The sequence below is a fragment of the Tamandua tetradactyla genome, chromosome 14 (genome assembly GCF_023851605.1).
Source record: "Tamandua tetradactyla isolate mTamTet1 chromosome 14, mTamTet1.pri, whole genome shotgun sequence".
Lineage (NCBI taxonomy): Eukaryota > Metazoa > Chordata > Mammalia > Pilosa > Myrmecophagidae > Tamandua > Tamandua tetradactyla.
In genome coordinates, this window is record NC_135340.1 from 87,886,947 (window position 1) to 88,023,946 (window position 137,000).

Below are 137,000 nucleotides of genomic sequence, written 5' to 3' on the forward strand. Positions count from 1 at the left end.
AGCAGATGTACCATTTACATTCCCACCAGCAGTGGATAAGTGTGCCTCTTTCTCCACATCGTCTCCAGCACTTGTCATTTTCTGTTTTTTGTTATTGTTGCTGGGCTTTTTTTGTTTGTTTTTGGTTTTTGCATGGGCAAGCATGGGGAATCAAAACATTTTCTGTGTTTTTTATAATGTCCATTCTAGTATTATATCTCATTGTCGTTTTGTTTTGCATTGCCCTAATAGCCAATGAGGTTGAGCATCTTTTCTTATGTTTTTGAGCCATTTGTATTTCCTTTTCTGAAAAAATGTCTGTTCATGTCTTTTGCCCGTTTTTTAATTGACTTGTCTTATTGTTACTGAGTCATAGAATCTCTTTTTATGTTCTGGATATTAAACCCTTATCTGTTATGTGGTTTCCAAATATTGTCTCCTACCGTGTAGGCTGCCTTTCTACTTTCCTGGCAAAGTCCTTTGATGCATAAAAGTGTTTAATTTTGAGGAGATCCCTTTCATTGCTTGTACTTTGGGTGTAAGGTCTAGGAAACCACCTCCTATCAAGATCCTTAAGATATTTCTCTACATTTCCTTCTAAAAGTTTTATGGCCTTATCTCTAATGTTTAGGTCTTTGATCCTTTTTGTGTTAATTTTTGTATAAGGTGTGAGATAGAGGTCCTCCTTCATTCTTTTGGATATGGATATCCAGTTCTCTAAACACCATTTATTGAAGAGGCTCCTCTGCCCCAGGTGGGTTGACTTGACCGCTTTATCAAAGATCAGCTGTCCGTAGATGAGAGGGTCTATATCTGAACCCTTAAGTTGATTTCATTGGTCAATATGTCTATCTCTATGCTAGTACCATGCTGTTTTGACCTCTGTAGCTTTGTAATATACTATAAAGTCAAGTAGTGTAAGACCTCCCACTTCATTCCTCTTTCTTAGGATATTTTTAGCAATTCAGGTCACCTTGCCCTTCCAAATAAATTTTGCTGTTGGCTTTTCTAGTTCTGCAAATGAAGTTGTGGGATTTTAATTAGTGTTGCATTGAATCTTGTTCTAGTTTGCTAGCTGCCAGAAGGCAATATACCAGAAACAGTATGGCTTTTAAAAGGGGAATTTAGTAAGTTGCTAGTTTACAGTTCTAAGGCCGAGAAAACGTCCCAGTTAAAACAAGTCTATAGAAATGTCCAATCTAAGGCATCCAGGGAAAGATATCTTGGTTCAAGAAGGTCAATGAAGTTCAGGGTCTTTCTCTCAAGTGAGAAGGCACATGGTGAACACAGTCAGGGTTTCTCTCTCGGCTGGAAGGGCCCATGGCGAACACAACATCATTTGTTAGCTTTCTCTCCTGGTTTCCTCTTTCATGAAGCTCTCCAGGAGGTGTTTTCCTTCTTCATCTCCAAAGGTCGCTGGCTGGTGGACTCTGCTTTTCATGGCTACGTTGTTCTGCTCTGCTCTCTCTAAATTGCTCTCATTCTCCAAAATGTTTCCTCTTTTATAGGACTTTAGAAACTAATCAAGACCCACCCAAATGGGTGGTGACATGTCTCCCCAATCCAGTTTAACAATCACTCTTGATTAAATCACATCTCTAGGGAGATGATCTAATTACAGTTTTCAAACATACAATGCTGAATATAGATTAGAAGAAATGGCTGCCTTTACGAAATGGAATTAGGATTAAAACATGGCTTTTCTAGAGTACATACATAACTTCAAACCAGCACAAATCTATAAATAAATTTGGACAGAATTGACATCTTAATTATGTTTAGTCTTCCTATCCATGAACACGGTATGTCCTTCCATTTATTTAGGTTTTCTTTCATTTGTTTTGGCAATTACTTGAAGTTTTCTGTATATAGGTCTATTCTGGTCTTGGTTAAATTTATTCCTAAGTATTTAATTATTATGGTTGCAATTGTAAATGGAATTTTTTTCTTGGTTTCCCCCTCATAATGCTCATTACTAGTGTATAGAAACACCACTGATTTGGGGATATTGATTTTGTACCCTGCCACTTTGCATTTATTAGCATAGTAGCTTTTATGTAGATTTTGGAGATTCAACATATAGTATCATGTCATCTGCAAACAGTGAGAGTTTTACTTCTTTCTTTCCATTTTGGATGGTATTCTAGGTTGCTAGCTGCCGGAATGCGATATATCAGAGACAGAATGCCTTTTAAAAGGTGAAATTTCATTAAGTTGCAAGTTTACAGTTCTAAGGCCATGAAAATGTCCCAATTAAAGCAAGTGTATGGAAATGTCCAATCTAAAGCATCCAGGGAAAGGTACCTGGGTTCAAGAAGACCAATGACATTCAGGGTTTCTCTTTCAGCTGGAAGGGCACATGGCGGCTTCTGCTAACTTTCTCTCCAGAATTCTTGTTTCATGAAGCTCCCCCAGGGGCATTTTCCTTCTTCATTTCTGAAGGTCTCTGGCTGTGTGGGCTCTGTGTTTCTTGTGGCTCTGTATCATTCTCCAAAATTTTTCCTCTTTTAAAGGATTCCAGTAAACCAATCAAGACCCACCTGGAATGGGTGGAGTCACAACTCCCTCCAATGAAAGGTTAATACCCACAATTGGGTATGTCACACCTCTGTGGAGATAATCTAACCAATTTTCCAAACTACAGTACTGAATAGGGACTAAGAGAAATGCCTGCTTCCACAAGATGGGTCAGGTTTAAAACATGGTTTTTCTAGGGTACATAATCCTTTCAAACCACGCAGGTGCCTTTTATTGCTTTTTCTTATCTAATTGCTTTAACTAGAATTTCCAGCACAATGTTGAATAACAGTGGTGACAATGAACATCCAAAAATGGAATGCTTCATGAATTTACATGTCATCCTTGCACAAGGACCATAGTAATCTTCTCTGTCTTGTTCCAGTTTTACTATATGTGCTGCCAAAGCAAGCACTCTATTTTATTTTGTGTCAGTTTTATTAAATTTTATTTTTCAAGAAATTTGTCTACTTCATCTAGGTTGTTAAATTTATTGGCAAAGTTATTCATAATATTCTCTTATCTTTTGATATCTGTAAGAGTGTAGATATCTCCTCTTTCATTCCAGATATAGGTAATTTGTTCTTTCTCTATTTCTTGATCACACTTGTTTGGGAGTTTCTTCTAGTTTGCTAGCTGCCAGAATGTGACATACCAGAAATGGAATGACTTTTTAAAAGGGGAGTTTAATAAGTTGCTAGTTTAAAGTTCTAAGGCCATGAAAATGTCCCCATTAAAGCAAGTGTACTGGTTTGAAAGGAGATATGTACCCTTGAAAAGCCACATTTTAATCAAAATCCCATTTTGTAAAGGCAGAATAATTCCTATTCAATACTGTATGTAATTAGATCCTCTCCCTGGAGATGTAATCCAATCAAGAGTGATTGTTAAACTGGATTAGGGGAGGCATGTCTCCACCCATTTGGATGGGTCTTGACTGGTTTACTGGAGTCCTATAAAAGAGGAAACATTTTGGAGAATGAGAGATTCAGAGCAGAGAGACCACAAGATAGCGACCTTTGGAGATGAACAAGGAAAATGCCTCCCAGGGAGCTTCATGAAACAGGAAGCCAGGAGAGAAAGCTAGCAGATGATGCTGTGTTCACCATGTGCCTTTCCAGATGAGAGAGAAACCCTGACCGTGTTCACCGTGTGTCTTTCCACTTGAGAGAAACCCTGAACTTCATCACCTTCTTGGACCAAGGTATCTTTCCCTAGATGCCTTTGATTGGACATTTCTATTGATTTGTTCTAATTGGGACATTTTCTCAGCCTTAGAACTGTAAACTAGCAACTTATTAAATTCCCCCTTTTAAAAGCGATTCCGTTTCTGGTATATTGCATTCTGGCAGCCAGCAAACTAGACAGCAAGTCTATAGAAATGTCCAATCTAAGGCATCCATGAAAAGATACCTTGGTTCAAGAAGGCCGATGAAGTTCAGGGTTTTTCTTTTAAGTGGAAAGGCACATGTGAAGGTATTTTCCGTCTTCATCTCCAGAAGTTGCTGTTCTGCTCTCTCAGAATCTCATGGCTTTCTGTCTTGCTGTTCTCTGCTACTGAAGCTTTCTCCAAAATACTTCTCCTTTTATAGGATTCCGCAAACTAATCAAGACCCATGTGGAATGGGTGGAGACATTCCATGGAGAAAACATAATCAAGTTTCCAACATACAGTTCTAAGTAGGGTTTAAGAGAAACAGTTGCTCCCACAAGATTTGATTAAGATTAAAGCAAGGCTTTTCTAGGGTACATAAACCTTTTCAGACTGGCATAGGTCTTGAAGATTAATCTTGTCAAAAACCGACTATGGGTTTTGACATTTTCTGCTATTGTTTCTTTATCATTGATTTCTTTTTTTATTTTTAATTTATATATATTATATATTCGCATACCATGTAATCATCTGAAGTGTACAATCAGTGACTCACAGTATCGTCATATAGCTGTGCATTTTTCATCCAATGGACTTTTTTTTTCTTTTTTGTAAAAAATAACATATTTGCAAAAAAGCAATAAGTTTTAAAGCATATTGCAACAATTAGTTGTAGAACAGATTTCAGAGTTTGGTATGGGTTACAGCTGTACAATTCTAGGTTTTTTATTTCTAACTGCTCTGAGATACTGGAGACAAAAAGAAATATCAATATAATAGTTCAGCAATCATACTCATTTGCCAAACTACCTTCTCTGATAACTCCACCATCACCTTTGATCTTTGTCCCACTCTTTAGGAGTGTTTGGGTTCTGCCCATTTTAACTTTTTTCATTTTGAACGGGGCTGTCAATAATATGGGATGGGGGATAGAATTAGTTATCTATCATTGATTTCTATTGTTATATTTATTATTTCCTTCCTTCTGCTTATTTTGGGTTTAATCCACTCTTGTTTTTTTACTTCTTAAGGTGGGAACTTAGATCACGGATTTTAAGCCTTTCTATTTTTCTCCCTTTCTTACGTAAGCCTTTACAGTTAGACCTTTTTCTCTACAGTCTACTTTAGCTGCATCACACAAATTTTTATGTATTTTATTTTCATTATCATTCAGTTCAAAGTATTTCCTAATTTCCTTGTGATTTTTTTTTTTTAATTTGGCCTTTGGGCTACTTAAAAGTATATTGTTTAATTTCCAAATATTTGGGGGCTCTCCTCACGTATCTTTCCATTACTGATTCCTAATTTGATAACGTCGTAATGAGTGAATGACATACTCTGAGTGATTCGATCCTTTTAAATCTATTGAGCATAGGATCTGTCCTGGTGACTTTCATGTGTGCTCGAAAAGAATGCACGCTCTGAAGCTGTCGGGTGGAGTGTTCGATGAATGTCAGGAAGTCACGGTGATTCTGTCTTGCTCAGTTATCCTCTATCCTCTGTTTATTCTGTAAATTGCTGATAAAGGAGTGCTAAATGCTCAGCTATGATCGTAGATCTATTTTCTTTTTTATTTCTGTCAGTTTTTGCTTCATGTATTTTGAAAACTCTGTTTTTAGGCATACGTACATTTATATTATATATTTCCTGGTGTATTGATACTTTTATCATTATGAAATGTCATGCTTTGTCTGTGTGCATCCTCCTTATTCTGCAGCCCATTGTGTCTAACACAACACCCACTCTGGCTTTCCACTGGTTTTGTTTAAGTGGCACATATTTCTTCATATTTTCACTTTTAACTCCTTTTCATAGTTAGGTGCAACTCTTATGGACGGTGTATAATTGAGTCTTGCTTTTGTATCCAAAAAATACATGATCTCTGCATTGTAATTGGAGTATTTAGTTCATTTGCAGTTTTCACGTTTTTATTGTATAATATAGCATATATACAAGGCAAAGAAAGAAAAAAGCTACAGTTTTCAAAGCACTCTTCAATAAGTAGCTACAGGACAGATCCCAGAGTTTGTCATGGGCTACCATACCATCATCTCAGATTTTTCCTTCTAGCTGTTCCAGAACATAGGAGGCTAGAAGGAATAAATATTTTTTATCATCACAATTGACTTTTTTTCTTTTTTGTGAAAAATAACATTATAAAAAGCAATAAATTTCAAAGCACAGCACAACAATTAGTTGTAGAACCGATTTCAGAGTTTGGTATGGGTTACAATTCCAAAATGTTACGTTTTTACTTCGAGCAGCTCCAAGATACTGGAGACCAAAAGAAATATCAATTTAATGATTCAGCAATCATACTCCCTTGTTAAATCCTACCTTCTCTGTATTAGTTCATTTACTTTTTTAAAAACATTTTTATTAATAAAACTTAACATACAAACATTTCATACATGGTGTACAGTCAGTGGCACACAATATCATCACATAGTTGCATATTCATCACCTTGAACATTTGTATCACCCAGAAAAAGAAAAAAGAAAAGACTCATACATACTGTTCTGGTTTGTGGAATGCGATATACTGAAATGGAACAGCTTTTAAAAGGGGGAATTGATTAACTTGCAAGTTTACAGTTCTAAAACTGTGAAAATGCCCAAATTAAAGAAAGGATATGGAAATGCCCAATCTGAGGCATCCATGGGAAGATACCTTGGTTCAAAAAGGCCAATGATGTACAGGGTTTCTCTCTCAACTGGAAAGGCACATGGTGAACGTGGCAATGTCTGCCAGCTTTCTAGGCTTCTTGTTTCATGAAGCTTCCCCAGGGGCATTTTCCTTCTTCATCTCCAGAGGTCTCTGGCTGTGTGGGTGCTCTCATCTCTTGTGCATCTCTCGTGGCTCTCTCCTTTCGTGGCTCTGTGTTCTTTCCAAAATGTTTCCCGTTTCAAAGGATTCCAGTAAACTACTCAAGACCCACTTGGAATGGGTGGAGTCACATCTCCCTCTAATCAAAGGTTAATACCCATATTGGGAGTGTCACAGCTCCATGGAGATAATTTAATCAGGTTTCCAACCTATAGTGCCGATAGCGATTAAAAGAAACAGTTGCTCCCACAAGATTGGATCAGGATTAAAATGTGGCTTTTCTTGAGTCATAATCCTTTCAAACCAGCACACATAACATGCCCCTGAGCCCTCCCTCTCATTGACCACTACTATTTCCATCTACCTAATTTGTTTTAACCTTTGTCCCCACTATTATTTGCTTAGTTTATTTACTTTTTTTTTTTATGGCAGAAGCTCTTTTATTTCTTTTTCATGAGAAAGGGCACTCACAGAAACAAACGGCAAACAAGTGCCTAGCTCATTTACTTTTAATTTACTTTTTCATATAGTTGGATTTAGGTCTACTATCTTTGTTTCTGAATTTGTGTCAAATGTTTTTTGTTTCTCAGTTCCTCCTATTTTTTTGTTAATAAAATGCTTACTTCAATTTAATTTCTATATTGGATTTTTATTTATGCCTCTTTGGTTATTCTAAGTATTAAACATGTACCTTTAGTTATCAATCCCTTTTGGGCTAACATTGTTCTGTTTCAGGTAGAATATGGGCATCTTGCAACATTGCAGTTCCATTTACCACCCCCCATCCTATTATTGTCACCCACATCTACATATGTTATGACCTGCACAATACAGTGTTTGATTTAAGGAACCATATGTCCTTATTGAAATTAAGGGGAAAAATAAGGTCGTGTGTATGTGGGTCTCTTATTACTCACATATTCACAATTTCTGGTGCTCTTCATTTCTTCAGGTAAATTCGAGTTGCCCTCTGCTGCCATTTTCCTTCTGCCTGAAGAACTTCCTTTAGCATTTCCTAATATACAAATATGCTGGCAATAAGGTCTGTCATTTTGTTTGTTTTATCAGAAAATACCTTTACCTTCCTTCCTGAAGGATAGTTTCACTGGATAAAGAATCCTGCTTTTACAGTGGCATTTTTTGTTTTTCCCTTTCAGCATTTTAAAGCTGTCCTCCCACTGTCTTCTCACCTCGTTTCTTCGTGATGAGAATTCATCCATCATTTGTGTCATTGTTCCCCTGCTGGCAATGTGTCTGTTTTCTCTGGCTACTCTCAAATTTTTATCTTTATCCTTGGTTTTCAACAGTTTGACTATGATGTTCCTAGATGTGATTTTCTTTTTATTTACTCTGATTTGGTTACACTGAGCTATGTAGATCTGTAACTTCTCTGCCCAGTCCTCTCTCTTTTCTCCTTCTGTGACTTATACAGACACACACACATTAAACAAATACACATGAAACTGCTTCATATGGTCGTGCATGTCTCTGACCATTTGTCTTCAATTTTTTTCTCTGTTCAGATCGGATCATTTCTAGTGACCAATCTTCAAGTTCACCAATTTTTCTGTCCTCTCAGATCGGATGCTAAGTCCAGCCAAAGAATTATTCATTTTAGTCATATTTTTCTGCTCTAGAATTTCCATGAAGTACTTTTTCTTATAATTTTTATTTCTCTGATAAGATTGTACCATTCACTGTGAGTATGTTTTCCTTTAAGTCTTTGACTGTATTCATAACGGCTGCTTTAAAGTTTTTAGCTGCTAATTGCAACATATGCTTCACCATGGACTTGAGTTCTATAAAGTGTTTTCTTCCTATCCCATGTCACATCTTACTGTTTCTTTGCATGACTTGTAATTTTTTAAAATTGTCTACTGAACATCATGAAAGATATCTTGAAGAGGCTCTGGTTTCCATTATGATACTCTGAAGAGTATTTATTTGTGCTCCAGCATGCAGTTAACATTTCTGGACTGAAGCTCCAAACTCTGTCTCCCCCTCCCCTGAGGTGTGCAGCAGCTCAAGTCTCTGCCCAGTTCTTTCTGCTTCCATTTGCTGCTTTTCCACCAGCCCATTGTAGTTTTCTTCACACATGCGTGCATACATATTATGTATGTGCAATTTAGCAAAAGTATCTGTGGGGTTTAAGAGCTGATTTTGAGGTTTACCCCCTCTTTGATGTCTTCCTTTACGGATTTTTTTCTTAACTTTCTGGCTGCTCAGCCAACCTCAAAACCTGTCTTTCGCCTTTGACCTAAAGGCTATGGCTTTTTGCCATCCCAGCAGTGCCCAGAGCAAGGGGTTCCCTCAGGCAGATAGTCACAAACTCACAAATCCTGTGTGCTGCAATTTCTGTTTTTCAAGGCTAGATTGCCATCCAGTTTCTGCTTTTACTTGCTCTTCAATGATTTAAAATATTTTAAATATATATATATTTTCCAGAGCTTATCATTGTTAACCATGGAGGGTCAGTGTGACCAAGCTTTGCCAACATTACGCGGCTCTCCGGGTGGTTTGATTTTCATTAATTTAATTCTAGTATTTCATTCTACTTCATTTCATTATGAATGAGGTTGAGCATATTTCCACATGCTCTTTCTTATTGTGAGCTATCTGCAAATGCAGTGAAAGGCATGTTCAGATTTACCCAGAGTTCTAGTTTTGCCAAGTGTTTTTATAAAGAAATCAAGGCTCAAGGCAGACGAGTGGGTCTGTTTGCTGATTGTCAGGGCAGCCGGGCTGAGAAAAGAGTGAAGCAAGGAAAGTGTGAAAAATTCCGTGAGGCCAAAGGGCTGTTACCGAGAAGCTCCTTAGGCTGGAGAAGAGGAATTTTGGTGTGCTGCTAGGCACGGGCCGAAGGAACCTCAGGCGCTCTTCCTGGGCATGCGGGGTGCAGGCTGCAGGTTGCGGGCAGAGGAGAGGGCGGGGGTGGGTTGGGAGCAGAGGCCACTGCAGGGGGCTCACGGAGCCTGGAGGCCTTCTCCTGCAGATTGCTGAATGTTGAAGAACTTGGGGGTGTCGGCTGGAGGGGGGGGAGATGAAGACAGAGTGCTTGGAGCCTTGCCAGCGAGAGGGGGGTTGTAGTACTGCAGCAGGTGGGGCTGGTGGGGGGCGGTGGCTCCCCCTCAGCGAGCCGGCGCTTTGCGAGGGAGGGGCAATGGCTAGAGGCAAGGCTCCCCACCGCCATTCCTGTCCCCGGGGTGTGTGTGGGGGGGAGGGGCAGGGGGCCTGGGTGGGGCGGCGGCCGCGCCATTCGGAGCACAGCGCCGGCACCGAGCGCTCCTCTTCTGCCCGACGTCTGTCCCGGGGACGTTCCGAGCAGTGGGGACGAGAATTCAGGTAGACTCGGGGGTGAGGGGGTGAGGTACTTCTGGCGGACCTGGGCTATACAGGGGTGCGTGGGCGTGGGAGTGTTGCAGAGCTGGCGTGTGCGGTCCCAGGGCTGTGGCCGGGGCCGCTGGGAGCATCCGGCTCCGGGCCGCGCGCCCAGAGGTCTGCCCCGCAGGGCGCGGGCAGCTGGGAATGAGCTGAGGCCGGGAGGAGCCCGCTGGGACCTGCGCCTCCGGGCTCCAGGACGGGAAACCCCAGTGGAAGCGCAACCACCGCCCCCCAGCTGCCCGCTGGCCGAGGCCAGAGAGTGGGGGGCAGAGTGCCTGTCGGGGTGATAGGAGCATCTTGGTGACAGAGGTGGTTATGATGGCGCAGCCCTGTGGACGTAATTAACACTACTGAGCTGGACACTTGAAAGCGGTTCAAATGGGAGATTTTGTTACATATTCCACAATAAAAATTAAAAAATAAAAGAGAGAGAGAGAGAGAGAGAGAGAGAGAGAGAGGGAGGGAGGGAGGGAGGGAGGGAGGGAGGGAGGGAGGGAGGGAGGGAGGGAGGGAGGGAGGGAGGGAGGGAGGGAGGGAGAGAGAGAGAGAGAGAGAGAGAGAGAGAGAGAGAGAGAGAGAGAGAGAGAGAGAGAGAGAGAGAGAGAGAGAGAGAAGGTGAGGGGACCGATTTCTCATCACACAGCCTTCTGCTCAAATTGGTGAAAATAAATAGCCCAGCTAGGGAGGCAGGTCCCTGGCTCCCCCAGTCCCCTGATTTCCTGGAGGAGTCACTTGCTGCCCAGGCCTGGAGCTCAGTCATCCCCTGGGTCTCCTCCGGGTCCCCCAGCAGCACGGAGGGGTGGCCTTTCTGCCACTCCCAGCCTGGAAACTGGCCCTGCTCTGGTCCCCTGACAGCTGTCCCAAGCCACGCCCCTGGGGCTGGGTGCTCTTCCCTCTGTACCTCCCTCCGTCAGGAACAGCTGCAGGCGGTGGTGAGGGCAGAGGAGCAGATATCCTCCCCAAGAGAGCACTAGTGCCTTCCAAGCCAGGACTCAATAGCAATGACCTTCAATCTGCAATTGGTCAGCCCCACGGCCACACCTGGCACCCCTGGCATGGGCGTGGTGTGATTTCCCAGGCATTGTTTCCAGAGTCCCAGGCTCCCTTCTGCAGGTGGGCCACTCAGGAGCAGCTAGCTGCCCACACTTGGTGGTCACTTCCTGCATGCAGTCCCTCGGCAGCTGTCTGCCACAAGAGCCATTTTACACAAAACAGTAAAGCTGAGAGAGACAGCTGCTTGTGGCAGGTCAGGTGAGTGGCAGGACAGGGCCCAGGTGTCCTGCAGCACATGGAAGTTAGCATGACTGGCACAGGAGGGCCCTTTCTACAGGTGTGTCCTGGAGAGGAGCAGGTGGGGAGAGGTACAGACCTACTTTCACAGAGATGTGGACTTATTTTCTTCTGGAGGTAGAGGGAGGGAGGGAGAAGCTGCAGAGGACTGAGGAAATCGCTTAGAACTTAGAACAGGGAGGGAGGCTCTACTAGGTGAGGGAGGTGAAGATCACCCCTCTTTCTTCTACCCCAACTCAGCTTGAGAATAAGCAAGCACTAGTTCCCCAACTTAGAGGCTGGCCTAGAGGGAAGGGCCAGTTTGTCAGATCTGCCATATAGGTGATGGTAGAGGAGGTGTTGGTGATGATGATGATGGTGGAGGAGTTGTTGGTGATGATGATGGTGGAGGAGGTGCTGGTGATGATGAAGGTGGTGGAGGTGTTGGTGATGATGATGGTGGAAGAGGTGTTGGTGATGATGATGATGGTGGAGGAGGTATTGGTGATGATGATGATGGTGTTGGTGATGATGATGATGGTGTTGGTGATGATGATGGTGTTGGTGATGATGATGGTAGAGGAGGTGTTGGTAAAGATGATGATGATGGTGGAGGAGGTGTTGGTGATGATGATGATGATGGAGAAGGTGTTGGTGATGATGATGGTGGAAGAGGTGTTGGTGATGATGATGGTGGTGGAGGAGGTGTTGGTGATGATGATGATGGTGTTGGTGATGATGGTGGAGGAGGTGTTGGTGATGATGACAGCAATAGAGGAGATGGTGGGATGATGAGGGAGGAAGAGGTGGTGGTGATGATAATGATGATGCTGGAAGAGGCAGAGGAGATGGTGGTGGTTGTGGATGCTGGTGATGATGGCGGTGGTGGTTGTAAGCTTGGAGATAATGGTTGTTATAGTAAGGATGGAGGTAGAGGTGGTAGAGGTGAGGTGGTGAGGTGGTTGGAGTGAAGGTGGTGTTTGGGTGATTGGGCGGGTGGTGGAGATGGTGGTGTGTGTGATGGAGGTAGTGAGGTGGTCGTTGTATTAAGGATGGGGGTGGAGGTTGATGATGTGGTGTTGTGGGTGTTCAAGGAGGCTGGGCTGGTGTGGATGGAGGAGGGGTGGGGGAGGAGGGGGTAATGGAAATGGTCATGGGGTGAAGACAATGAGAGTGGCAGTGCAAGGTTTAGATTTTTTGGCTGGGAGGGGAAGGGAGAAGCAACAGAGGACAGGGCAGATGCAGAGAGGCAGAGAGGCAGTCTGTGCTCTCAAAGCGGGCTCTGGTGGTTCGGAAGCCATTCCTGCACACAAGGGGGTCTGTCTGTCCTAAGACTCTTTAGGGGAGTGATTATGGAGTGAAACTCCCTCCACCAGGAGAAGGACCTGGTTCCACTTACAAACATTGGAAAGGGACAGGGCCAAGTGTGTGTTGGGGTGGGCAGCTCAGCTGGCCCCAAGGCCAGGGCTGAGGCAGGGAACAACTGGGGCCTGAGGCTGGCCCAGGCAGACCCAGCCACACTCTGGGGAAGCCCCACTGGAGATGGAGGGAGGGTGGGGGTCTGTGCCCCTGAGAGAAGCCCCCTCTGCCACTCCCAGCCCCATCGGGAGTGGGGTTCTGGCTGGGTCCTGGCTGGCCTGGCCTCTCCATGCAACTCCACCAGCTTGATGGACAGCCCCTGGAGCTGGAGTCCAGCACCCTCCCCAGGAAACAGCTTGGCCCCCTGGTGGGAGGGGCTGTATGAGAGCGGAGCCTGATGGGCCCCTCCGGGTCAATTCTCTCCTATCTTCTGTCCATCTGTCCATTCCCTTCCCACCCTGGGGTCTCTTTCAGCATTGCACCCCCCCTTCCAGCTCCGGTAAGTGCACACTTGGTGTTCCTGAAGTCTGTGGAAGGAAGGAGAGTCATGGATTTGCCACCAACTGGCTCTGGACTGTGGGCCAGTGCCAGGGCTCTCCCTCAGGGAGGGTGCTGGGGGGCTACTACCCAGCTCTGGGGCCAGCAGCGGCGGTGATGGAGCTGGGTGTGGGCAGAGCCGGCTAAGCAGGATGGGCCCTGGGAGGCCCCCCCGACACCCTCTTCCATGTTGGCATTGCAGCTGCTCCTCCCTGGTTTGGAGCAAGCCGAGCTGAGTCATGGCCAAGCTGGGATGATGACAGGGCCTCCTTATGGAACAGTGGTGCTGGGCCAGGATGAAGGTGCAGAGGGGGCGGGGGTGCCAGGGCCATCAGCTCCCAGAAGCAGGGGCCTGACATTGGGAGGGCCACACCTCTGGGGACCCTCTGCAAGCACAGCCCTGACCCCCCCACCTGAGCTTTGGGCCTGCCTTGGTTCCTCCCAGGCCATCTTGCTCTACTTGCCCCAGGGCCCCGTACCCATGGCAGGGGTCATGCCTGGGCCCAGGGAGACACCTGCCTGACACTCCCTTGAAGGGCAAGGGAGGGGAAAGCTGGAGTGCCCACCCGGTTCAAGGAAGTGTCCTCACTGGGCCCTCCCTTGAGAACAGGCTGTGACCCTCACAGTATCTGAGCCTCCAGCCCCTCTTGCCAGGTGCTTCCAACCTGAGCCTTTGAGGGTACAGCCCCCCACCCTGCAGGAGATGAGAGCTCCAGCAGTGTCCAAGGTGGGGGTGCCAGGTGGAGGAGGCAGTGCCACAGGGGGGTGGAACAGTCTTCCAGTGGGAGGACAGATGTCCGCCCTCTGCAGCCTCAAAGCCCGCAGTATCAGAAGGGCTCAGGTGCAAGCCCCAGGGTGGGGGACTTGGCAGGGCTCTCCCACCCCAGGGTAGGACTCCAGCCCCAGGTCAGCCCCTCCACCCAGGAATAATCATGGCCTTCTCCACCTGGGTGGCTTTTATTCCACAGGTTGTCACTGTTATATGACGGGGGACACAAGAAGATGGCTGCAAGCCACAGCTGCCGGCCAACGCAACCCCCACCCAGGGGCCAGTGGTGTCGCCCCAGCGAGGGAGGCACCTCCTTCAGCAGGCACCCTGGACATGTCTGTAGGTACCCCCAGCATGCCTTCCTACAGCCTGTGTGTCTGCAGTACACAGACATATTTCACCTGTACTGCATCAGTTATGAAACTAAAAACCAACTACTTCTCTTGACAAAAAAGTCACAGTAACAGCAGAAGACAGCAAATCCAGTGTTGGTAACTCAGGGCAGGCTGCCCGCCCCCACCCCCAGGAAACTACACATCTTCCCCCATGGGAGACCAGGGCAAAACCGGGGTCAATGCCACCTCCCCCCCAGCTCGGACAGGTAGGTGGCTGCGGGGCGCTCAGGCTCTGCCATTGCTGGACACAAGCGCGCACACACACACACACACACACACGGAAACCTAGATCATGGAGCACATCACACCAAGTGCAGAATCCTGAAGGTCCTTCCTAGACGTACTGCCCAGAGGCCAGGGCTCTCAGGGGGCAGCTGGGGGGTGGGGAGGCCATCCCCCTGGCCTGGGGAGGGGGCAGCGTCAGGGAGGATCATCACCGACAGGCCAAGCTGGGGTCTGGCTGGCTGCCCCCTATGACACGCCAGCACAGCCCCAAGCTTGCAGGGGGACGTGCCACAGACCTGCTACCTATCACAGAGACCAACTGCCACTTCACCTAGACCAGGCAAACTGCTCAGTAATACATCAAGTAATGTCAGGAGACGAGATTAATAACTTAAATAGAGCAAGACCTTGTCCTCAATGCCACTTCCCAGCACAGCAAAATATCCCAGGAAGACTGGAGCACATCAGAGTATGGGTGCCTCAACCAAGTGCAAGGAACCCCTGAGGCAGAGGCCACCCCCTTCCCCCCAGCCACAACCTTCAGGGTTCAGCAGCAATATTTGTTTGGTGAGTGGGTGGGCACAGCAGGGGGACCCAAGGCTACTGCAGATGCAGACACCAACTACAGTGCAGGGGCATCTGCCTTCCCAGGCTGCAGAAGGCCTGTGACCCTGGCCCTCCTTCCCTCCCTTCCCACCCACACCCCACTGAGAGGAAGGGGGTCTGCAAATCTTGCTTCTGGTAAGTGGGCAGCTGTGGGCCACCCTGCCTGAAGCTTTGCAAATGCTCAGCAGCTCCAGGAAGATCCCTGGAAGGTGGGGAGACCCCTGGAAGGCGGGGTGACCTCTGGAAGTCAGCGAGCCCCACAGGTTCTGTCCGGGCCAGCTATCCAGGTCCAGCAGCAGACTCCTGTACACAGGGCTTGGCTCAAGGCAGGCAGTGGCCATGCCCAGGACCCCAAGGGAGCCCCTGGCCCCACCCTGGGTCTGCTCAGGAGCCCTCTGGGTCTGGCACTCCCACAGGGAGGCGAGCTGGCCCATTGCCCACTGGCAGACATCTGATAACGCTGAGGATCCAAAGAGCATCCATTTCCAAATCGCAGCTTTTTCTGTCCACAGTTATGGTGTGCTCAGGACCTCTACGCCAGGGACGCCCACCACCCACCTCCCACCCCACTGCCCTCCTGGCTGAGAAGGCTCTGTTCCCCACCAATCCAGAGCTGTTCAGCTTCTAGCCTCTTCTCCTCCTGCCACCCCCTGGGACACCAGCTGTGCCCAGATAGCTCCTGCTGGTGCACCCAGCACCTCCTCGGCAGGGGTTCCTGCTGCCACCAACCCAGACGAGGCCTGTGACACCCTGGGGCCCTTGGAAACGCACACCCACAACTCTTTGACACATGCATCTTTCACCTGGGGGGGCCTGGTGCCCAAGGAACTGCCCTGCTGGCACCAGCTGGGCACTCACGAGAACCTCCGGAGGGGTCCCTCTGTCTCCTCCCAGAATCTGGGCAGACAGGCGGCAAGAGGGAGATAGTGCCAGAGGCGTGTGTCCAGCATCTGGCTCAGCAGGGGGGCAGGCAAGGGCTGGTGAGGGAACGGAGGAAATCTTGGAGTCACCTCTGGTCTGAGGCAGGGCTACGAGGCAGCAGTGCTCTTTCTGCCTAGTCCCAAGGTTTAGCCTCCGGGTTTCCCATCACCTTGGCCTTTCCCATCTTGGAGGGTCCCATTCCTTCCCTGGTGCCCACCCGCCTGGGAGCCCATGGGCAGGATCACGCCAGCAGGGTCCTGACGAGGCCGCAGTGGAACTTGCGGACGTGGCGGTAGAGGTCCCCAGACTGCGTGAAGCGGCGCTCGCACCAGCGGCAGGCGTGAGGCTTCTCACGCGTGTGCACCACTGCGTGCCGGCTCAGGTTGTGTGAGTACTGGAAGCCCTTGCCACACTGCACACACGTGTAGGGCTTCTCGCCCGAGTGTGTCCGCTCATGCCTCCTCAGTGTGTATAAGCACGAAAAGGCCTTCCCGCAGAGTGGGCATGTGGGTGCCACGCCACTGGATGAGAGTCGGGCGCGGGCGCCCTCCCGCTCGCGGAAGTGGGAGCTGAGGTGCAGCTGCAGCCCATGGGCTCCGGGGAAGAGCTTGCTGCACAGGGGGCAGACGCAGAGATGCCCACTGGGCCCCAGCTCGTCCTCACTTGCCCCGGGCTCTGTGTCCCGCTGCAGTTCCTGGCTGCCCGTTCTGCTGACCAGCAGCGGCTCCAAGCCCACTGCTGGGCGCCTGGCTGCAGAAGTGCAGGGGGGCCGCGGGGAGCTGTGGGGTCTTTTACGGCTGTTGCTGTCCTCCTGTTCGGACAGTGAGTCCTGCTCGTCCTTCACAGCTGGCTGGACCTCTGGCTGCGACCAACTGGACAGGGTTGGCTGGGGGATGCAGGGCAGGTGGAAAGGTTCCCGCCTAGGGCAGGACTTCAGTGACAGGTCCAGTGCTCCGCCTTCCTCTCCTGAGGCCTGCCAGGGAGGTAGCTCTGCTGTTCGAGGCGGGTAGGTAGCCTTGACCCCAACCCCAGGGACGCCAGTCTTGTGGGTGGTAGGGCAGAGGTCACGCGTCCAGGCGGGAAGGGAGCGCTGAGGCTGGCCAGGCGGCTCGGGGGCCCCAGGGGCGGGGATCTGGAGGTTCAGCTCGGGCTGCTTCTCCCTGAGACAGCGCTTGCACACCTTGACGATGTCGTACATATGCAGGTAGCTGGCGGCGGCCAGGACGTCCTCCACCGGCAGGTTGCGCAGGTCCAAGCGGCCCTCGTACATGAAGTCCAGCAGGCGGCCAAAGGCGGGCGCCGTGACGATGTCTCCGTTGAGCCGCACCGTGTCGCGGCCGCCCACGGGCCGGTCCCTGTAGAAGAGATGGAAGGAGACGCTGCACGCGGCCAGCACGGCGCGGTGGGCCGGGAAGCGCGCGTCGCCCACCAGGACGGTGCAGTCGCACAAGAAGCCCAGCTCGCGCTGCTGCCTCAGGCGGCCCAGCAGCCGCCCGCCGTGCTCCGGGAACTCCATGCCGCCGCCGGCATCCCCTGGGCACAAACGGGACGCCCGTGAGCGCGCCTGGAGATGCACGGCGCCGCTCGCCCCTGGGCAGCCCGAGGCGCCCTTCCCGTGTTCCCGCAGTAAGTGCCCGCCGCCGGGAGCCGCCCGGGACACCTGCCCCGGAGCAGGAAAAACCCGATCGAAAGTAAACAGGAGCCACTCCGAAGCGCGGGCCACGGGAGCCGAGCGGGGCGGAGCCGGGTGGAGGGCAGGGGTCCCGAGGCGTGTCTTCCCCGTCGGGACGCGCCTAACTCCACTCTCCGCTCGGCTTGGGGCCGCCGTCCCCAGACGCCCGGAGAGCCCGGCGGCGCGAATGACCGAGTGCGGGGCCGAAGGCGTGGAGCTCTGTCCCCGCGGCTCTCCCCGCCTCCGCGCCGCCTCCAGCTGTCCGCCCGGCCCGCCAGATGCCGCCGCCGCCGCCGCCGCCGCCGCCGCCGGCCCCATTTATGGCAGCGCGGCCCGGGAGCCGGCCCGGCAGGCGGGGCAGAGCCTGGCGCCCGCCCCCTGCGCTCACCTCCACCGCCCCAAGTTTTTCTCCGGCCGCCGCGCGCCCGCCCCGTGGGTCCCGCAAGGAACTGCGGGCAGCGCGCCGCGGCGGGGAGGGCGCTCAGGAAGCGGGGAGGGTGCGGGAGGGGCGGGGAGGGCGCTCGGGTAGCGGGGAGGGTGGGTGCGGGACGCGCTCCAACTTGGCCGGCTGGGCCCCGCCCGCCACTCGCCCCGCCCGGGAGAGAGCGAAACTCGGGCGGGGGCTGGAGGGGGCGGGTCGAGGCGACTTCCCGGAGCGACGGAACCGCTGAGGTCATCCTGGCCGCCCCTTCCTTGGCCGCCTCGCCCCACCGCGTTCCCACCCGGCCTGGTCCCCTCTCGCCGCCAGCTGGGGCCCGCGGCAGGGGGCCGGGTGCGGGGTGCGGTGTGTTGGGGGACCCTCTCGCGATACTTGCCGCCTCCGCCTCGGTGTTCCCGGGGGTCCCGACTGCACCCGTCTTTAGAGGAACCCCACTCCCACCCCTGAGAGCCCGCCCCACCGCCTCTGCGCATCGGGACGGTCACTCAAGGGCGCAGCCACCCGGGCCCCGGTCTCCCGCCACCACGCAGGGCGCCGGCCCTGGGATCCGAGAGGGGGCGGCGGCTTCTTAAATTTTGAAAAGATGACGTCCCTTGGTCTGAAGCGTCCAAACACTCAAGCGGGATCTCGACCTTGAGGTCCAGGACAGGGGGCACCCACCCTCTCAGCAAACCCTAACCGAAAGTCTACTGGGTGCCAGGTGCGCCAGGTTTTGTCCGAGAGGCACGGGGAAAGCACCAGCCGCAGCAGACGCGGCGGGACGCGGGAAAACGCAGTGAGGGCGGGAGACCGAGGTGCCTCGAGAGCCCAGGGCGGAAGCACCAGCGTCCTGGGAGAGACAGGCGGCCCCGCGGGATTTGTTCCCCAGGGGCAGGGCGGCCGGGGTGGAAGGGGCAGCGCCAAGGCGTGGGAGGGAACACCTAGTTCTGCGGGGAGAGGAGTTTGGAGAGGCTGGGGTCCCACTGTGGGGTGTAAGGGTGCACGGCCCTCCGCGACCATTTCCCGCGGCAAGGCGTGGCGGATTCGAAGACACCAGCTAAGCGCATCCGCGGAGCTGGTTATTCGTGTCATTCCCGTTTGGGCCGGTAGGGTAGGTAAGGTGCACAGGGCCGCTGGCCTTGTGAATTGGGGCCAATCCCCCCAGTCTGATCCTGAACCCCACCCCTGGGGAGCCACATATGGAGGCCGATGGGAGTGCTTGGGTGGCCCCTGGGGCTGGTGCAGTCCCCAGGCAGGCCCTGGACTTGTGTTGAGAACAGGGCTGGAGGAGGACTTGATTTCCAAGGACAGGAGGGGGGTGGGGAGAGGAAGAGACAGGAGGAGTGCAGCCTGCAAGCACCCTTCCCTGACCCTGGAGGAAGGGGTGCCAGGAGGAGGGAGAGGGGAGGTGTGCAGGGGGCTACTCAGGGGCCTGGTACTTGGGGGTCCTGGGGCACTTGGAGGTCTTGGGGCCTGCCTAGCTAATAGATCCCACCATCTTTAGGGAGGGAAGGTCACAAACTGCAATGAAAAGTAATTTGTGGTTTATCCAAATTCAAATTCCACCAGGCACCCTGGGTTTCTGTTTGTTAAATCTGGCAGCTGCAGCTTGGGCCCCTGGAACCACTCCCTTTGCAGCCAGCTGAGGGACAGCAGAGCCCTGGTTCTGTCCGGGTGGGGAGCCCAGCTCTCCCCCTTCCATCTGAATGATTACCCCCCACCTCCACCCCACAGGAATAGCTGAGTTCCAGGAATTCTGAGCACAGGTGCCCCTGAGGTCTGCCTCTGACCCCTTCCCAGCCTGGGCTGCGACCCTTAACCCTGCCGGGCCTTAATCTCCTAATCCGTGAAACGGGAGCAAGGGTGGTCTTTGTTCAAGAGGTTCCAGAATGCCCCTCCCGGGCTCTGCTCATATGTCCCCTTGGGAGAATGACTTTTCCTTAACTCTGCAGCCGCTCTCCCCAGCCTGCGTCTCCCCACCTTCCGCTCATGGGCCTCCGCCTTCTAGTGCGTCACAGTATCTGTCAGTCCTTGCTCTTTCTTCTCTCCCCTGCCCTGCCCCCCATCTCCCTGTGGAAGGAAGGGCCTGGATTTTGTTCACTGTCGCATCCTTGGTGCTTAAAAAGTCGGCCCGGTACTAGTGGGTCTCACCAATACCTGCTGAGTGGATGTACAGTGGTGCTTTCTGTTACTGGTGTCTGTGTGTCCTGCTGCCCTCCATGGCAGCCCAGCCATCAGGAGCTGTACCCCCAGGCCCTGGGCCCTAAGAGGCTGGGAGGCCACGTTGGGGCCCCGGCTGACAACTCCTTGATGCAGCTGAAGAGGCCCTGGGGCACAGAAAAGGGACAAGGGGACCCAGGCTTGGCAGGGGTTGTGGATGTGGAGCGGAGCGGAATCGACAGGTCTGGAAGCTGCCGCAGGAGCCTGGCCATGGGCCTGGGCGGCGGGCACTCCTGGGGATGGGGGTGGGGTCTGCCTCCCAAGCCTGAAGGAAGGGCCGTCCAAGGCCACGTGGTCTGTGAACCTTGGGGGACCCCTTCTCCAGACCAGTGTGGAAGCAGTGGCAGAGCCACCAGCATGGGCCAGTGTGAGCAGAGCCTCCCTAAACGTGTCCGCAGGCCACCATCTGGCCTGGGGGCTGCCCTGAGGCCCCGCCCTGCAGCTGCTGCCAAGAATATGTAGTCCTGTCCCAGGGCAGCGGGCAGCAGCTGCGGGAGGCGACAGGGCAGGAGACCCATGCACCGCCCTCGGGATGGGGTGGGGGAGTAGGCAGCAGTTTTTGTTGAAAACACCTGGCCAAGGAGGGCTCTGGTGGTCCCAGCAATGTGGACCCTCTCCTTATGACAGTCTGGGGAGGGGCAGGGCAGAGGGGTGTCTTTGAGGAGGGGCGTCTGCCTTTTCTCTGGGAGGCCAGAAGGGATGGGTGTGAGGCTTGATGGGTACAGGGTTCAGGGAGAGCAATGAGCAAGTTGGCCAGTGAAACCAACAGTGAAACCTCTGGCCCGGATGCCATTTCCCAGGCAGGCAGGGAAGGTGGCCTGGGCAGTCACAGTCTCTGCCATGAGAGGGCGCCCTCCAGGCCCGCGAGTGGCCACTCAGCCTCCCATCCCCAGGCCCCTGTCCCCAGCCTCCCGGCTGACCCCTCAGCTTTTTTCCCCCAACCGGCAAGGATGGGGCGGTGGGGGGGGGGCATCTAGTGTACTGCAGGAGGGGACGAGGAAGAGCCTCCTTGGAACTGGAGAGCAGTGGACAGGTGCGACCAGTGAGTAAGGGATAGAAGACACAGAAGCAGGACACCCAGGCTGTGGGGGGCAAGCCTCAGGGCAGAGACGGGCCCAGCTTCTGACCTGACCTCTGACTTGACCTCTGACCTGACCTCTGACCTAGATGGCCCCTCCTGGGCCTACACAGCCGGAGCTGGGCCAGCTGTGCTGGGGAGAGGGGATGGGGGAGTGGAAGTGAGCATAGGTGTCAGATGAGACTCCAGGACCCAGAGGATGTTCCCTGCCTGCCCCAGTCCCTCCGTAGTTAGCCCCCAGAGGCAAGGCCAGAGCCCCGGAAGCTGGTCCACGGTGAGCCTCTGGCCCAGACTGCCTGCCTCACCTCACCCCCCATCCCCACCAACTGAACTCTGACCCCAGATGAAAAACAAAAATGACCCGCACCCATCCCCAAATACTTACCAACCTCATTGGGTGACTCAGCTGGAGCCCTCCTTTTACCAAAGATTATCACCAGCCCAGAGGCTCGGGGTGTGTGTGTGTGTGGGGGTGGGGGGTGTTGGTCAACTGTTGGAGAGACTTCAGCTCAGGGAGGTATTGGGGCTGGCCACTACCCTCAGTGCCCTGCAGGTAGAGGGGGCTTCACTCCCACCCTCAGAATCCCACTTGGAGTCCCTGCCTCCGGCCAGCCCCCAGTTGCCCTTCAGTGGACTTGGGATGCCTGGAGCCCCCCTGGGGCTCAGCAGGGTCCTGCACTGTCTCAGGAGTCTACTCTTGAGTCTGCTGTAGCCCCCAACCCCAAAACACCCAGGACCCCAGTCCCTCTGGCTATCTGCACCCAGCTCCGATCCAGGCACGGCCAGGAGGTGTGTGGGGGAGAATGCAGCCCCCTTCCTAAGCCCCCTTTGCTTCCAGCCCTTCTCTAGGGGACCAGGGCTCCCCTCCCAGGGCCCTTCAGTTCTAGATGAAGGGGTTCAGCCCCTGGCTGTAGGAACTGCATGCCAGCTTTGGAGGGCCCCCTCCACTTGGCCTCTGGCCCCCAGGCCCCCAGCACCCTGCCTGGAGCAGGCACAGAATGAAAGTGAGACTACTCTCTGCCTGCCTGTCCTCACAGGGTCAGAGCAGCTTTGGCATTACAAACGGGGAAACTGAGGTTGGAGAGTCTGCGGCTTGTGGCCCGGCTGTGCGGTCCCCGCGGCGGGGCCAGCCGGGTGCCCACCGGGCGCTGCCGCCCTCCCTGGGGCCGGCGGGGGCGGCGGAGGCGGATGTGGGCGGGCGGCTCCGGGAGGCGGGAGGCGGGCGGCGGGCGGCGGGAGGCGGGCGGAGGGCGGGGAGGCCGCGGCGGGAGGAGCGAGGCGGGGGCGGCCGGCCCAGCGCAGCCAGCGCAGCCCCGAGCGGCCGGAGCCGGCGGCGAGCACCGAGGCCCGGGCGGCGGCGGCGGCGGCGGCGAGGCCCGGCCCGAGGCAGCGCGCCCCCCGCCCGCCCGCCGCGGCCTCCCCGCCCGCACCGCCAAGCGCCGGGCCCGAGCGCGGCCGGGGATGCGGAGCGGCGGGCGCCGGAGGCTCCGGCCCGGCTAGGCCCGCGCTCGCTGGACGCGGCACCCGGTGAGTCCCCTCGGCGCGGGCGGGGCCCGGATGTCCCGCGCGGGCCGGGCGCTTTGTTCCCGGGCGGGCGCGGGCCGCGGCGCAGCCGGAATGGAGGCCCCGAGCAGGAAGTGGCCGAGCGGCGCCGGGCGGGAGGGCGCGGGGAGGGCGCGGGCGGCCGGGGCTGCGGGCCCCGCCGGCCTGCCTCTCCCCCGTGACCTTGGGGGGCGGCTCTGCGGGGCAGCCTGGAGCCGGGGCCGGGCGCTGCCTGGGGGCCTGGGGGGCCGTGGCACCAGCGGGACGCCTGGCCGGCAAGGCGGGTCCCGGCGGTACTGGGGCAGCGTGAGGAGAAAGCTTGGATCGAGCCCGCGTTCAAGTTTGCCAGTGGGGACGAGACCTCATTTCCCCCCAGCCCCGAAGTTGTAGCCGGTGGCCCGATGCCCAGGCTAGCCCACCAGGGATACTGCTACCCCCCATCCCCATGCCAGTTCCCTTCCCGTGGCTGGGGCCTTTCCTCCAGGGCCCCCAACTGCTTCCTGCTGTAGTGGGCTCTGGGGGTGCTGCCTACCCATCGCTGATGCTGGAGCCTGGAGGACACTGTGGCTTTGACCTAGACTGAGGGGTCCTGGGGCAGTCGATGACTCTCCCCAGCCAGAACGGTCCTGAATACTGTCCTGGTGGGCAGACGCAGGGGCCCGAAGTGGCCCCCACATTCACTCCTGGGCTCCCAGCTTGCTCCAGAAGGAGCTGCTCTTCTCTAAGGGAGCTTCGTTCCTGCCCCCCAGCTGAACACCCATTTCCACTGTGTCTCAGGGCAGAGGAAGGTGGCTGTGACAGAGCCTGGAGTGTAAGAGGAAAGCTGTGACAGCCATAATGCCCGGGAAGTTGGGGTGTTCTGCTGCCCTGCGGCTGCCTAGCTTGTACAGCTGTGCACATGCCACCCTGAGTGCACGCACAGGGGCTGGTGGGCTCTCGGCAGCTGCCCAGCTCCGTCGGTACCAGTCCTGGAGCATGTCTGCTGGAGTCCTACAGCCTGGGGCTGGGGTTGGGGGTATTGGGAGGTGAGTCCAGTCCCCTGCCTCTGGGCAGTACCCCTCAAATCTCAGCAGAGCACCCTCTGTGCTCACTGTGCTGTGACTCAGAGCACTTTTCTTGGTACCAGTGTCCTACAGTCTCACTGCCCATGGCCTGCCAAGTGTGTTGGGCCCGGCCCTCTTGGGGGTCTGGTGTTGGAGATGGGCTGTGGCCCTCCCTGCTGCTTTAGATGGGTCCCAGGGGAGAGTTTCTTCCAAGCCTGCCCTCAGGAGTGCCCATCTAGAGGGGTAGCAGAGGACTGCCCAGAGGAAGAGCATGCCAAGTGCTCTTTCCCAGAATGCCCAGAGCCGGTGACATGGAATCTGGGTTTTGAGGGATGCCTAGGAGTCCATCCAGCAGGGGAGTGGTGGAGAAGGCCACGCAAAATCCATGGCCAGCGTGTCTGCTTGAGTGAGAGCTGGCTGGTGGGCTGCCGTGGGGCAGGCGCCAGTGCTCTGCCGTTTGTACTGTGCCCCCCTCCCCTTTTGTTGCCTCTGAATGCTGTGATTATGGGTCTGTAACCATCCTGGACTGGGTGCCCCTCACTGACAGGACCAGTCTGAACCTCTGTTTGTCCTTCAGTCCCAGCACTGGACCTGGCAAAACCAGAGTTGCCTGGCACACATGGGCCGAATGAATGAACCAGATTCAGACTGGCAGGGGCTGTGGTTTAGGAGGGGCCTGGGGGTTTCCGTGGCGAGGTTTTTCACGCCGCCCTGGACAACTCTGGGCTCTCATTTGCTCCAGCTGCCTGTGCTCCCAACTCAGTCCTCTTCATGTTTGAGCTTCTCTCCTTCCCCAGTCTGGGGCTCAGGGCGGCGGTGCCCCAGCCTGGGCCGGGATTCCCAGCCTCCGGGTAGAAGCAGCCCGGGCAAGGAGAACTAACGGGCACCCGTGGCCAAGGCGTTGGGGAGGCAGGCTGGGGCAGCCTGGACGCTGGGGCTGGCAGGTTCGGGAGGCTGGGATGGGCTGGGAGGGTCCTCTGGGGACGGGGACCAGGGAAGGAGGGGATGGGCAAGGCCCACAGGGGCGTGGCTGAGGACCCGAAGTCTGGGGGTTGGGGGAGGGAAGCTAAAGGGGCTTGAAGCTCAGGCCAGGAGTGCCCAGCCCAGGGGGCAGGGGGCAGGGTCAGAGGGGAACATGAGGCTGGAGCAGGGCTTTGGGGAGAGAGAAAGTGGAGGGGAAGAGCTGGAAGGCTGTGCCGAAGCTGGGACCCTGAGGTGAGCTGGGCGCAGGATGTGGTTGCAGGGACAGAGGGGCTGGCCTGAATGCAGGACATACCCTCACCCACTCTCTGCTTCCCCCAGCGTGAGGGCAGGCCTGCTGGGCTCTGGAGACCTGGTCCTAGAAGGAGCCTGAGGGTGACGTCTGGCCACAGCGGCTGCAGAGCTGGGCACCATGAGTGACGTAGCCATCGTGAAGGAGGGCTGGCTCCACAAGCGAGGTCAGTGCATGCGGGCGCGGACGCCGCGGGGGGCTCCTGGGTCTGCAAGCCTGAGCGGAGCCACCAGGCGGGCTGCCTTCTGAGGCTTCTGGCCTGGCTGGGGTGAGCATCTAGGGCCCCACATCCCCTCGTGGCGTTGGGGTCACAGCCTCGAGGGGCGCCTGGTTTGAGGGACTGAGGGGCCAAGGCTCAGCCTACAGACTGGCCAGCAGAGAGGCCGCCTAGCTGGTGTGGGTGGGTGGGTTGGAGGAGCGGCTGCCAGCCTCCCGCCCGGCTTTCCTGGAAGGCAGCGAGGACAGTGAGGCGTTCCAAGGCCTGGCACACTGCAGCCTGGGGCACGGCCCAAGGGCTCCTGAGGGCAGGCAGGGCTGCTTGGCTTGGCCCGGTGCCTGCCTTGGGTCTGAGCTGGCGGTGGGCAGCCGCAGCAACCCTGGGACCCGGGTGCGGGGCATGTTTGCATTGAAGCCAGGCTCCCACCCAGTTGCCCTTCTCTTTACCCACCTGGACCCAAGGGGCCCACCAAGGGCCTGGTAGAAAGGAGGTATGGCCCCTAACCTTCCCGTAGTCCCCCCGCCCCATTCTGTCTGTTCTCTCTTGGCGGGGACGGGAATGGGATGGACAGGCTATCCTGTCACTCTGGCCTGCCAGCTGGCCAGGGCCTGGTGTCCCTGTGCTTTAGTGAGTTGCTCCCTCCTGCCCAATGTGGGGATTGGCCAACTCCTCCCCCCATCGACTTCCTCTTCCTTCAGACCTGTTCCCTCCCACAGCTCTGGCCGTCCCATGCCAGGAGTTCTCCATTCCTCACTCATGGTGTAAGGGACCCTTCCCTGAGGGTCCCACGGGCTGTAAGGGAACTTCAGACATAGATGGAATAGATGGGGAGGCAGGGCAAGTCATGAGACACAAGGTTTTGCAGGATGAATAGGAGTTCCCTAGCACCCACCTAGCTTCTCAGTCCCCTCTCCCAGTGCTCACCCCTCCCCATACCCTCAGGAAGTCCTCCCTCCTGTATCTGGGGACCCTCACGAAGGTCCTGCTCTGCCTGACTTCCCTCACGGCCCTCTGGTTGGGGGAAGACCCTCCCCTGCCATAGCTCTGGTCCCTGTGTTCTCACTGAGCTTGGTGGCTGCACTACAGAACAGAGAGTACTGCCTGGAGCTTATTTGTTGACTGACCATTAGATTAAGGATTGACCCAGGAGACACCTAGGCCCTAGGGCATCCACCTGCCAGCCGGACTCAGGCTGGGGCCTCCCTCTGGTGCCTGGGTGAATTACAAGTGACAGCTCATGGCGTGGCTGGGTAGGAACTGAGGGAATTGGGCCTGTTAGAAGCCCAGTTCCACCAGTGTGACTCGGTGAGTTGATTTAGCATCTTGGGTCTCAGTTTCCCCTTCCAAACAATGGGGGTGACAGTTCAGCAAGGGCCTTCTGGAGTTAAAGATGGTTTGTGGGGATCCCTGATGGGGGTCTGGCCGGGCTCAGTAGCCTCCAGGTCCTGCTGCCCTGGCCCCAGCCCCAACGGAGAAAAGCTGCTGTGCAGGTGTGTCCTTGCCCTCCCCCTGGCCGCATAGGTCCCGCATGGAGGGGGCATCCAGGTGGTGTCAGGTGGGGTGGTGTGGCAGAGAGTGGATGGTGTACTGGCACATCCTTGGGCCAGGTGTGGTCCACCCCCTGCTGTCTCGAGGAGCTGTGCAGGCAGGCGTCCTGCTCTGGGTCCAGGCCCTGTGCCCATCCTCCCGCTGCCCTGTCTGCCTGAGGAGGCTAGTTCCTCTGGGACAGCAAGCCCTAGGGATCTGCATGGGCTGGGAGACCCTGGGCTTTGCCCTGGCAGCCTCCCTGCTTGCCCCTGCCCTTTCCTGCTGCCATTTTTGTTGTCCATTGTGGTCTCTTCCATCCATCTGTCTGTTTGTCCATCTGTTCCTTCTCCCCCACAAATGCTTGGCCTCTTCCTGTGTGATGTGGGCTTTGGAGTAACTGAGGCTCTGTGGAGCTGCCCGGTGGGGAGACAAGCTGTGAATCCCCCATATACATCAGCAGGCACATGGGGGGCTGTCTCGGACAGGGAAGCCTATGGAAGAGCCCCTGGATGAAGCCCTAGAATAGGGAGCTGCAGATGCAGGGGCCAGGCTCATTAGAGGAGCTGGGAGAAGCTGGGGCTGAGTGGGGAGAAGCTGGGGCTGGCCAGGAGAAGCTGGGGCTCGTGGGGAGGAGCTGGGGCTGGCAGGGAGGAACAGGGGCTCCCACCCTGCCCTGCTGAGCCACACTGGCCGCATGTCACGTTTTGGCCGCCTCCGATGGTAGCAGAAGTTCTCCAAAGCAGCAGATGGCCACTGCTTTGCTGTCCTGGCAAAGGTGGGGAAAAGGTGGGTTTGGATTAGATGTTGGGGGCAGTCAAGGTGCCACTTCCCGAGATGGGAAAGTCTCCTTTTAGGGGGGACAGTTGGGCAGAGCATAGGGAGTTCTGGTGTGGCTGTGCTGTGGCCCCGCGGCTGGGGCATTGGCATTGGGGTGGAGTCGAGGTGGTACGGTGTGGCAGGTGGTTGTGTGGGGGGTACCCAGGCTCCTTCAAGGTCCTGGTCCCCCAGTCTTGCTCCCTCTCATCCTGACAGCCAGCGGCTTCCAACCTGCGTCCCAGCCAGGGTCCCTCTGAAGCCCCCACCCCTAGCTGCCTCTCTGCCCTGGCCTACAGCCTTTCTTGGGGGCAGCAGAAGGAGAGACCCAGGGAGGAAGGGACACCGACACCAGGAGTGAGAGGGGCTGGGAGAGGTCTCTGGCGGGGCTGGCTCCTGGTGGGGGTGCCCACGGGTGGGGAGGGTGGGGGGACCTAGACCTGGCCTGGAAGTGGCGGTGGCTGCGGGGAGGCTGGGCCCCGCCCCCCATCTTGTCCTCGGTGGGGCCAGCAGGGCCAGCTCAGGGTAACCTCTCCTGGCTTCTTGGATGCCCAGGCCTGGCCGGAGGTTTGATTGCAAGCAGTTGCGGGAGGGAGACAGAGAGAAGCAACTGACTCCAGCTCTACCCCTCTTAGCCCCCAGCACATCCCCACGTGTCTCTCCTTGCTTTCTGCTGCTCTTGAGGTGCCCCGGCCTCCCTGCAGCCACTGCTACTGCTCTTGAGGGGCCCGTCTCCCCACAACTGTTTGGGTGAGGGGTGGTCTGTGCAGGGTGGGTGCCAGGGAGGGGAATGCCCATCCTGGGGATTCCCCGGTGGGTGGTGGGGGGACATGCCCTGGGAGGCCAGATTCAGGCCCTGCCTCAATCTTCTGGCAAACCCTAGGGGAGCCCCTGGCCCCGGGCCCCTGGCCCCATCTATCAGCAGGGCACTGGTCTGCAGGGACCGGGCGCAGGCAGACGCATCCCAAGAGAGGTAGACACCACGGGCAGCTCCGGCCATTGTGGTGGGCTTGTGGCTCAGGGCTGCTGAAAGCTCACACTTCCAAACACTTGCTCTCTTCCGTGAGCTCTGCTGACATTAAACTAGATGACACCCCTGAGCTAGCAGGTATGGCTGGCCCCTGGTGGAGGTCTCCTGCTACCAGTCTTTGGAGTGGGGGTCCCACAGTCTGTGGACTGTTTGGGGTGCACCCTCCAGAGTCCCTTGGCCCCTGGGCCTTGTGCCACACATCCTCTCTCATCTGGCCCCAAGTGCAGCTGGGGTCCCCGCATGTTCTTAGGGCTATTGGCACTGTCCACCCTGGCCAGGGGGGCCTCGTGGGCATCCCCAGCCTGTGGACAGGCAGGTGGATCCAAGGGCCCAGGGCACAAGTGAGGATGTTGGTGCAGAGGATGAGGGGGCCGTGGCTTGTGAGGATGGGCGGGTAGGGTGGGCCTGGGGTAAAGAATGGCTGGCATTGAGGGGAGCCTCTGGGGTGTGAGGTCCCCTACCCTGGGGGCTGCAGCTGACCTACCTAGCTCTCTGGTGCATCCAGGGCCTCGCCACCCCAGTCCTAACACATGCCCCCCCCCCCCCAGTTTCAGGCCCTGGGCGTGACCCCTGGTTGCGCTGCTGGAAGCACTCATGGCCCGAGGCCCCAGCCCTCAGTCCTGGAGGCCCCCGAGTGCATCCCCTCGGTGCCAGCTTCAGTGCCTACTGCTTCCCCACATTGGACAGGTGCCACAGCTCACTGTCCCTGGCTCGGGCAGGTGCAGTGTCCTCTTGTGGCCCTGCTGTCCAGCCGGGTTGCCCCTGGAGGGTGCAGCCTTGTGGCCACATCTCCCTTTTGGAGGGGGTGGGACTTTGGTTTCACTGAGCCGGCACGGTAGGTACGTCTGTGGGGAGTGTTAGGTGTGGGAGCTGGTGGCGCTGGCAGGATCGACGCTGCACCCCATCGGGCCTTAGGTTCCCTGGATGTCAGGTGCAGGGTGGCCCTAGGCTACGTCCAGGTGGCTTCTGTCCCTGCAGGCCACTTGGGCTCCTGAGGGAATTCGTGCAAAGCTGTAACCTCCGCGAGGGGCGTGGCGGGGTAGGTCAGCACAGGTGCCAGGGCCTGCATGGGGTGTGGTGCTGGGAGAAAGCCTTGGCCTGGTCTGAGTGGTCCCTGACAGAGGGACAGGCTGGGGCCAGGGGGAGTGCCTGCTTAGGGTGGGGGAAGCAGAGCTCCTCAGACCCCTGTGTAGAGTGAGTGCTGTTCTGGGCCCACCCCTGAGGGGCAGCCAGCATGGGGGAGACCTGGTGGCAGTGGGGGGACGGGGACTGGCCAGCTGGGGGAGGCCGTGGGAGGCCTGGGGGGACGCGCGCGAGGCCAGGCCAAGTTTCCTGTTTTGTGAGTATGTTGAGTTCTCCCTTCAAAAACAAACAACAAAAGAGGAAGCCCAGGCAACCTCGAACCGGCGGCGGAGGGGTCGCTGCCCCCTGCCAAGGCCGGCCTGGCGGGCGAGCCCCTCCCGTCTCTCTGTCTTCCTGGCTCGGGCCTCCCTGAGCAGCGTGGCTGCAGGGGCTGGATTCGCATGGGGGTCCCGGGGAGGGGAGGAGACAGAGGCAGGAGGCTGTCCTGGGGGGTTGCGCCGGCTCCCGTAGCAGCCTGAAGGTGGGGAGCTGTGGGAGCCCGCACCCCGAGACCCTGCCCAACCCCGCCGCCGGCCCTCAGGGTGTGGTGCTGGTTCCTAGAAGGGCTGAGGAGCGCGGGGGAGCTGGCTCCTGCTGCCGTCGGCGTCCCCTCTGCCGGGCACACCCTGGCCAGGCTCGGGGCCAGCCCTGCCCGCAGGCCTCCCCGCTGGGGCCAGGCGGCTGTCACCCTGTGCCCACTCCCACACCCTGCCGGCTCTGCCACGGGCTCACCCCGTGCGGGTTGGGGTCCCTGGGGCTACCATGAGGTTCAGCCCAGCCCTCCTTTCCCCCCACCCACAGCCCTTCTCTGCCCAGATTTTGTTGTTTTTTTCTTCCCAAAAGAGTTAATGGCTTTATTGAGGTGCAGTTCACATGCCATACAGTCTAGCAGCTGGCAGGGCTCACTCGAGGCTTCCAGTACATTCAGGGCAGTGTGCCCCTACCACCGTCAACTTTAGACCTTCTTTGCCTCAAGAAGAAACCCCTCTGCTTGGTTACCCCAGCGCCGGCCAGCTACGGCCACTGTCCACTTTGCGTCCTGGCCTCTCAGCGGCGTGGGGTCTGTGCCCTCCACCCGTGGCCTGGGGCATGTGAGGCTGGCTGCGTTTGTGTGTGGTTGTCTTTGGATCTCTTGCTAGTTGAATGTCCTTCAATCCGAGTTTCTCTCTTTTAAGGTAGAGCCAGCCAGGAAGGGCTCTGGAACCGAGGAGTTCTCTTTTTAGGACAGATTTAAGGCTGCTGTGAGTCTACAGAAAGTTACCAGGATAGTACCTGCTTCCCATAAGGCTCAGGGCCGTGGGGCTGGGGCCGGCTGTGAGAGGCTTGGGGCCAAGGCCTGGGGCCAGCAAGGGCCAAGCAACCCCTGTGACTGTGACGGTCCCCTTATCTGGACCTCAGGAGCTAGTGGGTATGGTGGTGCCACCCTCCTGGGTTGAGGGAGTCAGTTCTGGGTTGGGGAGCACATGACCTCTGCTCTTGTTTGCCCTGCCCTACCCCCCCAAAGACACCCAGTGAGGGGCCCAAAGGCCCAGGAGCTGGTCGGCTTCATTTACCCCAACAACAGACCCAGGCCCCTCTCCTCCCCTCCCCTCTGCTACCCCCACAGGGCTTCATTCTCTGTGAGGCACCAGCCTGTGACCAATGCCCAGTAGGGGTGCAAGGAGATGGTCCCCACTTGGGCACAGGCAGTCCTGGAACCACAACTGGAGAGGAGCTTGCTGCAGGCTGCCTGGCACCACTCACTGCCTACTGCTGCCCACTGCCCACCCATTGCCTGCCACCACCCACTGCCTGCCCACCTGATGTCTACTGCCTGCTGCCCATGTGACGCCCACTGCCCATCCACTGCCCACTGACCACTGCCCACCCACTGCTGCACACTGCCTGGCCTCCATTCACAGCCTCCCCACCACCTGCCCACTGCCCACTGCCCATCCACTGCCTACTGCCCACTACCTGCCACTCACTGTCCACCCATTGCTACTCCCTACCCACCTACTACCTACTACCCACCCACTGTCCACCCACCGCCGGGCTGCTGCTCCTCCAACACCCACTGGCCACCCTTTGCCCGCTTGCTGCTGCCGGCTGCGCCGAGGCCGCCTGGCCTTGCTGGGCTCCCGTCAGCAGGGTGGTTTGCTCAATGTGCTGGAGAAGGTAAATGGGGGCCCGGCAGCTGTTGGCATGCGGATGGATGTGGTGGCAGCAGGGGGCTGCGCGGTGGCCGCTGTCAGCTGGCGCCCGCTCCCCAGGCCTGCTGGGGCTCGCTTTGCTGTGGAGAAACAGCTCGGGGCCACCTGGCGCCGGGCCAGCCGCCACCCGCCACCACCCGCCACTACCCGCACCACGGTAGCAAAGTGCCTATCCAGCAGTTTCCCCCAAAGTGGGGGCTTGCCGAGTGTGTCGGGCAGTGGGGCTCAGGCGGCTGGGCCCTGCTGCCCGCAGTGGGTCAGTCCTGGGCTGGGGTACATCCCAGGGAGCCCCCATACGGCTCAGGACAGCTGTGGGACACATGTCATGGCCCTGCTTCGTTGTGGGGGCTGCCCGGGGTGTACGAGCCCCGCCCCTGAGGCCCGGGACCCAGTGGTGGGGAGAGGCCATAGCTCTCTGTCTGTTCCCCATGCTGCCCACCACCCAGCAGGAGGCCAGGTGGGGGAGTCCGGGGAGGGTCCTCCAGCCCCTTCCGGGGGGTGAGCCGGCAGGAAGGTTGGGTGGGATGGTGGGGGGCCTCCTGGGGCTGCTGTGGGGGCGGGAGGAGGTGGCAGTCAGCCCTGGGCTGTGCCACCACCCACCTGCCCCCAGCCCACACCGTGGAGCCCTCACCTGTGGGGCCTGGGTGCCCTTCTCTGAGGGGGCTGGACGAGACGCAGTCTTGGGATGTGGGTGGTCTGCAGGGCCGAGGATCCCTCTCCTGATTCCTGCCCTCCCCTAGCCTGGGACCTGGGGCTGCTGGCCCCCACTGCCTGCCCAGGGCCCTTGGGTGAGGGCAGTGCCCTCCTCCAGCCCTTTCCGCTGGCACCTCCAGGTCTGGGCAGGCTTGGCGAGCGCCCAGAGGCCGCAGCCCCTGGGCCAGCAGGCACCTGTCCTGGCCTTCCCAGTGGAAATGTGGGCAGTGTAGGTTTTGGGGGCCCTCCCAGGCTCGGTCTGTAAGCTGGCATCGGGGTGAGCGTGGGGGCGAGGGCTGCGCTGGCTCTGTGCTACAGTAGGTACGGCGGGGGCCCTCACGTTCAGTGGGGTTGGGGTGTGGCACCCCACTGGCTGCAGAGCCGTGGGAAGGCAAGCGTGGCCCGGCTGCTCTTGCCACAGTGCTGTCAGGTCCAAGGGGAGGTCCTGCTTGGTGGAGGCCATGCCCTGGATCACCCCAGACCTGTGAGTGAGCCTGGACCCCAGGGTCCCGGACGCCTGCCCAGCTGACCCTTTGGGGATACGAGTTGCAGCCCGGGGTTCATGGCAGAGAGGCCACGAAGGGAGGGTCTGTGTCCTAGGCCCTGCCCCGAGCCCAGTCCCCACCCCAAGACTCTGCCCTCGCCCTGCCCTGCCCCAGGATCCTCATACCTCCTTGAGAGCGGCCTGTGTGTGGGGATGGGGTGAGGAGCCTGAGGCACATCTGTCCCTTCTTGGCTCCCAGTGCCCTGCCCTGGCTCAGCTGTGGGATGCCAGGTGTGGGGCAGTGGGGTGCTGAGACCCGGGATCCTCCCTGGGAAGCTCGGGGGGTGGGGGTGGGGCATGTGCCCCCAGCCCCTTCCTGGCCCCTGGTGTCGGCAGACCCAGGAACCCTGAGAGCTGGTGGGGGCAGGTGTCAGAGTTCGGGGGGCCCTGCTCAGAGGCCCACCCTGGGTGGGGATGGGGAGGTGGGGAGCGCGTTTCAGCCTGGTGTGGGGGTGCAGGTGGGCTGCACTGGGCTTGTGAGAGCGGCAGTTGGTAAATCAAGATGAATTTCCGTGGCGCGGCGCAGGCTCCTGCCTCTCTGTGCTCAGTTAGCATCCCGGGGAGCGGCAGCTGGCGCGAGGGGAGCCTCTCCATCAGGGCCGACAGCGCCAGCCTGCGCCGGGGTGGGGCAGACCCCTACAGGAGCGAGCTTGGCTGGCTCTCATGGAACCCCTGCGGCCAGCAGTGGGGGTGGGGGTGTTGGGGGACTGGGGGACTGTGGCGGGTGGGGGGTGTGCGGAGAGCTGGGGGTGCAGTGCGGCGAGGGAGGGTTCCAGGCCTGGGTAGAAGCAGGTGTCGACCCTAGCCCACAGGCTTGGAGGAGTGGGGTGAGCTGGTCGGAGGCCCCAGTTAAATGTGGGGGGTCACATCTGTGGGGTCCCAGGACCCTCTTTTCCCCACATGGTCATGAGAGCCAGAAGGGGAAGATATGGGGTCTGGGGGCTGGGTGTCGGGTGCCCTGGGGACTCAGGGTGGGGCTTCCTGGCAGGGTGGACATGTCACCGACTGTTCAAGGAATGTGGACAAGGGAGAAGGGGCACCCAGAGGGGCCTGCCACAAGTTTGATAGTTCCCGTGGAGGCAGGCTCTGCTCCCCCTGTTCCTGTGGGTGGGGAGTGGCCCCTGCAGACTGGGGCCTGGTCCTGCCTCCAGGGTGTGGGGACTGGAGGTTGCCAAGGGGCATTCCACCAGGACCTGCAGACCCCTTGCTGCCCCGCCCGGCTCCCCAGGCTCGTCTGCAGGTGGAGGTGGCTAGGATAAAGGTTTCCCCCAAGCCCAGCCCTCATGGCCCCTTCCAGACCCCACCATGCCCAGTGGGCTTGAGGCCCGAGAGGGTGGGTGGGTGGGTGTCCCAGCCACAGGAAGAGGGTCTGGGGGCCGTTGTCCTGGCCCCCCACCCCGGTCCTGTTTTTTGAGGGTACGGGGCTGCCCAGCACATGCCTGCATGTGGCCCCGGGGAGGCATAATGATTTGGTGCCAGAATCCCCATGGCCCGGGGACCTCTGGGACACCTGCAAGGGGTACCTGGCTCCCCTAGAAGTGCTCTGTGCACTGGGGAGGGCCAGTGGGCTCAGCCTTACCCAGCAACCCTGAACTGAACCAGGCGGTGGGGACTTCGCCAGTCCCCCACGTCCCACAGGACCCAAGGTTCAGGGCCTGGGATACCCTGCCCCTGTCCCTGTCTCCTGCTCCCCTCCCTGCCTCCGCCTCCGGGCCCCTTGGATGAAGCAGTTACCAATTAGTAAATCCCCGGCGCTGTGCAGGCTCCTTGCTAGGCAAAATGCAAATGCTCTGTTTGTTCCGGGTGTCAGGATGAAAAATGACAGTCGTTGGAACATCACAGAGGACAGCTGCTCGCTTTCCTAGGAGCAAATGCCTGTTTACGGCTGATGGTGCAAAACTTCAGGGAGGACTTCCCGTCGTTCCTGGGTGACACGGGCTGGATGTCTTGTGGCCCGCCATCTTGGCTGGGGGCCGTCCACCCTCGGCACCCTGGGGCTCCCTGACTAGGCCTCTTGCCCACTGGTCTGGGACCACTGGACCGCATGTCCAGTTGTCCTGTCCCTAAGGGGGTAGGGGTGACCCACCCAGCTGCAGAACACTGGGCCTGCTGTAGCTGCCCTTGTGTCCACTAGACCATTCCTTGGGTCCCTCTGCACCTGCTCTTCCTCTGCATATGCCTGGCCAGCCCTACGGGCTCCTGCTGTGGCTGTAACTGTGGCCATCTCCTGGCTGGCCCTGCAGGCCAGCAGCTGTCCCCAGTGCCAGAGCAGGTGCCACTGGCTCTGGGGACCACCCAACTCGGGACACCTCCTCCAGGTTCCAGTGGGTGTAGGGTGCAGCCCTGCGCCCGGGGTCCGGCCGGCCTGCGGCCCCTCACACCCACACCCCTTCCAGGTGAGTACATCAAGACCTGGAGGCCACGCTACTTCCTGCTTAAGAGTGATGGCACGTTCATCGGCTACAAGGAGCGGCCGCAGGATGTGGACCAGCGGGAGGCTCCCCTCAACAACTTCTCCGTGGCACGTGAGTGTCCCTGGGCACCCCGGCTCATATCAAGTGGGGGGCCTGGGCCTGGGCCGGCACTGGTGAGGGCCAAGGGGAGCCCCTGGCTGGGTATGGGCAGGAGGTGGCTAAGCACCACTTGTTGAGCTGTCCTGTGCCTCCATGTCTGGGGCAGGTGGCCTCTGAGTCCAGGGCGGGTGGCCCCCATGTCTGGGGCAAGCCTGGTTGCCCAGCCCTGGGCTGTGAGGGGTATGGGTGAGAGAAGGCTGGTGGGACCTGCTCTGCGGGCTCCAGTTTGAGCAGGAGTAGAGGCCCCGGCCTGGGGCAAGTCCTCGGGGGGTTTTACCAGTACCTGGGGGTCTTTGAACCCTTGATTACCCTCTTCAGCCCCTCGAGCCTCAGGCCCAGCAGCTATGTGGCAGCCTGATAGAGTGGGGGACACCTGGGGTGAGGGGAGACCAGAAGGCAGCAGCACTGCGAGGACTCTCCAGTCTCGCGGCCCTGCTGGGCGATGAGAAGCTCTGCGGCGTCTCAGCATCTCCCCTGCGGCTCCCTGGTTGTGGGGTGGTCTTCAGGGTTAGGAAGCAGGTGTGCCATGGGGCGGGAACAGAAATGGGCCCAGCCCTCCTGGGGTAGCCAGGCCTGGGGGCTGCAGGGAGGCGGGGCCCCTATCCTGGGGGAGGTGAGGTGACGGGACGGGAGAGGCAACATGTTCAGAGGGGCTGCCTGAGCAGGGAAGTCGGAGAGGAGGTGCAGGAGATGGGGCTGCCATGCGGGGGCAGGGGGCAGGGGCTGCCGGTAGAGCACTGATGGATTCCAGGGACAGGCAGGCTCTGTGTGGGTACCCCAGAGGCCTGGCAGGCTCGAATCTCCTACCACCCTGGCCTGGGGTAACACACACTAGCCTGGAGCCCCCTCTCAAGCCAGCAGATCTGGCAGCTCGCTCGCTCTGCTGAGTCGGCCAGGCCCTCAGTGTTTGCCAGGGCCAGGTGTTGGAATGTCAGGTGGCTTGGCACACCGCACAGATATGTGTGCCACACACTTGTGTGCACCTTTCCCCCCAGCCACTGTGGGCCTGGAGATGGGTGGCTGAGTTCTCCAGCCACCTGCCAAGATGGGAAGCCTGAGGGTGGCAGGGCTGAGCTGGCCTCAGCCAGGGCCTCCACAGGGAAGGGAGGGGCCACTGGGCCTGTGCTGGGCGGGCCAAGCTGGCCCCTTCTCTGCCAGCCCTGCCCTGGGACCCCCAGGCTCCCAACTGTCTGGCCATGCTGGCCACACTGGCATCCAGGCTGGACCTGTGCTGGGAGCTCAGGAGGGAGCCTAAGGGGCAGGGAGGGATGTCAGCCTGCGGTTGAGCTGACCCACCCCAGACATGCCTGTGGGGGTGCCCCACAGCTTCAGAGCGTAGTGTTAGAGCTGAAACAGGAGTCCTTGCCACATTTTACCAGGAGGGACACAGGTTTTAAGAGGGGCCGAGGTGGAGGCCAAAGGAGAGGCCGTGAGGTTAGGGGTGTTGGAAGCCGGGGCTTCACCGGCAGGTGGGCGGGGGTGTGTGGTCTGCAGCAGAGCGCAGTGGGGGTGTGTGGTCTACAGCAGGTGCAGTGGGGGCATGTGAACTGCAGCAGGGGCCAGTGGTGGGGGGTGTGGTCTGCAGCAGGGGCAGTGGTGGGGGGTGTGGTCTGCAGCAGGGGCAGTGGGGGCATATGGTCTGCAGCAGGGGGCAGTGGTGGGGGGTGTGGTCTGCAGTACAGGCAGTGGGCATCTGTGGTCTGCAGCAGGGCACAGTGGGGGTGTGTGGTCTGCAGCAGGGCACGAGAGGGGTGTGGTCTGCAGCAGGGCATGGGAGGGGGTGTGGTCTGCAGCAGGGGGCAGTGGTGGGGGGTGTGGTCTGCAGCATGGGCAGTGGGGGCGTGTGAACTGCAGCAGGGGCCAGTGGTGGGGGGTGTGGTCTACAGCAGGCACAGTAGGGGTTGTGGTCTGCAGCAGGTGCAGTGGAGGCGTGTGGTCTGCAGCAGGGGGCAGTGGTGGGGGATGTGGTCTGCAGTACAGGCAGTGGGCATCTGTGGTCTGCAGCAGGGCACAGTGGGGGTGTGTGGTCTGCAGCAGGGCACGGGAGGGGGTGTGGTCTGCAGCAGGGGGCAGTGGTGGGGGGGTGTGGTCTGCAGTGGGGGCAATGGGGGTCTGCGGCCCACAGTGGGGAGCAGTGGGGTTGCCCAGCTGGATGCTGGGCTCAAGGCTCCTGGCCCCTGGCCCCCAGAGTGCCAGCTGATGAAGACAGAGCGGCCACGGCCCAACACCTTCATCATCCGCTGCCTGCAGTGGACAACGGTCATCGAGCGCACCTTCCACGTGGAGACGCCTGAGGAGCGGTGCGACGGCTCTCGCAGGCGGGCAGGTGGCGGGCAGCAAGGCTGGGGGTGCCCTTGCAGGGCTGGGCCTCAGTGTTCCTGCTGTCCAGGAACTCTCCACCCTGGACATGGGGTGGACTGGGTGCCAGGGGCTGCAGGGCTCTGATGGCTCCTCTGAGCCGGGGGTGGGGGGTGGCGGGGGGTGGAGAGGTGGCGCCCAGCCCCACACAGTGCAGGCCGAGCGGGCAATGGTGGCAAAGGTGTACTCGAGGCCCCGGGCCCGGGCGGGTTGGCGGGCTCACCTGGCACACCTGGCAGGGAGGAGTGGACGACGGCCATCCAGACAGTGGCTGATGGGCTCAAGAAGCAGGAGGAGGAGCTGATGGACTTCCGGTCGGGCTCTCCCAGCGACAGCTCAGGGGCTGAGGAGATGGAGGTGGCCCTGGCCAAGCCCAAGCACCGCGTGGTGAGCCCCGCAGTCCCTTTCCTGGAGGCGCTGGCCCCCTTCCCAGCCACCGCCCAGGCTGACCGACAGCAGGCCAGGGCCCCTGTCCTCTGGGTTCTGGAAGCCCCCGTCCTGTTAGGTGCCACCGTACACCAAAGTGCACCTGCCCAGAGCTGGGGCACAGCCACCCGCCCTCCCTGGGCCTGGATCTGCGTGAGCCTGGAGGCCCCGCTCCTGGCCATGCTTGGAGACCCTCAAGCTCCCGGGGCTGCGGCCTGCACAGCTGGGCCCTGGCTCCAGCTCAGCTTCCCGAGGGCGGGGACAGGCAAGAGCCCACGGCCTGGCCCTGCCTGCCCTGACCCTGGGCGCCGGCCCCGGCCCGCAGACCATGAACGAGTTCGAGTACCTAAAGCTGCTGGGCAAGGGCACCTTCGGGAAGGTGATCCTGGTGAAGGAGAAGGCCACAGGCCGCTACTATGCCATGAAGATCCTCAAGAAGGAGGTCATCGTGGCCAAGGTGAGGGCGCGGCCTTGGGCAGCGGGCCGGGGCTCAGCCCGGATGGGCCGCCCCCACCCCCACTCCCCACCCCTTACCTTTCCCCCTTCATCCCCTCCTCCCCTCCCCCTGCTCCCCCCCGGGGCCTCTCTTGCAGGACGAGGTGGCCCACACACTTACCGAGAACCGTGTCCTCCAGAACTCCCGGCACCCTTTCCTGACGGTGAGAGGCTCCCTGGGGCTGCTCCTGGCACAGCCTGGCCCCCCTGGGCCCTGACTTGGCTGAAGGGGTGGGCGAGACTCGCCTCTTTGTTTGCTCCGGGTGGGCTGGGAAATCAGTGAGGCTGGGGGTGGGCAGTTACTCGCACAGGCTGCCCTGAAACATGGGGACCTGCTCACCCCAGGGTGGGAGGTGCTCAGCATCCCACGGAGGGCCAAGTGGGGAGGAGCGCTCCCCACCCCCATATGCAGGGGAAGGCGGGGTCTTGGGTGTCCCCCACTCTGCCCGAGGCCCTGAGTGGCCCCATCCTGCAGGTGTGGTCAGCCCCTCTGCTTCCAGGCTGGGCTTGGGGACAGGAGGCGGTCAGCGGTCCCAGGTGGGACTCGACTCTTGGGGAACACTGGCCCGCCGCAGGGGGCTCCTTGGGGAAGCCCCCCCAGGTCCCGAGTCACCTTTTGCCAACCAGGTGACCTCACCCAAGATGGGCCTTGGCTAATCCAGAGCAGGGAGAGGACGTGTTGGTTTTCCGCCTTTTTTGTCCCTTAAAACTCTTTGTTGTGGGAAACACCCAGTGTCTTCACAAGGACAGCAGCACGTGGAGGCCCTGCGGTGCCCAGGCCCCCGCTGTGGCGGTTCTGCCTCCTTTGCGTGCCGGCCTTTCCTTTTGTCTTGGTGAAGGATAAGAAGCTGGGCCTTGGGCGGTGTCCCCGACAGCCCGGCGCCGCTCTCTGCAGGCATCTCAGGAGCCCCCACTGCACACCGGCCGCCTGTGGCAGTCTTGAAGCCTTTTTCTCCATCTGTGCTCCCCAGGACTGGGGCTCCATCTTTTGGGCAGGGGTCATCCCTGGGGGTGCCTCCCCTTTGCAAAGCCTTGGGGTGCTGTGAAGGAGGCAGCCCCAATCTGGGGCCCCGGCCAAGCTGGGGTTGTCTTCTTCTGGGGCCTTAGAGCCAGCATCTCCTGTCCATGTGGGTGGTCCCCATGCCGGGAGCCCCTTCCAAGGACCTCCTCCTTCCCCTGGAGCCTTGGCCCTGACCCTGCACCTCCCAGCTGGGTGTGTGGCCTGGGGGAAGTTGCCGTCTCGGGGCATCTGTGGCTTGTCTTAAAACCAGGCGTGTGGGGCCTCCTCGGGCCTCATGGGGCCCTGAGCCCATCTACAGGTCTGCCAGGGCCCAGCCAAAGGGCAGCCTGGTGTCAGGCCAGAGGGGCGGCGTTTTAGCCCAACTTCCATTCCAGGCCCTGAAGTACTCCTTCCAGACCCACGACCGCCTCTGCTTCGTCATGGAGTATGCCAACGGGGGCGAGGTAGGGCCTGGGGCTGGGAGGGCACCCCCACCCAGAAGGCAGCTTTCTGGAGGAGCCAGGGATGTGGGGCAGGGCCTGGGCAGGGGCAGGGTCAGGTGCCCAGGGACAGGTGGAGGGGGCAGGTTGGATAAGCCAAGGTGGAGGAGATGGGTGGACAGGTGTGCCGTGGTACCCAGCTCGGGTGCCAGGCTTTGCCACGACCAGCCTCACACCTGAGCCTGGCTGCCCCTCTCTGAGCTGAGCTCTCCCTCCCCTGGGGCTGGCACGCAGTGGGGGGATGGGTGGTGGGAGGAGGGTCCCTGGCCCGGTCACTTGAGCCCTGACCCCCTGTAGCTGTTCTTCCACCTGTCCCGGGAGCGCGTGTTCTCTGAGGACCGGGCCCGGTTCTACGGCGCCGAGGTGGTGTCGGCCCTGGACTACCTGCACTCGGAGAAGAACGTGGTCTACCGGGATCTCAAGGTGGGTGGGGCCCCAGGGTGGGACGGGGTGGGGGTGGGGCTGGCGCAGCCTCACCCAGCCTGGCCTCTGCACGCAGCTGGAGAACCTCATGCTGGACAAGGACGGGCACGTTAAGATCACGGACTTCGGGCTGTGCAAGGAGGGCATCAAGGACGGTGCCACCATGAAGACGTTCTGCGGGACGCCCGAATACCTGGCCCCCGAGGTGCCCTCACTGAGCGCCCCCTGGCTACGTGTGCCCCCCCCCCGGCCAAATGCACGCCCCACTCTCCCTTCTGAGCACAATCCCCCATCAGAACGTGCCCTGTTCCCCCTAATGAGTGCACCCCAACTTCTGAGCGCACCCCCCTTCTGAGTGCGCCCTGCACATCTCATCAACGCCCCCTTCTGAGCACACCTCCCATCTGAGCGGGCCCCCCCTTCTGAGCACACCCTCCCCGGGGCTCCCTGCTGACGGCCGCCCCCCGCCAGGTGCTGGAGGACAACGACTACGGGCGGGCCGTGGACTGGTGGGGACTGGGCGTGGTCATGTATGAGATGATGTGCGGCCGCCTGCCCTTCTACAACCAGGACCACGAGAAGCTCTTCGAGCTCATCCTCATGGAGGAGATCCGCTTCCCACGCACGCTCAGCCCCGAGGCCAAGTCCCTGCTCTCGGGGCTGCTCAAGAAGGACCCCAAGCAGAGGTGGGGGGCGCGAACCTTTCCTGGCACCCCAGGCCTGGGCCCAGGCGGGGGCATTTGGCCCTCGTGTGGTGCCACCCATGGCTGCCCCGGGGCTGGGGGAGTGGGGAGCGCAGCTGTCCAGAGCGTGGTCCCCACACCCATGCCTGGCCCCCCGTGTCCTGCCCCAGGCTCGGCGGGGGCTCTGAGGATGCCAAGGAGATCATGCAGCACCGCTTCTTCGCCAGTGTCGTGTGGCAGGATGTGTACGAGAAGAAGGTGTGTGCCGCGCCTTGCACACCCACAGCCCCCCCACTCCCCTCATGCAGTCCAAACGCTGCACACACAGCTGCGCTCACACACACCACCGCATATATGCACAGACACAGCCTGCCCCAGGATTCATTCTTGTGAGCCCACACGCATTCATCCGTGTGCTAGCACACGTGAGCACACCCACCTGTACTCACATGCACACAACCCCGCACTAGCACACTCTTGCCCCATTGACCTGGCCTCCCCCAACCCCACCCCCCACCAGCAGCCCCAAGGACAGAGAGGGCTTCATTTGATTCATGCCCACCCAGTGGGCTGGTGGTGTCTGAGCCAGAGACCTGCAAAGGCCCTACATCCTGCCTGCCTTCCTTGTCCCGGGAGGGGCTGTGGACCGACAGACCCTTCAGCATCACTGCCTGTCCCAGGCTGGTGCCCAGGCTTCCATTCCCTGATGCTGTACATGGAAGGAAGGAAGTGGCATAGGGGCACTGCTTCTTGCTGTCAACCAGTTCTTCTAGTTGTCTGATCTCAATCTCTCCTGCTACAGTGATAGCCCAGCCCTTTCTGGGTGTGCACCGAGTGGGGGTGAGGGGTAACCAGCTCTCTTTCTGGCACACCTGTGAGGCTCCATGGAGGGAGGTTGCTGCTTCCCACATGCCCTTTACCCTCTGAGTGCCCCTTGCTGACCTCCAGAAGGCTGTACAGGACAGGCTGAGTGCTTCATTTCCTGGCCATGCTGCCACTTTGCCACCTTCCCACCCCCCTAACTAGTCTCAGGCCACATGCAGCTGCTTGGGGGTTAGAGGGAAGCCCCCACTCCATGCAAGCCAGGGTCACCCAGCCCAGCTCTGCCTACAGCTCAGGGCTAGGTTCTGTCACTGTCATGGGGCAGCCACCTTCTGGCACCTGCCCTCTGAGGGTATAGGGCTGGGGGGTACTTGCCTGCAAGACCTGAGACCTGTCTTTTTGCACAGCACTTGGCAGTTACTTTCATATCTTGGGTCCTTGCTTCATGGTCCTTAAGCTGTGAGTGAGGCAGGACAGGCCCCAGCTCAGGGCTTACTTCCTCTGCTCTGACCTGCAGCTGAGAGTCCTTAGTAGCATGGCACTCCAAGTTCTCTGGGCTACAGGGTCTCTGGCAAGAAGGCTGCAGTATGGAATTGGGCTCCTGATATAGGGAGACGTGGAGAGAGGGAGGCCCAGTCCCTAAACCTCCAACTCCTGAGTTGGGAGCTGGGCAGGGAGGGGCCCTCAGAGCCTCTTGGTAGGTTTGGGGGACACCTTGTGGCCAAGCTTGAGCAGAGCAGCTCCCCTTGTCCCTCCCAGGGTACCTGGCTGGGGGCTGCATGGGCCTCTGCTCCCTGGGCCTGTGAGAAGGGCGGCTGCTCTGTGGGCCCAGCCGAGATGCACGTCTTCTCTGGCTCCCGTGGGCAGAGGTGCGGTGCTCTGGGCCCTGGAAGCCAGGCCAAGTGGCCCTGTAAGGAAGGGATGCTGATGGAGTCTGGGGAATGTTAGAAGCACATGGGCTGGGGACCCACTCGGAAGCACTTCTTCTAAGGCCTCCCTTCATCCACCCCTTGCTGGTTCCTAGGAAACTCCTAGGGGGAGGGCAGGGGTGTGTGTTAACAGTTCCCCTCCTGCCCAGGGCCCGAAGGGCTAGCAGAGCTGGCCTGCACTACCTGCTGTCACCTGCAGGGGCTGCTACCCTTGGCTGAGGGGGCGCTCCCCAGGCTCCCCCCAGCTGCCCACAGGCAAGCTGAGTGCCCCAGACACGGATCCAGACCCCTGCCACCCACTCCCGCACAGCTGCTTCCTGGACACAGAATTATGCCTGAGGGGTGCTTCTTAGGTCCTTTCATGTCTTGCTGGGGCAGTCTGCCCAGCTGAAGCCCAGGCCTGGGTGACCCCTATATCCCCCCTGCAGCTCAGCCCGCCCTTCAAGCCCCAGGTGGCATCAGAGACGGACACCAGGTATTTCGATGAGGAGTTCACAGCGCAGATGATCACCATCACCCCGCCAGACCAAGGTGAGGCTGGACCTCCCAGGACGTCTGGCCTCCATGCTGCTGTCTGGGGGCCAGCAGTTGCCCACGTTTATTGGCCTCATGTTTTCAAATTCAAATTAAAAAAACAAAAAGGGCCTCCCTGGGAGGGTGGTGAGGTGGTGCCTGGACTGAGCCGCGCCTTCCCCACAGACGACAACATGGAGTGCGTGGACAGCGAGCGGAGGCCACACTTCCCACAGTTTTCCTACTCGGCCAGCGGCACGGCCTGAGTGCTGCCCGGCGGGGTCCTGCTCCCACGTGGCGGGAGGCCTGCCGTGAACGCTCGTTTTTGAGGGGAGCCTTGGATCCCCTCCCCCCCGGGAGACACCTCGCCTACAGGACAAGCGCTCATGTCCCTGCCGCCGTGGCCCAGCCGGCTACGGAGCGAATCAGCCTGCAGTCTTGCTTAATTTATTTCATCCAGTCCGTCCGGCTGCCTTGGCCCTCCAAGCAACCAAGATTGATTTCAGGAGACATGGGGGACTCCTACAGCCCCGTGCAGGGGGAGCAGAGTGGGACCCGCCTGCTCCCCTTGGCACCGTTGTGTCGGGGGGCACGGCCAGGAGGCTGGCTCCCTGGCTTGGGTCAGGGGGCTGGACCTGCCCCTGCCTGGCGAGGGACAAGGTTCAAAGTGGTCTGAATCTTGTGGGAAAAGCGCTCCCCTCCCCACCACCTCCTGTACCCCCAGTCTTCCTCCCTCCCAGGAATTTATCCTTGATAGCACTTGTTCTTTATAGACGCTTTAATTTTTCCAGCTGTTCGTTCCCCCATGACCCATCCTGTGGGGCACTCCCCAAATCCCAACTTCCCTTTGTGGGGGGCATCATGGGCCTCCTCGCCTGTGCCCATGACAGTTTTTTTTTTTTTTTTTACAACATTCAACTTGAGTATTTTTACTATTATAATAGGAAAGTTTCCCTCCAAATTCTTCAATAAAAACTGCTTTTCAAGTTTGTGGCCAGTTTTGCTCCAGACCAAACAAGGGGTGAAGAGGGGGCGCCATGGGAGGTGTGTGTGGGAGCAGGACTGAGCACCTGCTCCATTGAGGTGGCCGGTGAGGCGCAGCCAGACTCCTGGCTCCTGTTCCCTATCTCACAGCTCCCTGAGAGATGCCCTGGGCCCTCTGCCTTCTGGATCTCTCCCCTCTTACGCTGCCTAGAGGGTGCTGGAAGCCCCCTGCCCCCACTGCGCTTTGCCCCACCCCAGCCATTCCGGGGTGTCTGAACAAGGCCAGAAGTCACTGGAGGGAGGGTGGGCGCTGGCCTCAGGGAGGAGTCCTGGGTCAGGGTGGCCTCTCCCACACTGGTCTTGCTGCACCCCGCGATGGCCACACTTGGGCTAGCAATGGGCAGAGGAGCCCTTCTCAAGGGAACTAGGACCTCTTCCCGTAAAAGCCCCGGAGGTTTGGGGAGGAGGTAGGGCGTGAAGGCGCTCCAGCCGCAGATGACCAAAGCCCTGCCGGGACCCGGGCCACATCCCGGGGATCCCCGAGCCCAGTGGGTCCCCTTCCAGCTCCTGGGGATCAAGCTGTGCCTGCAGCAGAGCGCCCCACCTCCATTTAGAGAGGGAGAGTGGCGTGGCTCCCACTCCCGCCCCGGCTGCAGCTGCCGTTGCTGGGCAGAGCGACTAAGGGACCTTGGAGTCTGGGGCTCCTGCTGGGGTTGCTCCCCTTTCCACCCAGGCTCAAAACCAGGGTTGGCATGGCGCCACCTGGTGGCCACCCAGCAGAGCTGCTCCCTGGGCGGGGCCGGCGGCATGGACATGTGCAGGCTCCAGGGGCCTCAGGGTAGGGGGCAGAGCACGGGGAAGGAGTGTGGGGAGGAAGAAACAGGCGTCCTGGGGCCTCAGTCTCCTTTACAATGAGACGCGGGCTCTCGCTGGGGGTGAGTGGGTAGGAAGCAAGCCACCTTGGTATCTGCAGGGCAGAGTCCAACAGGCACGCAGAGGGGGCTGGGTGGGAGGGGTGGGCAAGGCAGGCCTCAGGTTTCCCTGAGGCTCTCCAAGGCAATCCTGATGGTAGGGGCTGCCCCTGGTCTCCAGCTAGAAGGGTAGCCTGTCGCTGACAGGTGTTGCACACACACACATCACATCAGATATTAGATGCTCCGGAGGTGAGGTGCATCTGGACTTCAGATACACAAAAGGTCGCATCTTAGAAACCATAAGCTACAGTCCAGCTGTTATCTTCAAACTTTCAACTAAGTGTTGCTGAAAGCTAGCGCTAGTTGTCAAGAGTGGGGGTGTCTTTCAGGCCCCCCCGGCAGCAGTGAGGCCATGGGTCAGCCGGGCAGTGGGTAGAACAGAGGGCCCAGGCTGAGGGCACAAGCAAGTTCTCCCTGGGGCTCCCCTGGATCATGGGCAACACCTTGGGAAATTCCTTGCAGTCCAGGAGAGGGGCTTCAACCTCACACAAGCACAGCCTCATTAAAGAGCGAGCATGAGGATGGAGGCCCTGGGAGACCATCCTGACCTTCCAGACTCTTCCAGATGGAACAGTCTGTAGTGAGAGGCTGGGAAACCAGGCCCCACACCTTCTGCTGCAACTTCCACAGTGAAGAGCAGTGCTGGGTCAGGGACGTGCCGAGATTTCTCAGGGAGAAAGCTCCTGACAGGTGCAGAGGCCATTCTCCATCCTGGTTCATGAGGCCAGGGCAGATCTGGGAGGTGGGGTGGGGGAGCAGCCACGACCCGCCGGGGAGCCGTGGGCTGGGGCAGCAAGGGACAGGCCAGGAAGGCCACATGGGGCCCCTGCCAGCTGAAGGGAGGCCTTCCTTCTCCCGCCCAGCCACCCCCAACTCCCTGCTATGTTCCACAAGGCTTGCCTGGGCAGGGACAGAAATAGAAAAATAGAAGTGACTTTAGCACTTTGGCTTTCCGTGCTCCAGCAGGTGTAAGCTGATGCTGGCAGACTCCCCACCCCACCCCCCACATGAGGCAGCAGGGCCAGACCAGCCCCTTTTGGTCGTGTGCTAGTGAAAAGGACCTTTCCTAGTTTTGCTCCTGTAATGTCTACTCTTCTCTGGCACTTTTTAAGTTTTCTCTCTATCACTGGTTTGGAGCAGTTTGATCATGATTATGCCTTAATGTCATTTTATTCACAATTTTCTATCTGGGGCGTATTGCACTTTTGCGACCTGTGGGTTTAGTTTTCATTGAATTTGGAAAAATTTCAGCCATTATTTCTTAAAAAAAAAACCTGTCCCCCCACACCCCCATGGGAATCCAGCTACGGCCACCACCCCAAGCTCCCCTGGGCTTTTTCACTGTTTCCTTTTGGGTTGCTTCTGTGGCTGTCGACCTTTCTGTGGCACCTTATCTGCTGCTAACCCAGCCCAAGCACCCTCCTCGGATCCCGCATTTTCATCTCTAGTTGCCTTAACACACTGTACCCCAACCTCCTGGAACATGGAATGCTTTTACCATAGATGCTGATCCACCCTCTGGGTCATTTCTGGGACTGTCTGTATGGACTGATTTTCCTTCTCACTGGGTTGTTTTTCTACTTTTTTGCATGCCTTTTATTAGAGAAGTCATAGGTTTGCGGATCAGGCATAACATAAGAGTTTCCACATACCCCTACTGTTAATACCCTGAATTACTTGGTATGTTTGTTACGATTCACCAAAGAGCACTTTATTATCCCATTAGCCATGGTCCATCACTCACAACAGGGTTGACTATGCTGTATAGTCCTGTTTCTTTAAATATTTCTTTTCTAGTTGACTAAAAATTTTTATTAGATGTTAGACATGTAAATTTTACCTGGTTGTATACTGGATCTTGTTTTTACATTTCTTTAATTAGCTTAGGGCTTTGTCCTGCAACACTATTTAAAGATTTAGAATAGTTTGGTCTTTCAGAGGCTTTTAGCTGTTGGTGAATTCACTCTCGCTCCTGAGTTAAGCTTCTGAACTCCATCACGTCCTGTGTATTACAACTTTCTCTGCTCTGGCTCCTGGGGGCGTGTCCTTCCCCTCTCCTTGGGTGATCTCTTCACAGGACATGGTCAGTTCTCAGGAGACTGGTGGGGAAGCCCTGCAGACCTCTGCTCTTTGCAGCACCACACCCTGGTGTCCACTGCGCAAATTCTCACTGCCCTGGCCTCCCCGCATTCTCCATTGGCTCCTCGACGCTGAGACCACGGAGCTCACTCTGGTTCCTGCTCCAGGTGGCCTGCTGGGGCGGTCCCAGAGCCCAGCACGTTGACTCCTTCTCACAGTCTGCTGCCAGCTGCCCAATGTTTAAGCATTTTATGGTTTTTTTTTAACCGTTGAGGGCAGAGGACAGACCCAGGCCCTGTTACTCCACCATGGGAGAGCCAGCAAATACTCATGGCAAACCTCCAAGCCAGGCCTTGCTCAAGGTAAAGGACGTAGAGCCACTGCACAGTCAGGAGAGAGAACCAGTAGGAAACTACAGGCCAAGGGAGAACTACAGGCCAAGGGAAGAGCTGGGCCAGGCAGGAGGGGCAGTGAGACGGGGCTGCTCTGAGCAGTCCTGGAAGGAGTGAGGGCGTGGGCCAGAGGTGTGTGGAGCTACCTCCCAGGAAGGGGGCAGTGGCCATAGAATGCCCAGATGGAGGCACACTTTGTGGGTTCCAGGACCCTACGGAGGCCATAGGGTGGGGTGAGCTCTGGGGCCTCGAGTGCATGAGCTCAGGCTATTACCTTTAAGGGGTGGTCAGCATGCTGGAGCATCGGGACAGGGCACCAGAGACCCTGGCCAGTGCCACAGGCAGGAGCAGGGCCCGAGGAGGCAGAGGGGTGGGGCGTGTGGAAACGGGGGTACAGGGCCCCAGTCCGCAGGGGGATACCTGGAAGTGGCCCGGTGGCTGCCACAGGAGGAAACCAGAGGAGGAGGTGAACCCACAACTGAAAGTGTCAGGCTCACTGCTGCCACCTGTTCCTGTGCCACCTGTTCCTGTGCTTGTGATGCAAACTGCCGTCAGGCAGGGTACCCATGCCAGCCCAACGCAAGGAGGCTATGGAATATTCCCCAGGCCAAGAGGCTCCAGGAATCACTGCCAAGCCCTTCCTGGCCTGACACTCCACCACCCAAACACCCTGCCAGCCTCCCACCCATGGCCCCACAATGGCCTGTTCTGGTTCCTTGCCCATGTGCCTCCAGTTTCCCCAGGGGTCCTCATGGCTTGCCCTGAAATTAGCCAGAACTGCCTGCCACCCACGCTATGATGTCTTTGCCCCACCGAGAGCTCAGTCCCTTTCCACACCAGCCCTCCAGGCACCAGTTTCTCAGGAAGGCCTGGGTACACCACTCACAGACACAGACTACCCAGGGGTGGGGCCTGGAATCCACATGCTCCCTGCAGGGAATTCCTGCTGGCTCGCACCTATACCTCTGCCCACCCCTGCCCTCCAGGCCACCTTCATCCCTCCCATCTGTCAACTCATCCTACCCTCGAGACTGCGCAGACTGCACCTGCTTGAGAGCCCGGTCTCCCCGGAACTGCTGAGACTCCCCTGCTGGTTGCTCCTATGGGCAGAGTGGGCCCAGTCACCTGCAGCATTCACTGCTCTAGGATGATGAACACGATAGCCAAGGGCTCTGGGCTCAGGCTCCCTGGGCTTGCTTGCGGCCAGAAGGCATGGCTTAGTAACACATACAGGACCTCAGTGTCATCTGATTAAGTGGGGAGGTGCTCAGAGAGGGTGACAGGACTGACTGTGCATGAAAAGCTGTTTGTTGCACACCTGGACTATGACATCTTCCCAGCACCAAGGGGGTCACACAAACATCTCTGCAAGCCACCAATGCACAAGAGTCCTCGTATCTAAATATAAGGGGGTTTATTCACTTCTATCAGAGTACAAAATATAAAATATCAAAGCCACCTGCTTGCCCACAGTTCTGTACCCCGACACCAGGGACTGGTCACCGGAGGAGGGTCCATCCCATGGGCGCAGGCCCTGGGAGATGGACAGACAACAGGAGCTCCCTCAGGCTTCAAACACCGCGCAGCCAGGGCACAGCGTCTTCTCGTGGATGTCGCTGCAGCTGCCAACATCACCAGGGAGGAGAAAGAGAAGACTGTAAGTCCACAGGAGCCCACCTGGGTTCCAGAAGGATTTAGCCTCCCAGGATCCCACAGAAGCCACCACTCCATGATGGCTTATGTCAGAATCATGCCACCCGGTGACTTTCTTCTGAGATATCAAGATTTAAGGGGAAAGACTAGGACATTCAGCACATAACAAAAAGAAACTCATCAGCAGACAAAGGCAGCACCCTGCAGTGCTGTAAGTGGGTCTGACCCAGCTGCCAGCAGCTCTGGGTTGGACACCGAGCTCCGCCCTGTCCCCAGGACCTCACAGGGCACTGGGACATATCTCCATGCAACCCAAGTCAGCCATCACCTGCAGGAGGGGGCTTTCCTCCTGCAAAAGGGATGGAGCAAGAGAACGCAGGCGCTGTGGGTAGGAACCTTTGGCCACTTCTGAGGCTATGGCCTAGAACCCAAGGCTCATTTGTAAAGTGGATCCGGGAGAGGACCTCCCGGACAGCACTTCAAAGCTGATGCATCTGCCAGCAGCCTTTTTGACAGCTCATTCTGAATCCTGTGAGCACTTGGGGAAGAGGAAGCAAAAGACATCAGAAGGCAGGAGGAGAGCACCGAAGCCCAGCCCAGCTGGTTTGGGGTAACACTCTCGCTCCCCAGGGCTTTCTTGGTCAATGCGGCCCAGTAACTTGGGCCTGGGCTCTGCAGACGGGCTTACAATAGTGACCTGTTCTGCTCTAGGTTAAACTCCCCCTCCAGGGAGAGGGTGGCTGGAGATTGGAAAGCCCTCTCCTTTCTCAGCTGACAAGGAAATAGGAAGGGAAGATGGATGGAGCTGGCGACCACAAAAGAAAAAGTCCACATTTGTAACTAACCCCACCCACAAGCTTCAAGCAAGTTGGTCAAGTTCCTCTACCCCTGAGCCTCATGGCACCTGCTGCAGGGTCTCAGCAGCTTCTCCCTGCTCTCCCATCCCTATTGGGAAGGAAATGCACTGGCAGAGCAGCCTCTCTCCATTCCCTGAGCCTGGGCCCAGTCGCAACTGAAGAGCTACTCGGAGAAAGCAGGTAACTCGTCTCTTTACTGGGATGTTCAGGTTTACTTGCTCAGTTTTAAAAACTGGAGACTAAGATTGTTTGGGGCCTACTGAATGTGTCTGTTTTGATAAAATACTTGTTTCTTATGTGGCACAGTAAAAAGATGCTGTGCTTCCCCACCCCACCCCACCTGCCAAGACCAGGTGAATGTTGGACCTGTCCCCTCTCGTCCTGTCAAGGCTGGATCTCATCGGCTGCGGCAAATACAGACCCTCACGGAGAGTGAAGCCCTGCCTGGTGCAGACTTAGGAGCACATGACTAAACAAAGGTAAGTAGAAAACTGCACTTTAGCTGCTGCTACATCCTAGGATTTCCTCAAATGAAAGAAAGAAAGAAAGAAGGGAGGGAGGGAGGGAGGGAGGGAAGGAGGGAGGGAGGAAGGAAAGAAGGAAGGAAAGAAATGAACATACTATATGAGGGGGAAAAATGAGCACATTCTGAAACGACTGCTTAAAAGACCAAAACACAAAGTTTAAGACAGAAGACTACAGCCAAATACAGAACTTCTAGTTTTTGAGATGTATAGTTCTTTTAGAAAAGATTATGGAAAAAAAAAAAAGGAAAAACTGGGCAAAATCACCACTAATGTACCCTGCTGGCAACCCGAGGGCCTGCGGAGCCTGCCCACCACGACGGCGGGCAGTAGGTCTGTGCCACACATTGGCTTGTGCATGGGGACGACAATGCACACACCTCCTCACAGCCACATAGCACACACATACCTGCCCTGCACACACGCCCAACCATATGGCCACACAGCAAACACCCTCCGCATGTATGCCTACCCACAAAGCCACCCTGTACACATACCACACCCACCCCACAATGCACACACATCCCATGCCCCCCCCCCCCCAACATGCACCTGCCCTGCCCATCCTGTGCTCCAAGCTTTCCTCAGACGACTAAGCCAGCAGCAATGCAGGTCCGGCCACTTACTCGACAATGGCACACGAGGAACAGGCCCCTGTGCCACAGCCCCAGCAGGTGCGCAAGCAGCGGCCGCACAGGGGACGCTCGCACTGGCTGCAGACTGCCTTCCCGTCCACGCTGCGGATGCACGATGAGCAGGCTCTGGAAACTGTCATTGACGGGTCTGTGAGGAGGAAGGCCATGCGCCATCAGCCCCGGGGCAGACCCAGGTGGGCCCTGGTTCTCAGGTGTCCATGTGCACAGCCGTTCGCTCCAAGGTGATCCTAGGCACGGGCTTCCCTGTCCCAGCCAGAGAGTCTACTTCAGGTCTATTGTTCAGGAGAAGCCAAGTACCCCTGCTCGGCACTCTACTAGCATGGGCACAGCTGCCCTGTGATCCAATGCCCCTGCACCGAGCATTCACAACATCCCTGGTTAACAGACAGGGCACAGGCTGGGGCGGGATAATAGGCAGTGCCCCTCCTATGCCAGGATGCTCTTTCTCAGACTCCCTAAACTAAAACCTCATCCTGTCCTCCTCATCACCTCTGCCTGGCATCCAGGTTTCTCTATGTGGCCCAAAACTTTGCCGGTAAGAAAAGGGGCCCTGGTCCTTCTGGACCCACTGGCAGACCACCCCAGGGACCCACAGTGGAAAAAGCCAATGCCATGCCACGAGGTACCAGCTTGGTCTTACTGACCCAGGCCTATCTGCTTATCTCCTAGGCCAACAGCTGAGAGTGTTTCGCTCCTCAGAGCCATGAAAAGGGCGGTATCCAAGGAGAGGCCGAGCAAGCAGGCTCTGCCTGCCCCATGCATTCCACTCCTGGCCGCCCCCTGTTAATCCAGGTAGCTACCCTGGGGCTCAGGACAGACTGTCTCAGGAATAAAGGGGAAAACACTTGTCACACATCTGCACGGGGCCAGGGCTGGGACATGTCATGTTGGGGGCTACTTACCAGCTTCACAGGCCTGGGCACGGCTCCGTACCAGGCGGCCACCAGGGCCAATTAGCAGCTGCCCCCGAGAGACCCCCGGGACGCCCATGGGGCCAGGCTGCGGGGACTCAGGCAGGTGGACAATGGCACAACTCTCAGGCACACCTTCATCCCACACATGGTCCATGTAGGCTTGGGCCCCACGAAACAGGAGTTGCCTTGTCTTCTCTGGGGAAGATAAGACATTTCACACACTTTCTCCTTCAGTTTACAGAGCTCGTCCTCAGCCACTGTCCTTTACACCCTCTGTCACGTGCTATTCCAGACTACAATGTTTCCCAACAAATGGGTGCTTCTCTGCATGCCTGAAATGCTTCCTGCCCTTCCACCTCCTCCAGGAAGGTTCTGGGCTCTGCAGCACCACCTGTGTTCTAGATGAAGGAGCCCCTTCTTCCATCACTCTACTTATTTTCTCAATTGCTCCTGGCATATGGTCTCCCGATGGCATATGGTCTCCCTTCACTTCACTGGGCTGGGTCACTACCTGCCTTCCCCTTCCTCCCCAGCAAGCCCCTGTCCATGAGCCACCAAGAAGCTCCCAGCTGTGGATAACTGAATCTCAAAGACAAGTGCGCATGGAGGATCGGCAGCCGTACGGCTCAGGCTGGCCTGAGGGCCCGGACAGCATGCACTCTCCTCACCTGCAGCCTCAGCAGCAACCATCCTGACAAATGTGTCCCAGAAAGATCTTGTGGGAGCTGAAGGGGTTCTTTGGCACCTAGGGTAGTAGCTTTCTGTTTGGCGACACATCAAGCACCTGGGAAGCTTTCAAAAAATCAAATGTCTGGGCTCCCGTCCCAGAAACGCTTTTTGTTTTCCACCTGGTCCCAACACAGACAGGGTGGAGCTCCAATCATCTTCAAGCTGCAGTCCCACGTGAAATCAGCTGCAAATTACCGGGAAACTCAAGTGGAGTGAGCTCCACTTGAAACTCAGCCACATCCGGCCCCCCAACCACTGGTCCAGTCCCCTACCATTTCTAAAATGTCCACTGCAATTGGAAATTGGGGGTGGGGTGGGGAAGGCATCATGTGGTAAGACTAATCCTTATCTTCAATGGTTTACGGCTTATTTAAGATAAATAAGGGTGAAAGCTTGGGCTTGAAATTTGATCCATGGGTTCAAACTGGGCGTCCTGCACTCATTTACTGACTGCCCAGGGCCCAGCCCCACCTCCGTGATTGGGCCCTGGGCATGATAAGCCCTGGCAAGCTTCCAGACATGCTGGTCATGCAGGAGGGTAAAGAGCCAGACTGACTCAGGCCAGACTGCCTGTCAACTCTTCTTTTAGCCTATATAATGTTTAAACACCCTGAAAGACGGGGCAAGCCCTCGAAATTCAGGCTCATCTTAGCACCTGTACAGTCTAGGAAAGCATCTGAGTCTGCAACCCCAGTGGTACAAGGCAAGGAAGGACAGGGCAGCTACCGGTGTTGAGGGGAGGAGTAGCAAGAGAGGCAGGGTCGAGGGAACGGGTCTTTCCTAAGGCCAAGTTCTTTTCCAGATTCCTACAGCACAAATACCGTTAATTAACCCCGAAGCACTTTCTAATTGCTCTACAGTTAGTTGGTCTGCCCCCAACAGGAAAGTACAGTAAGCTTCACTCTGGGCCTGCCCAGGGGTTTATCACGGCGGTCAGAAAGTGACGACCCACCTAAAGCCCTGCACGCGAAAGCCTCACATCCCGCCTCGAATTGCCAAGTCCCACTCCGCTCCACGCTCCCACGGCCTGGCCTCTGCCTGGCTGCTCCCTGTCTCTTGAATTCCCTTCCTCTCGCTTTCTGCCCGACCGGTTCCCACCCAACCTGCGTGCCGCGCAGCCACCTGGGCCGACGCTGATCGCCCCGGAGACTCGCCCTGCGGCTGGAGCTCCCTAGGGCTCGCTGAGGCCGCCTGCGGCTCTCCAGGGCCGGCGACAGCGCCCGTCAAGAGAGACCACTCGGCCCGTTCGACCATCCAGGCCGCCCATCCCCTCGCCTCGGCCAAGGTCTGAAGGCGCGACCCGGACGACCCGCGGAGAGCGACTACCGGCCTGTCTGCGGAGGGGGCCCGGGGCAGGGACGCAGGGTCCCCCGCGCTCCACTCCCCCCGGCCCTCGGCCCGCCCCGCGCTCACCGAAGATTTCTCGAGAGTAGCGGTCGGCACACACACCGCGGCTCAGCTCCTTCGGGCCCACGCGCACCTTGAGCTGCAGCGGGGCCGCGTCCCCGAAGGGGCAGCCCCGCTTGGGCATGGCCGCCGGGCCGGCAGCGTCGCAGTTCAGTCCACAGCGCGCGCCTCCCGCCGGCATGTGACGTCACCGCCGCCCGCCAATCCCCGAGCGCGGCGCGGCTCGGGATAGGCCGAGGCGAGGGCGGGACTTGTGCGCAGCTCCGCTCGGAATAGGCCCGGGGTGAGGGCCCGGGCGGAACTCGGGGGCGGCGCGGGAAGCGCAGGGCAGGGGTCGAGGCGGACCTGTGGCGCGCCGCTCAGAATAGGCCGGGAGCGAGAACGGGGGCGGGACTTGTGCGCGGCGTGCCTCGGGATAGGCCGGGTGACAGAGGGCAGCAGGACTCGTGCGCAGCGCGGGAAACGGTGGGCGAAGGACCGGGCAGGACTGAGCGGTGCTGCGTCGTGTGGGATAGGCCGGGGTCGGAGGCTGGGACTCGTGAGGGGTGTGGAAAAGGCCCGGGACCAGGTTGGAGGTGAGCCTCAAATGCGGGAAGGTTCCGGGTAGGCCGGGGGCGGGACTCGCGAGTCAGGGGCTGGACTCGGCGTGAGACTGGTCAGGAGCAGGGCGGGGGCGAGTCCCGTGAACAGCGCGGCGCGAGATGGGCTGGGCGCGAGCTCGGGGGCGGGAGCGGGACGTACGCGGCGCGGCACGAGATAGGCAGAGGCCGGGTCAGGGGCGGGGCTCGTAGGCGACGCGGCGCACGATAGGCCAGGGACGAGGGTGGGGGCGGGACTCGGAAGCGCGCGAGAGGCCGGGTTTCTTTTTGGTTCTAAAACAACTCTCAAAACAGGTATATTGTGTATATTACCAAAGTTGGACGGTGATCCATGCTTTCCAATTTTTAGGGTTTAAAAATTCAAATTACCTGAAAGCATTGAAATGACCTGGTGGACGTTCCCACAGATGTAGGGGCGGCTCCGCGCGGCGTTTCCCTCGTGACCGCGAGGCAGCGCCACTGTCGTAGAGACAGCGCAGCCCCGGCGCCACCGGGTGTCCAGCCCGCGGTCACGCTGCCTTGGGCTGACGACCCCTCGGCCGCCTTGAAGATGGCTTTCCGATCCGCGTAGCGAGGCGGGATGGCGCTGTTACCGTGTCTTCTCGGAACCGCGGGCCTTGCCCTCCTTCCTTCCCCTGCGCTGGACGTGCGGAAACGGGTCGCCTGCCCCATGGGGCTTTGCAGGGTGCGGAAGGCTGCTGGCTGCCTCTGGGGGTTTACCCTGCTCCCCGACACCTGGATTTCTGGTAACTGTAGGGGAGACCTGAACAGCTTCAGGGTCGGAGTTTCTGCCAAAGAAAGCCCATCCATGGGATGCAGTGTCCTAGCTTCCTGACTGCTGTGATTGATGCCACACAGTGGGTTGACTTTACCACAGGTGTTTATTGGCTCAGGGTTTTGAAAGCGAGAAGTCCAAAACCAAGGGTGTAGGGGTGGGGGAGCGGCAGGGAAAGGCTCTCTCCCCAAAATCACCTTACTCCAGTCTGGAGAGCCTGGCTTATATCCCTGCCCCCCGACCCCTCTGTTTCTCCTAGAGTCTGCTCTTCTGGTTTCTGCTAACTGTCGGCCTCTGGTTCTGCCGGTGGCTTTCCCTGACTTTGGTCTTCTGGGTTTCTTCTTACAAAAGATTTCCAGCAGTGTCGGTCAGCACCCACCCCAATTCAGTCTATCCACACCTCAGCTAAAACTAACATCTTCCGAAGGTCCTGTTGATGCTGAATTCACTCCCACAGGAACATGGGCTAATATTAAGAGCATGCTTTTCGTGGGGGTACATAATCAACCTACCACACTTGGGAATGTTAAGATTGACTAGAGGAGTCGGGGACACAGCTGGATGCGCCCTCAGTCCTTCATCCCAGGATTCTACCCATTGATGATTGTTGCCCGAACCAGTTATTTCCTTGTGCGCTGCAAAGTGGTAGTGATTTTTTTTCTGAGTCTACCATTCCTCCCACATTTATCAACTGAAATGATTCTGTACGTGAAAACTTCCCTGAGTTGATGAAATGTGTTTTATACAGGAAAAGCAGGTTAAATACTTACTTGCTTTTAAGTAGTAAGTCTTAGAGAGGAGCCATCGCCCCTTCTTCCTTTCTTAGTGTCATGAACTAATGGGTTTGTACATTTGTGATGTATTCTAGTTAATTGCAATAACTATTCTTTAATTTGTTTTAAAAGTTTGCAGAGGTCATATGTTTTCTGATAATAATGGCCTTTACGCTTGACTGTGTTCAAACATGGCCTCCTGACAGGCGCAGAGGGACGTGGTCACAGTGTGCCTTGGGAACTGTGTGTGACCCGGAATCTTCTTTCTGTTCCCCATGGCCCGGATCCAAGGAAGACGTGAAAGGAACCCACCTACGAATGTCCTGCATTCCACACGTGGCTTGGAAGACACTGTTGGGAGCAGTTGGTGTGAAGGATCCCTTTCTGCAGGTTTACTGTAGCTTAAGCTGTTTGAATTTTTCTTTCTTTTTGGCCTCTCTATCCTGAGTTCCCTCCCCTATTTATCTTTATTTTATAAAGCACTGAACATTAAAAAATTATATTTGGGCATTTTAAAAGCCACTTGGGATTGAAATGGTATATTAAGAAAAGCTAGTGAAAGTTCATCAGTGATGATAAGTCATCTCCCAAACCCAATTTTCATGTTATAGAATTAAGTTGTCAGAATTTCTTTTGTATCGCTACCACATCATTTACCTATTAAGTATGTTATGAAATGTGTTTTTAAATGTTTCCAGTGGTTCCAATTATAGACTCCAAGGCAACATCCTGTCAAAAAATCTCCTCCAACTCAATGCTTAAAACACTTAAACACTTTTTCCATATACTCTTGGCAAGTTCTGCATTCCTAGGAAGTCATCAGCCAAGTCCTAGCATTGTTTCCTTTTCTACATTGTTTCTGTCCTGCCCTTTAGAAATCCCTCCTAGATGAAATTTGACCTTCTCATTTGTATATTTCATTTATGTCTCTTAGTTGTTCTGTCCCCCCCCCCCATCTTATCTTGATTTTGTTTTCCAGTTATCAGTGTGACCTCCAGCTGGTCAGTTTGGCTACTTAGTCCTATTTTTTGTTTTTTTTGAGTTAGTTTTTATTGTGATAACATATATACAACATAAAATTTCCCATTTTAGCCACTTTCAAGTATACAATTCAGAGCCTATTGCTTTTTAAAATTTTCTATTTCTAGTTTTTTTTCTGTACCAGCTAGTTTCTCATCTTAGGGATGTAACGTTCCTGAGAATTTCTCTGAGGCCATCAGTTTGCATCTTGTATGAGTTTTATTCTGTCCCTTTTATTGTTTCTGTGTGATGAGGACTACTCCCCAGAGGTGGGTGGTGGAAGTTGGCAGAGTAGGGAGCTCCAGGACTCAGTCCCTCAACTAGAACAACTATCAAACAGGCAGGAACCATGTGAAACAACTATTTTGAAATTCCAAAGACATGTAGAACACTGTACAGCATCCAGAAAGAGCAGAGGAAGAGGCTGGTGAATTATGTAAAAGACCAGTAAAAAGTCTCTGTGAGGTGATTACCAGTACCCATCTGCCACATTTGCAGTAGGCCATCGTGGGGGCTGGCCCCTGCCTAGCTCGCTGGTGACAGAAAGGGACGTGAAAATCCTCTTCCCCAAGACCAAGAGTGGGCACAACTGATTCCTGATCACGGCATTTGACTAGCTAGCAACTTCAGATCACAGGGTCTGGCTCAGAGCAGATCACAGGGCTCAGCTCTTAGAGCGGCTGTTGTTCCAATCCACCCCAGACAAAGGTGGCAGCAGAAGAGACCTACAGAAGCTTCACTTCCTTGGGGCTGGGGAACAGTTAGCTGATGGCCTGCATTTGCTGGGCAGGCCAGGGAAACTGAGCTTCAAGAAGTGGTGGAAGAAACTGTTGTTGTACTTCCTGATCCTCCCCAGCGCCCTGTGGGGCTGTGTCTGCGCCCCCTTCGTGGCTCCTTCAGCCTGTTTCATCTGGGAAAGTCTGCCTTGGGAAACTCGTGTCTGGCATGCTTCCCTCCCAGAATTTGCCCTCCAAGCATAAGCAGTGAAAGGAGTGTAAGAAACTATGGAGATGGGTAGTCTGGGCTTGAAGCCTGCCTGCTTTGAACATGTGGAAGAGGGGGGAACAGAGGGATCATCCAACCTCCTGTAAACGGGAGTTCCAACTAACAAGCATGTGGTGGTTTGAAGCTGTATAGACCCCAGAAAAACTTTCTTAAATCTAAACCATTCCCGTGTGTGAGAAACTATTATAAGTAGCAACTTTTGATGAGGCTACTTCAGTTAAGGTGTGACCCACCTTGTTCAGAATGGGTTTTAATCCTCTTATTGGAGACCTTTATGAATGGAATGAAATTCAGGTGGAGAGAGCCACAGAAGGGAGAAGCTGAAATTAGTGAAACCTGGAAGAGAAGGGAGAGATCAGCAGACATCGCTTTGTGCCTTGCCATATGGCACAGGAGCCAAGGATCTCCAGCAGCAGGTCTTCAGGGAGAAAGCTTTGCCTTGATGATGCCTTGATTTGGATATTCTGACAGCCTCAAACCATAAGCTAATAAATTCCTCCTTGTTTAAGCTAGACCATTTCATGGTCTCCTTTGAGCAGCCCAGGAAACTAGAGCAGATTTTGATACTGTGAGTTGGGGGCTGTGATCGCAAATACCAAAAATGTGGAAACGACTTTGGAATTGGATAATGGACAGAGGCTGGAAGAACTGTGAGGAGCTCGATAGGAAAGCCCTACATTGCTTTCAAGAGACTGTCAGTAGAAAAATGGACTCTAAAGGTACTTCTGATGAGGCCTTAGACAGAAATGATGCATATGTTACTAGGAACTTGAAGCAAAGTGACGCTTGTTTTAAAGTCAAAATTGAGTTCTAAAGTCAGATGGAAGACAGAATTTGGGACAAGTGAGCTTAGATGTTTAGTTGAGACAATTTCTAAGTTAAGTGCAGAGAGTACAGCCTGGCTTCTCCTTGCAGCTTATAGTAAAATAAGAGAGGAAAGGGATAAGCTGAGAACTCAACTCCTGGGTACAAAGAAACCTTAAAATTGATGGCTGAGAGAATTTGGAGGTTCTAGAAAACAAGTCCCCAGAGAATAGAGCATCATGTGAGAGTTTAAGTGAATGTGGAATCAGTCATTTCAGAGCGAGTCAGGAGTTGAAAGTGCAGTTATCCAGGAAGCATCTGTGGAATGTTCTACTGTCTGGTGGTTGGGACCCCTGTGTACTACATGCAAAACCCAAAAGTCTTTCTTGAGAAATCTGTATGAATGGATCTACTGCCAGTCAGCACTAAAAGGAACAGAAAAGGAGCAAACTGAAGGAAAAAGGACTTCAGAGGTGGAACCATGGAAACTGAGGTCTGAAGCAAAGATACCTTGGACCGGGAGAATGGGCACACCCACATACTTGGAAAGGCTGTTTTCCCCAGAGCTTGCAGAGGGTGGGCCTTCCACCCCATTGTTCCAGAACAGTGCTGCTGGCCCAGGTCCCTGAGATGCCTCAGGGATTGTGGAGAGTCTGGCCATCATCGCAATGCTTGATGAGGGTGGGGCTTAAAGACTGGACACCATCCCGATGCTTGGAGAGGTTAGAGCCTTCATCCTAATGTTTGAGGAGAGCATGACTGCTGTGCAAGTACTTGGAAGGGTGGGGCTGCCGCTTTTTCAGGGCTGGAGGACAAAACATCATTCCATGGACAGCTCTCAGACTTTGACATCTAGTGCAATATGTCTTGCAGGGTTTTGGAATTATTTGGGACCTGTGGCCCCTGCTTTCATTCCAATTTCTCCTTCTTGGAATGGGAGCGTTTATTCTATGACTGTTCCTCCATTGTATATCGGAAGCAGAAAATGTGTTCTCTGAGTTTCACAGGTCTACAGGTGGAGAGGAATTGTGCCCCAGGACAGACTACACCCGCAACTGATTTTGATGAGATCTTTCTACTAAGCATTGTTTCTGAAATGACTTAAGGCTTTTGGGATATTGTGATGGAATGAATTATATTTTGCATGTGGAAACATGTCTTTGTGGTTCCTGGAGTGTGGTGGTTTGAAGCTATATGTATCCCAGAAAAACATGTTCTTAAATCTAATCCTGTTCTTGAGGGTGTGAACCCATTGTAGGTAAGATCTGTTGATGAGGCTGCTTCAGTTAAGGTGTGACCCACTTGGCTGAGGATTGTTCTTAATCCTCAACTTGATTCCTTTATAAAGAGAATGAATATGGAGGGAGGGAGGAGGAAAGAGAAGGGGAAAGAGAAAGAGAGCCATGGAAATAAGAAGCGGAAATCAGTTAAACCAGGAAAAGAAGGGAGAGGCCAGCAAATCCTGCCGTTTTCCTTGGCAGAGGAACCAGGGATCACCGGCAGCTGGTCTTTAGGGAGAGCATTGCCTAAATGATGCCTTGATTTAGACATTTTCCTGGACCATAACCATAAGCAAATTAATTGTCCCCGTGTAAGCCAGCCCATTTCATGGTATCTGCTTTGAACAGCCTAGGAAACAAAGCACAAGCTCAGGGCAAGACACAGACTCAGAAGATAGGGAAGACCCTGCACGGTGAGTTCACCTTGGACGGACGTTCCTGATAAGAGGGCTGGAGCTCAAGAAAAGCTCTGTCTTCTCACCAGCTGGTTACAAAACCAAGAAACGGGATAAATCCCAGAGATTAAATATACAGTGTGCAACAAAAGAGTATAGGACAAACAGGAAATGATGACCCATCGAAAGGAAGAGAATAAAAATCCAGAAAACACCAACAAAGACCAGAGTATGGAAATATCAAAGACATTTTTAAAAAATGATCTTAGAAACACTCAAGGAGATGAAGGAAAATACAGAGAAAGAACTAAAGGATATCAGGAAAACAATGAATATGAGGATCTCAATAAAGAGAAAAAATTATTAAAAAAAAAAAAAAAAAAACTACTGGAGTTGAAGCCCACAATAACTGAAGTGGAATATTCCCAGGTAGGTTTCAAGAGCACATTGGAGCTGATAGAGGAAAGAATCAGAGACCTCAAAGACAAAACTATGAAATGAGTCAGGCTAAGGAGCAGAAAGAAACAAAGAATTATAAGAAGTGAAAATGGCCTAAGTCTCTTGTTCTAGTTTGCTAGCTGCCGAAATGCAATATACCAGAAATGGAACAGCTTTAAAAATTAAGTCATAAGTTTACAGTTCAAAGTCCATGAAGTTGTCCAAATTAGAGTAAGTCTATAGAAATGTCCTATCTAAGGCATCCAGGGAAAGTTACCTTGGTTCAGGAAGGACAGTGACATTCAGGATTTCTCTCTCAACTGGGAAGGCACATGGCGAACATGGCATCTAATAGCTTTCTCTCCAGGCTTGTTTCATGAAGCTCTCCTGGGGGTGTTTTCCTTCTACATCTCCAAAGATCTCTGGCTGTGTGGGCTCTGTCGTGACTCTAAAAGGGACTGTCCCCAAAACATTTCTCTTTTTTAGGATTCTAGTCAAGCACAACCCCTCCAGGACACCATGGAGTACACCCTATACACGTTATGGAAGTCCCAGAAGAAGCAAGAGGGAAAGAGGCAGAAGGAATATTCAAAGAAATAATGACGAAGGACTTCCCAAACTTATCAAAAGGTGAAGATACGCAACCAGAAAGCCCATAGAGCACCATACAGGATAAACATGAAGAAAAAGATACCCTGTCATATGTTGATCACACTATCAGATGCAAAGGACCAGGAGAGAAAAGCAACCCATGGGACTCCCATATGTTATGTATATGGGAGTCCCAATTAGATTGAGTGCTGGTTTCAATCTAATGAAGGTGAGAAGGTGATTGGTCAAAATAAAGTGCTGAAAGAAAACTAGTAACAGCCAATAATTTTATATTAGGGGAGACTTTATTTCAAAAATGAGGAAAAGATTAAGACATTCCCAGATAAACAAAAGCTGAAAGAGTTATCACCACCGGGCCTGCCCAACAAGCATTGCTAAAGGGAGTTCTTCAGGTTGAAAGGAAAAGACACTAGACAGCGGTTCAAAGTGGCATGAAGAAATATGCCTTTGGTAAAGGTAACCATTTGGGTAATTATAAATGCCAGTTGTTTTGATTTGCTAAGGCTACCAGAATGCAATATACCAGAAAATGAAATAGCTCTTTAAAAAGGGAATGTATTAGGTTGCAGATTTACAGATCTAAGGCCGTAAAGATGTCTAAACCAAGATGTTCAGAGAAAGATACCCTGATTCAAGACAGGCTCCTGGGTCTGGAACACCTGTCAGCTGGGAAGGCATGTGGCTGGCATCTGCTGGTCCTTTGGCTTCTGGTTTCAAACAACTTCCCCAGGAGTATTTTATTTCTTTACCTCCAAATGTCTGGGTCTGGTGGTAGCTCTGTTGCTTCTGTCTAGCTTCTGCTGGCTCTCTTAGCTCCTGGGAATTCCTGGGGTTTCTGTATCTCCAAATGGCTGTGTCTCTGTAGGCGCTGAAGCTGTTTCCAGAGTGGTTCTTCCTTTAAAGGACTCCAGTAAACTATTCAGGACCCACCTTGAATGGGCAGAGTCACATGTCCATGTAATCAAAAGGTCACACGCACAGACAAAAAGGGCACACACACAGGTTCGTGTGTTACATCTCTGTAGAAGCAATCCAGTCAAAGTTCCTCACCCTAAACAATAGGTCTGGCCCTGTAGGAGCCAAAGGTTTAAAGCAAGACCTACAGAATTTGTTGCAAGCAGCTGGCCTCAGGATGGCAGCAGTAAACTGTGGAGATTGTTATGTAGAGCAGTCTGAGAGGAAGAGAATATTTACCCCAAATGGTTATGTTAAATATGAAGAACACTGTAAGATAAGAACTTTGCTCCCTCAGGAAATGCCTGCATATCTATTGACATCCTATGGTATATAACTAGGATCTGGTTGAGAATAAAGTTGTCTGATGTCTGATGTAGAGTTAAACTTCAGACCCCCTGAACCCATTTGTGTCTGTCTTTTCTTCCTTTTTCTCTCTCCTTCTCATCATTCCTTAATATCCTTCGAGCTCTGTTTCAACAGAAAGCAACATGGCCCCACAAGATTGGATCAAGATTAAAACATGACTTTTTGGTGGGGGTGGGGAGTGCTAGGTGGGAGTGCTCGTTATCTTTCTGTATCTCTAAAGATCTCTTGTCTGTGTCAGCTCTGAAGCTTTTTCCAAAATGGTTCCCTCTTAAAGAGCTCCACTAAATGACCCACCTTGGATGGGTGAAGACACATCTCCATGGAAACAACTTAATCAAATGATACCACCCAGCAATATTGAATCAGGATTAAAGGACATGGGGTACCCAACAATTTCAAACCAGCCCAGGTTCTAAAACACAAATGCATAAAAAGTAGTGATACTGAGAACATTTTCAAGTTGATTGTGATGATGAATGCACAACTCCTTGATTATACCAAGAGCCATTGAGTATACACTTTGGATGGATTGTATGGTGTGAAAATAAAACTTAAAAAGAAAAACATAATGGTTGTGCCGGTTTTAAAGGATTTATGTACCCTAGAAAAGCCGTGTTTTAATCCTAATTCCATTTTGTAAAGACAGCTGTTCTATCCAGTACTGTATGTTGGAAACTTTAATTAGATTATCTCCATGGAGATGTGACTCAAATCAAGTGTGAGTATTAAACTTGATTAGGTGGAGACATGTCTTCACCCATTCAGGTGAGTTTTGATTAGTTTACTGGGATCCTATAAAAGAGGAGACATTTTTTGGAGAGCATGCCTTTTGAGAACGATGAGAAGGCCACAGCAGAGCCGAGCAGAGCCACGAGGCCCAGAGAACCACAGAGTCCACCAGCCAGCAACCTTTGGAAATGAAGAAGGAAATTGCCTCCTGGGGAGCTTCATGAAACAAGAGGCCTGGAGAGAAAGCTAGCAGATGCTGCTGTGTTTGCCATGTGCCCTTCCAGCTGAGAGAGAAATGTTGAACATCATCAGCCTTCTTTAACTAAGGTATCTTTCCTTGGATACCTTAGATTGGACATTTTTATAAACATGCTTTAATTGGGACATTTTCATGACCTTTGAGCTGTAAACTTGTAACTTATTAAATTCCCTTTTTAAAAGCCATTCCACTTCTGGTATATTGCATTCCAGCAGCTAGCAAACAAGAACAATGGTAAACCTAAATTTTGGGATGGACAATGTATAAAGATATAAGTTGTAATAAGTACAGAAAAGGTGGGGGGAAGGAGGACTATAGGAAAAGTATGTGTGTGCTATTAAACAAGTTGGTATCAAACTAAATATGATTGTTATGTACTTAGGATATTAAATTTTAACCATATGGTAACCATAAGGAAAATATATGAAAAATATATCCAGATAGTAAAGAGAAAGTACTGCATATTGTATAATACAAAAAAATCAAATAGTGTAAATGTAGGCCTTAATGGAAGAATTGAGGGACTGTGCTGGTTTGAAAGTATTATGTACTCTTCATATATACTTATGAAGAGCCATGTTTAATTCCTCATTCAATTGTGGGAGCATCCATTTCTTTTAATCCCTTTGAGAAATTTGATTAGATTATCTCACAGAGATGTGGCCTGTCCAATTGTGGGCATAATCTTTTGTTTAGATGGTGCTGTGACCCCACCCATTCTGGGTGGGTCTTGATTAATTTACTGGAATCCTTTAAAAGAGAAAACATTTTGGAGAGAGCCTATAGAAATAACAGAGCCAACAGAAACTTCAGAGTAGAAATGACAAGCCTCAGAGCTGACAGAAAATCCACATCAGAACTGATACAGATGCAGACACAGGAACAGAGACATGGATGTTTGGAGATGCTTGGAGTCCAGTAGATGTCACTATGAGATGTTAAGCAAGCCAGAACCTGGAGAGAGCCAAAGGAAGCCAAGAGATGAAAGCCAACTCCAGAGAAGCAAAGTGAGGAACCCTCACATAGAGACTGAAAGCCACAGAACCCAGAAGTGAGGACCACAGATGCCAGCCACATGACTTCCCAGCTGACAGAGGTGTTTTAGACAAAGTGGACTTTCTTGAGTGAAGGTAATCTCTTGTTGGTGCATTAATTTGGACACTTCCACTTTCTTAGAACTGTAAACTTGTAACTTACTAAATCCCCCTTTTGAAAAGCTATTCCAGTTCTGATATATCATATTCTGGCAACTTTCAAACTAACAAAGAGAAGGAGCTATAAGACTTAAAAAAGCTAAATAGCAAAATGGCAGAAGGGAGTCCTGCATTATCAGTATTGACTTTAAATATAAATGGATTAAACTCACCAGCCAAAAGGCAGAGAATGGCAGAATGGATAACAAGGCATGACCCAACTATATGTTGTCTGCAAAAGACTCACCTTAAGTTCAAAGACATAAGTAGGTTGAAAGTGAAAGGATGGAAGAAATGTATACCATGCAAGTGGTAACCAAAGGAGAGCTGGGATAGCTATACTAATATCAGATAAAACAGACTTTAAGTAAAAAACTTATGAGAGATATGCCAGTTTGAAACTGGTGTGTACCCCAGAAAAGCCATGTTCTTTGTTCCTCATTCAATACTACCGGTTGGGGTCTTTTTTATTATTTCCATGGAGATGTGACCTGCTCAATTGTGGGTGGTAACATTTTGATTACAGAATTTCCATGGAGATGTGTCTCCACCCATTCAAAGTGGGGCTGCTTACAGGAGTCCTTTAAGAGAGAATTATTTTGGAAAGAGCTAACAGAACCCACACAGCCAAAGAACTTTGAAGATGCAGAAGGAACACACTCCTGGGGAATCCTTATGAAACAAGAAGTCAGGAGAGAAAGCTAGCAAACATTGTTACTTCTTACCAGCTGACAGAGGCATTCTGGACCCACTGGCCTGCCTTGAAGCAAAGTATCCATCTCTGGATGCTTTAGTTTGGGCATTTTAATGCCCTTAGAACTATAAACTGTCAATAAATTCCCTTTTGTACTGGTTTGAAAGGATGTATGTACCCTAGAAAAGCCATGTTTTAATCCTAATCCCATTTTGCAAAGGCAGCCATTTCTTCTAATCCCTATTCAGTACCGTATGTTTGAATCCATAATTAGATCATCTCCCTGGAGATGTGACTCAGTCAAGAGCGGTTGTTAAGCTGGATTACGTGGAGACATGTCTCCACCTATTCAGGTGGGTCTTAATTAGTTTACTGGAATCCTAGAAAGGAGGAAGCACTATGCCAAACCTTCAGAACAATGAGAGAGCCAGAAGGGAGGAGATCCAGAAAGCCATGAGAACCAGGAGAGCCCACGCAGCCAGAGACTTTTGGAGATGAAGAAGGAAAATGCCTCCTGGGGAGCTCCATGAAACAGGAAGCCAGGAGAGAAAGCTAGCAGATAACACTGTGTTTACCACATACCTTTCCAGATGAGCGAAAAACACTGACTGTGTTTGCCGTGTACCTTCTCACTTGAGAGAGAAACCCTAAACTTCATCGGCCTTCTTGAACCAAGGTATCCTTCCATGGATACCTTTGATTGGACATTTCTATACACTTGCTTTAATTGGGACATTTTCTCAGCCTTAGAACTATAAACTAGCAACTTATTAAATTCCCCTTTAGAAAGGCCATTCCATTTCTGGTATATTGCATTCCAGCAGCTAGTAAACTAGAACAGATTTTGGTACCAGAGAGTGGGGTGCTCCTCCAGTTTGCAGATACCAAACATGTTGGAACAACTTTTTAAATGATAAGGGGAAGAATCTGTAGGAATTGTGAGAAGCTGGATAGAGAAGGCCTAGAATGCTTTGAAGAGATTGTTGATAGAAATGTGGACTCTAAAGACACTTCTGATAAAGCCTTAGACAGAAATGAGGTACGTGTTATTATACACTGGAAGGAAGATGAACCTTGTTTTAAAATAGCAGATAATCTGGCAAAATTGGCAAATGGCTTTGGCTAGAAGGCTGATTTTAAAAGCCATAAATGTGGATATTTAGTAGAAGAGATCTCCAAATGAAATGTCGAAAGTACAGCCTGGTTTCTCCTCGCAGCTTATAGTGAAATGCGACAGGAAAGAGATAAGCTGAGAACTGAACTCATGGGTACAAAGAAACTAGAAATTGATGTTCTGGAAAATTCTGGGCTTCCAGGAAGGGGGACCCAGAGAATAGTGCCCCATATGAGGTCTTGGCCAGTTTCAGAGAAAGCCAGGATTGGAAATAGAGTTATCCAGGAAGGATTTGTGGAAACTCCTTATGTCTGATGGGCATGATCCAAGGCTACTGCATAAGAAGCCAACGAGAGTGCTGTGGAACCTGTATAAACAGAGCCGCTGCCAGTCTAGACTGGGGGTTTCAGAGAAGGAACACATTGGAGGAAAAATAATTTCAGAGGCAAAATCATGGAGGCTGGGGTCTGAACTCAAGAAGCCTTGGGCCAGGAGAGTGGACCCACCCTAGCCCATGGAGAGGGTGAGTTTGCCCCAAAGGTCGGGGATGGGCCTTCCATCTGGTTGCAGTGGAAGAGTCATGCCACCTCAGGCTTTGGAGAGGGTGAAGCACATTCCTTGGGGTTTGGGGAGAGCCTGGCTGCCACCACGTGGAGGGGTTGAGCGTGTGCCCCAGAGATGGCAGAGAGCCTGGCTGCAGCCCTGATCCTTGGAGAGGGTGGAGCCCAGAAAAAGGTAGTCTCCCCAATGTCCCCCACCCAAGGTTGCGTTTGGAGAGAGGCAGACCTCTGCATAGGCCCTTGGAAAGGGTGGGACTGCCGCTTGCCAAAGCCCCGAAGGTAAGTGACTCTCAGACTTTGAAATCTAGTGGTCTTTGCCCTGTGGATTTTCGAAACTGTATGGGTCCAGTGACCCCTGTGTTCCTTCCTCCCTATGGGAATGAGTATATGTATCCTATGGTTGTTCCTCCTTTGTATGCTGGCAGTAAATAACTTGTGAGGAGTTTTCAAAGGTCCAGAGACAGAAGAGAATTTGCCTGAGTACAGGCTGTGCTGATAACTAACTTTGATGAGATTTTGTACTGTTTTTAACCTTGTATTGTGTTTGATTGTTACTGAAATGCTTTAAAGTTTTCTGATATTGTGATGGAATTAATGTATTCTGTATATGGGAAAAACATGTCTTTTTAGGGTCCAGAGGGTGGAATGTGCTGGTTTGAAAGGATGTATGTACTCTATAAAAGCCATGTTTAATCCTAATCTCATCTTGTAAAGGCAGCCGTTTTTTCTAATCCCTATTCAGAACTGTATGTTTGAATCCGTAATTAGATCATATGCCTGGAGATGTGACTCAATCAAGAGCAGTTGTTTAGCTGGATTAGGTGTAGATATGTCTCCACCCATTCAGGTGGGTCTTGGTTAGTTTACTGGAATCCTATAAAGGAGGAAGCACTTTGGGACAAAGCTTCAGAATGATGAGAGAGCCACAAGAGAGGAGATCCAGAGAGCCATGGGAACCAGGAGAGCCCATGCAGCCAGAGACCTTTAGAGATGAAAACATATATAGAAGAAATATATAGAAAACACTAATGCAACAAGTATACACATTCTTCTTGAGTGCACCTGGAACATTCCCAAGAATAGACCATATGGTGGACCACAACATGTTTCAATAAATTAGATAATATTGAAATCATATAGTGTATATCTCCTACCACAAGGAAATGAAGCTAGAAATCAATAATGGAGAAATGGAAAATTCACAAATATGTGGAAATTAAACAACACACTCAAACAATCAATGAGTGTGCTGGTTTGAAAGGATTTATGTGCCCTAGAAAAAGCCATGATTTAATCCTAAGCAATCTTGTGGGAGCAACTGCTTCTGTTAATCCCTTTTCACTGCTACAGGTTGGAAACTTGACTGGGTTATCTCCATGGGGATGTGACTCAATCAAGAGTGGTTGTTAAACTGGATTAAGTGGAGATGTGTCTCTACCCATTTGGGTAGGTCTTGACTAGTTTACTGGAATCTATAAAAGAGGAGACATTTTGGAGAAAGTGGGAGATTCTGAGAGAGCCGAGAATGACATAGCCACGAGAAGCAGAGAGTCCACCAGCCAGCGATCTTTGGAGATGAAGATGGAAAATTCCTCATGGGGAGCTTCATGAAACAGGAAGCCAGGAGAGAAAGCTAGCAGATGATGCTGTGTTCGCCACGTGCCTTTCCAAATAAGAGAGAAACCCTGACTGTGTTTGCCGTGTGCCTTTCCACTTGAGAGAGAAACCCTGAACTTCATTGACCTTCTTGAATCAAGTCATCTTTCCTTGGATGCCTTGGATTGGACGTTTCTATGGACTTGTTTTATTGGGACATTTTCTCGGCCTTAGAACTGTAAACTGGCAACTTATTAAATTCTGCCCTTTAAAAAGCCATTCAATTTCTGGTATATTGCATTCCAGCAGCTAGCAAACTAGAACAGTGAGTTAAACAGTAAAACAGATGCAACATTAGGAAATATCTTGACATGTATGAAAATGAAAATACAACCCACCAAAACTCATGGGATACAGCAAAGGCAGTGCTGAGAGACAACTTTATAGCTCTGAATGCTTACATTAAGAAGAGGAAAGACTTCAAACCAGAGACCCAAACTCAAAACTAGAAGAACTAGAAAAAAGAAGAGTAAGCTAAACCCAGAACAAGTAGAAGGAAGGAAATAACAAAGATTAGAGTGGAGATAAATGAAATATTGAACAACAACGACGACAACAATAGAATCAACAAAGCCAAAAGGGGATTATTTGAAAAGATTGGTAAAATCGACAAAGCTTTAACTAAACTGACAAAAAAAGAGAGAGGATACAAGTAACAAAAATCAGAAATGAAAAGGGAGCCATTACTGCTGACCCTGCTGAAATAGGATTATAAATAGATACTGTGAAGAACTGTATGTTAGTAAATGAGATAACTAGACAAAATGCACAAATTCTTAGAAATGATCCAATTATCTACACTGACACAAGAAGAAATAAAAGATCTCAACAAACATTTACTATACTAGTAAAAGAGATTGAATCAGTCATCAGAAACCTCCCAACAAAGAAACGCCTGGGACCAGGTGGCTTCACAGGGGAATTTTACCAAACATCCCAAGAAGACTTAACTCAAATTCTCTCAAACTTTTCAAAAAATAAATTGAAGAGGAGGCAACATTCCCTAATTCATTCTATGAAACCACCATCACCCTCATACCAAAGCCAGATAAAGACACCACAAGAAAAAGTCAAACCAGTTTCTCTCATTAATATGGATGCAATACTCAACAAAATACTAATAAATCGATTCCAGCAACACATTAAAAGGATTATACACCATGATCAAGTGGATTTATCCCAGGGATGCAAGGGTGGATCAGTGGAAGAAATTCAATTACTGAAATACACCACATGAACAGAATGAAGGGGAAAAAACACATGATCATCTTAATTGATGCAGAAAAGGCATTTGACAAAATTCATCACTCTTATTAAAAACTCTCAGAACTCTAGGAATAGAAGGAAACTTCCTCAACATGATGAAGGGCATATGTGAAAAAACCATAGCTAACATCCTACTTAATGGTGAGAGACTGAAAGCTTCCTCTCTAAGATTGAGAACAAGACAAGGATGTCCATTATCACCACTATTATTCAGTTTTGTACTGGAAGTTCTTGCCAGAGCAATTAGGCAAGAAAAAGAAATAAAAATCATCCAAATTGGCAAGGAAGATGTACAGCTTTCCCTGTTTGGAGTTAACATGAGCCTTTACAAAGAAAATCCTGAAAAATCCACAACAAGGCTCCTAGAGCTAATAAATGAATTCAGCAATGTGGCAGGGTATAAGATCAAAACCCCCAAATCATTAATATTTCTGTATACAAGCAATGAACAGTCAGAAGAAGAAATCAAGAAAAAAAATTAATGTACAATAGCAGCTAAAATTATCAAATATCTAGGAAAAAAATTAACAATGTAAAGAACTTGTACATAGACAACTATAAAACATAACTAAAATAAATCAAAGAAGACCTAAATAAATGGAAGGATGTTTGTTTTCATGGACTGGAAATTGAATATTTCAGAAATGGAAAAGCCAATCATCAAATTTTTATGGAAAGCAAAGGGGCCCCGAAAAGCAAAGCCTTATTTTGGGAAAAAAAAAAAAAAGAATGAAGTTGGAGGACTCACACGTCCTGATTTTAAAAGTTATTACAAAGCCACTGTAATCAAAACAGCATGGTACTGTCACAAGGGCAGATATATAGACCAGTGGAATAGAATTAACTTTATGGTCAACTGATTTTTGATTAGGGGTCAAAGACCACTCAATTGTGAGAGAATAATCTCTTCAACAAATGGTGCTGGGAAAACTGGATCTTCATTTGCAAAAAAATTAGGACCCCAACTTCACACCATATATAAAAATCAACTCAAAATGGATCAAGGACCTAAATATAAGAAGCAGAACTACTAAACTCTAGAAGAAAAATTAGGAAAACATCTTCAGGACCTTATGTTAGGCAATGGTTTCTTGGATTTTACAACCAAAGCACAAGCAACAAAAGAAAAAATAGATAAATGGGACCTCACAAAAATTAAAAACTTTTGCATCTCAAATGACTTTATCATGAAAGTAAAGAAACAACCTACACAATGAGAGAAAATATTTGGAAACCACATATCCGATAAAGGTTTAAAATCCAGAATATATAAAAAATCTTCAGCTTACCAACAAAATTTAAAAATGGGCAGAATATTCAAATAATTTTTTTTCCAGAGAAGATATACAAATGGCTAGAAAGCACATAAAAAGATGCTCAACATCATTAGCCATCAGGGATATGCAAATCAAAACCACAACGAGAATCCAATTCACACCCACTAAAATGGCTGCTGTTAAAAAGGTGGAAAATAACGAGTGTTTGACAGGATGCAGAGAAATAGGAACATTCACTGATTGCTGGTGGAAATGTAAAATGCTGCTGCTACTGTGGAAGACAGTTTGGCAGCTCCTTGGAAAGTGAAGTATATGACCCAGCAATTTTGTTTCTAGGTATGTGCCTGTGCCAGTTTGAAGCTATTATGTACCCCAGAAAAACCATGTCCTTTAATCCTCATTCAATATTGCTGGGTGGGTCTTTTTTTATTGCTTCCGTGGAGATGTGACCGACCCCCCCCCCCCCACCAATCAACTCAAAATAGATCAAAGACCTAAATATAAGAAGCAGAATTATTAAACTCTAGAAGAAAATTTAGGGAAACATCTTCAGGACCTTAAGTTAGGCAATGGTTTCTTAGATTTTACAACCAAAGTACAAGCAACAAAAGAAAAAAGTAGATAAATGGGACCTCCCAAAAATTAAAACCTTTTGCATTTCAAAAGACTTTAAAGCAGCAACTTCAATTAGATAGTTTCCATGGAGATGTGTCTACACTCATTCAAGGTGGAGTTGCTTACTGGAGTGCTTTAAGAGGGAACCATTTTGGAAAAAGCTTAAGAGCCACCAGAACCAACAGAGCCCACAGAGTCAGAGACTGTTGGAGATACAAAGAAAACACCCCTGAGGAAGCCATTGGAGAAGCCTGGAGAGAAAGCTAGCAGATATTGCCATGTGCCTTTCCAGCTGAGAGAAAACTCGAATGTCATTGGCCTTCTTGAGCCAAGGTATCTTTCTCTGGATACCTTAATTTGGACATTTTCATGGCTTTAGAACTGTAAAGTAGCAACTTAATAATTCCCTTTAAAAAAAGCTGCTCCGTTTCTGGTAGCTTTTACAAACTAAAATAGTGCCCAAAAGAAGTAATCAAACAGTTGTTTGCACAGCGATGTTCATAGTGGCATTATTCACAATCGCCAAGATAGAAACAAGCTGAGTGTCCATCAAACAATGAATGGATTAACGAAATGTGGTCCATACATGCAATGGAATATTATTCAGCCATAAAAAGGAATGAAGTTCTGGTTCATGCGACAACATAGATGAACCTTGAGGAAATCATGTGGAGTGAAATAAGCCAGACAAAAGGACAACTATTGTATGATCTCACTGGTTGGAAACTACTATAAAAACAAACTCATAGAGCCAGAATGTAAGTTACCAGGGGACAGGATGGGTACAGAGTTACTGTTTGGAATGATGGAAATGTTTTGGTAATGGACAGTGCTGATGGTGGCACAACATTGTGAACGTAACTAACAGCACTGAAATATGTATGTGTATGTGGTTAAAAGAGGAAATATTAGGTTATATATGGTAATTGAATAAACATTTTGAAAAAGAAATCCAAGGAACTGCACTTAGCACTAACAGTGAGCCCTAATTTAAACCGTGTACTTCAGTTAAGAGTACATTGGTGAGGGGCGGGCCGCGGTGGCTCAGCGGGCAAAGTGCTTGCCTGCCATGCCGGAGGACCTCGGTTCGATTCCCGGCCCCAGCCCATGTAAAAAACAAACAAACAAACAAAATACAATAAAACAAGAAAATGTTTAAAGATGTTTCCCTTTCTTCCATCCTTCCTTCCTTCTCTCTGTCTTTCCTTCCCTTCCTCCCTCTCTCTTTAAAAAAAAAAAAAAAAAAAGAGTACATTGGTGAAAAAGTGCTTTCAGCAGTTGTGACAATGTTCCACACCACCGCGAGGTGTTAAAATGTGGTATATGGGAATCCTGTTTTATAAAGGGTTATTCTGTAACCCACAACTTCTCTAATAAAGGAGAAAAAATAATTACTGCTCAAACTCACGTGTAAATAGAAACATAAATTTCATTTTTCCAAATAAGTGCTGGAGACCCCAGCGGTATTACAGAGAAATTCCCCTTGAATTGTTTGATGTCCTGGAGGCTTTCTGGATGCTGAGGCTGGAAGAGAAGGCATCTTCCCTTTCCAAGGCCACTGCTGGAGACCAGCAGCTCCCACTCTGCCCTCCCAGGCTTTGGGGGGTCCCTCCGGAGAGAGGGAGTGGCGTTGGCCAGGCTTCAGACGTCCTCCGTTTGTCCCAAGCCCCAGGGTGGGCACCAGGGTCTCCCGCCACCCAGCTGCAAATGCCTACCCCTCCCATCCCAGGGGGGTCTTGTCCCTGCTCGCTGCTGCAACCTCTTGGGGGTGTGTTTCCTTGGGGGCCTACCAGCCCACACCTCTCCAGTGGACACCTGCGTGGCACGTCATGTGACAGTTTCAGAGCCCAGCAACCGCAGGCGCTTCCTGTGCCCTCCCACTGCAGTGAAGAGGACATGCCTCTGTCTAGCTGCCTCTTCCTGTGCCACCGCCCCTACCCTGGTCCTACTCTGTAGGAACCCCCTACCTTCCACGCTTTTGCCTGAGGGGCTTTGGCCTGGGTGTTCTCAGCAGTAGGGGGGCAGTCAGTTGAACTCCAGTATCTATCCTTGAGCTTATGGTTCCTCTCTGGTTTCTCAAGTTCTCTTCCTTGCATCCCCCAAACCTGGCGACTTCACCTGGCTCCCCTTGGCTTCTTCCTTCTCAGTCCACCGGTCTCCCCGTCGGAAGCAAAACCAGACCCCTTCTCACTCAGAAGAGGTAGCCTCTCTTTTCTTCCTGGGGTCTTGCCAAGGCCTGGTGAGCCCAGGACCACACCTCCCAGGGCTTCCTCAAGGTCCTCCCTCGCATTCCTTCCATCCACACAGTCACTTGACAGCCTGGACCTGCCCAAGGGTGGCCTTCCTGGCAACCCTCGTTCCACAGACCACACCTGCCTCCAGCATGAACACCTCCCTGCTCCCTGAGTACCCGGTGGCCCCTGATTCCGCACGTGTCGCTGTGGGGGCTGCCTCTGCAGGCACTCGCCCTGTCCTGTCTTTCTGCTGCAGATGAGCTCCTGGGACTGGCAGTGGTCCCTTACCTGCGCTCCAGGGGAAGGAAGCAGGTGGTGGGAGGAGGCCTTAGCTTGGTGCTGGCCGCAGGGTGAAGCACGGGTTCCTGTGGCTTCCAGCGCTGCTTCAGGGGCTGCCCGGCCCCTCTTGCTCCCGCCTGGCACAGGCCATTTCTTGACCCATCCTGGTACTTCTGGGTTGTTAGATCACCTGGGATCCTCTTTTATACAGCAAACTGGAAGTCATACCAGGGGATGAGGGGGTTAACAGCTGACTCGGCCTTGGGGGAGCTGTGCGACCTTGGGCAAGGGATTCAACTTCTCTGTGTAGTGTCCTCAGCGAAACAGGAACAAGCAACAGTGCCCCCTTGCAAGGGTGTTCCAGGGACTCACTGGCTCCTCTGTAAAGAGTTTGCAGCTGTGCCCAACTCCTTACCTAACCTCTCTGGACCAAAAGCATTAGCCCTCTTTGCATACTAACGTTTGGCCTGTAGCTTGCATCACATTTCTGTTGAGTGTGTGCTTTACTCTCCTGGACTCAGGGATTGCTGTGAATGCCGTGAATGTCCAGAATCTGTAGTGTCTCGAGCACTCAGGTAGGCAAAACATTCCAGGAATTTAGATCTTCAAAGATGAGATACTATTTTTCTAATACAGGCATGCTTCGTCTTATTGTGCTTTGCTTTGTTGCAGTTCGCAGACACTGTTCTTTGCCAATTGAAGGTTTGCGGCAACCCTGCGAGGAGCCGTTCTGTCGGCACCACTTTCCCAACATCATGTGCTCTTGTTGTGTTTCTGCATCCCATTTTAGTTGAAGCAGGTTATTGTTTTGCACCCTCTCACACCAGCTGCACCAGGTGTGCCTGCCATCTCCTGTGTCCTGACTGAAATGCCCACAGATTCCCGTGGATTCGTGGCTGCCTGGTCAGTTAGGGCCCCGAGGCACATATGCCTCAGCTCTGCCTGCCCTTGAGTGCCTCCGTCTCACAGCCTATCTGCCGGTCCACCACAAAACCTCGGGAGCACAGCCATGACAGCGGCCATGCAACGGCTTTCCCTTCACAGAGTCTGTTGGGGGCACCGAGCCCGGGGCGGGTGGGGCTCCTTTGGGGTTTCACTTGCCTGCACTTGGGCTGCATAATCACTCATGTGTTTTGTTTCAGGAAAAACAACCTGAAAACCATACAGCCCTCAGGTCCCTTGCCACTAAACAAATACTTGGCTCCCAGTATTTTATCCCAGAAGCAGATGCAGGTCCCCATAAGGGGATTTATCTCACACATCTTAGGGATTTTAGAAGAGTTCTCTGCAGTCGGATTTAAACCTGTTTGGAGACCGGCTGTGGGCACCAGCAGGGGCGGATGGACCCCACCCCAAACTTGGTTCCAGTATCCAGACTGATGACACCACGGCCCCAAGAGCGTGGAGAAGGTTTGATCTTTCCAATGTTGAAGCTGTGCACCAAGTATCTCCCGCATGGCTTCAGAGGCAGCGGGCACTGCTGGGAGAGGCTTCCACGCATAGGCAGGGCCCTGCGTGCTTGGAGCCCTCACTTTGCCTGAGCGTGACCCCCCACAACCTACTTGGCTCACCCTGGTGGATGGCAGATGCCGGGAGGAAAGGGGCGGAGTGTGGGCGAGGCTTACAGGCCCCCAGCACCAAACGGGCCCGAGAGTAGCCAGGAGGCAGCCGCTTTGGAAAGGATAGGAATGTGTTGTCCCATTATGATAAGGATGGGGGGGGCGAGCTTCCTTTTAGGGGGGCCTGCTCCGGGGCTCAGCCCTGGCATGAGGCATTCCTGCTTTCCCGTGAAGTCTGCAAAACTCCCTCCCAATAAATGCATGGAGAATAAGGTTGGCAGGAGATAGATGAAGTAAAATGTCTAATCCAAGTTTTGCTCAGAGTCCTAATATATTGAGTATTTTCAAAAGTTTTAGTGATAAAGTTTTATTAATTTTTTTAACTTTTTAAGTTGGAGTAAAATTTATTTATAGCGAAATTACCTGTACTTAAAGACAGGGAAATGTACAGACAATAAGTGTACAGGGCACATCAGTGTTTTTTTAGGGGGCTTGTTAAATTTTTATTGTGGTAACATACACAAACCTAAAATTTCTCATGTGAGCCACTTTCAAGTATATAATTAGTGGTGCTAATTACACTCACAACGTCGTGCCTTTCTCCACCATCCATCCCCAAAACGGCCTTCACACCAAACAGAAACTCTGCCCCCACTGAGCACTGGCTCCCCTGCCCGGCCCGGCCCCCAGTAGTCTGTTATTCTGGTCTCTGACCCTCCGAGTCTGCATAATCTAGGGCTTTCGTATCGTGGCTTCACACAATGTCTGTCTTTTGTGTCTGGCTCAGTCACACCGTACAATGTCTTCCAGGAACATGCGTGATGCTGCGAGCCTTGGGACTTCCTTCGTTTCTATAACTGAGTGGCATCCCACCATGTGGCCAGACAGGTCTGTGTCCGTTCACCGGTGGGTGGATTGTGATGCCACTGTGACCATTAGGGCGCCGGTATCCGTCCGAGACCCAGCTCTCAGCTCTTTGGTGCATGTGTTTAGAGCCGGATTGCAGGGCCATGTGGTCGTTCCACACTCACCTCTATGTCCAGTTGTGTCAGCACACATCTGGGAAATGCTGTCGGTGCCCCCCCCAACCATGGTCCTGCTCCCTTCCCGGAAGCAGCCTCACTCAGGCTCTTCCCCACCCTGTGGTGCTCACGCAAGCTCCTCCCTGCTCTGTGGTCATCACTCAAGCTCCTCTCTGCCCGATGGTGCTTGCTCAGGTTCCTCCCCACTCAGTGGTCCTCACTCAGGCTCCTCCCCACCCAGTGATGCTTGCTTAGGCTCCTCCCCACCCAATGATGCTCACTCAGGCTCCTCCCTGCCCAGTAGTGTTCCCTATCCTAGGGCCTCGTTGCGTGGAGACCTGCTGTGTGCCCCAGACCCCTGCTCCTGTCACTGGCCATGCTGTCCTGCTGCCAGACTGTGTCCCATCCCCCTGGTGAGGGACACTGAGGTGAGGCTACCAGGCTGTCTGTGCTAAGCCACCTCAGACTGCAGTACCCACTTGTCCCCAGCCCGAGTTACAATGGGGGGGGGGACTGGTGAGAGCACCTCATCCAGGTCACACCCTTTTCCCTCCCAAACTTCTACAGGTACCAGAGAAGGTACCAGAGAGGCCTCCTGAGGACTGTGACCTGAGAGCAGAAAACTGGATTTGACTGTGCTTCCCAAAGACCTTTCCATGAATCTATAATTGCTCCCAAAAAACGTTCATTAAAAAATGATGGCATAGCTAGAGAAAATCTGGATTTGCAAATCTTTTCTTGGCTTTCTAATTGAAATGGAAGATTAAACTTACAAAGCCAGGCTTGTTGGCTTTTTATGCAGATTATTCCTCGGTCCCCCCAGAGAGCTCCTGTCCTCGGGAATGGATTTGAGAGTGTAGTTCCTTTTCCTAGTTTACCCCTGGCAGACATGGCCTCAACTTTCCTTTAGCTTGACCAGACTCTAGACAGGCTTCTCCATGACACCAGGCCCCCGACTCTCCTCTCTCCTGGCCCTTACATTCCCTCATCGACGGCTTCCTCTCTCCTGGCCCTACAAACTCCAGGTGGCCTGAAGACAAAAAAAAAACATTCCAAGCCATGAAACTGACACATCACTGCCCCCACCACGAGGTCACCCCTCAGCACCCTCCGGGCAGCCCCTAGTGCCCCCCCCCCAAGCCAGAACCTTGCTCTGCCTTGTCTGCGGGGAGGTGGGGCTGGTCTTGCCCTCCTGCTGCGGGAGCCTTGCCACCCCAAACCCTGAGCAGTTGTTGAGAGAAGCTGTGCAGGGCTGGCCTGACTCTGGCCACTTAAGAGGTGACTTGTTCAGCCACATGACATCCACAGCAAGGATGGCCACATGGGTGCAGACCAAGAGGCAAGGACTGGTCACCTGCGCCGAGGGAGCACGGAGGGTTCCGGACCCTGCTGGGGGTCTCCACGTGGGGACGCAGCTCCAGGTGGAGCTCATGTTGGTGGATGGTTTTTAAAATGCTCTCTCTGTACTCAGCCTCCCGCATGGGCTTCGTGAGCCCAAAAGAATAGTCCAGATGGCAGAGCATCGTCGCTGTCTAGCGTTTAAAAATGACAAACTCAGCTGCGTGAGGACCACAATCGTCTGGGGACCATTTATTACTCAAACACTTCAAAGGGACATAAAATCGTGTGACAATGACCATAAAGGCCCCTGTTTTGAGCATGTTGGCTCATTTTAAATAGCAGAAATCTAAAAAAATTTACACAAGCTTGGCTTTTGGATGTTGGAAGTCACGGTAGAAATAAATGTGTTGAGCTGAAGGCTTAAAGAGAAATATAAAAGTACAGAAAACAGTTTTCATGTTTACTTGTTTACCGTTTTGGTTTTGATGGTCCAGTAACAAGTCGCAGCGGTTGCAGGGGGGCAGAGGTGGCACTGGGTCTAAAACAGCTGGATCATGGATTCCCTGGACTTGCCCACGCCGACCCACTTAACTGGAAGGGCACAGACCGCGTCACCACGTGCGGGACATGGAGAGCCTTCCCTAATTTTCCTTTGCTGTCACATCTTTGTGTGTTATTAATCTGGCCAGCGCGGCTATTTTTACCCCGTGGAAATATTTTTACTTTTTTGGTAGTATAAAGGTGGTGGATCTCTGGGGGGGGGGGAGGGAAGGAACAAATCCGAGTCATCACCTTTCCTCCGCCATCCCCAGCCCCTGGGAACAGCGCCTTCGCTGTGAGCTGCGCATGCGTGGATGCTGCGGACCATCTCTTGATGAGAACTGTTCTTGGTGAGGTCACCGGTATGTCCCCAGGCTCCACCGGCAGGAAGGGGTGCGTGGGGTGTGCGTGGGGCGGGCACCGCCATGGGCGCCCCTCGGAGAAGATGGGTGCGTGACCCGCGCTCACAACCGAATCCACCCAAAGACCTCAAAGCTCTCCCTCTATAGCCGCGACTCACCCTACCAGGCCCAGGCGCCTCTGTCCCCCCAGCAGCCTTTCCAGGCTCCCCTACCACCCCCCGTACCCCACCCCGACCCCCCGTCAAGTAGGAGGCGCTGCCCGGGCGCCCGGGTGGAACGCCCTGGAATAACTGTCCCGGGTGCCCGCAGGTGGCTCGGCGCCCGAGCTTGTTGGGTTCCTCATGTCCGCACCGGCTGCAGCTTGGATTATGCCCCCCTGCCCGCGGCGCCCAGGCCACAGGGCCAGCTCGGCCAGGGGAGGGGGCGAGGCGGCACCCACCTGCCACGCCCACGTGGTTCTCCACGAAGCGGATGTAGCCCTGCGCCTGCGCCGGCAGCTCCTCCCAGCGCCGGGCGCCTGTGGTGTCGGCCTTCCAGCCCGGCAGGGTTTCGTACTCCACCTCCACCTTCTGAAGTATCTCCTGGTTAGCTGTGGGGAGCACAGTGCGGGGTGAGGTGTGCCCCCCGGCTTAGCTCTAATCCTGTGGAGCAATTCCTTCCGGCACCAAGGGACGCCGGGGCAGCCACCGGGAAAGGGACCAGCGGCCGGCTGTGGCCTCGGACACTGGCCTCCTCGAGGCAGGGAAGTCACGGCCACCCTACTTTTAGACACTGGCAGGAATTCCAGCCGACGGGCACCAAGGGCCCTGGTGGAAATTCTCAGCAGGTCTGGAATCCAAGCCGTGGCCCCCAGCTCCGAGGGCAGATGCTGCTTCTGCACCCTCCACGTGCACATCCTCCTCTAGGCCCCACTGGCTAGTGCTCCCCAGCCACAGCAGTGAGTCCTCCCACAGCTCAGGGGTCTGGAGGGCTGGGGGCCACCGGCAGAGTGGACGCCACTGCTCCCTTGGCCCAGTCCACTCTGGGGAGAGAGAGCCCTCAGCTCACCGCGGCTGCTGGGGAGGGGGCGGGTCAGAGTGAGCCCAGGCCCGAGGGGCAGAGCCAGATAAGACAGAAAACAGGGAAAGCAAGGAAAAGAAAAACCCAGTTAGATCTTAAATATTAAGCCTGACTGGAAAGTGTTTTCCTGGAGAAAACAATCACCCTTTTTTTTTTTTTTTTGCACAGAGCTTTGGGTTTTCCAAGGGAGCTGTGCACCTGCTGACTTCTTTGAGCTTCTTGGGGTCCCTGGGAGGTGGGACTTTTACACCCCAACCCTGTGGCTGAGGCTCGGCCACGCCCTGTGGCCAGTGCTCAGTTGCTCCTGCCCGTCCCTGCACGCTTCTCCCCCGTGCCAGCCCCAAGCCACAGGGCAGGTCCCGCAGCCCCTTGGCCCGCCAGGTGCCCCTGTGGCAGTGAGAACGCAGGCACAGCTCTGAGAGAGGGAGAGGGGCACAGCGGAGCGTTTCCACAACAGCTCTGGAGTGGGCCTTTCCGCTGTGATGTGAGTCTGCCTCCTCCCACGCACCTGGAAAATATGGGATCCTTTTCCCGTTCAGCTTATAGGAAATGCCAACTTTGATCTCGTCCAGGGCATCCAGGATGTCCAGTTTGGTTAACGCCAGCCTGTTGGAAACCAAGAGCAACAAAAACTCTGGAAGTGATCAGCAACATTGGGATTTCTTTGATTTTCTACCCCTGATTTCTCTCTGTTCCTTACAGAGAACAGAAACAATTCGGGAACCCCAGGCGCTGGCACCATCTGCATCCTGGCCATCGCCTGCCTCTGCCCATCCACAACTCGTGTGTCCCTGTGTTGCAGTCTCATCTCCCCTTTTGCCCGCCGGGGCCCCCAGTCACCAAGCAGCGCCTCTGGGGCCCTCCTGCATTCGCTGTGAGCGGGGACACTTAGGGCCCGGGCATCCCTACCATTCCTGGTCCCTGGCCCCTGGGACCACCGTGTCACAGGGCCGGGCTGCCTGTCCGCCTTACTTCCCTTTCTCCCTCTCCCTGTCCTGTGTCCTAGTGGGCAGGGTGTCAGGGGCACTGTCCCCTGCCTGCTGAGTCCTGCTGGCCTGGGCACCTGGCCGTGGGCTTCTCGAGGCCCTTATGCCTTCCTGAGGTCGGCATCACCCTGGAGCGGAGGTCAGAGTTCAAATCGCACGTCCTCAGCCACATGGTTCTTGGCCAGGTGGGGCCGCCCCTTGGGATAGCGGGAGGGGGGGGTCCTGCGTTCTGCTGAGGCCCCTGTGGAGGGGCTGCTGCTTCTGAGCCAACCCACCTGGGCACCACTGTTGCCCATTTCTGTGATTGGCGCCTGCAGGCAAGGGCGCCTCGAAGGGGTTATGTCATCCTTAGGAGCCTAGCATGGCTCCTAGAGCTCCTAAGGGGCTGTCATGGTCAAATTACATACCCCCCCAAAGATCCATTGCGACCCTAACCCCAGGAGCCTTATGTTGGAACAGGTTGGCAGCAGGCGGGCTGAGTTACGTTAAAATGGGGTGGGGGGGTGAGACTGGGGGGGTGGGCCCTTGGTCCAGCAGAACCGCTGTCCCTCCAAGATGGGAAGAGGGGGCTGTGCGATGACAGAGGAGAGCTCGAAGCCCATGGCCTGGTGGCAGACCTCAGGGGCCTAGGGGGAGGGGGAGGATGAGGGTGAAGGCACGGCGTGAGCCCTCCCCTCAGGAATGCCCCCAGCTCCCGCCCACCCTCTGCCTGCACTGGGCACCTGGGGCCCTCTGTCCCCACAATTGCCACCCTCGGTGCCCTCATTGGCATTGGGCTGCACACTGTGTTGGGGCAGGTCCCGGGTTCCCCAGACCCCTCTTGCACACCTGAAATCTGGACAAAGCCACAAGGCAAGCAAGTGGGAGCAGCGGCTCCCCGCCGAGGAGACATGCCAGGCCTGTGCTCTCTTTCGAGATTGGTTGTCCCTGTTCACAGTTGCACTCTCCGGGCCTGAACCCCCACCAGGAGCAGCCTCTGCTCCTGCCACCCCCAGCCATGAAGGCAGCCTCTACAGCTGTTCCATCTGGGGACACTATGCAGCTTTGCTTCCTCCTTGGATGCGCTCAGCCGCCCGGCGCTGCTGGAAACAATATCTGCCCTTGGAGCCGGGGAGACAAAACCTCGAGCAGCACAGTGTATGAGATGCTTCTGCACCCAGCTTGCCCACAGCAGCGCACCAACCCCTATGCCCTCCAAGGCGAGACACCTGGCCCAGGCAGCCCTGGAAAAAACCTGGATGGCAGGGGGGAGCTAGCTCCCTCTGTCCTCGGCTGGGAACACATGTGCTGGGCAACTGCAATTTTTCGCCACTCTGGGCACCTGTGCCAGCAAGGGCAAAGGGCCACCCGTGTTCATTTTGGTGGTTACAGATAAACCTGAGCAGGAAGGCAAATCTGCTCATAGGAATTCACGCACAATGGACACGGCAGGCTTTGGTGGAGATACCAGGGTGGGAGCGGCTCTGGGGCTTGCAGAGGTCCAGTCCCCACATCATCACCCCGTGGGCCCTGTTTGTGCACAGGAGCCAAGCTTGGGTGACAGAAACCTTTGGGGGGGGGGCTCCCTGTGGGGTCTGCAGCCTCTTCTGTGCCCGAGCCGATTGCTGCAGGCTCCGCTTGCTCCCCGTGGGTACCCAGCTGTGGCATCCAGCGTCAGGGTGGACAGCCAGAGTGGCGGCGCAGTGACAGACATGCCCCAAACGGCCCTTACGCAGTGAACCCGTTGATCATGTGGGCATATCTGAGAATCACCAGGTCCAGCCAGCCACAGCGCCTCTTCCTGCCCGTGGTCACCCCCCACTCGTGGCCACGGCTCTGCAGCAGGTCTCCGATCTCCTGTGTGGAGAGTGGGGGGCGACGTAAGCTCCATCTTCCCCAACAGACCTGGGTCACCAATCAGTGTGTCGCCCAGCCCAGCTCACTCATGCAGGACCAGCCAGTCCATCTCCCATCCGTGTGTGTGTGTGTGTGTGTGTGTCTTGTAGCCTCACGTTGTGGGGCACAGGGATGGGGCACGTGTTTATATCTTTCTCTGTGGCGGCCACCGCGCCTCCCTCCCCGCACCTCAATGCTTCTCTGGACGGCGTGTCCTGCTCCTCCCCACTCTGGCCCCAGGCACACCTGCCTTTTCTCCCTCTCAGGACTACAGCCTCCTGTCACAGGTCACAGGTGGGGCTGGGAAAGGAAGGCGGTGGCGTCCTGAGGGCTCTGGGGTGCACTGGCCCTGCTAGGTGGGTGGGATTCTGCTTTTTGTCCCGATTGACACTCAGCTGTCCCAGGAAGCCAGGCCAATGCGGCCAGCCCCAAAGGACAAGGTTGCTGTCCCCTGCCGAGGACAAGGCAGAGAAGGGGCTCAGGGCCGCAGGAAGCCACGTGGCCTCCAGCATAGGGCACCCCCACCCCCACCCCGTGGTATGGTCAGCCTCTGAGCCTTGCCACACCCGAGGGTCAGGAGGGCATGGTGCATGGCACTCACGTTGATCTGCTCGGTGGGGAACGCCCCGATGCCCACGCGGGTGGTATAAGCCTTCACCACGCCGTACACCTCCCCGATGTTTTGTGGGGGGATCCCCAGGCCCGTGCACACTCCCCCCACAGTGCAGTTGGACGAAGTCACAAATGGGTAAGTCCCTGCAAGATAGAGCAGGCTGGGTAGCTGCCCATCCCCCACCCCCACAGGCCGTGCTGGCCACTGAGGCCCCTCGGCTAAGGGCAGCGCAGCTGGACGCTTATCCCCTCTACACGTCCCCTAGGTGGGATGACTATCAGGACCTATCTGAGGGGACAGGACCGTCCCAAGGATATGGTCCACCCAGGGCACTGTGTGCTGGGCTGCTGAGGCTTACATAGGAGCCTCAGGGGTGAGAGGCAAAGCAGAGTTGCTGTGGGTTCCGGGCTTGGAGGCTCAGCCCTGTCTCTTCGCCCCTCCCCTGCAGGCTGGAGGATGAGGGACAGCGTTGTTGAATGATAATGTGGCATGGTGATCTTGGAAACCTGGCCCTGCCCTGGCCCCTTGGAACCTGCTGCGGGAGCCCCCAGCAGCCACCTCGTCTTTCCTGGCAGGGCCGAGGGGAAGCTCCAGCAGGCTGCGAGGCCCCACGGAAAGAACGACCGCCGGCTGAGGGGCGGACGTACCGAAGTCGATGTCGAGGAGGGCTGCGTTGGCACCTTCCACGAGGATTTTCTTTGGGGGGCCATGGAGTGCTTCGTACATAAAATAAACGCCATCCCGGACCATGGGTCTGATCTTCTCAGCAAAGCCCTGCGAGAGCGAGGGGGAGAGCCAGCTGGGCCTTCTCTGCGAGAGCATGCCAACCGTGAGAGCTGGGCTGCCGGGCCCACGCGTGGGGGCGAGAGGGCCACGTCCCGCAACCGTGACCTTTCCTCGCGCATGTTACCGGGTCCCGCGGCGGGAGGCCCCATGAGCGCCCCTGAAGCCCTCCAGGGCGGGTCCCCGTGTTTCCACGCCGCATCCCTGCCCCCCCGCCAATGCCCGGGCTTTACTTTCAGCCTCTTGAGCTGGGCCTCGATGTCGATCTCCAGGGCGGGGAACATGGACTGATGCTGGTGGGCCAGGTGCTTGAATCTGCACAACGAATGCCATTGTGACTACTTAAGACCCACGCTCGGAACCCCGCCCCTGCCTGGGACCCCCGAGCCCCCTTTGCACTGGCCGCGGCTCTGCCTGGGCTGGGAAGGCTCCAGGTACCTGGCAGAAAATTCGTCAAAATCTGAGAGAAGGTCGCAGATGCGCAGGCCCGTCCTGGCGGCTTTGGAGGAGTAAGTCGGCCCGATCCCCTTCTTGGTGGTACCAATGCTGACAGATGAGGAGGGGCGCCTTGGGGACCGGGAGGGGATGTGGGGACCGGGAGGGGATGTGGGGACCGGGAGGGGTGTGGGGACAGGGGTGGGAGTGCCCTGGGGGTCCCCAGCGGACCCACCCACCTCGCAGCCTGGGGCCTTTCGGGGCTGCAAGGCAGGCCCATCCCTTCCCTCCCCAGCCATGGTTTCCACTCCTATCAGTAAAGGTCGGTGGAATGACCTCTGAGGTGCCTTCCTGGCAGCAATACCCTAGGAGTCTGTGCCTGGGCAGCTGTGCTCACACTCCCAGCCCAGGAAACTCCCACCTGCTCCAAGCACTTCTCTCTCCCGCACCCTCGTCTGCCTAGAGGTGCAACTGCTTCCCATCTCCCACTGTCCTGATTGCACTTCTGTGTCCCGTCCCCACTACGGCCAGAGGTCGTTTCTGTGTCTGTGGCTGCTGCTTCCCAGGCTCAGGGAACGCATTCACCATGACCACCTACGTTTGACCACGCTATGAGTGTGCAAATGTATGCAAGTGAGTGCATGTGGCATATATACATGTGTATGCACTTGTGGATGGATGTGTGCATGGCTGTGTGCCCAATCCAATGCACCTGTGAACCTGTGCAGTGGTGTGTGCATGTGTGTGCTTGTGTGCACTGCTTTACATGTATACACATGCAGGGGTGTGTGTGTGTGTGTATTGGTTCCAGGAGGGGATCACACAAAGGCCCAGGTGTCTCTGGATGGAGCCATGGGGACTGCCTCTTACCCCCCTTCTCCCCAACCTGTCCCCTTCCCCCCCCCCACCCCCCCACCCCGTCCTTTCTGGTCTGACAGTGACTGCCTCCCTGCCCGGTGTGAGTTCCGGGTCTGGCTCTGGCCCCAAAGGTGGGGAGGATGTCCCAGCCTGAGCTGGTGAGGCCATTAGGGTCTCCAGACACCACCTGGGCCTCAAAAGGGTCAGAGCTTAGGGGGTGGATGGGAATTGCCAGGCAATTTCAGCCCCTCTCCTGCTTTTAAGGGATGGAGAGGGCCACGCTGCTGCAGCCCTGGCTCCTCCCTCGTGTCCGGGGAGCTGGCTGTTCTCCCACATTCTCTGCTTGAAGGCCAGGGAGTCCCCAGGCAGGGGTTTTCCTTCCCTACCACTCTGTGATCCCATGGGGAGGGGCCGAAGGGGTGCGCTGGGATGAGTAGGCCAGGCCTGTGGGGCAGGGGAGAGAACAGGTGGGCCAGGCCTAGCTCGACCCCAGGCTTCCCTGCCCTACCTCCTCCTGCTCCCCAGCCCCTTCCCAGCTGTGCCCCACTGCTCCCCTGCTGTATCCCCATTCCTGACTTGTCTACCCTCTGCTGCAGCGAGGCAGTGTGGCTGTCTGTTTGGCTGAGGTCATGTTCCTGGCCTCAAGAACCACAGCTCTCAGGTCTAATATTTTTTGAGAGCAGAGATGAGTGACCATCAGGTGTGACAATGGGCAGGCCGGAGTGCCGTGGGCAGGCATCGCAGGCAGCCAGCCATGTGGCCTCTGTGCTTCCGCCGCCCCCCCCCCCCCCGCCCCCACGTTCCTGGCACAGGGTCAGCCAGACCCAGAGCCCAGCAGTGGACACAGGTGGTGGGAGGCCCCAGGAGCCTCCCCGGGGCAGGGCTTCCTCTACAGCCCGCATCCTTTCCCAGCTTTTGCAGGCCCCTGCCCCCCGGAGCAGACACTCTCCCCAGTTCACCAGCTCGAAAATCACTAGGAGAGGAGGGGGCCAGGTCAGAATTACGTTTTCCCCTCTTGGGCTTGACGCTGCACTTCCTGAAGTCCATCGACCGCTTGGTGGAAATCAAACACTGTCCAGCAAGGGAGGGACCCAGCGAACAAGAGAGAGGAGGGGCAAGGTGAGGGGTGAGCTCACCCGCCTGAGAGTGAGCTCACCCCAGGGAGGGGAGGGTGCAGGCTGGACTAGGACAGAGGGGGCAGCACGGTTACCACCCACTTGTGAGCAACTGTGCGGTGGGGGACCCCCAGGCCTCAGTTTCCCTTGGAAACGGCAAAGGTTGAGATCCAAGGGGCCCGTGGCTGGCAGAGGGGCCATTGGCCAGGGCAGGGAGCGGGTTCTGGGCCCAACCCCCCCGCCCCAGGAGAGACTCACCCAGGTGGGCTCGGTCAGAGATAATGAGCCTCTTTTCCCAGTCCTTCAGACCTGTGGGTGCACCCAAGCAGAGGAGCCGGTGGGCAAAGTGCAGGGGAGCCGGCCAACACCCCTCCCTACAGAAGCACCCTCAAGGAGGGTGCTCCCCAGCTCCCGCCCAGGTCAGGGCCAGGGCAAAAAGACCCCAAGGGAGCCTCGGCTCCCTGTGAGCAGCGGCCCCTGCACCACGCCCCTCCCCCATGGCATCCCTCCCCCACGGTGCCCCTCCAGCACAGGGCTCCTGGGCCGCACCGACCCTGCCAGTCCCACAGGCCGGTGCCGCCTCCGGGCCTCCTCTCCTGGGGGCCGGCTGTTCCCACGGTCCCGGGAGAGGGGTGGGTAGGTGGTGCAGGGCCTCTGGCCACGCCTTCTCCTCCAGCTGCTGCTCTGAGGGTGACCCTCTCCTCTGCAGGGCTGGCACCTCCTATGCCCACACTCCCAGGACTGGGTCCCCCAGCCCAGAGGCTGCGTTTCCCGCTGACCCGGCCGCAGGCCTGCCTTCAGGGTCTCCCCACCACCTCAGGCCCGAGCAGCCAGATCCCCAGCCGGGGGCCGTGGGGGCTGCCTGCCCACCTGGCCCTAAGTGCCAGCCAGGAGCCGCCTGCCTGCCCCACTGAGCCCCCACAAGGTGCTTCCCGGGAGACACAGTCCCGACATCGGGCTCCCCTGGGGAGTGTTGTCAAAATCCCAGGCCCTACTCCACCAAAAGGGGGAAGAGTGAAATGAGACAAAGTGTCAATGGCTGAGAGATTCCAAACAGAGTTGAGAGGTTATCCTGGAGGTTATTCTTATGCATCAAGTAGACATCATCTTGTTATTCAAGATGTAATGGAGAGGTTGGAGGGAACTGCCTGAGAATGTAGAGCTGTGTTCCAGTAGCCATGTTTCTTGAGGATGATTGAATAATGACACAGCTGTCACAATGTGATGCTCCTTTTATCTACCTTGTCAACAAAGGAGTAGAACATATGGAATAAAAATAAATAATAGGGGGAACAAATGCTAAAATAAATTTAGTTTGAAATGCTTGTAGTCAATGAAAGGGAGGGGTAAGGGCTATGGTAGGTATAATCCTTTTTTTTTTCTTTCCTGTGTTGGTTTTATTTCTTTTTCTGAATTAATACAAATGTTCTAAAAAATGATGACTATGCAACTAAGTGATGATATTGTGAATTACTGATTATGTATGTTGTTTCATTTTGTTTCTTTATTTTTTTAATTAATAAATAAATTAAAAGAAAAAAATCCCAGGCCCTAGGCCTTTCCCAGAGGCAGGATGTTCAGCCGCCCCCGCCTCGGTGTCTGGGATGGCATCCCCTGTGAGGTGACAGCAGCCACGGCCAGCGCCTAGGGCCCCACCGTGCCCTCCTTTCTGCAGGCATGAGGCCGGCCGAGGTAGGGGGCAGCAGCTCGGGGGCTTGCGGGGGCAGGGGGGGCCGCGGCAGGCAGGGCCTTGTGTGACCCCGGGGCCTACCTTTCTTCTCGTTCTTTTCTGCCTCTTCGAACAAGCCGGGCAGGTGGATGACCACGCCATTGCCTGCAACACACGAGCGCACGCGCTGCAGCCGGGCCCGGCGCTGCCCACTTGAGCTCCCACAGGTGCCGGTGTCGCCCAGAGAAGCCAAGCCGTGGCCCAGGCCCGGTGGGTACAGGGGCATTGGGGGTGAGGAGGGAGAATATTCTATATGGATCTGTGGGTTGGCTGCACGATTGCACATTCCCAAGGTGAACCGAACCCCATGCCAATTATACCTCTGTGAAGTTGCCGTATTTTACTCAAATGGCAGGGAATTGGGAAAGGGGGAGGCTTGGAGAAGTGCAGCACCCGAGCAGTGCCTCTGGGGACCTGGGAGCCACGCTTTCCCCCTCCAGCTAAAACAGAAGTGGGGCCCGTGTAGGTGTTTCCCACGTGCAGACTGAGACCCAGAAAGGGAAGGCAACTTGCCCCAGGTCACACAGCGCTGCCTGGTGTGCAGGCGAAGGTGAGACAGAGAAGCACAGGAAGCAATCCACCTGATGTGTGGGTCTCCACCAGGGCAGGGCATAGCCTAGGGAGACAGCTTAGGCATAGGTGGGGGTAGTTGAGACCCTATGAAAGATATACTGGGCACAAAGGTCACCCAAATGCCATGGCGTCCTGAAATAACCGTGGCGGGGCTGGAAGGTTGTGCAAGCCGAGGGGCAGCTGGGTGAACGCTAGCACGTTCCACCCCTGGCTGAGCGAGCTTTCTGGGGACAGTGCGCTGACCCTCTGCAGACGTTCCCTGATGGCCTGCCTGGCCTGGATTCCTGGCAGCTGACCTGAGCTGTCCCCTGGCTCCTCTGAGACCAGGCAGGGCACCTCCCAGCTCTGGTTCCCCAGTGAGTGGGGCCCGGGGCCCAGCAAGACGACATTGACGGCTGCAGGAGGCTTGGAGCTGCCCATCCCTGCCATGCCAGACTGCCAGTGCTGAAGCCAGGGGCAGGGGCCCAGGGACACGGGAGGGAAGGTGGCCTCACTTACTGGTGCCCCATCTCTGGAGCATGAAGTCACCCCATTGCCCGAGGGCCAGAGGAAGCCTCTCAGGAGGTGTGCCCCCTGCTCCGCGGTCTTGGCTGGAAATGGCTCATACAGCACCGCCTCAGCTGTGCTGCCCTCACCAGCCAGGCCCTGTGCCTGCTGCGGGTACCAGGCAGGAGCCTTCAGTTCCAAAGCAGCAGGTGAGGGGGGTGCAGCCTCCTGACCAAGGCTGGGGAAGGTCCCGAGTTGGGGGAGCAGGAAGACGTCCTGTGCAAGGTGACTGGGGAGGGGCCCTGCGGGGTGTAGCGGGAAGGGTGGAGGCAGGGGTGGGGGATGAGAGTGAGGAGCTAGAGATGGCAGCAGATGCTCAGAGGGGGAGGAAGCGCAGCCATAGACCAGAGTGTCACGCACACACGCATACTCACACATGCACATGCACGCTTGCTCGATCACGTGTCTCCACCTAGGCAAGTGTATACACTCACACCCACATGCCCAGGCACACGCATGTACACACACAATGCACGCACGGCTGCATGTACATACTCCTTGGCATACAGAAACACCCACACCAGTGTGCACATCTACACCCACATGACCCCCATGCATGCCCCATGTGGGCTCACTCACACGTGCAGACACATCCATGCACACATGCACACATGTGAGCGCTCTGGGCTCCCAGCAGCACCTGTTGGGTGCTGCACCTTGGAGACACTGGAGCCTGGCTCCCGTGAAGCCGCGTGCCCTCTGGCTCCCCCAGCACTTCCACACCTCTCAGGGCGCAGCCCAGTGGCAAGGGTGGGTGGGCGCTCACCAATGAAGGACACAGCCTTGGTGTTGATGATGCCGCTGGGCAGCAGGTGGAAGTCATACTCCTTGCCATCCACCACCACCGTGTGGCCCGCGTTGTTGCCACCCTGCAAGAGACGTGGCTGATGCTGCAGTGCCAGGACGCCAGGGGCCAAGATGCCAGGGGCCAGGACGCCAGGGGCCAAGATGCCAGGGGCCAGGACGCCAGGGGCCAAGATGCCAGGGACCAGGACACCAGGGGCCAGGATGCCACAATGCCAGGATGCCAGGGGCCAGGACGCCAGGGGCCAAGATGCCAGGGGCCAGGACGCCAGGGGCCAGGACACCAGGGGCCAAGACGCCAGGACCAGGATGCCACAATGCCAGGATGCCAGGGGCCAAGATGCCAGGGGCGAGGATGCCAGGGGCCAGGACGCCAGGGGCCAGGACACCAGGGGCCAAGATGCCAGGGACCAGGACACCAGGGGCCAGGATGCCACAATGCCAGGATGCCAGGGGCCAGGATGCCACAATGCCAGGATGCCAGGGGCCAGGGGCCAGGACACCAGAGGCCAGGACACCACGGCCCAGCCGGGGGCACCTCGGATGGGACACGGGGACACACCAGTGACCAGACCCGATTGCACCTGGCTCTGCTAGCACCAACCTCAGAACCAGCATCCAGACCTGAGCCTGTGCCCACGAGGAGGGTGACCCATGAGCCAGGTTCACCATGGGCGCCAGATCTGCAGAGCCCGCCCACCCAAACGGTCTCGGGATGTGAAATGGGAGGGAGACCCAAGCCTCTCAGAAGCAGAAACTGGGAAGGACTCAGGCTGAGGACACTCCGGCCTTGGGGACGGGCATCCAGCAGAGGTCCTGTGCACCTGGCACTGAGCGGGCTCTGACTGCCCCAGGAGGAGGGAAGCATCACGTGTGGCCTGGGATTGGCCTGGGGTCCTTGAAGTGCCCCATGGCGGGTGGTCCTGGGGGAGATGAGATCCCACAGGACAAGGCAGGCGAAGCAGGGTTCTGGCCCAAGAAGGTCAAGGGTCATAGGGGAGGGGTGGTGGGGCCCAAGACCCCTACCTGCTTCTCTTCACCAGATGGCACTGGGGGGTCCTGGGGCACCCAGCAGACGACGGGGGACACATGTCCCGGTGTGGTGCTGCGGGTGGGTCTGGGGCCTCCCCTTCTGACCGGCCCCGTGCGTCGCCGGGTGCTGGCACCACCCCTGTCCCGTGTCTAGACAAGACTGCACTGCCTCCACCAAAATAGACCAGCAGGGCCCTGCAATGCCAGGGCGGAGCCCGGCCAGCGGGTGGGGCCCAGGGCAAAGGTCCGCCCCTCCCGGGATCCCACGCCACGCATCAGCCAGAAGAAGGGGCTGGAGCCCACTGGCCCTGTCTCCTCTGTACTCGCCACGGGGTTGGCCCAGGTCAGAGCCACTTTCGTCAGCCCTGACAGCCTTAGGGACACTCAGCTTTTCGCATCCTGCTGCCCACGGGGTCAGCTGGCCCGAGGACACACGGGGCGCCGAGCACACCCGCCTTTGTTTGGGGTAAACACGGGCTCCTAGAAACAGGTCAGGCTGTCGTGGGGGCCAGCAGGCGTCACATGACCCGAGGCCGGCGTCTGGGCAGGGCCCAGGTGCCTGCCACAGGCCACCCCAGACGGGCACAAGTCCAGGCTTGGACATTGGGCTGGGGAGCTGCTGCCCTGCGGCACTCACCATGTCCTCTGCCACCTACCGCAGCCAAGTGCTGCCCCCCACCCAACAGGGTCTTTCAGAACGTGGGGGCAGGTGATGGAGTCAGAGGCCGGAAAGCCCCACCCGACCGCTGGGTGCTTCTGTCCTGTCCCATCTGCACGTGCAAGGAGAGAGGTGGACAAAGGTGGGGGCCCAGCAAGGTGGCCGAGAGGCCAACACCTGCACAGGAGGGTGGGGAAGGCAGGACCTCCCAGCATGGCTGCGCCGGGCAGCTGCCTGGTCTGGGAAACCTGGAGGGGCTGAGGGCAGCCCAGGGGCCCAGGGCCCAGCGAGGAGGTGGCACTGCTCCTTCTTGTGGGGACCCTGGGCTCGCCCCACCCCTCCTCCATAACGCTGGCTCCCAAGCCCTGCCCTCCAAGGGATCGGGGGACAGAGGGGTTTGGGGGGTGGGCAGTGCCCCCTACCCTGCAGGGCAGGCCACAAGCCCTGGGAACCTCGGCAGCTCGCCTTCTTGGGCTGGCACAGCAGGCAGCCTTGGTGCCTGGCCCCCTGGTGGGCACGCAGCCTCACTGGCTCTCCCATCAGCTTCCACGCTGTACTGGGGTGGGGAGGGCACGGGCCAGCCCTCCCTGGGCCCGCTCAGGACCAGTCCTGCTGGGGGAGCTGGACTCCGGTGGAGGAGAGGCAGAACCTCCTCCCCTGGGGTTGGGGGCTCCTTCCTCATCCCCTGTTCCCACAGAGACATGCTGCGTCAGTCGCCCAAACAACGCCTCCATGCCCAGTGCCCCCGGGCTCTCTGAGACCTGCAGCTCACTCTGGCTCTCTTGCTGCCTTGAAGGACCACGTGGGGTCAGTGCCAGCAGAGCCCGGGATTCCCAGGGTGTCCCTCCCGCCCCGCCCTAGACTCCTCCCCACTCCTGCGGGAGGACCCCTGGGCACTCCACACTCTGAGCCTGTACCTGTGAGCCTGCATGCCCCAAGCCTGTACCCTCCAAGTTTGCACTTCCCAAGCCCTTACCCCTGAGCCACACACTCCTGCAGCCCCTGCAACCCCAAGCTCAGGCTTGCAGCCCTCCCTTCTCAGTAGCAGCCGCCCCAGGCGTGTATGTCTGGCCCTGCCTGAGTTAAGCTCCAGCTTCCCCGGCTGCCACCGGAAGTGGGCTCCAGTGATGGCCCCCCAGGGACACGGCTTCCCTCCAGGCACTGCAGGGCTGTCCCAGGTGTCAGGGGGCCTTGCTGACCCAGTCTGTTCCCAGAGGTCCATCAGAAAGCCACTGCCCATGGAGAGGGCGCCCAGCCACACAACTCTAGGGCAGTGTCACAGAACTGTGGCATGGAGGGGGGGTCCCTGGAGCTGGGTCCCCAGGCAGGGGCCATGACCAGAGCCAGGAGCCTGGCTCTCGGGAGCCCAGTGAGAAGCAGCCAAGGGAAGGGATCAGGGCGTAGTTCCGAGCCCCATGCCGACTGGTTGCTGGGTGGAACGTCCTGGTCTGGGGAAACCTGGGCTCAGGGCTTCTGTGGGAGGCCACTACCCCAGCCCCCAGGGACAAGGAGGCCGCAGACAGGTGCAGATGCTCCTGCCACTCCTCCCTGGTGGTCGCGGAGTTTCAGCAAAGAGGTCCCCCTGTCCCCCAAAACACACAGGGAGGTAGGACAAGTCTGGCCTGCCCAGGCCTCCAACCAGCCCCTCTACTCCCTCGCCACTGTGGCGTCTGGACAGCCCATGTACTCCTCGGGACTTGGGGTGCAGGCACTGGAGTGCATGTGGTAGCTGGGGACCCTAAAACTCGGCGCTCAGCATGCCCCTTCACCACTCCCCTCCTGCAGCCACTGCTGCCCACCCCTGCCCCTTCTTGGGTACCCTGAGTGTCACCTGGACCTGAGACCCGACCCTATGCAGCCACTACTCCTCTCCCCTGCACAGGGGTCCCAGCAGCCCTGGAGCCAAACAGGGCCCCTCAAGCCACCGGGGATGGGGGTGGGGGCCTGGCCACTGGCTCTCAGCTTTGGGGCTGCACCCCGGGCTCCACCATGCGGCCGCTCCCAAAACAGGCCATGCCCAACACAGCCGGGACCACCTGAGGGACACTGTCTCCCAGCCCTGCCCCCGCCATGTTCCTGCTGCCTGCGTGTCCCCAGCTCCGCTGTCCAATTGCCTGCTGGGTGGGGGTCCCATCCAGGAGGGGCCCATCTCCTTGTCTTAGCGGGAGCTGGGCAGGGCTCAGAGGGGCACCCACTAACATCGGCTGTTACTGTAACCGTGGGGTGGCAACAACAGGACCACCCAGGGCCACTGTGATGGGAGTCACCCTAAGGACTCCAGACAGGCCTGGGTTCTCGCTGCTTGACCTCCCTGAGCCTTGGCTTCCCCACTTGTCAAGGAGTGGGATGGGAACAATCCCTGCCTCACCGGCCTGTGGGGAGGCTGGAGGGAGAGCACATTGGGCGCAGCCGGCGGGGTGGACAGCCTGTGCCCTTCGGAGGCTGCAGCGGAGGACGGGGGGAGAGGGCGCCTGTGCCCCCCGAGGCGGGCAATGGGGGTGGGCAGGGCCCTGCCCTTGGCCGGTCCTGTGAGAACAGGGAGCAAGAGCTGAGCTGCCGACCCAAGCGCAGAAGCAGGCAGGTGAGCTGAGGGGCAGTGCAGAGCCAGCCCATGCTGGGTGGGGCCAGTGGCCTCGAGGTGGACACTCGAGGCCATGGGGCAGATGCAAGGGCTGACCTGGTGGTGGGACAGAGAGAGGGGAACGCAGGTGCCCTGGAGGGACAGGCTGGGCTGCAGTCACATGTGCCCTGGGCTTGGAGGAGAGAAGGGGGCGCAACGGCCACCTCTGGATGGGAGGGTGCGGGGGCTTCCTGGGGAGAGGGATGGGCTTGTCAGGTGTGGATTGGGGCAGAGAGAGCGTGGGACATCTCCCACCATGCCAGAAAGGACTTTCCAGGAATCCACAGAGGGCAGGAGTGGTCCCGGTACCTCTGAGGCCTTCCCTGAGCCAAGCACATTGGGCCAGTTCTCTTGCCGGGGGGACTTGCTCTGGCCCCCAGTCCACCCCGGGAACCCAGGGACCAGACCACAGAACCAGGCAAGGAGGTCGCACGCCCACCCAGCCACGGTTCCTATTTTTGGCGCTAGCGCCCGGGCATGGCTCCAGCAGCACCTACACCTGTACCCAAAAGCTGGCCCTTTGTGCTTCAGGTGGCTTGGTGCAACCCTGGCTCGGGGATGTGGGCCATGGGGACCCTCGGCAGTGGCCCTGGCGTGGCCTAGTGCCCATCAGAGCAGACTGGGCGTGACAGCAAAGCCAGCTGGCAACGGCCCCACCCTGTGCCCTCAGGGGACAGAGACTTGCCCACTCTGCTTGTTGGCACCTCCAGTCACTGGGTCCCTGGCCAGAAACCTGTGGCCCCCTCTCTCCCCACATCCGACCAGCTGCCATCTGCCTCCCTGCCCCGGCTCGCTGGCCCAGCCTGGGGCCCCACTGCCCCTTCACAGCCCTGCCCTGTCTCCTGCCTCTGCTCCTCCTTTCACCCTCCCCACAGCCGTTCCCAGGTCTCCCATCTCCCAGGGGGCTCCTGTTCTCTGTTGCTGGCTCCGGGGCCCCTGAGCACCAGCCCCCTCCACTGGGCACTGACCTGGGGCAGTACCAGCCTGGCCTGCAGGTGCCTGGGACCATGTGGGCCATAGCGACCAGCCCAGAATGGGGGGAGGGGTCTCTGTGGCTCTCATACCACCCTGCGTGGGGCTTCCCCCAGGGATGCCAAGGAGCTGGGTGTCACATCTCATGGCCGGCCCCACTCCCCAGGATCGGGTGTCCCCAGCTCAGCAACTTGTATTTATAGCTTGGCCCCTGGCCCATTGCCCTGGGGGGAGGGAGTGGGGGAGGAGCTGTGGCTAGTGTAGGGGGAGTGGGGGGCTCTGCTGAGGGGAGGGGCCTCTGGAACCCGGAAGGAGGGGTGCCAAGTGGAGGGAGGGAGTGTGTGGGGGAGCAGGTGGGGCGGCCGCTGGGAGAGGTGTTCCAGGGAGGGATATGGATGGCAGGATCTGGGAGGATGGGGGCCGCCTGGCTGGCGGCTGAGGAGGGCCTCTCCGGGTGGGGTGGGGGTGCCCGCCCCGCCCTGCGCACCTGGCAGCGGCTGATAATGTCGGCGTCCGTGGCCAGCAGGTCCACCACCTTGCCTTTGCCCTCGTCCCCCCACTGCGCGCCTAGCACCACGGTCACCCGGGAGCCGCCGGTGGCCGCCTCCTGCTGCAGCCGCCCGCGCTTAACGCCGCCGGCGCCCGGGGGCCGGTCGTTGGAGGCGCGCGTCCCCGACATGCTCGGCCGTCCGCTGCGCCGGGCCGCCGGCGCCCGGGCCATTAAATGGAGCCGGGCCTGGGCGGGGGCGGGTAGGGGGCGGGCCCGGGCTGGCGCCCTGACGCCCTCAGGTGACCTCGCCGGGCCCCGCCGCTCCCCTCCCCGCCGCCCGAGCGGTCGAGGTGGCGCGCGCGGCACTTCTGCAGGGGCACGCTGACGGGAAGGGGTTGGGAGCCCCGGGGAGGCCCCGCGGTGGGGGGCTGCCGTCCGCGCCTGGGCTCGGCCACGGCGGTCGCCCCCAGAACGCCGATGAGAAAAGTCACCCTCCTGGAAAAAAGGCCCTTTGCGCCCTCACGCCACCTCCGCCAGGGCCAGGGTCTCGGGGGTCCATCCTCCACCGGGCGCATCCCTTCCAGCGCGGGGAGTTGCGGTTTGCAAAAGAGGAGCTGGGGCTCCCCCCACTGACCCCGCGGGTGGGCCTGCTCAGGGGCGCACCTGTGGCAAGGTGCACTCCCCTTCCCAGCCTACCCCACATCGTGCTCTAGGACGGGCATGGGCGCGCCCCCTGGTGGCCACAAGCTTGGCATGTGCCTCCCTGCCTCCACTGTACTATCCCACCCCCACCCCCACGCCAGTGCACCCAGGACTCGCAGCACTGCACCCAGGCCCCAGTGAAAGGAGTCTGTGGGCGAGCAGCCATACCCCAGGGCCATCTGGCAGCCCAGGACACCCACCCGCTCCCCTCAGGGCTCAGGCCTCCTTCCTACTCCAGCCTGGAAGGGATGGCACCCCCATGAGGGAAGGAGGGGGGCTCTTGGATTCCCAGCTCTGCATCCTGCCGGCACTCCCTCAGCACACCAAGGACACTGGCTTGTCACCCGTGGGCTAGCCTTGGGGGACAAGCAGGTGGGGTCCGGGACCCAGCTGCATCTATGAGGCCCTCTCCCCAGGGCTGGCAGGAGTGCCCTTGTCCACATTTGGGCTGTGGTTGCGGAAGTGTCTGGACCTCCCAGACAGGGTTCCCAGGCTGGCTGACCCCCACGCAGGGTTCCCAGGACCCCCAGGCCCAGTGACCATGCTCAGCAGGAGAAGAGGTAGTCGATTCACCCAAAGGTCACACCTGGGGAGTCAGTGATTCAGATGCCTGGCAGAGGACCTGCACACCTGCCCCCAAGCCTGGGTTCCTGTCCCCCGCACCACCCTGCAGCAAAACCTGCTCCCAGCCAGCCTCCAGTGTAGTCCCCAGCCCCCCAGAGGTGTCTACCCGGCATTTCAACCTTGGCCCTGATCTGGGTGGTCCCTTGGGCTCCCTGTGCCCCAGCCCCTCCTCGGTGACCAGGGGACATGACAGTTCCTTTCCCTATGCGTCCTGAAGGGCAGTGATGTCACATGGGTTAGTGTCCCTAGGAGAGAGGCTCCACGTGGAAATGACACGTCATGGGCCTTTGGGGCCCTGGGGGTGACCGAGTGGGACAGTGTGGGCATAGGCTGAGTGACCCCTGCGTCACCAGCTCTGGAGGAGGTGGAGCAGGTGGCAGAGAGTGGGTGGGACCTCACGGGAACCATAACTGCAAAAGCTGTGGAGGGCCCAGCAAGTCGAGGGCTGGTAACAGGGGAGGGGATGCAGGGAACTTGGGGGACACAGGGGAGGGGTGCAGGGAACTTGGGGGACAGCGGCTGGCTAGGCAGGTAAGGGAGAGGCGGTTCTGCAGCAGAGGGGCCAGGGGGTAGGTGTCCTCGGTTTTTTTTCTCAGACGGGAGAAGCTGAGTATCTCAGTGCCCTCCAGAGGCCCATGAGAGGTGGGGGGTGCTTCTCCCAGGCCCCCAGGGACAGCGCTGAGGGCCTGAGAGGGTATGCTGGCCAGAAGGTGTGAGAGGGGCTCATGGGGTTACCCTGCCCTGCGGGGCCCCAGCCCAAGACTATAAATAGCGTGCGGCCCGCAGGGGGTGTCAGGAGCTCTTCTAAAAACAGCCTTGTCCAGGCCCAACAGCTGGGCCCAGGCGGTCACCTGGTCCGGCCCAAATTAGACGGCCCGGCCCTGGGCCCTGCACGCGGTGGCTCCATCCATCCTGCCCTGTCATCCGCTCCCTGGTGCGACCAGCCACGTGGACGCAACAGTCCCTCGTCTGGACACACCTCACAGGGACCCTGTGGGTGCTGCAGCCCCGGACCCCAAACTTAAGCCGGCCACCGCCCCAGAGCCAATCCCATGAGAGGGTGCACCCACTCTGTGCACGGCCCCCGGGAGCTGCTGTCCTGTCTCACTTCTGTGGGCTGGTTGGTACCCTTCAGTTAGGAAAATGGGGTTCTAGGCACCTCGTCACACTCTCGCCCACCCCTAGGGTCTTAAGGGACCCACCTGAGGATGGGGTGTGTGTGGGGGGGTCCTGCTTGCCAGCGGCCCAGGCCAGAGGGACCTCTGACATTCCTGAGCCCTATTTAACCTGCAGGCCTTGGGGTGCCGGGCTGGGGGCCGGGTCGTATAACTTGAGCACACTGACACTGGCAGGCACCTGGAGCGATGCATCGGCTGCCCAGTGTCAGCTTGGTGGTCTCCTAGCAGTTACGCCACACAAGCATCCGACCCACTATTCCACGCCAGGCCCTGCCCAAGGAGTGCGGCCTACCTGCAGCTGCTCGCCCCCGGCAGCCGGAGCTGAGGCCCACCCCGGGCCCGCTCACATCTCGGAAAGGAGTCCTGAGGACGGGGTCCACAGTGAGAAACCAGGCACAGAAGAACCCGCGGCCTGTGGATCCACTTATTCCAAATGCCCCAAAAAGGCAGATCCATTCCCCACAGACAGAAAGGCTCCAGGCAGTTGCCAGGCCAGGGGTGGGGCAGGGACTGGCGGCAAAGGTGCCCGAGGGAAATGTTGTCTGGGGGATGTAAACATTCCCCAATTGACCGAGGTGCGGATGCTCAACTGTGCTAAGTCTGAAGTGAAGAAGCTCACAAAGGGCATGTTTTCCGGCATGTAAATCGTGTCCGGGTGGAGCAGAGGCGGGGCCTGCCGTGCCAGCCTTCAGCACTCTAGGAACTGCCCCAGCCCTTGGGGCCCCGGGGGCCCCCATGCAGGAAGGCCATGGCCTTGTTGAATGGACAAGCAGATCAAAGAAGGTACACACGCAGCAGACCCAACTGGGGTCAGGCAGGGAACAAGGCCATCCCAGCAGGGCCTCTGCAGAGCCTTTGCACTGGTGGAGGCCCCTTCAGGCTAGGAGCCCGGCCCCGGGTCAGGGGCACCCCATCTGTGTCAGGAGGCTCGGGGGAGGGCAAAGTGGACCGAGGCAGTGGACAGGCCAGTCCCGGGGAGTTTGGGGAGTGTGGCTGATTGAGGGGAGTTTGGGGCGAGACGGCCCAGCTGGGGCTAGGTGGTGGTCACAGGCGGGGGCCACGGGGGGAGTTCTCTTGCCTGAGGCAAGGTCCCTCCCGGCCCCCTGTGCTCCTTCAGAGCCCCACCCCTCTGGGCCCCCTCGATCCTTTTCTTCCGCTTGCCCGGAAGCTTCTAGAGTGGCCTGCACTTGTGCAAGTCCTGCTTGTGCCTCACGCCTGCCACCACTGGACTTCTGACCTGCCCCTGTGCTTACTGCAACAAGGGCTGCAGCCACTGCCTGCCGAGTGCTGGCTGTTGCTAATTTAGGAATATCTGCTGAGCACCCACCCGCCAGCCCTCTGCTGGGCATGGGGAACGTAGGGTCGAGGGAGCCCAGCGAACCTTGTCCTCATGGCCCAGTCATCAGTCTGGCGGAGGGGGAGCAGCCACGGGAGTGGAGACACCAAAGACACGGAGGGTCAGGAAAGCGAAGTCTTCCCTCCCAATTCTCAGCTTGAGGGGGTCAATCCCACAGCTGCTCCTCCTGTTCCCACCTCCACCACGGTGATACACGCTACCCACTGTCCACTGCCCATCCATCCACACCACCACAGCTGCCGTTGGAGGACGTGGGGCTCGCCCCCCTACCCATACTGACCATCGCCCATCCCCCCTGCCCACCCCTGCAGCCTCTGAACACAAGCCAGGCTGGGCAGAGCTGCCCCTTATGGGTGAAAAGCGCCTGGCTGCAGGGAGGGCACCCTCCCGGATACGGGGTAGAGCATGCAGGGGCAGGGAACGTGCCCTTGCTGGGTGGGGCCACGCAGGGGGTGAGGCGCCAGCTTGGTGGGCCCCCTCCACAGCCCCCTGCACCTGCCCCCTGTCCTTTGGGGTAGCCAGGTCAGGCAGCTGGCCCCGGAGCCTGCCATCATAGTGGCTTCAGGGAGGACGGTCCTGGCTGCCAAGCAAGGCTGACCGACCCCACAGGGGCTGGACCTCCACACTAGAGCAGCGGCTCGGATACGGACCCCATGGCCCAGAGGTGGAGGGAACCAGCCCCAGCTCTTCTCACCACCCACCCATCCCCACCACACTGCAAGGCAATACAGATGCAAACAGAATCTTGGTCACAAAGCACTCTTTGCTCCAGCCCAGCCGAGCAGACAGGGAGAGGGCACGGTGAGGACCAGGAGTCTTTGAGGTGGGGGGAGGTGGCTGGCGAGGGTCCCGGGGTAACGTCGAGTGCAAGCTCCAAGGGAGAGGCCCATCTCAAGGGGCTGTGCAGGGCCCCCCCGAGGGCCACTTGGGGCAGGGAGCGGACACAGAGCCACCTCCTGCCAGCTGCAGGAGCGGGACAGGCAGCGGGGCTGGGGGAGGGGCAGCTCCCAAGGGCAAGGTGTGCAGGTGGGCGGGGGGGCACGTCCAGGCTGGGGCTAAGCTGGCGCCCCACTGGTGCCCCGGTGTCCCAGGAGGCCTGGAGCCGCGGTTCTGGCTGGCTAAGGCACTGAGTTGGGGCTTCCACGGTCCAGCCCCAGCGGGGCACAGGCAGGAGCCCCCGCTCAGCAGCACATCCGACGGCCACGGCTCTCACCGGGCTCTGGGCTTGGGGCAGAGGCCTGTGGGGGGCGGAGGAGAGAAGGGCATCAGGGCAGCCCTGCTGGGGCAGCCCTGGAGCCCACTTCAGGCCATCCAGGCCCCTGGCCCTCAGCATGGCACGGCACGGCCCTTTCTCTGGGGCAGCAAAGCCACACAGGTGAGAGGCGCTGGTCGCTGCCCTCCATCCAGGCCCCAGACCCACACCAACCCCACCATGGCCGCAGTCGGGGCCCCCAGGCACCGCCCATCTCCTCCCCCTGGGCTGGACCTTGTCCTTGGATCTGTTTCTACATCGGAAACTCAGGGCACCAGGCCCTCGGCCAGCCACCCTCTCTGGGCAGTGCTCCCCAGTGCCAGGTGGTGTCCCTGGCCCCCATGGGCCCTGGGCAGGCTCGGGTTTGATTGCCTCTGCTCCTAAGGAAATACGAGGAGCATAAACAAGCCAACTGGGCCGAAATCACCCACAACAGGGATTTCGAGATGACTTCCCATTGAGGGCCCTGAAGGGGTCACAGCCCAGGCCAGGCAGCGGGCAGCGAGTCTGGGGGTGCGGGAACAGCGGGCCGTGCCAAGGAAAGGCAGTGCCCAGAGGGGCTGTTGACTGGCAGGACACAGGGCCCCCACTGGTCACATCTGGGACAGCGACAGTGACGGGCGACAGCACACAGGGCTTCGCTATTTCAAGTGGAGGGAAAGCTGGGCATGGGAGGTACGATGAGTTCGGGATGGGCTCATCCGAGACCCCATTATGTGGGGCCAACTAAACAGGGCATCTCAGCCAGAGGGCTCAGGGAGAGGGACTCGGACGCCACCAGAAGAGTGGGAGCTGGGTGCTGCGGACACCGGAGGAGAGACAGGGGAGCAATGCCATGTGAGGGGCAGAGGGCTGCTCTAACCCCTGTCCTTAAGCCAGCGTGGCTGCTGCATGGCAGCTCTGGCAGATAAGTCAGGGAGTCCACGACTCAGTCAAGCGGCTGGCAGGGTGGGCAGCAGGTGAGGCAGGGGCTGCCATCGGGAGGGGCAAAGCAGGCAAGGGGCAGGCACTACCCAATTTCCTGTTGGAGTGATACTTTTCCAAATAAAAGTTGGGACAAAGGAGGGGAGTAGGATTCCTTGTTCCTGCTCTTGGCTACCCAGGATGGCTGACCTAGGCAGAGGGGAGGCCCGGCGGCCAGCGAGGGCCAACACCTGCTGTTGCCCTTGACAGTGGACACCACGCCCCGGCCCCCCAAGCCCACAGGCTGCACCCGCCGGCTGCGCCCCACACCCAGAGCAGCGACTGAGGGGTCCCAGCCCCCAAGAAAGATGTGGGTGCTTCCCTGGGAACCTGTGTGGTTGGTTCTGAAAAGAACTCAAGTGGCAAACACCGTGAGGAGGGTAGAGGCTGCACCCGTGGTGTACCCGGGCCTGGTCAAGCCCCACTCCTGAGCCCTGGGCTCCTTGGGGTGTGACCTGAGGGTTGCAGGGCCCGACTGACCACCAGGTCGACCTGAGAAGGCCAGAGCCACTGATGGCCCCAACCAGGCCTGCACCGGACTCCCATCCAGGCCAGGCCCGGAGGCGGTGGATACCCCACGCTGCATCGTGAGCGTCTCGGGTCCTGGCAGTGACCCTGACTCTCATGCTCAGAGCATGGGCCCAACCTGGCCTCAAGACATGACCTTGTGGGGGGAGGAGGAGGGCAGCCACTCCTCAGAGCAGGGGCAGTCTCTCTGTCCCAGGCAGCGTCTGCCCATGGGACCGTTCTCCCCCACAGCCTCCCTGGGGACAGCACCAGGGCTGGAGCAAAACATGGGAATCCCAGAATCTGCCCAGAGCAGCTGAGCGGGCACCAGGGAGGCTGCAGTGTAGCTGAGACTGCTAGGGCCACAGGCACTCAGACGCAGCAGTGCAGCCTCAGCCTGCCTGCCAGCCCAAAGACCTATTCCCCAAAAGCTAGCTCCCCAAAGGTGCCCCGAAGGCCTGCTCCCCAAAGGCCGGCACCCCAAAGGCACCCTGGTGGCCCTGCCCAACCCGGCCAGTGGGCCTGGCAGGGCCTGCTGAGGGTGCGTCTCGCCGAGGAAAGGAGAGGCCAGCTAAGCACAGCTCCCGGGGAGGGCGAGAGGGCAGGGCGGGCTCAGCGCCCACCAGGAGAGGCAGAGGGTCTGCGGTTCGCCCAGGTGGGCTGGAGAGAAGCCAGGTTAGCAACCAGGAGCTGGGCAGCAGACGGGAGCCGCCACCCCCCGCCGCCACTGTTAGTCCCCACGGAGTGCCAGGCTGCATACGTACCTTACTGGATCACACAGAATCTTTTTGTTTTATTATCATCACACTCAGGGGCAACCTCTGCTTTCAAATAAAAGAAACGCACTCACCAGCCAGTCGCACACGCGCAGCCCTGAAATCTGAGGGCACCGAGGCCGCAGCGATCACGTGGGCTCCCTCCTGGGCCGCTGAGCCTCGGTGCAGCTCAGGGCCGGGGCCGGCCCCCCTCCCCACCCAGCGCTCACCGTGGTCACCCCAGGCCGGAGGCTGGAGCCAGTGGGTGAGGGGCCTGCACCCGCAACCCGCCGAGCCCGGAAGCTCAGCCGCCTCCTCTCCTTTGGGACGCGGGGACAAGCCCGCAGAGCCACCTACGCGTTTGCAGAGCCCCGGGGGGAAGGGACAGGGGCTGAGCACGGGGAGGACAGGCTGGCGCTCCACGCCCGGAGCCCCTGGCCCCGCAGGCCTCGCCCCCTGGCTGCTCCTGCCTCGGGATGGAGAGGACACCCTGAAAGGGGCTCGGAGTTACCTTCCTGGGTCCTGGGCTGGCGCTTTCTTCGCCTCCTGCCCGTCGCCTTGGAGGCGCGGCCGCGTGCCCGCGGGAGCGTACCCGACCCCGAGGAGTCAGTAACAGCCTCCTCGGAGAAGGACCCGTCTAGCGACGTGTCCAGCGCGGACTCCAAGTCCTCTTCGTCCTCTCCGGGGAGGCTGGTTATGGGGCCACAGGTCGTGGCGTCCCCACGCCCGTGGGCCTTCCCGTCGGCCTCGGCCTCCGGGCGCAAGCCCCCGGCCCCGGCGGGCTGAGTGCTGAACAGCTGGAGGGGCTTCAGGGCCTGCGCGCCTCCCAGGGTCACAGGCCAGGACCCCACTGGGGGCAGGGGTTGCCGGGTGTCCTCCGAGGCCTGGGGTGTGCTGGCATCTGTGCACCCAGGGGACTGGGAGCTGGGCAGAGCCGCGTCCATGAGGTCCCAGCCCCGGGGCTCAGGCCCAGCGGCGTCAGCGTCCAGGAACAGCTCCGAGGTGGGGCCTTTTGTGTGCCCTCCTGCGGGGTCCGTGGTGGCCACTGGGGAGGGAGGGGCACGTGAGAAGGGCAGGCCCCGGCCCTGGGAGCCCTGCTGTTTGCTCAGTCTCCTCGATCTCTCTGCTTTGGGTCCTGCTGGCCTCTAGGCGGGGCTCCCAGGGGCAGGATGGACCCACAGGTCCTTGGTGAGTGTGCAGCGTGGAGGGCAGGAGACACGGGTCTGGGGAAGGGCACGACTTGCCTCTCCCGTCACTGATGGACAGGGCCAGTGGCACCCGTCTCTCCTGCCCACGGGGACCAGTGGACGGATTCCTCAGCCCTGTGCAGGTAGAGGGACGTGGAAGCACCCCAAAGCAAGCAGACGAGGCAGGAAAGCCCCACGCTCTCCGCTGCAGGCCCGAGGCTGGGGGACGCCAGGGGGCTTTACGTGAGGCTGGGGGGATGCCTGGAGGAGGGACTGAGCTGCAAGAACAGCCAAGGGCTGTGGTGGGTTCAGGGCTGAGGAGGTGGGTGGGGTCTCACCAGGCTCCTTGGCCTTCAAGGGGTCCACAGCAGCCACCCTTTGGCCCCCATCTGCGTCCCCTCGGCCACGGGCAGTCTTCCGCAGCTGGAAGCCTTTCCTTATGTCAGCCAGCAGCGCGTCGATGACACACACCTCCTCCTGCCTTCCGGCACCCCTCCTGACTGAGAAGGGCCCAGAGACCCTCAGAGAGGCCTCTCATGGGGTTTCTGGGCAGGAGAGCCCTCCAGAAAGCACAAGGCTGTCGTTGGGGAGGAGTGGGGAAAAGGGGAAAGGGGAAAGGGGATGGCAAGACTTGTGGGGGGAGGGGAGTGGCTGGGGAGGGGAGAGTGACTTGGGAATCGGGGAGCAGCTGGGAAGGATGGGAGTGGCTAGGGATAGGGTGAGCGGTTTGGGAGAAGGAAGCTGTTGGCAAGGTGGGGAGCAGCTGGGAAGGGAGGGAGCAGCTGGGAAGGGAGAGAGCAGCTGGGGAAGAGGAGCAGCTGGGGAGGGGGCAGTGGCTGGGAAGGGGGGAGCGGCTGGGGAGGAGGGAAGTGGCTGGGGAAGGCGGGAAGTGGCTGGGGGGGGCCTGCACTGGAGGAAGCCAGCCCCGTCCACAGTGACCCCCCACACCCTGCCTGCCCACCCAGCACCCACCAGGCTTCCCATCCTCCCCGCGGGGCCGCCGCGCCTCCTCCTCTGCCAGCTGCTGCTTCCTCCTCTCTGCCTTCACCGCCAGCTCTTTTCGGTCCTTGTTCTCCTGCACACGTAGGCATGGAGCCCATGTCACCCCAAGCCCAGGATGACCCATGGGGGCGCCATGGGACAAGAGGGAGACCAGGGAACAGCAGGGAGGGGGGATGGGCCCAGGCTGACGCCCCCAGCCTTGCCCACCTCACGATGCAACACCTGCCCTGGGAGAGGAGGTGCGGCAGGCTAGGCATGCTGCTCGTGCACGAGGGGCCCTGGCAGAACCCTGGCCCTTCTAGGCCCCGCGCCCGCCCGCCAGCACCTTCAGGGCGCGGATGAAGAGATCCCGGAAGGTCTTCATGGTGCTGAACGTGTCCTCCAGGGACAGCTTGTTGGGGTCCTCACACAGGTAGTCGGCCAGCACCAGCTTCTTCTCATCGATGGCTTCGAACACATGGTCCAGCTCCCGGGAGGCGGCAATGCTGTCCTGGGGGCCACAGCAGTGTCACCCAGGTACTCAGAAGGCAGGTGGGGGGGACTACAGCCCCCCAGGGTAGGCTGGGAACCCCCGGGCTGCGAGCCGGGAACCCAGGCCTGGCAGGTGACAGAGGGGCCTGACCCATGTCGGAACCCTTCCTAGCGAAACTTCCTGCTGCAGAGGTCCCCTCTGCTCTGGCCCCCTCCTTCTGTGCTCACCTGTGCTCCCTGGGCAGACCACCAGGGTGGACCCTGGGCCCGGCCCCCAGAGGCCCAACCCCCCAAAGCACCACCCACCAAGGCCCTGTCTACCCCAAGGCCACCCCCACCCAGAGGCCCCACCCACACCAAGGTCACACCTGGAGGCGCTGTGCGTACTGCTCTTGCACATCTGGGATGGAGGCGGACACCTTCCGCTCTATCTCTAGAAGCTTCTTCAGGTTGGCACTGGCCTCCGCGTGGATAATCTCAAGGTTGATCCTGAAAGGCATGGGGTGGGACCGGGCAGCAGACAGCGTCACCCCCAGGACCCTCACCTGCACAGCAACGGCCCTTTGACTCCACCCACAGCATGCAGGTAGGTGCCCACTGGGGTAGTGCCCCAACAGCGAGAGCTAGCAGGTGACCGTGCGGCTCCTTGCAGCCCTCCCCGCCGCCTGGGAGGGGGCAGTGTTGGAGGCTGGACCCCAGGCTGGGCAAACTGCTGCTGTCCCCGAACTGACCCCCCTTGGGCTTTTCAAACCTGGGAAGGTCACCCCACTTTGTTGGGCCTCAGTTTTCCCATCTGTAAATCGGGGGTGACCCAACTTCCTCACAGGGCGGTTGTGAGGTTTCATCCTTACAGAGGGCGTGCCCTTTGCTGGGACCCCCAACCCTGACCCTTCCTAGGCCTCACTTCCCTTGTCTGTTAGGGTGCATGGAGACAAGATGGGGGCCAGGGGAGCAAGCTGGGGGCAAGGCATGCCTACCCTGCCGCCTGGGAGGCCAGCTCCAGGTCCCGGGGCAGCTGCAGGAGGGCGGGGTGGCTCTTCTCCACCTCCTGTAGCAGACCCTCAGTGAGACCCGCTGGGGCCAGAACGCTTCTACCCTCAGCAGAAGAGTCCTTGCCGCAGCGCTAGACCCCCGCCCCGTGCCGTGGCTTCCCATGGCCTTGCGAGCCTTCCCTCCCGCCGGGCTGTGACTTCCTGATGACTACTTTTCTCAGGCCACGCCCAACACCAGCCAGGAGCTGGAGACGGGGGGCGGGCCTGGGGGGTGGGCCGCATGGGGGAGAGCATGCATGGGGGGTGAGGCAGGGCTCTAGGTGGGGACAGGAGAAGTCCGGGTGTGTGTGTGTGTGGCTATGCTGGGGGGCGCCCCGGAGGGAGGGGAAGCACCAGCCCAAGGCAGCAGCCCCCGGGGGCTGGGTTCCACGGGAGGCTCCGGGGGGCCGCCTGCCCCTCCCGCCGGGCCCACCTCCAGCACATGGTGCAGCAGTGTGACGCGACCCTGCTGGGACTTGGTCTCTGTCAGCTTGAGCAGCGTGCTCATCTTGAAGCCATCCGCATCGCCCGTGTGGCTGCCCTGCGGGCACAGGGAATGAGCCCCACCGTCTCCCCCGGGGAGGCCTGGGGGGCAGTGCGCAGAGGGCAGAGGGGCGGGATGGGGCCGCAGCCCCCTTGACTCACGTAGTTGAGGAAGTTTCCAATCTTGAGGATCAGCTGGCAGAAGACAGGCAGCTGGCGGCTGGTGAGCAGGCCTGCGGGGGGGTGGGGGGCGGGATGGGGGTCAGGGCCCAGGTGGGGGACGGTGGGTTTACAGATCCCTTGGCCACCTGCCTGCCCAGACCCTGCTCCCAGGCTCTGCCTGCCCTGGGCAGGGGCACCCACAGGGCTCAGGCCTGGCATCACCTCCCACCAATAAGCCCGAGGGTGCACGTGCCCTGGAGCCCTCACCCTGACCAGCCCCAGAGTGACCACGCCCCACAGTGAGGTATAGGGAGGAACTTTCTGGAACCTGGGCGTGCTCTGGGGAGAGACCCTCTGCAACTCGGGTACCCGTGGGGGGAATGCACTAAGTGGGAAGGCACTGCTGGCCGCAGGACCTTGCCAAGTCCGTGCCCAAACTGTTATTCAGTAAAGGGGTGGGGGACTCAGAGAGGCAGGGGGAGGTTTCTGGTGAAACAGCGGAGGCCAGCACCCATGAGGCGGCCATCAGGGCGGCATCTCTCCAGGCAGGGCCTAGTTCCCGGCTCCCCGGCCCCCCAGCCCCCTTACTCTCGCAGGCGGCGAGCACAAGTTGGGCCTTGGGCCGCACCATGTCCAGGATGACGGACGTGCCCTCGCACAGCAGCATGCACTCAATCCGCAACTGGTAGCTGGGGGGGCAGGACGGGGTTCAGGGGCACACATGGCACTGGAGTTCCGTGCCAGCCCACACCTGCCGGGGGCCTGCAGTGCGAGGCTCCTCTCCCAGTAGCAATCTGACCTTGAGGGGGCTGGGCGTCCCCACTCAATGTGCACATGCCTTTTTGATTCAGCTGGGCTGGGGTGGGGCCTGGGAAGGGGCATTTTAAACAAGCACCCAGGTGACATGGCCACAGGGCAGTTACCTCACTGCAGACAGGTGGGAGACTGGGGCCAGCCTCAAGGGGACCCAGGGATCCTGCCCACCCATTTGTTATCCCTAGTCTGGAGGACCCAATTTCTCTGCAGTTGGGGGGACTGGGAGCTCAGGGAAGCCTCCAGGGGCCCCAAGCCCTTCTCCCTGAAAGTGGGTGGCATCAGGGTATTTGGAAAGCAAGTTATTGTAAAGGCTCCCAGGTGAGCTGCTAGGGAAGCCCTTGGAAAGGTCCTTCTCCGTGTCTGAGCCCAGCACGCCACCCTTGCCCACCTCTGCCCACTCCCTGGGGACTTCCATGCTCACCACGGAATGTCCAACAGGAGAACATAGAACTGGTCGGCGTTGGCCAGCTTGGCTGGCTCCTCCCTGAACGACCTCAGGTTTTCAATCTGTAGGGGAGACCCCACGTGCTGAGACTCCATCATATGCCCAACTTCCTGTTCCTCCAGGCTGGGCTGCCCTTCTGGACACTTCCCCCCAGGAAGCCCTCCCAGACTGCTGGCTTCTGTCCTCACATACTGCAGGTTCCTGCTCACATTCCAAGCACAGCTCCTTGGGGGTGGGGGTAGGGGCAGTGCCTGGGACCCCTCCCTTTCTCTATTCTCCACACTGACAGCCCCCAAGGCAGGATCTGACTGTCCAATCTCTTGCAGAACTCAACTGCAACCAGGGCTGGCTGAACTGGAGCAGGGAGCGGGCCAGCTCACCTCGTGCTTCTCGGGGAGGAGTTTCAGAAGCTGCCTGAGCACCTCTGTGTCAAGCCTCGTGGTGTCCCCGGCCCGGATCATAGTGGCCACTTCCTCATTGGAGCTGGGGGAAGGAGAGGCCAGGGGGCATGAGCGATCCCACTTGACCTCCGTGGGATCCTGCCAGGTGGGGACGGCCCTGTGACCCCTCGTCCCAAGTCGCGGTGTAGTCTCCCCACACCCCAGGAGGTGGCGAGGGCTGAGGAGGATGTGGACACTGAGAAGGCGAGCCACCTGCTCAGATCGCAGAGCCCAGGGTGTGGCTGAGCGACACGGGGATGCCCTGCCTGCTGTCCCTCCTGGGGGCTGCTCAGGAGATGGCCAGGACAGCTTGCGGCTCCCAAAAAGCTGCCCGCGGGTACCAGGACTCGGGGTTCAGAAGCAGGACCCAGGGCCTCCTGTGCTGGTCTGGGCCTCAGGGGTCCCCGCCACTCGCTGGGCCGCAGGGCCTGGTCTGGGTGGTCCCTGGGGCCTCCAGCAGGGACAGTCTAGGTTAATTCCCCAGAAGCGCCACCCTGAGCACGGACTGAGTGCTTCCTGAGGATAGCCTACGGGGGTGGCGGTGGAGGTGGTGGCAGGGGACGGAGAGCCTTGAGGGGGGGCTGCCCCTGGAGGCCCCCCACTTACCACTTAAACTGCTTCAGAAAGATATTGAGGTTCAGGCTCTTCTTGGAATCAAGAAAAGTGACCTGGAGACATCACAGAGGGGAACCTGGCACCTGGAATGCGGAGCCAGCCTGGCCCAAATGCCTGGCCCCAACCTGGGCAGGTCCCAGGTGCCCACCCCCCACCTCCTCCCTGGGTGCCCACCTCCCCACCTGACCCTGGAGCCCATTCCCCCGACCTCATCCCATTTGCCCACCCCACCCCCGACCACATCCCCGGGCACCCCCCTCCCCACCTCCTCCCAGGTGCTCACCTCCTTGGGCTCTTTTCTGGCTGGGGCAGCCACTGGCCCCTTGGGCTTGGCCGTGGGGAAGGAGAAGAGCTGCTCGATGCTGGAGAAGTCAGGCTCCAGCTCCTCGGCACCCAGGTTGCTCAGGGAGGCCCAGAGGGAGTGGCGCTCTGCGGTGAGGGGCAGGCTGCTGGTCAGGCCCACAGACCTCGGGGCCCAGCCCAGCCCAGCCCAGCCCAGCCCAGCCCAGCCCAGCCCAGCCCAGCCCGGGTGAGCACACAGCAGGCACTCAGTAAGTGCTGGCAGGTGTGTGGATGCACGCGGGCATGTGTCCAGGCCAGGGGGGAAACGTGGCCTATGCTGGCCCTGGTCTCACCACCACTGAGGACCTGGGCAGTGCCGGGGCTGATGGCATCAGAGACACCCAGCTGCACAGAGGAGGGCACGGGTGGGGTCTTCTCAGGTGGCCCCAACTACCAGTCCCCAGACCCCAAGGAGTCGAGCCCAGAGCGGCGGCTGAGCCCGAGTGGGGCAGGTGGGTGCATGCACCCACTCACGCTTGTACTCACATACGTACACACAAGTACATGCACTACAGCTGGCACCTGCCCCAGGGGTGCTAGTCTGGGGACCCTCAGGCCACCTACCTTGGGCCACACTGGATGGCAGCTTCTGCCAGTTGAGCTTCTTCATGCGTACAGTGGGCGGGTTCACCCGCCGGTGGCTGGGGACCCAGGCTGAGCCCAGGCCACTGTCCACCTGTGCCACAATGACCTCCTCCACCCCGCCCGCTGGGGGGGCAGGGATGCTGGGCAAGGGTGGGGGCGGAGGTGGACATCCCATGCCAGGCAGGGGTGGGGGTGGAGGTGGACATCCCATGCCAGGCAGGGGTGGGGGTGGAGGGGGTTGTCCCAGGCCGGGTAGGGGTGGGGCTGGAGGGGGCTGTCCCATACCAGGCAGGGGTGGGGGTGGAGGGGGTTGTCCCAGGGCAGGCAGGGGTGGGGCTGGAGGGGGTTGTCCCAGGGCAGGCAGGGGTGGGGCTGGAGGGGGTTGTTCCAGGCCGGGCAGTGGTGGGGGCGGAGGGGGGCATCCCAGGCTGGGCAGGGGAGGTGGAGATGGAATCCCACTGGAGATGGGCAGTGAGGATGAGGTCCCCAGGCCCAGCAGGGGTCGAAGTGGGGGTGGGGGTGGGGTGGCCCCCAGGCCAGGTAGGGGCGGTGGAGGGGGTGGCACAGGGGACACTGTGACTGAGTCAGGAGCTGGGGGTGGTGGGGAGGGTGGCCTGGGTGGCGGCTGCTCATCCCCCTCCCGCAGAGGTGTCTCCGCAGCCCGCAGCAGCTGGCTGTCCGCGCCTGGCCTGGGAGCACTGTCCTGCGGGGAGCTGCCCCTCGGCCTCGGACTGAGGTCAGTCTGGACACTCTTATGGGCTCTGTCCAGGGGGCTCGGCCGGGGCCACCCTTTGGCAGGCAGGAGCCGCCCCAGCACCTCCTCCAGGGTGCATCCGTGGGCTGCAGAGGGGTGCGGCAGGGGTCAGTCAGGTGGCAGGACAGCACCTCCACCCGGGCCCGCGCTCCTGCCCTCCCCGCGGCCACCCACTCACCATCGCTGGCTAGGAGCACAGCGCGGTTCACCAGGCTCTCCAGCGCCTCCCAGAGCAGCTGTGTGGAGCGGCGCGAGGTCTCCAGGTGCAGGAGGCCCTGCAGCACGGACAGCAGCTGCGCGGACGCCGGCGAGCTGCTCACCTGGGTGGGTATGCACGGGCACAGGTCAGCGACGGCCTCCGCCCTCAGCCCCCTTGGCCACGCCACAGCCCTGGGCTCACAGGTTCCTTGGGCGACAGGGGAAGCTCAGGGAGGTGAGATCAGGCTTTCTCCACCCTGGGCTGGCAGGGGCACCTGCATGGGGTCTTTCAGCCTTCAGGGTCTGAGGCTCCCCCATGGCCCTCGGCCACCTCAGCCTTTCGTGACCCCATCCTCCTGGGGACAGTCCAGACCATCCCCCGCGCCCCATCTCCCTTTCCAGCCCCCCAAGCCCTCGCTGCTCCTGGAGCGTGACCCCGACCTGGCCCACCCGCCTGGGCCACCTGGTGGAACAGGGAGGCGAAGACGTCCTGGTGGCTGCTCATGTCCACGCCGCCACTCGCCCGCAGCAGCTCCTCTTCGTCCTCGGCCCTGGCCTCCTCGAAGGCCTCGAGCTGGATCAGCAGGTCAGCATCCTCCGGGGCCCTGGTGGGGAGGCCGGACGGGCTCAGCGGCCACTCTCACCAGCCTCCCTGAGGTCCTGCTCAGCTGCCGCGCCAGGCGGACACCCCAGCAGGCCTGCGGACCCTTCACGGCTGCTGCGGCCAGGGAGCAGCCTGCTTTCTTTGGCTGACCTCCACAGGCAGGCGGTGGGCTTGGGGTGGGGACGTGCACCCTGCAGGCGGTCCCCAGGGGACCCCCCACAGCTCCTGGGAAGGGAGAGGGTGCGTGCACATACCCCCACGCAGGAAGGACGGCTTGAGGCAGGGGGTGGCAAGGAGGAGTGCCGGGAGGGTGGTGCCAGGCCACATAGGACAGGTGGGCCACCCGGGCTCAAGAGAGGTAGAGGGCTCCTCCAGCCTGTGAGCCAAGTCCTTGGCAGGAGGGAGGGCCGGGCCTACTTAGGATCCCACTGGGGTTACCAGCACCCAGCAAACTCCCAGGGCCAGTACACCACCGGTCAGGCCAGCCTGGGGCTCTTCCTGCTGGGCCTCCACCCTGGAGGGGGGTCCTGACTGAGGCCCAGAATGGGGGTCCAGCAGGGCTGCCTTCAGCAAATATAAGTTCAGGCTAACCAATTAAATCCAAGTTCTAAACAAACAGCTAATAATATTTTAGCATAAATACATCCCAGGCAATGCCAGGGATATACTTATACTAGAAAGCTTTCCCTTATCTACCTGAAACTTGAATTTATCTGGGTGTCCTGTACTGTATGTGACAACCTAGTTTCTGGGGCAATTTAAAAGTCCCCCTGGGCAGGGAATTTCCACTGCACAGCCTATCCAGCCAGTGCCCACCAGGCTGCCTGCCCATCTGGAGGTGATGCCAGGAGGGAGCAGCTGGGACTGGTGGCAAAGGCTCTGGAGAGCAGTGAGAGATTGGGGGCAAACTCACCGCAGCCTCGTCAGGACGTCCAGAAGCTGCAGCCCTGGGAAAGGCAGGACAGGGTCAGTGGGGCTCACCGCTGTCCCTGGCCAGCACCCTGCGCCCCCTCCCAACTTCATCACTTGCATCTTTGTGAATGCCCCCCTTGCTCCTGCTGCTTCCCCCCACCCAACAGCCCAGGTCTGGGGGGGCGGGGACGGGGCAGAGGCGGCTCTGCTGTTCCCGGAATGCACCACCTGAGCTCCCCCACGGCTGCCCACTGGAACCCTGGTGGTGCCACCCAGGAGGCTAGGGCCTGGCAGGCTGGCGCCGCTGCTTACCGATGAACTCGTTCCGCAACTGGCTGCGTGTGCGGAGGTCCTCGGGGCCCAGGATGATGGCATTGATCACGCTAAGCAGGGTGACCACGTAGGGGATGTTGTCGCTGTCAGCAAGTTCGTTCATGATGACGCTGAAGCGGTACTGCTGGCTGCACACGGCCTGCGGGCACAGAGGGGTCAGCTCACGCCGCCCACCCTGTGGTGCCCAGCCAGCCCGAGGCCCACCTTGTAATGGTCAAGCGCATCCAGGGTCAGCGCGTGGCCCTCAGGTGAGTAGATGCACAGGGCCGCCAGCAGCTCGAACACCTGCTTCTTGACCATCACGTTGGACGTGTCCAGGGCTGTCAAGAGACAGGGGGAGCCACTGCATGTCCAGCTGGGGTGGCCCCTCCTCCCCTTCCGGTCTCCCCACACTGTGCAGCCTCCCAGCCTGACTCCCTCACCTGCAGCCCGGGAAAGGGGGGCCGCTCGGCACACCTGGGGCCCAGGGCAGGTGCTGGGCAAAAGGGTGGAGTCAGCCAGGTGGGCCTGCCCCCAGCCCCGGGCCCACCTGGTAGGGAGGGGCTGTGGGCAGACTGCGACTCTGAGGGTCCCTGCTGGCCTGGTCCGCCACCCCACCTCCCTCCCCCCAACACTGGCCCTGGACACCTACTCAGCACCAGCTGCCTTTGGGACAGTCACAGCCTTCTTGTCCCACAAACCCCTGGTCCCATGCTGGCAACAAAGGTCCCTACAGAAAGGCACAGCCACACGAGGGCTGGGAAGTGGGCGGAGACCCACGTGGTCCCCACATGGGCCTCTGGCCTCTGGCTTGCTCACCCACAGGCCCGGTCCCAGAGCTACAAGTGTCAGTGGGACCTACCGGGGCAGTACAGCCCCCCTTGGGGAGGGCCTCACAGTAACCCCTGTCCTCTTAGGGCCCCTGGGCTCTCTCCTGAGGAGGCAGCTACTGATACTGGTATAGCCCAGGAGGCTCCCTGGAGTAGGTGGGAGGGAGCAGGTCCTTGAGGGGTGGGTGGAACTTTCCCAGGCTCACAAAGGCAGAAAGCAACCTGAGCAAGAAGCAAAGTGGAGGCCTCTAGGTGACTGGAGGAGGGGCAGGGGCAGAGGGTGCCGGGGAAGGGGCTTCACAGGTCAAGCTTGATGCACTGGCAGATGGAGGTCAGAAGTGAAGGGTGTGGCCCCCACGGCCGAGGAGCCCCAAGATGATTCCAGCTGCTATGGCATGGAGGGGCAAGACTGGCGGGCTCCAGGGAGGAGGGGTCGGAGAACCAGCACTCAGAGGGCTGGGAGGCAGTTCAGGGCAGGTGGGAGGTGGGAGGGCCAGCCCGAGGCCCACTTGGAGGTCTCCAACTCGGGGGCCTGGAAGTGGCAGTGTTTTCCCCGAGTAGGGGGCAGAGACAGAGGCCCCCTCCTCCAGGGAGCCTTCCCTGCCTGCTCTGGGCTGAGCTCTGCCCTCTGCCCCGACAGCCCTCTCGGTGCCTTTGTAGCTGCTGACCGCCGCCCACTCACCCTGTGAGAGCTGGCGCACGTAGCCTTGGTTGCTGAGGATGTACTCAATGCCCTGGGGTGAGTTCAGGACTGCACGCACGCAGCTGACACAGGTGAGCTGCAGCAGGGCGTCAGCGATGCGTGCCACCCCGCGGCCAGACAGCCGGGCCAGCGCCTCCAGCAGCAGGTCCAGGCCGCTCTGTTCCAGGAACTGCACCATCCAGCCGCCGTCGCTGCTCTCCAGGCGCTTGCGCAGGCCCGAGTAGTTGACGACGGAGGGCACCTGCAGCAGCCGGGCGCACAGCTCGGGCTCCGCACTCTCCAGGTTGGCCTCCGTGGGGTCCGCCTCCTGCGGCCCCAGCCTTTCCTTCAGCGCCGCCCACTTGCGCTGGGCGCCCTTCTTCAGCGACATCCTGCCGAGCTGGGCGGGGGAGACAGGGCATCAGCAGGGGATGGAGGCACCCCGAGCTGAGGGGACGGAGAGGGACGGCCCCCGCCTTGGTCTCCTCAGCTGCCAAGCAGGCTGTGACCATGGCACCTGCAAGTGCAGAGGCCCCCCCCAGCCACGGGGTGAGCTGGGTACAGCCCCTTGCCACACCCTGACGATGGCCACTTCCCACAGGGCTGCCCAGGCCAGGCCTTCTTTAGAGCTGCCCTGCCCGAGTCGCCGTAGCTCCCGCAGGAAGCAGGGGCTAATTTCCCCATGGTGGGGTCCCCTGGGATTCAGGGCTGGCCAGTAAACCTGGCTGCCCACTCTAAAGTGGGCTGCTCGTCAGGCTGCTCTTCTGGGCAGGGACGTCCCAGTGGCCTGAGCCATGGGCTCAGTCACCTGGACCCGGGCAGGGAGGTAGGGGATTCCATACCCTGGCCCCTACAGGGCAGCCACAGCCTCAGGGGTACTGGCTGCACTCCCAGACAAGCGGCTCCCTGCACAGGCACAAGGGTCACCCAGTGCCCAAGGTCTCCCCCAGGGGCCATGGGCTGGACGCACCCCTAGACCTGGACACTCGCACTGATCCCCTGCAGCTGTGGCAGTTCCGGTCACAGCCCCTCCCAAGAGAACATGGCTCTGAGGGGGCAGGGGCTGGCCGGAACATTCCACCGCACGCCTTCCCTAGGCGACCAGAGAAGGCAACCAGATCGGCTGGGCTCACAGGCTGCCCCGGGCTGCGGGGCAGGACTCTGGACTCTGCTTCTGTTCTCTTCCCCCTGCCCCGCCCCCGCCCATTCCCCCTGCCCCGCCCCCGCCCATTCCCCAGGCCCATCCTCCGCCCCCCTCCCCCCACCCCGCCTGGGGCCTTGGAGCAGGGCCAGCGGCACTGGCTGCAGAAGCTGTCCCCAGCCCCAGCCCCTGGGGACCGGCCTGGAAGGTCAGCAGCATCCCAGGCTCTGCTGCGGCCCTGGATGGCCGTGGCTTATATTTAGCGTCTGAAACAGCGTCATGGGCGGTGGGGCAGGGCAAGGTAGTGACACAGCTCCCATGGCCCTTGGTGCAGCCACGACCCTGTCCTCACAGCCACAGTGGCCAGGTGCTCTGTGCCCCTCATTGCAGATGGGGAAACTGAGGTAGCACCCCAAAGCTGAGTCTCAGGCTCACACAGAGCCGCAACTGGGATGCGGTGGGCTCAATGCCAGCAAGGGAGCAGCCAGCCTGGGGCCTAACGGGGCAGACCCCAGGCCAGAGACACCCCAGCCCTAGCACCGTCCTCACCCTTGGAGGTGGCCCCTCTGACTTGTGTGAGCATCTTGGGGTGGTGTCTCCCCAGTCTGCCTGGCCGGGTCTGTGACCCAGAGGAGTTGCTGCCCACACTAGGTCCTCGCCAGCCCCCTGCCAGCCTGCACAGCAGGAGCGTCCCGCGTGGAGTGTGGTCTGCCAGAGGGTGGGTCACCTGCTCACCTGGCCCAACCTTGGCCTCCTCGTCTGTGTCCACTGCGTCACCAGAGCCAGTGGGTATCATGACCTCCGCCCATGGGTGGCAAGGGCCACAGCCAGGTGGAGAGAGCCTGCCCGACCGCCATCCACTCACCCAGACGCGCAGGGCCTTCCGGCCGCCGCCGCCCACCCCCTCCGGGCCCAGCCTCGGAAGGTCCCGCACGCCCTCCTGCCTTCTCATCACTGCCGCTGCCTGGCGTCCAGCTCCAGCCACGACCTGGGGGGTGGTCCCTAAAGGCCTTCCTGCAGGCAGGGGAGGAGCTGTCCCCTACAAAGAACGGGGGCACAGGCTCCGCGAACCCGGACTCAGCCCAGTGCCACTGCAGAGAGGTGCTGCAAGCCGACTCTGCCGGCTCCGCGCCTGCCCCCGCACTGAGTCCTGCCCCCTTGGCACAGGCTGAGTGGCCGAGCGGGGACTGTCCCAGGCCAGGCCCTGACATCCCAAGAGCCCTCTCCAGCCATGAGCCAACCAGTTGCTAAAGCTGCCCACCCCAGCTCCCGGGTGCCCCCAGGTCCGCAGCAATGCCTCTGTACAGCCCCAGCCCCTCCGGGCTCTGCCCCAGCCTGCTGCTCACCCCAGCCCTGGGAGACCTGGTCTCCAGAGGCAGCCTCAGTCTGAGGGGCTGGAAAGGAGGGGTGTCCCGTGCCCACCTGCCCACGCCCGCCCGGCCCCGTGGGGTGCCCAGCAGAGGCCCCAGCAGCAGATCTCGCCATTCTCCCTCACAATGACCCCCTGGGCTGCCCCAATCTTGCCAAGGGCCGCCCACTCCAACCCTGGGCAGGACTGCCTGCCTGCACATGAGCCACTGGCTCTCAGGAGCACAGGGGTGACAGACATTTCCTATCCCCAATGGCCAGGTAGTGGGGAGATGCCCCTGCCCTTCTGTCCTCCACCCACAAGATGACTGCATCCAGCTCAGAGGCCGCGGCGACAGACACAGGGGAGCTGGCACCAGGCAGGCCCCCGCAGGTGCCTTGGGTGCCTGCCCTGCCCTGCCCAGTGGCCTGATCTCATTCCATGGCCTGGGAGGGGCCGGCCTGGTTCTGAGGGCCGGGCAAGGGCGGCCCCTGCTGGGGGCAGGAGGCCTCCTGCTTGCTGGGGGGCCTCGGGAGCTGGCATTTGCATGCTCAGCGTTTTTGGAGCCAGCAGTCACAGGCTCTTTTCCTTTTGGAAGCTGAGCATGACCATCTGGGGATCTGCGGGCCCATGGACAGCCCGGCCCAGACCAGGGGGCAGTGCTACTGAGGAGGGGGCCCACTCGGCAGGGAGGTGAGGGCCCTGGGGGATCACACCTCCCATCAGACACAGGTCAGCCCAGGGATCCGGGTGCTCCTGCCAGGGCCTGCAGCCAGGGCTGCCCCCTCCTTGGAGGGAGGCTCTCGGGTAAGACCCCCATCTGCTCGTCCACCCACACCTGGCATGGATGCCAGCTCGCGATCTGGGCGTCACAGGCCAGGCAGCCGCGCTGAGTCACGGGAGCCGCCCCCGTTCAGGGGTATCTGCCAAGCTGCGGGGAGCCCAAAGCCAGCCTCTGCGGGACCTCAGAGACTACCACCCCCCTCCGCTGGGCAGAGGGCATCTCCCCGAGATGGGCACTCCAGGAACCGAGCTCTGCACTGGGGGTGGCTGCAGGGGCTCCCGGAGGGCAGGGGACTGATGCCCCGAGTTTGGGTGGCTTGGTAGGACTGCAGTAGGGTTTTTAGCTTCCCAGGCCTCAGTCTCCTCATCCATAAAAGGAGGACAGCAGATCACCCACCTCACAGGGCCGACGAGTGACGCAGCACAGAGAACAAGGCTGTGGGCCCAGACACAGGGACAGGCTCAGGGACCCCCAACAGCCCCGTCTCTCAAGCCTCAGTCTCCTGCCCCTGCCCCTTTGCAGGTGGAAGTGTAACCTGGGGTCCAGGCTCTCCTAGGGAGGAAGTTGGGCCCTGAGCCTGGCACCCCGGGCTGGGGGCTCAATGAGTGTCCCCCCCAGTCCCTGCAAGGGCTGCTCAGGGGCGCTGGGGACTTCAAGAAGGAGCTGGGTGCCTGTGGGTGGGCCCTGCTACCAGGTGGGGAGACAGCCTCGGGAGGCCAGGCCAGCGACGGCACAGGGGCGGGTGTGAGGAGTAAGCTTGCCTTCCATGGGGTGGGTGGAAAAAATGGCAGGAGAGGGGATTCCGGAACTGGGAGGCAGGGGCCGTCACACTGTATTTTTAGCTCCTCCAAGAACCCAAATTTTTCCACTGCTTGGCAACCTCTGTATTTCTAGGACTGCTCGTACTCTGGCAGCTCCTTGGAGAGGGGGCGGCCCAGCCCTCGGGTGGGGGAGCCCCCTGGAGCTGAGCCTGCCCTGCCATGACCCCCATCCCCCCGAAGCATTTCAGCTTCTCAAGGGGCTTGCCTACCCTGTGAAGACAGCCTGCTGCAGGCTCCCCCCAGGAGGGGATCCTGGGGATCTGGACGAAGAGCTGAACCCTGCCACCTGCCCACAGGCACTTGCGCACATGCTGGTGGAGGCCCCAGGCCCATCCTATGTCCCAGGGGCACTGCAGCCCCTGCTACCCGGAGGCCCTGGAGTTCAGAGAACAAGGGACCTCGCGTGGCCCCCCAGCCACCTGCAGAGGGTAGGGGAGCCCAGGGCAGAGTCCCTACTGGAGCCAGAGGCTGCCCGCTGGGTGGTGGGTGGACAGTGAAGATGCTTGTAGCAGCATAAATCGAAAACAAGATGAAGACAAGAAGCAGGACACCAAGCCACGCCACGTGCGATTCCAATCAGAAAGCACGGTCTGCCCCGCAGAGAAGGTGCTGGAAGGCCGGCAGCAGCAGCAGCTGGGAAGGGGTGAACGCAACTGTTTTCACAATAGGAAATAAGCAAGTAAAATGACAAGACAGGCCTGTGGCCTGTGACAGGAGGTGTGGCTGCGAGAGCCTGCCTGGCACCCAGCGTTAGGGCAGGACTGGGAGGGGCAGGGGGCACCAGAGCCAGGTCTCTGCGGTGCTGTGGCAAGGGGTGGCAGAAGCCCCAGAGGGATCCGGCTGAGCCCGTGCCAGGGCCCTGGGCCCCTCGACCCTGCCGGTGCCCTGGGCACTGGCTTGACCAGGGGCAGCACTGGTCAGGGGCGGCCGGGGCAGGGCTTGCTTCCTGGGTCCACAGAGGGGAGGGCAGTTCTGGCGGGGGGGGGCCCCGGGCAAGCAAGAAACACTCTCTGGGGCAGGGTGGGCGGCTGCCCTGCCCCGTGCAGGCCTGAGTTGTGGGTGTGCTGGGGCTGGGATGGGGCGGGGGCCTCAGAGGCTTCCCTCCTGACAAGGGGAGGACACGGGGAGTGGAGGTGCTGTGCCAGGATGTGGCGCTCACTCCCATGCTCTGGAGGACACAGGGACACGGCATGGCCCAGCCTCGGTCTCCTGGGCTAGGCCAAGAGCAGGGCCGGTGTGTGCACCCTGAGGGGCTGTTCGTGGAAGCCAAGCCCCGGCCCTGCCCAGCACAGTGTGGGGACAACACTACTTGTGCTTCCTGTGTGCCAGCCACGGGCAAGGGGAATGGTGGCCCTGGAGCCCACAGTAGGTGGGGGCAGCAGGGGGTGGGAGAGGTCAGGATGACCCGCTGCGAGCCCTGGGTGGGTGGGTGGGGGTAGTCTGCAGTCAGCAAGCCCCAGCAAGACCTGAACCCAGGACTGTTCTAGCACAGCAGGGGCCGCGGTGAGGGCACGCACAAGCGACGTCAGGCTTACGGCTCTAATCCCCTCTGCCTGGGTTCCCTCCCCCAAAACCACGCACCTCAGGTCACACAGGTCCCTCCGTCTGGGTAAGACCGAACAGTGGCAGGGGTGGCTGGGAGGCCCCTGGCTGCACCCAGGCCTGGGCATGGAGAGTGGGGAGTGGCAGGGCTGCATGCAGAGCTGGGGTCTATGAGCCAGAGTGGGTTCAGCAACCCCCTAACTGGGTATCCAGTCCCCTCTCTGCCCGGGACATGGACGTGGACCTCAGCAGGCCCAGTGGCCCCTCCCGCTCTGCCTCCCAGCCCACAGCCGCCCTCCCTGAACTGGACAGAACAAAACAGCAGCTGGAGAGGGGAGAGCCGCAGCTGGCCATGCCAGCAGTGCCAGGGCTGCTGCCGGGGCCAGGCAAGGGGGCACCCACCACCAGCCTGGCTGAGAGCCCTCTGCAGGGAGAAGGCACCCAGGGCCCACTGCAAGCCCAAGTTAGGGCCGGGGACCCTGGGGCAACCCATGGAACTCCGGGACCTGGCCCTGCATGGGTGGAAAGGAGCAGACGTGAGCTCAGCCGTGGACAGACAATGGCGTGGCGCTGTAACTGAGTGGGCACTTGGGTGGTGGCAGAAGGGGGCAGGCTGCACGCGTGGCTCACTGAGAACCCGTAAGGCACGGCCCTGCTGCTCCAAAGTCCACCCTCATGGGCATCCCCTCGCACCCGCCAGGGGCCAAGATCCCACACAGGGTCAGAGAGAAGCCCCCGCCCACTCAGACTACAGCCGCCAGGAGACCCACGGTGTGGGTGCGGTGGGGACTGGTGGCAGGGCATGGGACTGCCAGGTGCAGCTGATGGCAGACCCCTGCCCCAGACCCAGCTCACAGGCAAGGAGGACACTGCCCAGGGCGGTCAAGCACCTGCTCCCGAGTGCTGCCAGACCACCTGGACAGCACCCTGCTGCTCCTTGCATCTCAGCTGGGTGGGAGGGTGCTGCAGAGGGAGGGCGCGACAGGCAGTGGGACAGGCGCAGGGGCCTTGGGCTCTGCTCAGGGTCCACGCCAGCAGGGGCTTCTGTCCACCATGTTGGGGCGGGGGAGGATTCCCTTCCGTTATCCCACGAGAGTTGTGACCCCATCACCCTCCTGCCAGGCAGGTCCCCGGGCAGCTTTGGAGGCATACAGGAGGGTGCCCCAAGGGCGAGCTGGGCCTGTCCCCGCACCCAGCAAGGTGACGTGATGGGGACAAAGCTCTCCCATTCCCAGCGGCCGTGCCTGGACCCCAGGCCTGCCTCCCAAGAGCTGCGCCAGCAAGTGCCTGGCAGAGACCACAACACGCTGCCTGCAGCTGCGGAGTGGGGAGGTGAGCTCAGGCCAACTGCATGCCTCAGTTTCCTCGCTGAGAAGTGCACACTTGCAGCACCCACAGCTCATGGGGCGGGCAAGGGCAGGGTCATGGGTGGGGACCTGGCAGCCTGGCCATGTGCCCACTCCCCCACTTGGCACACGGAGCTGTCCAAGGTGTGGTGATAGGGCAGGCAGGTCCTATTCCTGGGGGCTGAGCAGAGACCTCCCCACCTGGAGTCAGGGTTGGGAGGTCCTACCAGGAGCCCCAAGAGAGGGTGAGCATGATGGCCCAGGCAGAAGGGCCCACCCTACTCTCCCTGCCTTGCTCAGGAGGAGCCCCGGCACCCATCCAGTCAGCGCCTGGCGTCCTACCCCCCAACCTGCTCAGGGCCCGGCCCAGCCCAGCCCTCACCCTTGACACTGAGTATACCCCAGGTCAGCTCTGCTGTGACCCCTGGCTCCTGTCCACCATCCTGAAACAGAGGTGGGTGTCCACACCCTCCACCCCTGGGCCAGGAATCATGCACTAAATAGGTACCTGCTGGGTTCAAGAGCCCCGGGGCGTGTGTGTGTGTAAATAGGTACCTGCTGGGTTCAAGAGCCCGGGGCGTGTGTGTGTGTGCGTGTGCAGGCAGTAGGCAGTCAGGCCTTACCGCCCAGACTCAGGGAAGCTTCACCCCCACCCCTTTCTGTCCCAGATACCCCTAAAGGCCTGGGACTTATGTTCTCCTCAGAGTACCCCAACACCCCCAGACCAGAGACAGGCTGTGCCGTACCCTGCTCCCCCACCCCCATCCTGTTGCCGCCTGTCCTTCCCGCAACCTGCACCAACCCATCTGATTCTGCTACCCTGCAAACACCTGCTCTAATGGCAGGAGAAAGGCGTCTATTTAAGGTAGGAGCTTCCAGGTCCCGGAATGTGAGGGGTGCACAATTAGCTCCGACAGCCCATCAGCACCTCCACAAAGTGGGGGGGCCCACCTGATGGTTAACTCTTTGCTGCTTAGGAGGCAGAGCTGCTGAGAAGGCGAACCCTGAAAGTGGGGGGTGGGGGGGCGGGAGGGCAGCCTCACCTGGTGACTCACCCCGTCCTCTGCAGCAGTGTCCCCTCCTGGCCCAAGGCTGGTATCTGTCCATCTGTCTGGGGCCCCCAGCTCTTGGAAGAGGTGGGAGGGCTGGGCTGGGCATGCTCAGCAACTGCCTATCTCGCGAGGGGTCTAGTGCACCAACGTGGTTATTTGCAGAAAGGTGAGGCTGACTACTGGGGGAGGGGGGTGGCTAGTGGAAGAGCCCAGACCTCAGACCTAGAACCAGGGGCTGATTTTTACCACACTGCAGAAGACCCCTGCCCCGGGTACCCTCCCCTCCCGCCGCCACCCCTCACCCACCCCCACACCTGCTCTTCCTTCCCCACCGCAGGGCAACAGGGAGGAGTTAAGGATGCAGCCAGTGCTGTCCACACCTGCGCCACTGTCCCAGGGCTTCAGAGTGCAGATGGGGAAATCAAGGTACAGAGAGAAGCAGAGGGAGCCCTGGGTGGAGCTGGAGGAACAGATCTCACTTCCAGCAGCCCTGTGGGCGTTCCTGACCTCTGGGTCATGCTCAGGTGTATCCAGCTGGAGTGGGGTGTTCAATCTGTGGTCACCTGTGGCCTGAGGCCCTGTCGCTGAGACTGGCAGGGCCCTAACTGAGTCACTGAGCACCGCCTGTGCTCCCCAGAAGCAGCTGCACAAATGGAGGCACAATATCACCCCAGGCTGCCCTCTGGGGATCATGGCCACCTCTCTGGTCACTCCCCAGGAAGGGGGTCCATGGGTGGGGCTGGGGTACAGTGGGGTGCACAGGGCCCGCCTTCCACCCCCCACCCCTCCTGGCCTACCAGCCCCACCCAGAAGGCACACAGCGCAGTGATGGGGGGGGTGCCCTGGTACGACTGCCTGCAGGGGTGCCTGGGGCCCCACGGGCGACCCCTCGCGTGGGGAGCTCGAGACCCGCAGCCCGGCGCGCGCCACAACTCGGGGTGCCATCCGGGCCGCGGCCCCGAAGTTGAAGTTTATTTTCCCAACTGTGGCTGATTCATCCTCAGGATGTGGCAGCCGCAAGGCGGGAGCCAGGGGAAATTCTCCCGGTTCGGGAGGACGCCGGCCGGCCCTCTGCCTTCCGCCCGCGGGCAGTGCGCGCTCGGGCGGAGTCTTCGCGTCGGGGTCCACGGTCCCGGGCGGGGGCGGAAGGCGGGTTGCGCAGGGGCGCCCGGGGGTCCCCGCCCAGGAGCCGGGGTCCCCTCCCGCCTCGCGCCGTGGGGCCAGCTCGCCTCCACCCGGGAGCATACTCTGGCTGGGGTCCGAGCCCCGCGTCCCGCCAGCCCCAGGCGCGACCACCCGCCCGGACTCAGTTTCCCCCCGGGCTCTTGGCGGGGCCGAGAGATCGCGGGCTTACCGAACCGGGGAGGCGGCTGAACGGTGTGCGCTTGGCGGCGCTGCGCGCGCGGGCCGGAGGCAAGGTACGGGAAGCGGGCGCCCACCGCAGGGCTCCGCGCGGCGCGGCTTGGCACGGCTCGGGCGGGGCGGGCGGGGCGGCGAGAGGAGGAAGAGAGGCCGCCCTCCCCGCGGCCCACGTGGGAGCAGGCCGGGCCCGGGGCGGGGTCTCGGGGGGCGGCTCTCTGGGCGTGGTCTCTGGAGGCCCCGCCCACCCGACCCGCGCGGGGACTCGGGATTTCCCCAGCCGCCGCCGCTGCGGCCCCACCCCTCCCCTCCCCGCGGGGCCTGGGGACATCTGGGGGCCGCTCCTCGCCGCTGCCTCCTCCCCTCTCCCCGGCGGCGAGCCTGGCCCCTCCAGCGCCCTCTGACCCGATCCCGCCACTGGGGCGCGCTTGCCGTTCTCGGCCCCTGCGCGGGACCCCGCTCGGGCCACCAGGGTCTCCCTTGGCGGGAGGTTATGGAGGGCGACCACCCCGGCACCGGGACATGTCGCCCAAGGCCGCAGCCTTCCCTGACCCCGGGGAGGGGGTCTCCGTGGTCTCTGGGCGGCCTGGGCTGGGCCTCTCCAGAGCAGCCCTGGGTGCTGTGTCCCTGCCCACGGGGCCTTGACCCACGTCCCCACGTTGTCCAGCGTGGACCTGACCCCGTAGCGCGGGACCTGAGCCTCTGGCTGGCGGGATGGCGAGAGCAGGCCTGTGACAGCTCACTGACAGAGCACATTGAACCTAGGGCCGGGGCTGAGGGGGGGGGCTCCCGGTCCCGGCAGGGGATGGAGGCAGGCGGGCCTCTCCCAAGCCCCGTCTGGTGGGGGAGACACAACCCTGTCCCCCCTCAGCACCCATTGTCCTGCCGTGCTGTGCCTCTAGAGTCTGTGGCCAGAGCCAAGTGAGAACACCTGAATGAAGTGCTGCTTCTGGCAGATCCGGGCAGAGCTGGTCCACACTCAGCGGGGAGGCGGGTTCCCTTGGTGGCGTCCGGCACGCCCAGGCTCCAGACCCGTTCAACCGCGTGCCCTTTTGGGGCCTCAGTGTAGCCCTCTGGTGTGAGGGGGTGATCCCTGTAACCCGAGCCCCCCACCCACCCCGTGATGGCGCCAGCCCATGCCCAGTCCCCAGAAGTCTTTTTTGCCAGGCCCTGGTCAGCGGCCCCTGAGTGCCCGGCATATACGGGGAGCCTGCCAAGGCCGGCCATTCCTTGGCTGACTCTTGTACCCCCTCCAGCCGGCCACCGCCCTAGACCTAGATGCCAGTTCTTGGAATACTTGCCCGGGCCGCACCCCTCTCAGGAGCCTCAGGGCAGGCCTTCCTCCTCTTGGAAGCCCTCCTGCCCTCCCTCTGAGCTGAGATTGTGCCTCTCCGTGCTTTCCTGGAGCCCAGGTGCTCTCTCCAAGGTGGGGTGGGGGGTGCAGGGGAGGAGGAGGGGCACAGGCTGACTCATCCCTGTCACGGGCTGGCGTCCGGCTGCAGCCTGCTGTGGTCAGTGGGTGTGTTTGTTGATCCAGGGGCAGAGAAATGTAAGGGGGGGGCAGGGAGTGACCTTCCAGCTCTCTGCCCTGGGGAGGACCCCCAAGCAGGGAGAGCTCTGTGGGCTGAGCTTCCAGACCCTGCGACCCTCACTCACCCAAAGACCACCGAGGTGCCCCAGGATCTGGGCTGTAAGCCCCTTTCCAGGCCCTTCTGCGGCGCACTCAGTTGTGAGGAACCCTGCTCTGCTGGAGAGAGAGGCTGGGAGGAGGGAAAACCCCATCCGCTCCTGCCCAGCTCTTTTTCCTCGGGCTTGCTTGGAGAAAGCAAGCGACAGTGGGCCAAGGGACAGAGGGCCGGAGCCCAAGGCCCCGCTGTTGTCTGGATGCCCTGGGATGTCAGGAGTCAGACCCTGATGGCTGGGTCTGAGGGTGCCCCAAGTGGGGTGGGTATGGGTCAGTAGGAGAGAAGCTGGGGCCGGTGGGGGAATCAAATGCCTGAGGGACAGGGGGAGGGCAGGTCTTACATTTGGGCTGCAGGGGCTTAGCCAGAGCCACTGGGGATGGGTTGGCGTCTGTGTGGGTGCGTGTGAGGGTGCCTGCATCTGCATGTCGTGGGCGCTGGGAATCGGAGGTCCCGTGGGGTGTGGGCGTGGGCAGGGGGTCACCCCCTTGTCTAGGGCAGTTAAGTGAGTCTCATGGGGGAAAAGCACCCTTTCCATTTCATTCCCGGGCTCTGCAGCCAGGTCCCCCACCCCCATTCCAAGCTTGTTTTTTCCTGTCCCTGAGGCTAACAGGAAGACAAAGACCCATTAGTCCTCAGAACTCATGCCCTGGCAGTCACCGTCCAGCACTCTGTCCCAACTGATTCAGAAAGTTCTTTCTAGAAGCTGTAGCCCATATGGCAGCTGCCGTCTGGGGGCCTGGGTTTATCCTCCGTGGCGGGGGTGGTGTGGGGGTGAGGGTGTAACACACCCACTGCCAGCTCTGGACACACAGGCAGAGGACGCACAAGTCCCAGACACCCAAGGACAAGGGCGTGCAGCTGCATGCTGTGTGCGCTAGCACATGGCCGCAGCTGGCAGACTCCACACCTATAGGCAGGCACACGTGTTAGCCCGACACCAGGACCCAGAAGGCACACCCACATGCCCCCGTGCATGGGCACTGCACGAGCTGCCCTCTCCCGGGCTGCAGAGAGCACGCTACCACCTTTTGTTGGGAAGCAGGAAGCTGGGACAGGGAGGAGGAGGAGGAGAGCTGGCCCAGTCGTGGCCAGCTTGGGCTCTGCTGGGAGCAGGCGGGTAGGTGTGCGTGTTCCTGAGAGAGGCATCTTCCTGCTCCGGGCTGGATGCAGTGCTGCAAAGCCACGATGATCCCAGGTGCAGGAAGCTTCCACTGGTAGGACGAGGGGGCTGCCAGGGCCTGCCCACGGACCCCCAGCAGCAGCCGGGCCTTGGGTATCATGTCCATTGTCAGTTTCAGAGTGCTTTTTTATCCTTTTCATATTTGCATCCTGCTGCGGTGTCCTGGGATGACCCCTGAAACTGCTGCACAAAAAACAGTCAGTGAAGGCATGCCTGACGAAGAAGCAAGGCCCAAGGGATGCTGGAGAGCCTCCTGCCCCACCTGGAGCAGCAACCTGGCCACAGATGGACACCCTGCCTCCCACGCCCTTCACAGTGCCAGGGACATGCTAGGAAACAGGATGCTATCCATCACCCACCCACCCACCCCTCCATCCACCCATCCATCGACCCAGAGACTCACCCACCCACCATTCACCCATTTGTCTGTCCATCCATCCACCATCATCCACCCATCCATTCACCCACCCACCCACATCTACCTGTCCATCCAGCCCGCCAGCCGTGCTTCACCGGCCACCTTCCTTTCCCATGCCACGCCGGGGGCGGGACCTCGTGCATAGGAAGCAGCTCTGGCCCCAGACAAGAGGGAGGCTGTCACGGCCCTTGGTACAGGGTGACGATCACGAAGACTGAGTGCTGGCCGTTTGTAAGAGGGCCAGGAGGGGAGTGGCAGGGGTGACCAGGGGGCTTCTCCACAGAGGGTGCCCTGAGGCGGGGCAAAGGAGAGGAGAATGGAGGCAGGGAGGGGCCGGCACAGGGAGGCGCTGGCTGGTGGAGAGGGTGGGCTGGGGCGAGGGCCCTGGGGAAGCTGTCTCAAGGCAAGGGTGGAATGGGGGGTGGGGCAGAAGGGGTGGGGCCGGTCAGCTGGTGCTTCATTCAGCCAGTGCCACCCTGAGGCGTGGGGAAGCCCTGGCCATGTGAGCTTCTGGAAGTTGCTGTGTCACCCCGGTATGGCCAGGCATCTGCTGCCCCAGCCTCGGTCCCAAGCGGCGCTTCTCCCAGACCCACCTCTCGCACCTGCCTTGGCCCGGGACATCCCTGTTGTCCCTTCCCTCCATGCCTGGCAACTTCATGCCTCTGCGTCAACTGGACCCGACCGGGCTCCCCTGCTCTCCATGTCCCCAAGATGTGCAGCCTGTGGGGCCTTGGGGAGCACCCTCCCCTCTTCCTGCTCAGGTGGGCAAGGACTTGGGTGCCAGCCCCTCTGCCGGGCAGCTGCTCTGCCTGTTTGCTGACCAGGACCGTGGCCACGTGGCGGCTTGCAGACGGGGCCCTGGCCTTACGCCAGCCCCCACCCAGGTCACACTCCCAAGAGGCCTGAGCCCTGGCTGCAAGAGGGAACATCCATGGGGGTGCCCCCAGTGTGAGCAGAAGGAGGAGGGAACCGGGACCAGACCGGGGCATCCTCTGCATTCAAATAGAACATTCATTTATTCACTCACTCATTCATTCATTCATCTGATGTACAGTGTATGTAAAGTGCCGAAATCATCAGTGTACAGCCAGATGGATTTCACGTTATACGCACCGTGTAACTGCCACCCGGATGGAGCTGTGGGACGTGTCCACCCCGCCCTTCCCAGCTGACACCACCTGTTCTAGTTTGCTAGCTGCCGGAATGCAATATACTAGAAACGGAATGACCTTTAACAAGGGGAATTTAATAAGTTGCGAGTTTACAGTTCTAAGGCCGAGAAAATGTCCCAATCAAAACAAGTCTATAGAAATGTCCAATTTAAGGCATCCGGGGAAAGATACCTTGGTTCAAGAAGGCCGACGACATTCAACGTTTCTCTCTCAGCTGGAAGGGCACATGGCAGCGTCTGCTGGCTTTCTCGTGGCTCTACCAAAAGGGACTCTCACCAAAATGTTTCCTCTTCTAAAGGATTCCAGTAAGCAACTCCACCTTCAGTGGGTGGAGACACACCTCCATGGAAATCATCTCATCAGAAGTTACCACCCACAATTGGGTGGGTCACACCTTCATGGAAACAATCAAAATGCTCCCACCCAGGAATATTGAATGAGGATCAAAGGGCGTGGCTTTTCTGGGGTCCACCACAGATTCACACTGGCACACCACCCCTGCCTCATCCTCCCAGCTCTAGAATTGCATGGTAGCGTCCCCTATGCTGTCTGGGGTTTCATGAGAGCCACGTGGGTACTGCGTGAACCATTAGTTCTTCTGTCTGCACTGGAGCGTGCGTGGTATAAACGCATCACCCTTGTTAGGCAGTGCCCAGGGAAGGGCACATGGTGGGGGCGCTTCTGGGGCCACACGCTGGCCCTTCCGAATACAGGTCCAGTGGGGATGGCACACGCTGCTCTTGGTTGGGAGGGGAGCACCCAGGTGTGGCTGCAGGTGCAAGATGCCTGGCTCTGCCCCTACCCAACCCCACCCACTGCCACAGCCCCACCCCCAGGGTGTAAGTCCTGGAGCTCAGCACCCGTTCCTGGGGGCCGGCACCGCCCACTGGGCACGAGGGGGCTGGTGCAGAGGGGCCCTGGTGGTCTGGCTAGTCTGACACCCAAGCCCCCACTCTCTGTTCCTGGGCCCTGCTTCCTCCACATAATTGTGGCCGGCTGTGGGGGTGCCTGGAGCAGCTGGGCAGGGGGCCTCCCGGCCCTGTGAACCCCAGGGCTGACCCTCCCTTCTGAGGTCTGGTCGCTGCCTCGGGTGCAGTCAGGGCCCAGGCCGGGTGAGGGTTTGCTCAGATAACTCTGCATGGGGTGGGGGTGGGGAGCACAGCACAGCTCAGAACGGTTTGACCTATTGGGGGTCATATCGCCTTTTGCTCAAAGAAGGCTCTGCTCCTGTGGTGGCGGCCACGGGCCCATGGAGTCGTGGTCCTGGGACTTTGGGTATCTGGGGGGGAGTCCTGTGAAGTCCCACCGTGCCCCTTGGCTGTGCAGTCAGCCTAGGCTCTCCAGCGGAGCCACAGCCCCGCGGGATGCGTGTGTGCACATGGCTATATAAAGGGATTTATTATAAGGAGCTGGCTCCCACAACGTGGGGCTGGCAAGTCTGAATTTCATCACCCTGGCAGGCAGGCTGGAGGCTGGGAGCTCTGATGGGCTGGGGAGGCCCTGAAGCTGAGGTCGCCTGCCTGGAGGAACTGGCTGTCTAGAAACCCTGTACCCAAGGCCTGGCTGGGCCACACCATTGGGTGCCTCCCCTGAGCAGCCTCTGACTTTAGCCACCAAGGGCCACCCCCGGATAGCCCAGTGTCCATAGGGCACAGCCCAGTGGTGGAGATGCCTGCACATTGCCTATCGAGTGAGCAGCTCTTTATTAAATTGTGCACACAATTAATGCACACACCAAAAGTGTATGGTCTTCATTTCCAACTTCTCTCCTTCCATCCAGGACTGAGGACTTGGGGGATGGGTCGAGGGAGACAGGACTTGGAGTGGGAGGTGGGAACCCAGGGCAGGACAGCGGGTGCTGGGTGGGGGTGGGGGTGTCCAGCAGGAGGGGTGGCCCAAGTGTGATGAACTGGAGCCCTTTGGTATTCTGGAGAGCTGCCAGGAGAATCTGCACCCTGACAGGTGGCGTTTGGCTGCTGGGCCCTGTCCCTAGGTGCGGTGGCAGGGCTGGGCCCCACAGGCTCCGGGATTTGAGGAGGAGGTGGTTACAACCAAGAAGTAACCTGCCCGGCCGAGGGGAATGAAGAACTGCAGACTGTGTCCGCCTCTCCCCCGACCTCATCAGGGTCTTCCTGTTTCACTGGAAGCTCCCTCCACCTGGAGAAGTGGCCCCGGAGCAGGCAGTGGGCTCAGGGACAGGGCCAGGCGCAGGAAGGACCCCCCTGAGCACCCTTGGCCTTGTCTCTCCACCCGCCTCCCGCACAGCTGGGCCCCGCCAGGTCTCTCCTGCGGGTGGTGGGGGCCGGGGTGGGGGGTGCTGAGGTTTGGGTTCTGGGTGCTAACACTCAGCTTATGGGAGCCACACGTTCAAAACCACAGTTTCCTCTTTGACTTAGGGTTTATTTTGCAAATTGTATCATTCTGTATACTGATCTAGCCAATTCTGACAGTAACCCCCTGGGGGCCTCTCCAGCCATGGGAAAGGTGTTGGTGAATTAAATACATTTCATTGGCCCCTTAAGCACTTCATGTGTTCACGTACTCACGTGCCTACAAGAGGTGAATTTCATAAATGAGACCTTTAAAACAGAGACTCGAATTTCTCAGACCGCCTCGCATGTCTGTGAGGGTCACTGCCCAATTTCAGTCTCTCCCACCGAGACTCACTGGGGTGAAGGGCTCCCTGGCACCAGCACGGCCCCTGCCCACCTGAGACCCCTACAGACCGGACACAGGGCCCAGGGAAGGAGCCCCCCTCCGTGGGGGCTGAGTTGGGTTCCCCCCCCACAAAGATCTGCTGAAGAGCCCCTGGCCTCATGCACAAGGCCCTGTTTGGAAATCGAGTCTTTAAAGGGGTGACTCATTCGGAGAGGGGCCTGATCTGGGATGACTGGCGTCCTCTCGAGCAGACGGAAGCTGGGGTGCAGACAGACAGACGGGAGGGAAGATGGCGGAGCTGGACGGTGGCCAGACTGGGAGACGGCAGATCTTGTGGCCCCGGGGTGTCTGGTCCATGGGACCTTGTGGAGCCATTGAGAGGTCTGGACGCAGGCAAACCACCCCTGCCTTGTGGACACTGAGACCCTCGCAGGCGACGCTCGTGACCCCGGAATGGCCACTCCTCCAGGCTGTAGATGAAACTTACGCCCCACCCCACGAGGGTGGCAGCCGCGCTGTGGGCAGGAAGCCCCATTGACCAGAGAATGGCTGTGGCCCCCTTGCAGGCCGCCCGTCCAGGGGCTGCCCCAGCCCAGGCCCGCGTCGCTCTCGCAACGTGCACACTCCTGCTTTCAGAAATGAGACTCCCTGTTCTGCAGAGCCTCCTCCGCTTCCCACCCACGGGAGAGATGAAGTTCCCGCCCCATTGGGTCCTCTGCAGGATGCACACGAGCTCTGCCCCTTGACCTCTGAGAGTCCATTTGCACCCCAGCTCTGCCCCTGCACCCCAGAGCGTCCATTTGCACCCCAGAGCCCCCATTTGTACCCCAGCTCTCAGGGCCATGACAAGCGAGATTGAATGGAGAAGAGGCCACACAGCCTCAGTGCCACAGTCCCCATGTGCCTCCCCCTCACCCCTCCAACCCCCAGCCCTCACCACCCACCTTATCTTGTTTCCTCTTTCTCAGCAGCCCCCCACTCCCTTTTTCTTGTATAGAGCATTGGGGGAGGTTTAGGGGTTAAAATACCAACCAAAAAATCAATAAAACAAAAAATCAAAATACCCACCCCTCGCTGGGATCTGTTGTCCCCCACCCATCCCCATGAACCTCTGCGGCTCCTCCTGGCCCTGACCCCTGCCCTTGCACTTACCTGTCTGTGCCTCTGTGTGCCTGACTGCCCGCCAGGCCTGGCCAGGCCAAGGGTCAGCAATGCTGGGCCATGCAGGGGTGGCAGCGGGCTCTCCCTGCCCCTTGCCAGCCCACGGCCCCCCACCCAGGGGTCACCTTCAAATCAAACCCAAATCTGCTTGCTCCCTGCCTTCCCCTCCAATCTCTCCCCTTGCACGCTGCCTCCCCCTTCCTCCAATGCCCCAGCCTTAGGTCCCCATAGGTTAGTCACCGCCCCTGCACACTGGCCCCTGCACCCCAGTGCCCCCCCCCCACGCTGGCTCCCTGCGGTGCTGGTTGCCCTCTCCAAGTCCAGCGCTACACCCTCCTCCCAGTCTCCTGCACACGTCCCCTCCCCAGAGAGCCCTCCACGCCCACGCTTTGTAGCATCAGTTCCTTCTTCCCTTGGTTATATTTTTAGGTGAAATAGAAATGAGTTCTGATTTCCTTGAAGTCAGAGCTGGGTGGCAGGGCGAGTTCCCAGCGCAGTGCCCTACTTAGCCCATCCTGATGGCGCAGCTGTGCGTGTGCACCCGTGCAGAGCCTGAGTTGGGACACTGCACCCACGCCGTGCCACCAGCCCTTATGTAAGATGTCCCTCCTGGGCCGGGACCACAGGACCCGCTGTGGTATAACCCCCACTGCCAGCGCCACGAAGCTGGCAGCCAGCTCTGCACAGCACCCTGCAGATGCTCCCCCAGGAGCACTCTTTCCTTCCTCTCTTTAACATTTTATATTAGATGTATTTATTGAGCACATAATGCTTCAAATTCAAATGTACACCAGGGTGCAGGGACGCCCCTTCCTTGTGTTAGCTTCTGGGGAGCCCAAACCCCCAAAAGTGGTTTCCCGATGCAGATGGGAGTCCAGGCTGGCGGTGCCCTTCCCACAGGCTGGCTGCAGAGGGGCCGATGAGGGTGGCAGTGTTCGTTGAAGGAGTGGGTCAGCCCCCGCGGCCTGTGTGGAGTTTCCTTGGGGGGTTGGAGAGGGCTTGTGGGTGGTCCGCAGTCTGAGTGTCCAGCCGGGGATACCGCACCACAGTGAGTCTCCCCCAGGAGGTCCACCTGCCCTGGTAGCAGGCCCTGGGCCTCTGCAGGTGTGCATGCATGTATGTGCACATGTGCATGGTGCATGCCTGAGTGCATGTGAGTGTGCAGACATGCATGAGTGTGCATGTGTGCATGCATTTGTGTGAATGCATGCATGTGTATCCATGTGCATGTGCACTTATCCGTATATGTGTACACGTGTGCATGCATGTGTACATGATCGTGTGAGCCCTTGGTGAGTGGTGCATGTGTGCATCCATGGGCATATATGCATGTATGTGTGTGTGTGTGTATGTTTGTACAGTTGTATGTGCAGGTGTCTGTGTGTGCATTCACAGGTCTGTGTGCATGTGTGTGCAAATGTGTGCAAATCTTCCCTCAGATATGACCTTAGGATATGCACGGGACGGGGAAGGGGAGGCAGTGTGGTCAGAGTGGTGCTGGGGTTGGCTTTTCTAGGCCCCCTCACCCCCCAAGGGCTCCCCTGTGAGCTGGCCTAGAGGCAGCCACGCCCTTCTCTGGCAACTGCCCACTTGGGGCCTGATCCATTGGGGGCGGGGCACAAGGGCTATGGGAGGGGCGCGCCCTGCCCTCCAACCACCACCATCCTGTCCAGGCAAGCGGCAGCCGCCCCCAAGCCACATTCCAGAGCTGCTGGCCTGGCCGGGAACAGCCCCACCCTACCCTCAGCCCCTCCCACCGAGGCCTGGGTGGCCGCTGGGCAGTGGGTAGTGGGCAGTGGGGTCCAGCCCAGTGCAGGGCT

The 137,000-nt window shown here is 58.2% G+C and overlaps 5 protein-coding genes, 1 long non-coding RNA gene and 1 other non-coding gene across 12 annotated transcripts; 2 read left to right on the forward strand and 5 right to left on the reverse strand.

Annotated features, from left to right (window-relative positions):
• Positions 1-2,804: 2,804 nt before the first annotated feature.
• On the reverse strand, positions 2,805-2,911 carry LOC143656617 (U6 spliceosomal RNA). The gene has a single exon (XR_013162533.1). It is a non-coding gene; the product is annotated as a U6 spliceosomal RNA (small nuclear RNA).
• Positions 2,912-12,487: 9,576 nt separating this feature from the next.
• On the reverse strand, positions 12,488-17,673 carry ZBTB42 (zinc finger and BTB domain containing 42). Its single transcript, XM_077128380.1, has one exon. The coding sequence runs from the start codon at positions 17,671-17,673 to the stop codon at positions 16,399-16,401; it is 1,275 nt and encodes a 424-aa protein (XP_076984495.1). The 3' UTR covers positions 12,488-16,398.
• A 5,325-nt stretch (positions 17,674-22,998) lies between these two features.
• Positions 22,999-45,249, forward strand: AKT1 (AKT serine/threonine kinase 1). The gene is made up of 14 exons (XM_077128381.1): positions 22,999-23,072; positions 25,433-25,569; positions 35,938-36,066; positions 38,303-38,414; positions 38,712-38,859; positions 39,224-39,355; positions 39,492-39,557; positions 40,789-40,857; positions 41,191-41,316; positions 41,393-41,521; positions 41,788-42,002; positions 42,170-42,257; positions 44,179-44,281; positions 44,450-45,249. Exons 2-14 carry the CDS (start codon positions 25,524-25,526, stop codon positions 44,527-44,529), a joined length of 1,443 nt encoding a protein of 480 aa, XP_076984496.1. The 5' UTR covers positions 22,999-23,072; positions 25,433-25,523; the 3' UTR covers positions 44,530-45,249.
• Positions 45,250-50,087: 4,838 nt separating this feature from the next.
• On the reverse strand, positions 50,088-55,599 carry SIVA1 (SIVA1 apoptosis inducing factor). 3 transcript variants are annotated; one of them, XM_077128384.1, is made up of 4 exons: positions 55,439-55,599; positions 53,285-53,491; positions 52,353-52,494; positions 50,088-50,314 (listed from the first exon to the last, which is right to left on the reverse strand). In XM_077128384.1, the coding sequence occupies exons 1-4, from the start codon at positions 55,554-55,556 to the stop codon at positions 50,257-50,259; spliced, it is 525 nt and encodes a 174-aa protein (XP_076984499.1). In that variant the 5' UTR covers positions 55,557-55,599; the 3' UTR covers positions 50,088-50,256. The 3 variants fall into 3 exon arrangements, with proteins under 3 accessions (XP_076984499.1, XP_076984497.1, XP_076984498.1); XM_077128382.1 differs by having other exon boundaries at positions 52,353-52,509; XM_077128383.1 differs by lacking the exon at positions 55,439-55,599 and adding an exon at positions 53,965-54,085 and having other exon boundaries at positions 52,353-52,509.
• Positions 55,600-55,813: 214 nt separating this feature from the next.
• Positions 55,814-79,955, forward strand: LOC143656343 (uncharacterized). 3 transcript variants are annotated; one of them, XR_013162460.1, is made up of 4 exons: positions 55,814-56,007; positions 57,786-57,969; positions 78,702-78,797; positions 79,481-79,955. It is a non-coding gene; the product is annotated as an uncharacterized LOC143656343 (long non-coding RNA). The 3 variants fall into 3 exon arrangements; XR_013162459.1 differs by lacking the exon at positions 55,814-56,007 and adding an exon at positions 56,228-56,325; XR_013162461.1 differs by lacking the exon at positions 55,814-56,007 and adding an exon at positions 56,339-56,777.
• A 520-nt stretch (positions 79,956-80,475) lies between these two features.
• ADSS1 (adenylosuccinate synthase 1) lies at positions 80,476-98,500 on the reverse strand. 2 transcript variants are annotated; one of them, XM_077128386.1, is made up of 13 exons: positions 98,302-98,500; positions 92,495-92,597; positions 90,652-90,714; positions 89,139-89,189; positions 88,770-88,836; positions 86,911-87,018; positions 86,706-86,787; positions 86,337-86,463; positions 85,678-85,832; positions 84,913-85,037; positions 82,724-82,821; positions 81,596-81,745; positions 80,476-80,845 (listed from the first exon to the last, which is right to left on the reverse strand). In XM_077128386.1, the coding sequence occupies exons 1-13, from the start codon at positions 98,491-98,493 to the stop codon at positions 80,793-80,795; spliced, it is 1,374 nt and encodes a 457-aa protein (XP_076984501.1). In that variant the 5' UTR covers positions 98,494-98,500; the 3' UTR covers positions 80,476-80,792. The 2 variants fall into 2 exon arrangements, with proteins under 2 accessions (XP_076984501.1, XP_076984500.1); XM_077128385.1 differs by having other exon boundaries at positions 86,911-87,039.
• Positions 98,501-102,908: 4,408 nt separating this feature from the next.
• INF2 (inverted formin 2) lies at positions 102,909-127,006 on the reverse strand. The gene is made up of 24 exons (XM_077128388.1): positions 126,902-127,006; positions 117,514-117,913; positions 116,227-116,342; positions 116,002-116,161; positions 115,691-115,724; positions 114,637-114,778; positions 114,154-114,295; positions 113,729-114,061; positions 113,580-113,668; positions 113,201-113,495; positions 112,578-112,723; positions 112,286-112,347; positions 111,620-111,722; positions 111,216-111,301; positions 110,567-110,667; positions 109,979-110,049; positions 109,767-109,874; positions 109,280-109,350; positions 108,671-108,791; positions 108,157-108,321; positions 107,802-107,904; positions 107,168-107,329; positions 106,154-106,687; positions 102,909-103,403 (listed from the first exon to the last, which is right to left on the reverse strand). Exons 2-24 carry the CDS (start codon positions 117,902-117,904, stop codon positions 103,375-103,377), a joined length of 3,564 nt encoding a protein of 1,187 aa, XP_076984503.1. The 5' UTR covers positions 117,905-117,913; positions 126,902-127,006; the 3' UTR covers positions 102,909-103,374.
• Positions 127,007-137,000: the final 9,994 nt, after the last annotated feature.

Excerpts from the sequence above, each read along its gene's own strand:
- ZBTB42 (XM_077128380.1), bottom strand. The coding sequence starts at position 17,673 with ATGGAGTTCCCGGAGCACGGCGGGCGGCTGCTGGGCCGCCTGAGGCAG.
- AKT1 (XM_077128381.1), top strand. The coding sequence starts at position 25,524 with ATGAGTGACGTAGCCATCGTGAAGGAGGGCTGGCTCCACAAGCGAG. Across the intron at positions 25,570-35,937 it reads GGGCTGGCTCCACAAGCGAG|GTGAGTACATCAAGACCTGG; the intron begins GTCAGTGCATGC and ends CACCCCTTCCAG. Across the intron at positions 36,067-38,302 it reads CAACAACTTCTCCGTGGCAC|AGTGCCAGCTGATGAAGACA; the intron begins GTGAGTGTCCCT and ends CCTGGCCCCCAG.
- SIVA1 (XM_077128382.1), bottom strand. The coding sequence starts at position 55,556 with ATGCCCAAGCGGGGCTGCCCCTTCGGGGACGCGGCCCCGCTGCAGCTC. Across the intron at positions 53,492-55,438 it reads CTACTCTCGAGAAATCTTCG|AGAAGACAAGGCAACTCCTG; the intron begins GTGAGCGCGGGG and ends TATCTTCCCCAG. Across the intron at positions 52,510-53,284 it reads TGCCCAGGCCTGTGAAGCTG|ACCCGTCAATGACAGTTTCC; the intron begins GTAAGTAGCCCC and ends TCCTCCTCACAG.
- ADSS1 (XM_077128385.1), bottom strand. The coding sequence starts at position 98,493 with ATGTCGGGGACGCGCGCCTCCAACGACCGGCCCCCGGGCGCCGGCGGC. Across the intron at positions 88,837-89,138 it reads CTCTGACCGAGCCCACCTGG|TGTTTGATTTCCACCAAGCG; the intron begins GTGAGTCTCTCC and ends CTTGCTGGACAG. Across the intron at positions 86,788-86,910 it reads TTTGACGAATTTTCTGCCAG|ATTCAAGCACCTGGCCCACC; the intron begins GTACCTGGAGCC and ends TTCGTTGTGCAG.
- INF2 (XM_077128388.1), bottom strand. The coding sequence starts at position 117,904 with ATGTCGCTGAAGAAGGGCGCCCAGCGCAAGTGGGCGGCGCTGAAGGAA. Across the intron at positions 114,062-114,153 it reads TGTGCTCCTAGCCAGCGATG|CCCACGGATGCACCCTGGAG; the intron begins GTGAGTGGGTGG and ends ACCCCTCTGCAG. Across the intron at positions 107,905-108,156 it reads TCTTCATCCGCGCCCTGAAG|GAGAACAAGGACCGAAAAGA; the intron begins GTGCTGGCGGGC and ends CTACGTGTGCAG.